We start from the raw sequence: 144,179 nt of genomic DNA, 5'->3' as shown, positions 1-144,179 counted from the left end.
CCACAGTACTCCCTATACGCATATTACGCAGTCTGCGTAGGGCACCAACTCCCTACGGGGGCACCATCTTACCCTTGCGAGACACCAGAAACTCTGCCAGCTGCCCTTCCTTGCACGTTATACGTTATTCAAGGAACCATTAGCAGTCGCGCAACACAGAGGATCGCCTTGCTGCTCGCACCACGTCAGATTATCACGTCGTAACTCATAGGGCATCAATTTGGCTAGTGCCGGCCCTGGTGGACCATTAGTATGCAGAGGTGTTCAGGGTGACTATGGGATGATTCTCTCTTGCTGGTGTAAAGAACTGCTCTCTGATCACCTTGATCAATCTAGAAGTTAGACAAGGCTTTTCCGTGATAACACCAAGATTTAAACGAAAGCCATCTACCCTTATACTGCTCTGGTAGAGATCTTTGAAGTCTAGATGGACAGTTTATGGCTCATACAGTGAGGGACAGGGGACATAGAGACAGAAGAGAAGAGATGGTCACTTAGAACAGTGTCCCAGAGGGACAACCGATAAACTTCCCCTCTAAGAAACCTCCCCTCACCTCGTCCTGAAGCCTGTCCTGTTTTTCCTCCTCTTGAAGTCTATTCCCCAGAGCCCCAGATAGCTAAAACAGATGAAGCTCTTAACATCTATGCTTCCTATTTTCAGCAATGTTTCGGTAGTAATTCTTATGTCACTGTTCAGGCATTTCCATTGTTTGTTAGAGTTCAACAGTGACTAGTGCCAAAGTATAAACAGTCTGGATCTTTTGGCTTGATTTGTGTTGTGCCACATTGTCTTGTGCTGTGTTGTGTTACTGAGACATCTAGTACTGTCCATCTAGGGAAAATCCTTGCATATTGTACTGATATCAGTTCTGCATTGGTAAGTGCAGAGGATTGTAGTCTCATAGCCAAGACCTTTGCAATGGTTTCCTTTACATTATTGTTACCAGGCAAGTATGTTTTGATGATAAAGATATTCTGTTTTTTTAAGGAATATTCTGGGTTCAATACAAGTTAAGCTCTATCGACTGCATGTGTGGCATAAATGCATGTTGCTAAATGTTGAACTTGAACACTGGGTTACAGTGAGGCACTTACAATGGAAGTGAATGGGGCCAGTCAATAAATGTCAAAATACTCACTTTTTTAAAAGTAGGTGTGTGCAGCGAAGCCATTATCTGTATTCGGATAGAACTGGGTGTGGGCGGGGCTTAAACCATAAGTGTGTCAAAACTAAATGAAACGCACATTTTTAAGTTACTCTTACATTTATAGTTTCTATTAATAAAATATGCCTTGCATATGCCTTTTCATAATAATAGGCTAATAATAATAATAATGATTATTAATATGCAATTATTATTTAATTAAATGATTATTTAATGCTTTTTATTTTCTTACCAGATGAAGCTGAAATTGTGGCCACATTAACTGTGGAAGATGTTGTTAACTCTGCTTTTCCTCATATTTCTGACATTAATATCTGATGAAACAGAATGTTCATTTGTCTCTGCATGTATAACAACATTATTCTGGAGGCAGGAGGTGTCAAGCAAAATGTGAAATGTCAAGCACACATTTTGCAGTGAATAATTAACACACTGAAATAAGTTCAAACATTAAAATAAAAAAAATTTATGATAGGACACCATTTTATGTTAAATAATAATAATAATAATAATAATAATAATAATAATAATAATGTTAAATTATATAGCGCCTTTCCAGAGCTAAAGAACACTTAACATTCTCAAATTTAGCACATTTTAAAGAAGAAGAAAAAAATACGGAGCATGTTTCAGTTTCTTCATTTTACATAAGCAGGGATATTCTGAATGGTGAACACTCTATGGAGTATTTAAAACTTATTGGAGGATTTTTAACTTTTTTCAGAATAAAGTCATAACCAGATAATTCTCCTGATGAAGTCTTAACTAGGTGTCATAAAATGCTATTTTTTTAAATAGTTTTATTATCTTCCCTGAGGTCCACTGATAATTTGAGTATAGTTTTTTTTTTTTTGCATTAAACAGTCATAATTTTGTAATAAATGATCATTTTCCACCCTGTATCTGACCCTCTGTCTGAAAAGCTTGTTTTTGGCCTCAGCCTCTCCTTTAAAGGTCAACATAACCACCCACTGTTTGCACAAATAAATGGTTTAAAAAGTTTGTGTCGACACACCCGGTGTACATGACCTCAAGCCTTTACGTCACGTCACGTCAACGGACACACCCGGTGTAAACAGTGTATCAGCACCATAAACTGTCAAACAGTCATGATATTCGAAATATTCATGAATGGAACAGTTTACTTACATGTTTGATCCGGTCCAAGTGTTTTAACTTTCCCATCCTTCAATAACAATTTCTTAGCAAAGCTTGAATCATTTTATGACTGGTTCACAAGCACTCACACTACAAGTCGACAAAACATGCAATCCACGTTGCAATACGCTAAAGACACATCCACATGATGCACAAACATAGTCCAAAGCACAATGAAGACACATACATCCAGTTTCCAGGATCATCCTGCACTAAAATGCACATCACTGGAAATGCATCAAAATGTCAAAGTCATCTAGAGCGAGTTTACATACACCAACAATTAAAAATAGCGCAGATGGGTGGTGTTCAGGAATAGTTAAGCCACACTAGGCTTGTTTGTCCTCCTCTCTCTCTCTCTACGAACTGAGTCCTAGTGGCTGGGGCCAAGGGTACGATGATGTAAAGTAGGCGTTGATGTTGTTGCTGTAGAGGCAGTCATGAATTAATGAGTACCATTTGTGACATCACATTATTATGGAAATAGAGAACGAGGCATTTTGGAAGCTTGGTTTCAATAAATGCTTTTATTGCATTGGGGATTAAGTTTTGAAATATGAAATTCACTGTATATTTTATTGTAGAAAGACCTCTTATTTGTCAAAATATCAAGGAAAATTGGAATCTTCATGAAATTATCCCTTTAATCGCTGATATGAATATAAATGTGGTCAACTGTAAGAGACGGATAGATGGGCTCCGACGTGAAATAATCACTTCGGGTCAGGAATTTAATATTGCGCTCAAGTTTAGGCTAGAAATAAATACATGGGAATCACATGTGAATCGTGTGATACATTAACAGACATTTCAAGAAATGGAAAGTGGAAATTATGTCATATCTTAGTTAATGTTACACTTAATAAGCTCTAGATGTGCACAATTAACAGAGACCATGCCCATCCAATCTGAAATCACACCGTGCGCATTTTCATTCATAAGGTTTACACTTTAGAAATATTGGCTACACAGATTCATAAATTTGTTGTAATTTTGGATGTTTATTTAAAATGTCACTATATCCTTGTGCTTCTTGGATAATCAGTCAAACAAATACTTTTTTTAAATATTATTTAAATTAATCTATTATTCATTTTGAAGTCATTATTTGTGCCTTTCCGAATAGGGTTTTTGACTTTGGGCACATGCCTAATTAAAAGTATAGACGTAAATATTAAGTGTATAAACATGATTTTAGTGTGATAAAATTGCTTACTATCATTTTATGTGTAAAGTTATATCCAATTGTACAACTTTGCTGCCATGATGATGTTTAAAACGAGAGTACAATCAACTTTACAGCTCAAATAATACACAGATTTTAACAGAAGAAACTTTTTATAAAATTATAAGATTCACATTTCTACCTTTAAATCCTCATGGCCCCATTCACCTCCATTGTTAGTTCCTCAGTGTAACCTTGATTTTTGTTTTTTAAAGAAAAGGATGGACGAGTTATAATTATGTTTTGTGATAATCAACCTGTGCTGGGTAGTAACAGATTACATGGGGTGTGTGTGTGCTATTTTGACAACTGTATTTATTTATTTATTTATTTATTTATTTATTTGTGTGTGTGTGTGTGTGTGTGTGACATTGATTCACAACTGGTCAGATTTGTTACCACACATGAATGGTGTTTATAATACCAACTCAAGATGGACTCAAGATGGCGCAAAATGGCGCATACTCAAGATGGCGCCGAGTATGGCTGCTGCGTTGCGAGCTCCGACACAACATAGTAGTGTTTTGTTTTTGTTCACAATTCTTATGTTTTTTGTTTTGGATGTTGTCTGCCTTATTGTCTACGACAGACAAACAATTTTGGACATTGGTTCAGCAATTTCACACCGTAAACCGGACTTCAAATTCCTCAATGCCGACCCGCTGTTTTCAAACACGCAAGCGGAGCCCTTTGTCTGGGCAGTCCGGACGCGGAAACGCAAAAGGAAAAGGGGAAACAGAGCCGGCGTTCTCATCAGAGTAAGACGCCGCGCAAATCGACCCCCGCTACCCACTATTCTACTGGCAAATATTCAGTCTCTGGATAACAAGCTCTGCGAGCTGAAAGCGCGGATCTCTTTCCAACGAGAGATGAGGGACTGCTGCATTATCTGCCTTACGGAAACTTGGATGTCTGCGGAGATTCCAGATTCAGCCATTGAACCCGCGGGGTTCTCCGTGCACCGAGCGGACAGAGCGAAAGACCTCTCAGGTAAAAGCAGAGGTGGTGGTGTATGTTTTATGATCAACAAATCCTGGTGTGATCAGAGGAACGTTCATTCTATCAAGTCTTTCTGCTCTCCTGATCTGGAATTTCTCATGCTTCTGTGTCGACCATTCTGGCTACCGAGAGAATTCACAGCGGTCATTATCACAGCTGTGTACATCCCGCCACAAGCCGACACAGACCGGGCAATCAAGGAACTGTATAGGAGTATAAGTGAGCAGGAAACCGCGCACCCTGAGGCCGCGTTCATTGTGACCGGGGACTTTAATAAAGCCAGTTTCAAATCAGTCGCACCAAAATACCACCAGCACATTAGTTTCAACACACGAGGGGACCGGGTTTTGGACCATTGCTACTCTCCCTTCCGGGATGGCTACAAATCCTGCCCACCATTTGGCAAATCAGACCACTCTTCCATTCTGCTTCTGCCCGCTTACAGGCAGAAACTGAAACAGGAAGCACCCGCCCTCAGAACGATCCAGTGCTGGTCGGACCAATCAGACTCTACGCTACAGGACTGTTTTGATCACACGGACTGGGAGATGTTCCGGTCCGCCTCTGATGACGACATCAAGCTTTAAGCTGATAGCATAATGTGTTTCATCAAAAAATGCGTGGAGGACGTGGTTCCGATCAGAACAATATGGATCTATCCGAACCAGAAACCATGGATAAATAACGATGTTCACGCGGCACTTAATGTGCGGACCTCCGCTTTTAATTCCGGGAATGCGGAGGAGCATAAACAAGCCAGTTATGCCCTCTGAAAAACTATCAGAACAGCAAACGCCAGTACAGAAGCAAGATTGAAGGACAGTTTAACACCACCAACTCTAGAAGCATGTGGCAGGGAATTAACATCATCACGGACTTTAAAGGGAATAAAAACTCCGCCATGAACACCACTGCCTCTCTTCCGGATGAGCTAAATACTTTTTATGCTCGTTTTGAGGGAAATAACACTGCCCTCACGGAGAGAGCTCTCGCGGCCGAAGCTACAGAGATTAGTTCACTCTCCGTCTCTGTAGCGGATGTAACCCGATCCTTCTGACGGTTGAATATCAGCAAAGCCGTGGGCCCAGACGGCATTCCGGACCATGTCATCAGAGCGCGCGCGAACCAGCTGACTGGTGTTTTCACAGACATTTTCAACCTTTCCCTCTCTTTGTCTGTAGGCCCCACATGCTTTAAAACATCCACCATTGTGCCTGTTCCAAAGCAATCAAAAATAACTTGCTTAAATGACTGGCATCCTGTTGGTCTGACCCTCATCATCAGCAAATACTTTGAGAGACTAATCAGAGATTACATCTGCTCTGTGCTGCTTCTTTCTCTTGACCCATTGCAGTTTGCTTACCGCAACAACCGCTCCACTGATGATGCCATTGCATCTACAATACACACTGCTCTCTCCCACCTGGAAAAAAAGAACACTTATGTGAGAATGCTGTTTGTAGACTACAGCTCAGCATTCAACACCATAGTGCCCTCCAAGCTAGATGAGAAACTCCGGGCTCTGGGCTTAAACAGCTCGCTGTGCAGCTGGATCCTTGACTTCCTGTCAAGCAGATGCCAGGTGGTTAGAATAGGCAGCAACATCTCCTCCTCACTGACTCTCAACACTGGAGCCCCACAGGGCTGTGTTCTCAGCCCACTCCTGTATTCCCTGTACACACATGTCTGTGTGGCAACACATAGCTCCAGTGCCATCATTAAGTTTGCTGATGACACAACGGTGGTAGGGCTGATCACTGACAATGATGAAACAGCCTACAGAGAGGAGGTGCACACTCAGAATCAGGACTTCAGAAGAAAAGACAGAGAACACAGTCCCATCACCATCAATGGAGCACCAGTGGAGAGAGTCAGCAGCTTCAAGTTCCTGGGTGTCCACATCACTGAGGAACTCACATGGCCATCCACACTGAAGTCGTTGTGAAGAAGGCTCATCAGCGCCTCTTCTTCCTGAGATGGCTGAGGAAGTTTGGAATGAACCGCCACATCCTCACACGGTTCTACACCTGCACTGTAGAGAGCATCCTGGCTGGCTGCATCTCCGCCTGGTACGGCAATAGCACTGCCCACAACCGCAAAGCACTGCAAAGGGTGGTGTGAACTGCCAGACACATCATCGGAGGTGAGCTTCCCTCCCTCCAGGAAATACAGGTGCATCTCAATAAATTAGAATGTCGTGGAAAAGTTCATTTATTTCAGTAATTCAACTCAAATTGTGAAACTCGTGTATTAAATAAATTCAGTGCACACAGACTGAAGTAGTTTAAGTCTTTGGTTCTTTTAATTGTGATGATTTTGGCTCACATTTAACAAAAACCCACCAATTCACTATCTCAAAAAATTAGAATATGGTGACATGCCAATCAGCTAATCAACTCAAAACACCTGCAAAGGTTTCCTGAGCCTTCAAAATGGTCTCTCAGTTTGGTTCACTAGGCTACACAATCATGGGGAAGACTGCTGATCTGACAGTTTGTCCAGAAGACAATCATTGACACACTTCACAAGGAGGGTAAGCCACAAACATTCATTGCCAAAGAAGCTGGCTGTTCACAGAGTGCTGTATCCAAGCATGTTAACAGAAAGTTGAGTGGAAGGAAAAAGTGTGGAAGAAAAAGATGCACAACCAACCGAGAGAACCGCAGCCTTATGAGGATTGTCAAGCAAAATCGATTCAAGAATTTGGGTGAACTTCACAAGGAATGGACTGAGGCTGGGGTCAAGGCATCAAGAGCCACCACACACAGACGTGTCAAGGAATTTGGCTACAGTTGTCGTATTCCTCTTGTTAAGCCACTCCTGAACCACAGACAACGTCAGAGGTGTCTTACCTGGGCTAAGGAGAAGAAAAACTGGACTGTTGCCCAGTGGTCCAAAGTCCTCTTTTCAGATGAGAGCAAGTTTTGTATTTCATTTGGAAACCAAGGTCCTAGAGTCTGGAGGAAGGGTGGAGAAGCTCATAGCCCAAGTTGCTTGAAGTCCAGTGTTAAGTTTCCACAGTCTGTGATGATTTGGGGTGCAAAGTCATCTGCTGGTGTTGGTCCATTGTGTTTTTTGAAAACCAAAGTCACTGCACCCGTTTACCAAGAAATTTTGGAGCACTTCAGGCTTCCTTCTGCTGACCAGCTTTTTAAAGATGCTGATTTCATTTTCCAGCAGGATTTGGCACCTGCCCACACTGCCAAAAGCACCAAAAGTTGGTTAAATGACCATGGTGTTGGAGTGCTTGACTGGCCAGCAAACTCACCAGACCTGAACCCCATAGAGAATCTATGGGGTATTGTCAAGAGGAAAATGAGAAACAAGAGACCAAAAAATGGAGATGAGCTGAAGGCCACTGTCAAAGAAACCTGGGCTTCCATACCACCTCAGCAGTGCCACAAACTGATCATCTCCATGCCACGCCGAATTGAGGCAGTAATTAAAGCAAAAGGAGCCCCTACCAAGTATTGAGTACATATACAGTAAATGAACATACTTTCCAGAAGGCCAACAATTCACTAAAAATGTTTTTTTTATTGGTCTTATGATGTATTCTAATTTTTTGAGATAGTGAATTGGTGGGTTTTTGTTAAATGTGAGCAAAATTATCACAATTAAAAGAACCAAAGACTTAAACTACTTCAGTCTGTGTGCATTGGATTTATTTAATACACGAGTTTCACAATTTGAGTTGAATTACTGAAATAAATGAACTTTTCCACGACATTCTAATTTATTGAGATGCACCTGTATATACCAGGCGGTGTGTGAAAAAAGCTCGGAGGATCATCAGAGACTCCAGCCACCCGAGCCATGGGCTGTTCTCACTGCTACCATCAGGCAGGCGGTATCGCAGCATCAGGACCTGCACCAGCCGACTCCATGACAGCTTCTTCCCCCAAGCAATCAGACTTTTGAACTCTTGATCTCCCACGATCAAAATACATCAGCACTGCACTTTATTACCCTTACTCTTATATCTCACACCGGACTGTCATAAATTATATTATTATTATATTATATTCTCTCTTAACAACTTACTATCAACCGACAACCTGAATGTCAATACAGTACAATACAACCTACTGTACATTCTATATATACTACTATATATACTTTTTTATATATTTTTTAATTTTATTGAATAATGTGTATCTATATAGTGTGTATTGTATTCTGTACAGTGTATGTTATTATTTGTATATTGTTGTGTGTAATTATGTGTATATCAGACGTTTAAATTGTGCTGTGTTAATTTGATGTTATTGTAAATTGGTATATGTCTCATCACTGTCACGACTGCAATGTTGATCGGAACTGCACCCAAGAATTTCACACACCATTGCACTTGTGTATATGGCTGTGTGACAATAAAGTGATTTGATTTGATTTGATTTGAACATTGCTGGAGTAAGAACATTTTATGTGCCTTTTTTATTTCACTCAGAAACAGACAAATAGTGAGTAAAACACACAAACAAATCATATAAATTTTTATATTTTGATGTATTACTTACTTTTAGTTCATTATCTAAGTTTATTCTACTCAAATGCATGTGACATCAAATAAACAAGAATTAGGTCAGAAGTAATCCAAAAGCAATCAGATTAGATTACTTTAAATGTAATCCAAGAGATTACATTACTGACAACAATTTTAGTCATGCAATTTTTAATCAGTACCAGATTACAGTTCAGAAGTAATCTACCCAGCACTGTAATCAACACAGACCTTTGTCACAGACTGTGATGATGTGTTTATCTTTCCCATTTTTAAAATATGTAGTGTAAATTTAGAACATAATGCTTTTTGTTATATTACCTTGGAAATAGTTATAACCTCCTGAGACTCTAGCGAGAGTGCTGTGTGCATTTTTCATTTCCCTTTTAGTTTTGTAACTAGTAGCCCCTAATAAGCAATATTTTTGAAATTTTCCTAAAAAGTTTATACCAAATAATACCAAGTGAAAGAAAGACAGATTTTATTTATTTGTATTTATTTATTTTTCAAATTGTTCATTATGTTTCCAGGAGAGTTGGTTATTCATGTTTTTGAGACATTTATACAGACGTTAAAGCTGATGTTCTGTAAACTTGCTTTGGAACAATGTTTATTAGGAAAAGCACATATAAAAAACTATACAAATAAAATGATTTGACATATGTTTCAATGTTTTGTTTTGTTTTTCTTTCTTTCTTTCTTTCTTTCTTTCTTTCTTTCTACTTTGGCAAAAAAATCTCAATGTTCTCTCTTTGCACTGTCAAACAAAAATTTGATAGCCTGTGCTTAAGCATTTTACCCATCAGAAATAAGCATAAATAATTTTGATTCAAAGTAATGTCCAGCATCATCAGTCACTGCCAACTATGTTTTACTACATTTAGCATCATCAATTCTGAATCTATGTACTGATTATCATTGTCCCATATCTGCCAATCATGTTGAGTGGTCCAAACATCATCTACAGCCTAAAACTGAACTTTTGGTCTGAAGTTTGGAGTGAATGCACTTGGCTGTATAGGAATGCTATAGGAATCTCCCTTGATCCCCATTTAGTGAATGACTTCCAGTGTGCTGTCTGCCTGCACTGGTCTTAGAACAGTTCAAAATACATCTTATTTTCATCCTAACTCCATATAAAGCCTCTGAAAGCAAAATTTTTCAGCTTCAGAATAAACCCATAGATTCTCAGTGTGATAATGCACAGTGAATATAGGATTTCTAAGGGAAAAATAGCCCTATAGTTTAACAGCATACCGTTTCACGATAAATCGATTATATTTTCAAAATGGAAAATCGGATGAAACTACAGACTCTAGTTATTTGACTCAAACAGATTTCAAATTAAAAACTTAATGAGGTTTCTTACCAGGTGTAATTTTCTTGGCGCTTCTCCCAAAGACAAACTCAGCTGAAATCGGTGTCATATTTTTTTGTCACATGACTCTAAAACGTCAAAGGTTTATCCAATTTCTGACAGCCCAGAGCATCCTAAACTGAGATAAGTTGGTTTAAATGAAATGAAATGATGCATAGTGTATAAGGATGACAAAAATACAGTCCACACAGGAGGACGTGGGGTTGCACGATGATTAAAAATAAATAAATAAATAAATATAAAAAAACTAGCTACCACAGCTGCTAAGGGGTGACAGAAATCGTTCAATCTTCTGACTGTCATATTCCACTCTTTATCATTTACTCTTCTGGAAAGTTGTGAAAATGTAATAGTGGATTATTTATTTATTTATTTATTTATTTTTTTGCTGTTGGAGCAAAAGCAACATAATATTATGCTGTGGCCTTCCTTTTATCGCTATAGAAGTTTACCCTGCAGTCGTTTACTTCTGCGTGAAAAAGGTCCATTCCTAATATCTAGGAATATTCATTTAAACTGCAGAACAGATGTTTTTCAGCTGTTTAACACTTCACCCAAAAGTGACATTTTTGTCATCATCCCATCCCATGACTTTCTTTCATGAAATACAAAAGGAGATGTTAGATAGTTGAACAAACAATTTCAAACAAGTTCTCACTGCCTTTCATTAATCTCGACCCAAATAACCTTCAATGACGTTTATTCTGCCAAGGATATGGTGACTATTTGTGTTGAATGAGATGTGGGTTATGCTAAACAGTGCAGTATATTTTGCCCTGCACATTGCCAGTCCTGCTGTGTTTATGCCCAAGATTAACTGAATAATTTTGCTCTTACATTCAGTCTGACCCCTCAAGTGCAGTCTTCCAGTTAAACAGGTGTTGTGCTTCCATTTAAACAACCTAGTCAATTCATTTAAACAAACAGACTCTGCTCTGGGTGGCTGAGGACTTCAGATGGATAGACAAAATGAGGCAACTCCTGATGTTTCAAAACAACATTCCATTTCAAAAGTGACATGACGAATCTGGATAACATTTCTATTGTGAGCGCATTACTGTATGTTTAGTTCATTTTTACAGACGGACACAGAAAAGCAGTCATTATTTGAGCCATGTACATATGGCAGCGAATTGCAATTGTCACTTCTGAGTGCTTAATCATGTTTTCTACACACAGTTTGGTTATTTATTGGAGTGGCTGTCAATGTCAGTCAATTCAGGATGTACAACCGAATTTTCATTAAATCTCCTTAGCAAGTATAAAACTGAACTGAGTCAACTTGTCAATGCAGTTCACTTATTTGCAAATTTTGAAACCAGTCTGATTCTCTTGAATGTAGACCCTACAGTCTAGGGACAATCAGTACATTTCAGAACAGAGAGACAGCACACTTTTTAACCCTTAGAACATTTCTAATAACTTAAGGGCTACACTGTTTGTAATGGAGCTGAATCTCTGTGACAGTGTATGGTTTATAATCATATGTACACAGACTTCATTATCCCTGATACACTGTTTACACTTAAGGAAGGACACTTGAAACATTGATTAATGTAGAAAATGTTTATTGGAATGTTCATGAGAGTTCATTAAGTGTTACCGGTCATGGGAAGAGTTTGATTAACAAGTGATCTTACCATGTATATTTCCAGGAAAGGCGAAAGAGCTAAATGTTTACTTACCGATCTGCAAACGGCCAGGCCGCAACCTGTCAAAATAGGTGTACCCGGGGGTTGGGTTCTTTTATAAGATAAAAGTCCCATGCAATTGATGTTATGTCCAGTAGGCCACATGATAAATGGAGAGTGTTTGTTTGATCAGGAGGATTGGTTGAAGTAGCAGAAACTGTGTTATTGAAGGACTGCTGTGCTGTTTAGGCATTACCATTACAATGTTGTTGTTGCCATTTTTGTAATTTGTATTATAAATAGAGTAAACTATTGGGATGTGCCCGAAGCCGAATACCTTATTCGGAAAGGCGCGAATAATGACTTCAAAATGAATGATGGATTCATCCGAATAATATAAAAAATATTCGTATGACTGATTATCCAAGAAGCACAAGGCATTTTAAATAAACATATCCAAAATTACAACGAATTTATGAATCTGTGCAACCAATATTTCTAAAGTGTAAACCTTATGAATGAAAATGCGCACGGTGTGATTTCAGATCGGATGGGCACGGTCTCGACTCTGTTTGCGGTCTCTGTTAATTGTGCACGTCAAGTGTAACATTAACATAATTTATAACATCAGTCTGTTAATGTATCACATGATTCACACGTGATTCCCATGTATTTATTTATTGCCTAAACCTGAGCGTGATTTTAAATTCCTGACCTGAAGTGATTATTTCACGTCGGAGCCCATCTATCCTTCTTTTAAAGTTGACAACATTTGTATCCACATGAGTGATTAAGGTAATTATCTGGTTAAGACTTGATTCTGAAAAAATAAAAAATAAAAAAATAAAAAAATGTAAATGCTCCATAAAGGTTTAAATGTTTAATAGAATAGCCTATTCATCTCTTAGGAATATTCCTCCTTGTGTAAAATGGGGAAATTGAAACATGCTCCAACTTTCTTTAAACTGTGCTAAATTTGAGAATGTTAAGTGTTCTTGAACTCTGGAAAGGCGCTGTATAAATGTAACATTATCAGTATTATTATTATTATTATTATTATTATTATTATTATTGTTGTTGTTGTTATTCTTATTATTTGACTAAATAACGGTGTCCTATCATAAAAATTCCTGATAGACTTACAGGACTTTCACCTGTTTGTAAGCTATATTGATTTTATTTTCATTTCTTTTAATGTTAGAATTTGCAAATTTAATTTACTGCAAAATGTGTGCTTGACATTTCACATTTTGCTTGACACCTCTTGCCTCTAGAATAATGTTGTTATACATGCACAGATAAACCAAAATTCTGTGTCATGCAGATATTAATATCTGAAATACCAGGAGAAACCACAACATATTCCAGTTAATGTAGCCTACAAATTCAGCTTCATCTGGTAAAAAAAAAAAAAAAATAATAATAATAATATTTTTATTTAAATAAAAATTGTATAATGATAGTGATGATAATGATAATTTCATTTAGTTTTGACACACTTTTGGTTTAAGCCCCACCCACACCCGGTTCTATCTGAATGCAGAGACAGATACAGATAATTTTGTCATATGAACAGATACAGATACAAATATAGATAATGGCTTCACTGCACACCCCTAGTAAACAGTATTTTATAAATAAAGTTTGGTATATATATTTTTGTTATGTCATTATTATTGGGTTGCACAATAAAAAGCACTGGAAACTACCTTTGGACTCCTGTAGCCTCTATTCCTGGGCCATCCTGTCACAGTTGGTGTCAGAAGTGGGATGACAGTCCTGGGACAACAAAGGAGTTCATGATCCTCAGAAGCATGACAACTAAAAGAGGAGAAAGTGCAGCAGCAACTAGCTCTCTGGAAGTTGCTCCAAATGAGACAACAGAGCCTACCATTGCTGAGCTGGTGGACATACTTGAGGTACCTCTCATAAGAGATGCAGCAAAGGAGGAGCGGATGAATCAAGAGACAGTGCAACAAGAACAGAAATGGAAAAATATGCAGCACCAGTTTCACCAGCTACAGCAGCAAGTGGGTGAGCAGTTACAAGCAACAGGAGATGACCTGGTGAATCCAGAACCAGCGGGTGAGCCTGTTGAGGAGTCAAGAGTGCCATGTGGGTTCCTGGAGCCCACAATGGCACCCCCTAATGCCGGAGGATGATATAGAGCATTTTCTCATCACCTTTGAGTGGATAGCTAAAGTTTGCCACTGGCCTCCTGAACTGGGAAATTGGGCTGGTACCACTGCTAACAGGAAAGGCACATAGTGCATATGTGACAATGGATAGTGATTATGTAGAGGACTACGAGCGAGTTAAGGCCTAATATAAAATCACTGCCGACACTTAGCGCAGACGGTTTCAGGCATTGGACATTCACCCCATTCACGCCTCAAGGAGATTTTCAACAAATGGGTCAAACCGGAGCAAATGACTGTAAAGGAGCTCAGTGTGATTCTGATTTTGGAGCAGTTTCTGTGGATTGTTGAACCTGAGCTGGAGGTGTGGATCAGCAAACATGACCCCAAAACGGTCGAGAATGCAGCTCAACTGGCAGAGGTCTTTCTCTCTGCAAGGAAAGGCAGCCTAGAAAGCAGCTTCATCCAAGAACCACAAGTGCCCAGAAGTAAGTCTGTGGGGGATGAGGGGGGTTCTGGCCATCTCAAACACTCACTAGCCACCCCCATGCTAACACATCAGATAAGTGGAATAAACAGGAAGTGAGGTTTTATTACTGTGGGCAGGTAGGGCATACAAAACCTTTCTACCTGGCCAGGAAGGCAAAGCAGAGGCTATTAGGTTTGGTATGTAGCCCATTGCAGACCAATGGGAATGTGCAGGGAGGTAGGCACATGGTTTCACTGTTGGTAAATGATCAGTTCAAGGAGGCTCTGGCGGACACAGGCAGCTCTCAAACTCTAGTTTTGGACATTGTCATTTCAAGTGATGAGGGGAGTGAGGGGACAGTGGAGGTGCATTGTGTGCATGGTGATGAAAAAACATACACTACCACTGAGGTGTATTTAACAGTGGGTGGACAGACCTTTCTGATGACATTAGCGGTAGCACAGCATCTGTCTTACTCAGTAGTGGTAGATAAGGATGTACCTATTATTACTGATTTGTTGCTTAGAGCACAGACCAGCCTAGCAGTTAAACCAGAGCATGTGACAGAAGCTTTTAGGGAATTGCCATTCCTGGAGTCCAATTTGGAGCCAGGTACTTGCAGACCTCATAAGTCTAGGGCTTAGAGATGTAAGGAGAATTCTTTGGTACAGTTAAACAAGAGGAACTTGTAGCCTTGCCATCACCTAATCTGCCTTTAGATGTTGCCCTTCCTTCAGACATTGTCTGGTTGCAGGGTCAGGAACCAGCTTTGCAGCCATGGTTTCAGGTGTCGGAGGTTGATGGGGTTAAGCAAAGGGGAACAGGGCTGAAGGAAGACCTATCTGCTAAAAAATTACATCCTTGGAGAGTTGCGTGGTGCCATGCGAGGTTCGGACGTGAACGGTGAGCTCTGCGCACTTTGCTAGTTTTTAATAGTTTTTGTGTCATAAACCGGTGAGATTCGTTACACCCTGTTACATAACTGTTCTAGGAAGACAATATGTCAAAGAATACAAAATCCTCGGGCTCTGGAAACATATAAAGACACTTACGTGCTAAAGCTGAAGCCCCTGAGCAACAGGCCACAAGCCTGAGACTCAATTTGGCCAGTGACGTGAAAGAGATCCAGCATCAACTGTTGAACATGATGGCGATGCTAAAGAAGGTCATTGCTGACTTGGAGGATCTTGCTGTAATACGTCGATCGATCACTGCCATGGAGATGAAATTCACTGAGTTGGTTACAAGAGTGACAGATGTTGAGAAACGGATCGATTATCTGGAGTCATCGGAGAGGGAATTAGCTGATAACCCGCTAGTGACCAAGGTAGACTTAGAGCCTCTGGGAAAAGTTGGAAGACCTTGAGAATTGTAACCGGCGAAACAACGTCCAAATTGTTGGAATTCCTGAGGACAAAGAAATTCCTAGACAAGCTCTTCCCGAGTCTGCTCGACATAACAGGCCATAAGTTGGAAATCGAGCGAGCTCACAGAGTTCCAGCTTGGAGATCTGCGGAGGGTGACAGGCCCCGATTAATTCTGGCCAAATTTCTGAGATCATCCGATAAAGATCTCGCATTACACAAGGCGAGGAGTAAAGGAAGGCTTTCTTGGAAGAACCACAGCATTTTCTTGTTCCAAGACTTTGTGAATTTGAAAAGAGAGAAACATGATCAATTCAAGGAATGCAAGAAACTCTTACATCAACGTAAGGCCACTTTTGCACTGATGTTCCCGGCCAAATTGAGAATAGATACTAAGGATGGCCACAAAATATTTACATGCCCACAGCAAGCGATGTCCGTCATAAAGTCAATAGAATGAGTAAGTCATTGTGTTATACTCTCGATGCAGCCGAGTGAGCCTGAATCACTGAACATTCACTTGACCGTCTGAAGAAACTGGGCGCCTTTTTTTGTTTAGTTTTGTGTTGGTTCCGCCTAACGGCTGGATTTTGTTTTGTGGAATAACACTACTTTGGGACAGTTTGTGGATGAATCTGCACATTCTTTGTGCTTATGCCTCCTATTGGATGGAGTTTGTTTTATAGATTATTTTCCATTGTTTAATTCTTTCTCACAAAATTTGTATAGAAGCACTGGACTTGAGCAATCCGATGGCAAAGCTGTCGCGGGGCCTCTTGTAAGCGTACATGGACTGTTTGGGTTTAGAGGGATGGACGCCAGTTGCGCTGTCGTGCGTGGGGTTAATGCACACGTTTTTCTTTTTCTGTTTTTTTTTTTTTTTTCTGGGGGAAGTTTGGGGGTTGACTGTTGCACCAATGTTGGAATGTGGTCTTTATAATTTTATTTTTGACAAACAATCAAAAAATTTTCTAATATGTCAAAATGTCAAATGTTAATATGAGTGGATTGTCTCTCTCCATGTGGAATGTGAATGGATTGGGGCACCCCATAAAAAGAAGGAAGGTTATTTATTTTTTTGAACGTAAGAAATATGATATAGTGTTTTTTCAAGAAATGCATCTTTCCCTGCAGGAAGCTGAAAAATTTGGGAAGATATGAGATGGACACGTTTTCTTTAGTGCTGGCTCAAGTAAGAGCAGGGGAGTCATTACATTGATAAATAAGCATCTACAATTCAAATGTCTCAAACAGATTAAAAATAAATTAGGAAGAATCATTATAGTTTTAGCAGAAATTCAAGGGCAAAGGTTGATTTTGACTAATATTTATGGACCTAACGTGGATGATCAGGGCTTTTTATAGATCTTGAAGGGATGCTGCAAGCCACTGGCACCCCTCATGATATAATATTGGGAGGAGACTTTAATCTATTGATGGACTCAGTCCTTGATCATAGTGAAGCAAAAGTGTGTAAGCTACCTAGAGCAAAAGTGATGGTTCAAAGGATGTGTAAAAATCTTGGTCTTACAGATATTTGGTGACTTTTGAACCCATCTGGTAGGGATTATAATTTTTTTTCATCAGTCTAGAATATATATATATATATATATATATATATATATATATACAGGTGCATCTCAATAAATTAGAATGTCGTGGAAAAGTTCATTTATTTCAGTAATTCAACTCAAATTGTGAAACTCGTGTATTAAATAAATTCAGTGCACACAGACTGAAGTAGTTTAAGTCTTTGGTTCTTTTAATTGTGATGATTTTGGCTCACATTTAACAAAAACCCACCAATTCACTATCTCAAAAAATTAGAATATGGTGACATGCCAATCAGCTAATCAACTCAAAACACCTGCAAAGGTTTCCTGAGCCTTCAAAATGGTCTCTCAGTTTGGTTCACTATGCTACACAATCATGGGGAAGACTGCTGATCTGACAGTTGTCCAGAAGACAATCATTGACACCCTTCACAAGGAGGGTAAGCCACAAACATTCATTGCCAAAGAAGCTGGCTGTTCACAGAGTGCTGTATCCAAGCATGTTAACAGAAAGTTGAGTGGAAGGAAAAAGTGTGGAAGAAAAAGATGCACAACCAACCGAGAGAACCGCAGCCTTATGAGGATTGTCAAGCAAAATCGATTCAAGAATTTGGGTGAACTTCACAAGGAATGGACTGAGGCTGGGGTCAAGGCATCAAGAGCCACCACACACAGACGTGTCAAGGAATTTGGCTACAGTTGTCGTATTCCTCTTGTTAAGCCACTCCTGAATCACAGACAATGTCAGAGGCGTCTTACCTGGGCTAAGGAGAAGAAGAACTGGACTGTTGCCCAGTGGTCCAAAGTCCTCTTTTCAGATGAGAGCAAGTTTTGTATTTCATTTGGAAACCAAGATCCTAGAGTCTGGAGGAAGGGTGGAGAAGCTCATAGCCCAAGTTGCTTGAAGTCCAGTGTTAAGTTTCCACAGTCTGTGATGATTTGGGGTGCAATGTCATCTGCTGGTGTTGGTCCATTGTGTTTTTTGAAAACCAAAGTCACTGCACCCGTTTACCAAGAAATTTTGGAGCACTTCATGCTCCTTCTTCTGACCAGCTTTTTAAAGATGCTGATTTAATTTTCCAGCAGGATTTGGCACCTGCCCAGACTGCCAAAAGCACCAAAAGTTGGTTAAATGACCATGGTGTTGGTGTGCTTGACTGGCCAGCAAACTCACCAGACCTGAACCCCATAGAGAATCTATGGGGTATTGTCAAGAGGAAAATGAGAAACAAGAGACCAAAAAATGCAGATGAGCTGAAGGCCACTGTCAAAGAAACCTGGGCTTCCATACCACCTCGGCAGTGCCACAAACTGATCACCTCCATGCCACGCCGAATTGAGGCAGTAATTAAAGCAAAAGGAGCCCCTACCAAGTATTGAGTACATATACAGTAAATGAACATACTTTCCAGAAGGCCAACAATTCACTAAAAATGTTTTTTTTATTGGTCTTATGATGTATTCTAATTTTTTGAGATAGTGAATTGGTGGGTTTTTGTTAAATGTGAGCCAAAATCATCACAATTAAAAGAACCAAAGACTTAAACTACTTCAGTCTGTGTGCATTGAATTTATTTAATACACGAGTTTCACAATTTGAGTTGAATTACTGAAATAAATGAACTTTTCCACGACATTCTAATTTATTGAGATGCACCTGTATATATATGTAAGTCCCTCATTTCATCTGTTGTTGATTGCTCAGTTGGAAACATCTTAGTCACAGATCACACCCTGGTGAGTTTAGAGGAGTTGCCACATACGGAGAAAAAGAGATCATATAGTTGCCGCTTTAATGTATCCCTTTTGCAAAATCCTGAATTTCAACAAATGTTAAAGGCCAAAATTAATGTTTATCTGGAGACCAACTGGTCCTCAGTATCCTCTGTGGGCGTGGCTTGGGAGGAACTTAAGGCAATTCTTAGGGGTCGGATCATACAGTATGCCTCATTCCTCAAAAAATCCAAAGCACGAGAACTCGTGGAGTTGGAAGGGAATTTTAAAAGTGCCGAGGCAGAGCTGAAGCACCGAATGTCGTCTGATGGCTTCAGAGAATTGACCTGAATGAAATACAGATATAACGCGGAAGGTGGAGTTTTGGCTATTCAGGGCAAGACAGTCATACTTTCAGTCGGGGGACAAAGCAGGAAAACCTCTGGCTAGATATATAAAGCAGAGAGAGTCTATTTCTACCATTCCCTCAGTGAAATCTGCTGGTGGTGAAATTTTTACCTCAGCCATTGATATTAATAATGCTTTTATAGAATTCTATCTTGATCTCTATGGTTCCACGTCTTCGTCTACTGATGAAGATATTAGAAATTTTGTGGAACCATTAGAACTCCCTAAACTGACGACTAAGCAAACATTTTCTTGATTCTGAGATAACATTGGACTCAACATTATATGGACTCAAGATGGTGCCGAGTATGGCTGCTGCGTTGCGAGCTCCAACACAACATTGTAGTGTTATGTTTGTTTTGTTTACAATTCTTATGTTTTTTGTCTTGGATGTTGTCTGCCTCATTGTCAACTACAGACAAACTCTTTTGGACATTGGTTCTGCAATTACACACCGTAAACCGGACTTCAGATTCCTCAATGCCGACCCGCTGTTCACAAACACACCAGCGGAGCCCTTTGTCTGGGCTGCCCGGCCGCGGAAACGCAAAAGGAAAAGGGGAAACAGAGCCGCCATTCTTATCAGAGTAAGGCGTCGCGCAAATCAACCCCTGCTACCCAGTATTCTATTGACAAATGTTCAGTCTCTGGACAACAAGCTCTGCGAGCTGAGAGCGCGGATCTCTTTCCAACGAGAGACGAGGGACTGCTGAATTATCTGCTTTACAGAAACTTGGATGCCTGCGGAGATTCCAGACTCAGCCATTGAACCCGCGGGGTTCTCCATGCACCGAGCGGACAGAGCGAAAGACCTCTCAGGTAAAAGCAGAGGTGGTGGTGAATGTTTTATGATCAACAAATCCTGGTGTGATCAGAGGAACGTACATTCTATCAAGTCTTTCTGCTCTCCTGATCTGGAATTTCTCATGCTTCTGTGTCGACCATTCTGGCTACCGAGGGAATTCACAGCGGTCATTTTCACTGCTGTGTACATCCCCCCACAAGCCGACACAGACCGGGCACTCAAGGAACTGTATGAGATTATAAGCAAGCAGGAAACCGCGCACCCTGAGGCCACGTTCATTGTGACATGGGAATTTAATAAAGCCAGTTTCAAATCAGTTGCACCAAAATACCACCAACACATTAGTTTTAACACACGAGGAGACCGGGTTTTGGACCATTGCTACTCTCCCTTCCAGGACAGCTACAAATCCCTCCCCCGCCCACCATTTGGCAAATCGGACCACTCTTCCATTCTGCTTCTGCCTGCTTACAGGTAGAAACGGAAACAGGAGGCACCTACCCTCAGAACGATCCAGTGCTGGTCGGACCAATCAGACTCTACGCTACGTTTTTATAAGGGAATAAAAACTCCGCCGCGAACACCGCTGCCTCTCTCCCGGATGAGCTAAATACTTTTTATGCTCGTTTTGAGGGAAATAACACCACCCTCGCGGAGAGAGCTCTCGCGGCCGAAGCTAGAGAGGTAAATTCACTCTCCGTCTCTGTAGCGGCTGTAACCCGATCCTTCCAATGGTTGAATATCCACAAAGCCACGGGTCCAGATGGCATTCCGGGCCATGTCATCAGAGCGCAACTGGCTGATGTTTTTACAGACATTTTCAACCTTTCCCTCTCTTTTTCTGTAGTCCCCACATGCTTTAAAACGTCCACCATTACGCCTGTTCCAAAGCAATCCAAAATCACTTGCTTAAATGACTGGCATCCTGTTGCTCTGACCCCCATCATCAGCAAATGCTTTGAGAGACTAATCAGAGATTACATCTTCTCTGTGCTGCCTCCATCACTAGACCCATTGCAGTTTGCTTACCGCAACAACCGCTCCACTGATGATGTCATTGCATCTACAATACACACTGCACTCTCCCACCTGGAAAAAAGAACACTTATGTGAGAATGTTGTTTGTATAATACAGCTCAGCATTCAACACCATAGTGCCCTCCAAGCTTGATGTGAAACTCCGGGCTCTTGGCTTAAACAGCTCACTGTGCAGCTGGATCCTGGACTTACTGTCAAGCAGACACCAGGTGGTTAGAATGGGCAGCAACATCTCCTCATCACTGACCCTCAACACTGGAGCCCCGCAGGGCTGTGTTCTCAGCCCACTCCTGTATTCCCTGTACACACATGACTGTGTGGCAACACACAGCTCCAATGCCAACATTAAGTTTGCTGATGATATGATATTGGTAGGTCTGATCACTGACAATGATGAAACAGCCTACAGAGAGGAGGTGCACACTCTGACACGCTGGTGTCAGGAGCACAACCTCTCCCTCAATGTCAGTAAGACAAAGGAGCTTGTGGTGGACTTCAGGAGAAGAGATAGAGAACACAGTCCCATCACCGTCAATGGAGCACCAGTGGAGAGAGTGAGCAGCTTCAAGTTCCTTGGTGTCCACATCACTGAGGAACTCACATGGTCCATCCACACTGAAGCCTTTGTGAAGAAGGCTCATCAGCGCCTCTTCTTCCTGAGACATCTGAGGAAGTTTGGAATGAACCGCCACATCCTCACACGGTTCTACACCAGCACTATAGAGAGCATCCTGACTGTCTGCATCTCCGCCTGGTACGGCAATAGCACCGCCCACAACAGCAAAGCCCTGCAAAGGTTGGTGCGAACTGCCAGACACATCATCGGAGGTGAGCTTCCCTCTCTCCAGGACATATATACCAGGCGGTGTGTGACAAAAGCTCGGAGGATCATCAGAGACTCCAGCCACCCGGGCCATGGGCTGTTCTCACTGCTACCATCAGGCAGGCGGTATCGCAGCATCAGGACCCGCACCAGCCAACTTCATGACGGCTTCTTCCCCCAAGCAATCAGACTTTTGAACTCTCGATCTCCCATGATCAAAATACATCAGCACTGCACTTTATTACTTATATCTCACACTGGACTGTCATAAATTATATTCTCTCTTAACAACACACTGGCAACTTACTATCAACCGACAGCCTGAATGTCAATACAGTACAATACAACCTACTGTACATTTTATATATACTATATATACTTTTTTTATTGTATTATGTGTATTCTATATTGTGTGTATTGTATACTGTACATTGTATGTTATTATTTGTATATTGTGTTATGTGTAATTATGTGTATATTATATTTTATCTTGTGTTGTGTTAATCTGATGTTTATTGTAAATTGGTATATGTCTCATCACTGTCACGACTACTATGTTGCTTGGAACTGCACCCAAGAATTTCACACACTATTGCACTTGTGTATATGTTTGTGTGACAATAAAAGTGATTTGATTTGAACACTGGAGGAGCTTGGCGAGGTAATTAAGGCCTTGCCTACAGGCAAGGCTCTGGGGCCAGACAGCTTTGCCACTGAATTCTTTAGATCTTATGCTACAGAATTGGAATCATTAAAGAATGGAAAGCTTCCACCAACCATGACACAAGCCTGGATCAGTCTGATTCTTAAAAAGGACAAAGATCCAAGCGAGTGTAAGAGTTACCGTCCAATTTCTCTGATCCAGCTAGACGTAAAAATATTGTCTAAAATTCTGGCTAACCGGTTAAGTAAAGTTATGACACCTTTCTACATATAGATCAGGTAGGGTTTATTCGGGGCCACAGCTCTTCTGATAACATTAGGCGTTTCGTCAATATCATGTGGTCGGTGGTGGATGATCAGACTCCGGTCGCTGCCATCTCACTTGACATTTGGCATTTGTTATGGTAAAATGGGAATATCTTTTTAAGATTTTGGAAATATATGGGTTCAGGAATACTTTTATTGGATGGATTAAGTTACTTTATAGACACCTGGTAGCGGCGGCACAAACAAATGGTTTAATTTCAAATTATTATACTCTGGATAGGGGCACCCGGCAGGGATGCCCTCTTTCCCCATTATTGTTCTGTCTTGCCCTGGAAACATTAGCAGCTGCAATAATAAGGGAAGATGATTTTCCAGGGGTGGTGGCGGGAGGTATGGCACATAAACTTTTGCTTTACGCAGAGGATATTTTATTATTCGTCTCCAACCCCATTAGGTCTATGCCTTGCCTCCACAGAATTATTAATTCCTTTTCTAAGTTCTCAGGACACAGAGTCAATTGGTCTAAATCTGAAGCTTTGGCTTTGACAGCGTACAGCCCAGTAACAGCTTTACAGCCAGGTGCCTTCCAGCAGCCCAAACAGGGCATTAAGTATTTGGGCATTTTATTCCCAGCAAATTTGTCTGATTTAGTTAGAGTTAATTTTTTTCCCTTAATAAAAAGGTTTTCGAGCAATGTGGGCAGGTGGGCTTCATTACATTCATCTATGATTTGGAAGGTCAATGTTATTAAAATGAATTGTATTCCAAAATGTAACTGCCTGCTACAGTCTCTCCCTGTAGATGTCCCCCTGTCTTATTTTAAGCAATTTGATAGCATAGCGAAGTCCTTCATTTGGAATGTAAGCATCCTTTATTACATTTTAATAAGTTACATTGGCCGATTGACAAAGGTGGGCTAAGCCTACCCAAGATTTTGTTTTTTTTATTATGCATTCGGTCTCAGACCGATTGCTCATTGGTCGCTTCCACCTGAGAGAGCGCCTCCCTGGTTTTGTATTGAACAGGAAGTTCTTGCCCCTATTTCACCATTGCAAAGCCTTTCTATCAAACTAATCGGAGAAGTTAAGTTATACCCCGTTATCTTGTATTTGTACTCGGTATGGACAAAAGTGTCCAGAGTGTTTAATTCAGACATTTATTTAAATGTTGCATATGGCTGAACCCTAAATTATGTATTAATAAGTCCCCTTTCTGCTGGTCAGAGTGGATTGTGAGGGGGGTTACTACACTCTGTGATCTATATGAGAGTGGAGTATTGAGATCTTTTGAAAATTTGGTTCAACATTTTGGGATTCTCAGATCTCAGTTCTATAGGTACTTAAGCTGCGCCACCTGCTCTGTATTGTTTTTGGGATTAGCATACACCCCCCTAAAGTGGCAGATACCCTGGGAGAGGTGATTACTTCTTTTGGAAAAGGTCATGTGTGTCTGGTGCTGGAGCGGCCTCTAGAGGCGAAATTAAAACTATCACTTCACTGATGCCTTGTGGTGTTTATTTTGACACGTGAGATTACACTCTGCATGGAGCGGAACACTTCAGATGTTGATTTAAAACATCAACAACGAAAAGGTATGTATAAAGTACACTACAGTACACATTGTCATATCATTATAAAGTAATTAATTTGTTGACTAGATGCTGCATTAGTAGAGAACAAGGCTGAGAGGATGCTAACATTAATGCTAACCACAAGTGACAAAAATACACACAAGTCCTACCCAAATGTTTAAATGTCTTGATTGTAACCATCTATTACCATCTATTTGCCTTAGTTTATATCCAGCTGGTCATGTTTATGCATTTGTTAGCCAGCTAAGTTTCATATTTAAAGCTAGTAACATGAGAAAGCAAATTAATATCTTCATGCAGCTGAGAGAAGCGTATAAGCAAATCAGAAACGCATCTGATTTAAATTAATTTTTTTTATTCTCACTGTAATACAATGACTTCAGATCGATCACATTCTTGTGCTAAAAAAGGATAGACACAGTGCAACAAATACAGTTTAACAGAAAGCAGGTGTCTCAATATGCTTTTTAAGTTCCCTATCTGTCACTCACTCGATGTTGTGTCAATATAGTGACAATACGGGTCACTCTTGGGAGACCGAGACACCTCTGGTCTTTGATAAAAGGCCAATGAAAATTGGTGAGTGGTATTTGCATACCACTCCCCTGGACATACGGGTATAAAAGGAGCTGGTATGCAACCACTCATTCAGATTTTCTCTTCGGAGCCAAACGGTCATGCTCATTGAGCTGAATCCTACTGTTCATTCACCTCTGCTGGATCTGACGGCACATTTCAGCGGCTTCTCCCTCCTCTGCACTGGTGTACTGCAGAGAACGCCCCTGGGCACTTCGGCAGAAAAACAAGAGAGTATATTTTCTGAAAGAGCTTTTTTCCTTTAAAAGAGTCTAAAAGAGCGGCACACACGGAACGTCTTTTTAAAGACACATCTTTTTAAAGGTGCCTTTCCGACTGTGTGTTATTCCTGGTTGCAGTCGTTATCTTTCAACTTCGGGTGGTCATAATCGCTGTCTTTTGTGTCTTGGCGCGACCCACACAGAGGCAACGTTTGTGGATGGTTCATGTTCTCATTGCGAGAACATGACCATGGCAATGTTGCGGTCGCAGCTTGCTTTTGTAAGAAAGCAAGCCACCCCAGCGGCTCCCCACCTCGGTTCTTCTACCTACGGGTATGAGGTCAGCGAGGCTATCACTGGGGGCGATTTGGGGACTCCAATGTGATCGTCACCGCCGGGTATCCCCCCACGGACCTCCCATTCCCCAGCATGCTCGTCTGCCACAATCGGGCTTCCGGATGAGTTCGCCAGCTCGTCTCATGGTGAGTCTGGCTTCTTGTTCGGAGCCTTTGAAGATGATGAGCTCTCGAGCGCAGCATCGGAGAGCGGGCTTGTCCAGTCGGACGCAGAAGCCTCAGCTGGGCTTCCCCCTTCGGGAACGATTGCCCAGTCACAGGCCGATGCCAAAATGACGGACATGCTTTCCTGGGCGGCCGCGAGTGTCAGGTTAGAGTGGAACCCTCCACTCTCCCCTGAACCCTCGCGGCTTGATGATTGGTTCCTGGGCTCGCGGAGCCGCTCAAAGCAGCCACGCCCCGCTCCAGTGCCATTCTTCCCTGAAGTGCACGAGGAGCTGATGAAATCGTGGGAGGCACCTTTTACTGCCTGGCCCCGATTCCGCAGTTGCCCCGCTCTCACTACCCTTGATGGCGGGGTGGCCAGGGGCTATACAGCGATTCTCCCGGTGGATAAGGCGCTCGCAGTGCACCTATGCCCGCAGAGTGCCGCCACCTGGCGCGGACGCCCTAGGCTCCCGTCCAAGCCCTTTAGGCTCACGTCATCCCTGACGGCTAAAGCCTACAGCACTGCTGCACGCCATGACTCTCCTGCAGTTCCACCAAGCCAAGGCATTGAAAGAACTGCACGAGGGTAGTTCCGCCCCAGATTTTATGCAGGAACTGCACTCGACGACCGACCTCGCTCTCTGAGCGACAAAAGTCATGGCATGGTCTCTCGGGCTGACGATGGCCACACTAGTGGTCCAGGAGCACCACCTTTGGCTCAACCTGGTCGACATATGCGAGGCCGACAAGACACGGTTCCTTGCTGCCCCCATTTCCCAGGTTGGCCTATTCGGCGACACCATCGAGGACTTTGCCCAGCAGCTCTCGGCGGTGAAGCAGCAGACGGAGGCAATCCAGCACATCCTGCCCCGGTGCGGCTCAAGATCCCGCACCCCGTCTGCTCGTCGCCAAGGACGTCCCCCTGCGGTGACTGCACCGGCTCTGCCGCAGCCCGCCCCTTCGGCCCGGCCCCAGCGTGGAGCCCACCGCAGGAAGCAGACGCCACCCGTCTCACAGCCGGCGCCTAAGAACCCACAGAGGTCGTCAAAGCGCCCCATAGACAAGGGAACCCACTCACTTGGAGCTTGTAAAGAGACCACTACATCCCCCGGTGGAGGGCCGGGCGGAAAATCTTTTGTTGCCTTTTTGTTTAATTTCGCCACATGCTCAAGTGGCTGTGGTACCGCAGTTCAGTTCAGCAAAAGAGCGGCTTCCTTCCTGTCTGGGTCACATACCCGGTGTGCACAGTCGTCACCACGACTACCGTCCATGGGTTTTTTCTTGCAGGATTGGCGCTCCAGCAGTGATAATTCCGTCCCTGAGCGCCCAGCTGTGGCACACAGCCACCCCCGATGTGGCAGTCTCCATGGGTTACGAGGACAGGCCTCTTCCTCCCCATCCCAGGCTGTTCTGGGGGTGGTCACAAGGAGCCAGGTAAGTGCTTCGATGTCCCTAGAATCAGCACGGCCATGACGTGGTGTGGCACCTCGAGCTCCGCCATGCCGCGAGGCCCCACCTTCCGGTACATCCAACAACATTGTCCCCTTGATCCCCCTTGCACGGAACTTGGATGCATGGCTCGCGCTTTCCAATTCGTCGCAATGGCTGATCCGGGCCGTCCGACTCGGCTATGCGATTCAGTTCGCCAGGCACCCGCCCAGGTTCAGCGATATTCACTTCACCTTGGTCACGAGCGAAAACGTTGCTACCTTGCGTGTGGAGATCGCTACCCTCCTACGGAAGGGCGCGATAGAACCTGTCCCTCCAGCCGAGATGAAGAAGGGGTTTTACAGCCCCTACTTCATCATAACGAAAAAAGGCGGTGGGTTGCAGCCAATCTTGGACATGCGAGTACTGCACCGGGCCTTACACAGACTCCCATTCAAGATGCTGACGCAAAAACGCATTCTTGCGAGTGTCCGGCATCAAGATTGGTTCACGGTGGTAGACCTGAAGTATGCGTACTTCCACGTCTCGATCCTTCCTCGAAACAGACCCTTCCTACGGTTTGCATTAGAGGGTCAGGGGTATCAGAACAAAGTCCTACCTTTCGGCCTGTCCCTGTCTCCTTGTGTCTTCACGAAGGTCGCAGAGGCTGCCCTTGCCCCGTTAAGGGAGGTGGGCATTCCCATTCTCAACTATCTCAACGACTGGCTAATCCTAGCTCACTCTCGAGACATGTTGTGCTCTCACACCTCAGCCAACTAGGGCTTTGGGTCAACTGGGAAAAGAGCAAGCTCTTCCCGGTTCAGAGCATCTCTTTTCTCGGTTTGGAGTTGGACTCGCGCGCCCAGTCGGTGCTGGCCTGTTTGAAGGCGTTCAAACAGAAAACAGCGGTTCCACTGAAACATTTTCAGAGGCTCCTGGGGCATATGGCATCCTAGGCGGTGGCCACCCCGCTCAGATTGATGCATATGAGGCCGCTTCAGCACTGGCTCCAGACTCGAGTCCCGAGATGGGCATGGCACCACGGGACACATCACGTGGTCATCACGCCGGTCTGTCTTTTCAGCCCTTGGACCGACCTCTCGTTTCTACGGGCAGGTGTTCCTCTAGAACTGGTCTCCAGGCACGTCGTGGTCATGACAGACACCTCCAAAAGGGGCTGGGGCGCTGTTTGCAACGGGCACGCAGCCGCTGGCTTATGGACGGGTCCGTGACTGCATTGACACATCAACTGCCTCGAGTTGTTGGCAATTCTGCTCGCCCTGCAGAGGTTCCGGCCGTTGATCCAGGGTAAGCACGTGTTAGTTCGGACAGACAACATGGCAATGGTAGCAAATGTCAACCACCAAGGCAGTCTGCGCTCTCGTTATATGTCACAACTCGCCTGGCATCTCCTCCTCTGGAGTCAGCAGCACTTCAAGTCACTGCGAGCCACTCACAACCTGGGCAATCTCAACATTACAGCGGACACGCTGTCACGGCAGGTTACCCTCAGGGGAGAGTGGAGACTCCACCCTCAGGTGGTCCAGCTGATTTGGAGTCTATTCGGACAGGCACAGGTGGACCTGTTTGCCTCCCAAGAATCCTCCCACTGCCCGCTCTGGTACGCCCTCACCAAGGCTCCCCTCGGCAAAGACGCACTGGCACACAGCTGGCCCCCTGGCCTACGCAAATATGCGTTTCCCCCAGTGAGCCTGCTTGCACAGACCCTGTGCATGGTCAGGGAGGACGAGGAGCAGGTCGTCCTGGTAGCACCCTACTGGCCCACCCAGACGTGGTTCTCGGATCTCACGCTCCTCACGACAGTTCCCTCCTGGCGAATTCCCCTGAGGAAGGACCTTCTTTCTCAGGGACGGGGCACCCTCTGGCACCCATGACCAGACCTATGGAATCTCCATGTCTGGCCCCTGGAAGGGACGCGCGGTGGCAGACATGATCACTCAGGCTAGGGCCCCCTCTACGAGGTGCCTGTATGCCTTTAAGTGGCATCTGTTCACTAAGTGGTGTTCTTCCCGACGTGAAGACCCCCAGAGATGTGCAGTCGGATCAGTGCTTTCCTTTCAGCAGGAGAGGTTGGAAGGGAGGCTGTCCCCTTCCACCTCAAAGGTGTACATTGCCGCCATAGCAGCACACCACGACACAGTCGACGGTAAATCAATCATTAAAGCGCTCTCCTTGAAGACTGCCCTCCTGACTGCGCTCACTTCCATCAAGAGGATAGGAGACCTGCAAGCATTCTCTGTCAGCGAAACGTGCCTGGAGTTTGGTCCGGGTTACTCTCACGTGATCCTGAGACCCTGACCGGGCTATGTGCCTAAGGTTCCCAGCACCCCTTTTAGGGACCAGGTGGTGACCCTGCAAGCCCTGGCCCAGGAGGAGGCAGACCCAGCCCTGTCGTTGCTGTGTCCGGTGCGCACTTTACGCATCTATTTGGATCGCACACAGAGATTTAAAATTTCTGAGCAGCTCTTTGTCTGCTTTGGTGCATAGCGGAAAAGAAGTGCTGTCTCCAAGCAGAGGATCGCCCACTGGCTCATTGACGCCATAACTATGGCATATCTCACCCAGGACATGTTGCCCCCGGTAGGGCTACGGGCCCATTCTACCAGGGGTGTAGCGGCTTCCTGGGCCCTGGCCAGAGGTGCCTCTCTAACAGACATTTGCAGAGCAGCGGGCTGGGCAACACCCAACACCTTTGCAAGGTTCTACAACCTCCGGGTGGAACTGGTTTCATCCCAGGTAGTGGCACACAACACAAGCGGATAAGCCCGGGATAGCCTGCCGGGTGTATCGCTTGCACATAGCGCCTTCCACCTCCTTTTGAGCTGAAGACGTGCGCCATTAATTCCCAGTAGTGTTCACAAGTTTGTTCCCTGGTTGACTTCCTCCGAGCCCTGTGGCAGTCGAGTTTTCGGAGAGATTCGCTGCTGGCCCAGTACACGTGCTAACTAAGTGTCCTGTTCTGGGGTAGGTGCTCCGCATGTGGCGGTTCCCTGTAAGGCTAACTCCATGCGATATATATTTTCCGCTAATTTGTTTCCCTGTTGGCAAACTGCGTCTGCCTTGTGCATAGCCCCTCTGCTCCAGTCTCCATGTTTGTAGTAACTCCTCCCCCATTGGGCAGGATCTACCTTGAAGACTCTCCATATGGTTGGAAAGACCATGTGACGTATCCTTCCACTTAAATATCCCCCCTATTTTTGGGCGAGGTGTGGTCTCCACTGTGTCTTCCTCTTGGGAGGGACACCCCCCGACTAAACCTGGTGGCCGAGTCGGATAATCCCCCTTCTTTTTTAGGGAGTGGAAAAAAGAGAAGGGGAAAAGAGGCCACGACTGGGTTAAGCCTGTCTCTATCTCTTGGGTAGTCGACTTGTCCCCAAAAAGGGCCATTCGACACTCATCACTATGTTGGGGGAGGTTACGTGTCGACCTGGTGTGCTGGCTATGAGGCACACAGTAGTCTGCCCACCACACACCACCAGTACACGCAACACAGTTCAGCCAATTGTGGCATTTCGTATAGGGACCCCTAGTGTCGCTACATCAACACAAGGTCGAGTGAGTGACAGATAGGGAACGTCATGGTTACTTGTGTAACCTCCGTTCCCTGATGGAGGGAACGAGAATGTTGTGTCCCTCCTGCCACAATGCTGAACTACCTGCTGAAATGGCCGGACCTTATATCGGCTCCTCAGCATAAAACCTGAATGAGTGGTTGCATACCAGCTCCTTTTATATCCGTATGTCCGGGGGAGTGGCATGCAAATACCACTCACCAATTTTCATTGGCCTTTTGTGAAAGACTAGAGGTGTCTCGGGCTCCCAAGAGTGACCCCTAGTGTCACTACATCGACACAACGTCTCGTTCCCTCCATCAGGGAACGGAGGTTACACAAGTAACCATGATGTTCTTTTTAATTACACACATCATCTAAAAAACTGTGCTCCTGCACGAGACGCTGAATAAACAAAAACAAAGGAAGCAAAGTTCGTCTAGCGCACATTTACATAAAAAAACAAATGGATGGTTGCAAAAGCGTTTGGTGTGAACAGACCCTTACAGTTGGTAGAGGTCTTTGGCCATTGCGTCTTGCTCTCTTATAAACATTTCTCAGATTAAGCAATGTCTTGTTTAAATGCTTTGTCAGGAAAGATGTTCAACTTGGAAATGTGTGTCTCGAGATCCTCGCATTCAGCTCCAGTCTGTTGTGTTCCGTTTATTTGAACAGCCCCTGGCCTGGGCTCATAGTCTGAGCCACTTCACCACCGAGTTCAACTCTATATACAACTGTGCTGAATAATAATCAATGTGGTATTTCGCTATTATTATGAAACTTGAGTCTGGAGTAGAAGGAATCAGTGCAACTGTAACACCTTGTGAACTGTCTATTGAAGCATTTTCCCCCCTCATTTTACTTTTGACTTAACATATGAGAATATGGACTGACTAAAATTTTTTATTTATTTATTTTATGCACATTAGTTGAAAATAAAATGCTCTTTTTTAACAGCCAGGATAGGAATGTTCTATGCAATAATATAACAGTGCTGAATGGTTTATGTATTTATTGCACCCTCTTATGGACTAAGGAAACAACGTCAATTTAAAAATCAGCTGATTTTAAAATTTGAATATTAGTTCATATATACATATATTCATATTTATATATTTATTTTATTTTAAAAAGTGCAATACATTTTCTTGGTTCAGTCAGTACTGTTTATTTTTGTAATAAAGTTCAGCACTATTTTACTTTGAGTGTTATTTTTTCATTCAGTGTCAATTTTAAAACTATCGGTTGATTAAACAGTTATCGGAAGTTACTGCCCAACTTAATTATCAGTATTGGTAAAATCCACTATTGGTCGACATCTAGTCCTATCGTATTAGTGCCCAAGAAGGACAACAGTATCCGCTTCTGCATAGACTTCTGACAAATTAACTCAATCTCCAAGACTGACCCATACCAAATACCTTGTATTGATGAGCTTACAGAAAGACTGGGAAAAGCTAAATACATCTCCACACTGGGCCTTAGCAAGGGATACTGGCAGGTACACTTGGCACTAGAGACCAAAGATTTGACAGCCTTTAAGACTCCCTGGGGGATGTTCCAGTTTATGGTGATGCCCTTTGGCCTGCAGGGGGCGCCGGTGACATTTCAACGATTAGTGGACAAAGTTCTGGAAGGTGCTTCTGACTTTGCTGCAGTGTATCTGGATGATATGGTGATCTACTGTGAGAGCTGGAATGACCACCTGACACACCTAAAGAAGGTCCTTCATCTAATCAAGCCTGCAGGTCTTACCATCAATCTTCAGAAGTGTACCCTTGCCCACAATTGAAAAGGTGTACCTAGCTGTAAAGTGGGCAATAGGCTCTTTAAAGTATTATCTTTTGGGACATGATTTTCTGTTAGAGACTGATCACTGAACCCTACAGTGGTTACACCAAATGACAGACTCTAATTCTACAATTACATGGTGGTACTTGTCCCTGCAACCCTTTAACTTCACAGTGAAGTATCGGGCTAGTGTTTCTAATACTGTTGTTGAGACTGTTTATCTCAACTACCTGAGGAAGAGACCTTAGGCCCCTTCCATCCGCTGGAGATTGGGAAGGTAATGTAACAGAGCTGAATCTACAACACCATGTAAGGGTTTTATACATATGTACACACAAACTATTACTGATTATCCCTGATGCACTGTTTACACTTACAGAAGGACACTTGAAACATTGATTAATGTAGAGAATGTTTATTGGAAAATTCACGAGTCTTCATTAAGTGTTACCAGTGTCTCCAAATGAATCCGATCCTCCTAGAAAGACAATGACCGCATTAGTGTCATGCTGTGTTATCCCATCTGGTTTATTTGTATTTCAGACATTAATCAAATGAACGTGTGACCAAGTAAAAAACATGTGGAGACATAGCTACTGGTTTTGGTGTGCTGCTTGACGTTATGTCCGGTAGGCCTCATGATAAAAGGAGTGTTTGTTTGATCAGGAAGATTGGTTGAAGTTACAGAAACTGTGTAATTGAAGGACAGCTGTGCTGTTTAAGCATTACTATCACAATGTTGTTGTTGCTGTATTATTTTTTATTATAAAAAGTGTAAATAGTGTATATATATGTTATTATTATCGGGTTGCACAATAAACTGCACTGGGAACTGAACACCATTGGACTCCTGTAGCTTCTATTCCTGGGCCATCGGTCACACTGTTGAAATTCACGTGTCACATGTTTACAAAAAAACTGTGTGATGCTAAAACATTGCTAATATTATCACTATGTCAACCAATTGCGAGTTCATGGTAGCAGGAACAAAGCAAAACCGTACGCCTTTATTCAGACACAAAAAACAATAAATTAAAGGAATAAAAGGGATACACTCCAATAACTGTGTTTGACAATACTAAAACTTTGTGTTGTATCCCTCGGCATATTGCTGCTCTATATAAAGTTAACAAGTTTTGCACTTCACTGTTTCACTGTCTTGTTAATTAAGGCTATGTAAAAGAACAACTCAGACTGATCTCATAATGAAATCAGAAACAGCAGAATGACTCTCTTTAGCTAAAATTGGTCTGTGCTTACTGAAATGAGAAACGCTTCCCCCAGTCGCCAAAGCACTAAGTGTTGTTGGGTGTGTGCGCACACGTGAGCTCCATTTTCCAGGTGTAATGTCATGGAGGGGCACAAAAAGTGAGTTGTGAAGCAAGTTGTTTTCAGATGTACAGATTGTAATACAGTGAAGAAGAATTACTGTTTTATAAACGTTGCCCCCAACCCCAAATCTAACCATCAGTGGAGTAAAAATGTAATGTTAGAGGAAAAATTGCAACCTCTGAATTGTGCTTGTCACTGATTATGCAAACACAATTACTTCCTGGTTTCAAAGCAGGATCAGAACCCAGGTCTCCCACGCTGCTGACGCAACATGCTTCTGATCTCACCATGGGAAGTTAATCACACTAGAGCTGAAGCAAAAATGCCACTTTTCAGTGAGTCGACATAATGTGGCCGATCCTAGGGTACCGGTACTTTTGTAAACAGCATGCCAACTATGCATGTGATCATGTTGAATAAATATAAGCAGCTGAAAATGTGTAAATCTGACAGTGGCCTGTTTAAACGTTCAGATCCTAAAAGACATTCTAGGAAGCAGAGAACAAAGACAAAGCTTTAGACATTGCTTCTGCCCTGCCATTAGACTTCATTGCAGTGAATGCCTTTGGGAAGAGGGATGTCTGCTTCTGTGTGAGTGATTTTATTTATATATATATATATTTTTTTTTTTTTTTTTTTTACCTTAAGAGGGCGTTCAGTCTCTGAAGGATTTTACCTGATGCAGTTCTCTTCTCTTCAGGGGACATCCCATACACCGGAATAAGTCAAAGTTCCTGCATGACAGAATGACTCACCCTTTTGCCCCAAGGGCAGGCAGCATATTGTCACCCAGAATTCCTGAGCATTTACTAAGGTTTGATAAAGGTTACATAACCAGTTATACAGTACATTTCATTTTTAGCCTATGATAATGGCCCTCAAGATTGTTGACTTTGGTCGGAAGAGAGTTATTGGCAACGTGCAACCTGTCGCAAATTTCCTCTACGTCTTCCTGGCGGGTGTCACATCTGTTCATGGCAAGTTCAATCTTCTGTATTCCTCGAGAACTGCAGGTAGCAGTCCCATTAAGCCACCAGAAACATGAGTTTAATTTGATCTAATGGGCAGAAGTTAAAAGAGATTAAATAGATAATGATTAAAAATGTATAGCAATCGACTCACAAATATGATATTTTATTTCAGCATGTCGGGCAAATAAAGTAGTTGTGCTGTGCATTAAAATAGAAAAAAGGGGTGTTCGTAAACTGACGTGTAGACAGCTTCTTATAATGGAAGCAATCTAGTTTTGTTGCATCGCGACGCACACATCTGGTGTGCACGCATGTAAACATTTTTGTCTGATGGAAGCCTGCAGACCTGTTTTTTTGTCGTCACCTAGGCTACAGTTGTGTTTACATTTGTGTTTTTGGCCTACAGTAAGCCATGTGGAAAAATATAGACTATATATTAAGCTACTGTTTAATAATAATTTAATGAGACATAAGGAATAACATTAAAGGTAAAACCGAAATGCAGAAAGTGAAAATTGACTTGCGGTCCAGATTTATAGATAACTTGAGGGGCTGTAGGGCCGTTAGTTTGATACCAATTCTGTAAACTGACACAAAGCCATAATTGTGCTCAGTGGTCTTGTCACAAAACTAATAACACTTTTTTTTAGACATTCGCTGGCTAATAAACAGATCACTTTACAGTATTGCATCTGATTTAAGGAGAGATTTGTTTGAAAGTTCATTGCGTTGTTTCAGACACAATGATTCAGTGGTTTCATTTTTAAAACCACACGCTTGTTTTCTGTTGCTCAAATGCTGAAGTTGATTTGAACCGTGTCTAACAGCCTTAATGCCATTTTTTTGTATCTTTCCGTAATTACTTCTCTCTCTCTCTCTATACTCTCTGTTTTTTTTTCTACTGAACTTCTGTCTCTCAACTTCAGTCATGTATATGTGAGTAATAGGTATATGTGTGTATGTGTGTGTTTAACCCTGCCCCTCCTTGCATAAGCATTTCCATGTCTAAAGCCCTTCCAGCTGTGAACCTTTAAACTGGATGGCTGTTTTCACAAGTTCAGCTATAGAATCTGCTTCTGGTTCCGAGAAATCATGTGCATACAGATTTTTTCAACATTTTCCAACCAGACATTCTTTACGTTTAAAGGCACACATAGGCCTAACCGGCAAAGTTTAAAACTCTTGTTTTAGCTGACTTAATTTACATTAATTTGCAGCAATGTTTGAGACACTAATGTAGGAAGGATTGCTGTTGTCTGGCACACATCAGGATGGATTAGCATTTACCTTAAAATGTGATGTGGTCACGTCCATTTCTGACTACCTGTGGTTTGTGTGATCTAGTCACAATACATTTTGGACCCTGTTTACACCTGCGTTTAGTGCTGTCCTCTTGTGATCAGATAACCTGTGATAGATGTTAATGCCAGGTGTAAATTGGGTCATATTTAGTCTTTACACTGAAGAGCTCTAACCAGATAACAAATTAGGGCTGATGTTTTCTTTGTTTAACTTAGCAGTTGATGAAATGTGTTTCGCTACTGATGTGTTAATGTTGTTTTATATGATGTGCAATTAAATGCTGTAGGCTCACAATGTACTCCTAACAAAAACAGAATTTCACAGATAATGATTTCTTTTTTAAAATTCACTTTCATAGTAATTTAATGGATGTTGAACTCTGTTGCTTGGCAACTACAAAATGTTTGTCTGCTGTGTGCATATACTATTGTTTTCTTAATGCAAAACCACAGGCATCTCACCTTATTTGAAGTTCAAATATGCTGCACTGCATACTGGCCAGAATCCACATGAATAATAATAATAATAATAATAATAATAATAATAATAAAATAAAAAAAGTAAAAACGGCTTCAACTGCTTAATTATTAAGCTACTATTTTCTTGTAAATTTAGCTGAATGACTGTGCAGCCTTTGTGATAAGTAGTTTATACTGTATGTGATATAGCCTGTTTTTCCTCAGAGAGAAATAATAATGCTGTATCGTTATTGTGTTTGTTAATGGTGCTTGCTATGACAAGCAGCACCACTGGGTGATTCTCACGAAAATTCTCATTAATGCAACTAAATATATACAGTACATTTTTATTTATGACAAAATGGGTTATAGAACTACCACAGACACTGAAGTAGGTATTCAAGCCATATCTAGAGACCAGGATATCGGAGAGACTTGGAGTGGGCTCTTTTGGCCAATAGGCAACCACCCTGCAATTCCCTAGAAACCATACAGAACAACCAATGCCCTTCCAACAACCTAAAACACACTAACATTGTCATAGCTGATTCAGCATTGGTTTAGGCTTAACTTATATTTTCTTCAGAAAAAGTACAACTCTATTCCAAAATTTCCATTATACCATACAACGCCACATATCACATAGCTAATCCAGGACCCTCAAAACACAGGAAGAGACATAAAAGACTGGTAATATTATATTCAGGTTTTAAAAACTTTCCATTGTCAAAACAGCTCATAAGAACTTGAAGATTATAAGGACTGTTATTTCCCTGCTTGGCAATGTCCCAACAAGCAAATTCACTCAAGATGCCATAGGAATCCCTGTTTCCGAATGGTATTTAGTTGTTGTTTCTTGTTGCACTCATTGTTGAGGCAAGTGTTTCATGTTTTTGTTGATGCTATTCTTTTGCTTGTTGTTATTTATAAATAAGGAAAAACATGAAGATCCTGAAGATTGCACACTAAAAACAATGTCACAGATGTAACCATTTTAGTGCTGACAGACTGCAAAGTCTGCATTTTTTTCTAAAATCCCTAACCCAAGACCAAAAATTCTGGAAACACTTTACATTAATGTTTCTTTAGTTTAAGGTCTACAAAGGGGTTCATTAATGACTCTTACATAAGTTACACATGCATTATAAATCATTGCATATGTAGCAACATGCATAAAAGAGGCAACATTAATTCAATACTTAACAAATAGTGAGCACTTACATGTTAAACATGGTTACTACAATATCATTCTAGTAAAACGTCATGGTTACTGGTGTAACCTCCGTTCCCTGATGGAGGGAACGAGACGTTGGTGTCGATGTAGTGACACTAGGGGGTCACTCTTGGGAGCCCGAGACACCTCTGGTCTTTGATAAAAGGCCAATGAAAATTGGCGAGTGGTATTTGCATGCCACTCCCCCGAACATACGGGTATAAAAGGAGCTGGCATGCAACCACTCATTCCGGTTTTACGCTGAGGAGCCGATATAAGGTCCGGCCATTTCAGCGGGTTGTTCAGCGTTGTGGCAGGAGGGACCAACGTCTCGTTCCCTCCATCAGGGAACGGAGGTTACACCAGTAACCATGACGTTCCCTATCTGTCACTCACTCGACGTTGGTGTCGATGTAGTGACACTAGGGGTCCCTATACAAAACGCCACAAGGCTGAACTGTGTTACGTGAACTGGCGGTGTGTGGTGGGCAGACTTGCTGTGTGCCTCATAGCCAGCGCACCAGGTCGACACGTAACCTCCCCCAACACAGTTATGAGTGTCGAACGGCCCTTTTTGGGGACAAGTCAACTACCCAGAGATAGAGACAGGCTTAACCCAGTGGTGGCCTCTTTCCCCTTCTCTTTTTCCACTCCCTAAAAAAGAAGGGGGATTATCTGACTGGGCCGCCAGGTCTAGTCGGGGGGTGTCCCTCCCAAGGGGAGACCACACCTCGCCCCAAGAGAGGGGGGGATATTTAAGTGGAAGAATACATCACATGGTCTTTCCAACCATGTGGAGAGCCTTCAAGGTAGATCCTGCCCAATGGGGGAGGAGTTACTACAACATGGAGACTGAGGGGCTCTGCCCAAGGAAGACGCAGTTTGCCAGTAGGGAAACGAACTAGCGGAAGATATAGATCGCATGGGGTTAGCCTTACAGGGAACCGCCACATGCGGAGCACCTACCCCAGAACCGGGCTCTTAGTTAGCGCGTGTACTGGGCCGGCAGCGAGTCTCTCCGAAAACTCGACTGCCACAGGGCTCGGAGGAAGTAAACCAGGGAACAACTTTTGTGAACACTACTGGGAATTAACAGCGCACGTCTTCAGCTCAAAAGGAGGTGGAAGGCGCTATGTGCAAGCGATACACCCGGCCGGCTATCCCGGGCTTATCCGCTTGTGTTGCGTGCCACTACCTGGGACGAAACCGGTTCCACCAGGAGGTTGTAGAACCTTGCAAAGGTGTTGGGTGTTGCCCAGCCTGCTGCTCTGCAATGTCTGTTAGAGAGGCACCTCTGGCCAGGGCCCAAGAAGCCGTTACACCACGGGTAGAATGGGCTCGTAGCCCTACCGGGGGCGGCATGTTTTGGGCGAGACATGCCATAGTTATGGCGTCAATGAGCCAGTGGGCGATCCTCTGCTTGGAGACAGCGCTTCCTTTCCGCTGTGCACCAAAGCAGACAAAGAGCTGCTCAGAGATTCTAAAGCTCTGCGTGCGATCCAAATAGATGTGTAAAGCACGCACCGGACACAGCAACGACTGGGCTGGGTCTGCCTCCTCCTGGGGCAGCACTTGCAGGTTCGCCACCTGGTCCCTAAAAGGAGTGGTGGGAACCTTGGGCACATAGCCCGGTCGGGGGTCTCAGGATCACGTGAGAATAGCCCGGACCGAACTCCAGGCACGTTTCGCTGACAGAGAACGCTTGCAGGTCACCTAGCCTCTTGATGGAAGTGAGCGCAGTCAGGAGGGCAGTCTTCAAGGAGAGTGCCTTAAGCCCGGCTGACTGCAAAACTCAAAGGGGGCTCTCTGTAGACCCTGAAAAACTACAGAGGTCCGATGAGGGAACAAGGTGTGGCCTGGAGGGATTCAGCCTCCTGGCGCCTCTTAGGAACCTGATGATCAGATCATGCTTCCCTAAGGACTTACCGTCGACTGCGTCATGGTGTGCTGCCATGGCAGCAACGTACACCTTCAAGGTGGAAGGGGACAGCCTTCCTTCCAACCTCTCTTGCAGGAAGGAAAGCACTGATCTGACTGCGCACCTCTGGGGGTCTTCCTGATGGGAAGAACACCACTTAGCGAACAGACACCACTTAAAGGCATACAGGCACCTCGTAGAGGGAGCCCTAGCCTGAGTGAACGTGTCTACCACCGCAGATGGTAGACAGCTTAGGTCTTCCGCGTCCCATCCAGGGGCCAGACATGGAGATTCCAGAGGTCTGGGCGTGGGTGCCGGATGGTGCCCCTTCCCTGAGAAAGAAGGGCCTTCCTCAGGGGAATTGCCCGGGGGGAGCTGTCACGAGGAGCGTGAGGTCCGAGCACCATGTCTGGGCGGGCCAGTAGGGTGCTTACCAGGACGACCTTCTCCTCGTCCTCCCTGACCTTGCACAGGGTCTGTGCGAGCAGGCTCACTGGGGAAAACGCATATTTGCGAATGCCAGGGGACCAGCTGTGTGCCAGCGCGTCTATGCCGAGGAAGGCCTCGGTGAGGGCGTACCAGAGCGGGCAGTGGGAGGATTCTTGGGAGGCGAACAGGTGCACCTGTGCCTGACTGAATTGACTCCAAATCAGCTGGACCACCTGAAGGTGGAGTCTCCACTCTCCCTTGAGGGTAACCTGTTGTTACGGCGCGTCTGCCAGAGTGTTGAGGTTGCCCGGGATGTGATTGGCTTGCAGCGACTTGGTGCTGCTAACTCCGTTGGAGGAGACGGCGGGCGAGTTATGACATACAGCGGGAGCGCAGACCGCCTTGGCGGTTGACATATGCTACCGCTGCCGTGCTGTCTGTCCGAACTAGCACGTGTTTGCCCTGGATCAACGGCCGGAATCTCCGCAGGGCGAGCAGAATTGCCAGTAACTCGAGGCAGTTGATGTGCCAACGCAGCCGCGGACCCGTCTAGAGGCCGGCGGCTGCATGCCCGTTGCCAACAGCACCCCAGCCTGTTTTGGAGGCGTCTGTCGTGACCACGACGCGCCTGGAGACCAGTTCTAGCGGAACACCTGCTCGTGGAAACGAGAGGTCGGTCCAAGGGCTGAAAAGATGGTGACAGACCGATGTAATGGCCACGCGGTGTGTCCCGTGGCACCATGCCCGTCTCGGGACTCGAGTCTGGAGCCAGTGCTGAAGCGGCCTCATATGCATCAACCCGAGCGGGGTGGCCACCGCCGAGGATGCCATATGCCCCAGGAGCCTCTGAAAATGTTTCAGTGGAACCGCTGTTTTCTGTTTGAACGCCTTCAAACAGGCCAGCACCTACTGGGCGCGCTCGTTCGTAAGGTGCGCCGTCAAGGAGACTGAGTCCAACTCCAAACTGAGAAAAGAGATGCTCTGAACTGGGAGGAGCTTGCTCTTTTCCCAGCTGACCCGAAGCCCTAGTCGGCTGAGGTGTGAGAGCACCAGGTCCCTGTGTGCGCATAACCCGTCTCGAGAGTGAGCTAGGATTAGCCAGTCGTCGAGATAGTTGAGAATGCGAATGCCCACCTCCCTTAACGGGGCAAGGGCAGCCTCTGCGATCTTCGTAAAGATGCGAGGAGACAGGGACAGGCCGAAAGGGAGGACTTGTACCGATACGCTTGACCCTCGAACGCGAACCACAGGAAGGGTCTGTGTCGAAGAAGGATCGAGACGTGAAAGTACGCATCCTTCGGGTCTACCGCCGCGAACCAATCTTGATGCCGGACGCTCGCTAGAATGCGTCTTTGCGTCAGCATCTTGAACGGGAGTCTGTGTAAGGCCCGGTTCAGTACTCGCAGGTCCAAGATTGGCCTCAACCCACCGCCTTTTTTCGGTACAATGAAGTAGGGGCTGTAAAACCCCTTCTTCATCTCGGCTGGAGGGACAGGTTCTATCGCGTCCTTCTGTAGGAGGGTAGCGATCTCCGCGCAAGGTAGCAGCGTTTCCATCTTTCACCAAGGTGAAGTGGAAACCGCTGGACCTGGGCGGATGCCCAGCGTAGTGAATCGTGCAGCCGAGTCGGACGGTCCGGACCAGCCCTCGTGACGGACTGGAAAGCGCAAGCCATGCGTCCGAGTTCCGCGCAAGGGGGACCAAAGGTACAACGTCATCGGATGTACCGGCGGGTGGGGCCTCGCGGCGGGGCGGAGCTTGAGGTGCCACACCACATCGTGGCCGTGCTGAGTCCGAGGACATCGAAGCACTTACCTGGCTCCTTGTGACCACCCCCGGAACAGCCTGGGACGGGGGAGGAAGAGGCCTGTCCTCATGACCCGTGGAGACTGTCACATTGGGGGCGGATTTGTGCCTCAGCTGGGCGCTCAGGGCGGGAGACCACCGCTGGAGCGCCAACCTGCCATATGGAGTGGTGGACGGTGGTTGTGATGCCAGCCGTACACACCGAATATGTGACCCAGGGAACAAGGAAACCACTCTTGCGGAGCTCTTGAGTACTGCAGCCACTTGGGCATGCAGCGCAATTAAATGCAAAAGGTAACAAAAAGAAGATCTGCTTACCAGCTCCAGAGCAGCGGGTTTCGTTGTCCCTGGGTCGCCCGTCTCAGGGGCGCTTCGAAGACCTCCGTGGGTTCTTCGGTGCCGGCTGTGAGACGGGTGGCGTCGGCTTCCTGCGGTGGGCTCCACTCCGGGGCCGGGCCGGAGTGGCGGGCTGCGGCGGAGCCGGTGCAGTCACCGCAGGGGGACGCCCTCGGTGATGAGTAGATGGGGTGCGGGATCTTGAGCCACGCCGGGGCAGGACAAGCCGGCTAGCATCCATCTACTGCTCTACCATCGAGAACTGCTGGGCAAAGTCCTCGATGGTGTCGCCGAATAGGCCCGCCTGGGAAATGGGGGCAGCAAGGAATCGTGTCCTGTCGGCCTCACCCATCTCGACCAGGTTGAGCCAAAGGTGGCGCTCCTGGACCACTAGTGTGGCCATCGTCAGCCCGAGAGACCGCGCCGTGACCTCCGTCGCTCGGAGAGCGAGGTCGGTCGCCGAGCACAGTTCCTGCATCAATCCCGGGGCAGAACTACCCTCGTGCAGTTCCTTTAGCGCCTTGGCGGACTTGCAGGAGAGCCATGGCATGCAGGGCGGAGGTGGCTTGTCCAGCAGCGCCGTAGGCTTTGACCGTCAGAGATGACGTAAACCTACAGGCCTTGGACGGGGGCTTTGGGCACCCGCGCCAGGTGGCGGCGCTCTGCGGGCATAGGTGCACTGCGAGCGCCTTTATCCACCGGGGGATTGCTGAATAACCCTTGGCCGCCCCACCATCGAGGGTAGTGAGAGCGGGGAAGCTGAAAAGATTGGGACCGGGCAGTAAAAGGTGCCTCCCGCGACCTTGTCAGCTCTTCATGCACTTCCGGGAAGAAAGGAACGGGGCGGGGCGTGGCTTTGAGCGGCGCCGCGAGCCCAGGAACCAATCATAGAGCCGCGAGGGTTCAGGGAAGAGCGGTGAAATCCACTCTAACCGATGCTCGCGGGTGTCTGGGAAAGTATGTCGCCATCTCTGCGTCAGCCTGTGACTGGGCGATCGACCCCGAAGGGAGGAGCCCAGCTGAGGCTTCCACGTCCGACTGGACGAGCCCGCTCTCCGATGCTGCGCTCGAGAGCTCATCACTTTCGCGGGCTCTGAATAAGAGGTCGAACTCGCCGTGAGACGAGCCGGCGGACTCACCCGGAAGCCCGATCGGGGCAGACGAGCGTGCTGGGGAATGGGAGGTCCGCGGGGGGATACCCGGCGGAGGCGGTCCCATTGGGGTCCCCAAATCACCCCCAGTGCTAGCCACGCTGGCCTCAAACCTGTGGGTAAAAGGACCGAGGCGGGAGCCTCTGGGGTGGCTCGCTTCCTTACGAAGGCGAGCCGCGACCGCAACGTTGCCATGGACACATTCTCGCAATGAGAATGTGACCATCCATGAACGCTGTCTCCGCGTGAGCAGTGCCCAGACACGAAAGACAGTGATCGTGACCGTTAGAAGGCGAGAGATAACGAGCACAACCAGGAATAACACACAATCGGAAAAGCATCTTTAAAAAGACGCGTCTTTAAAAAGACGCTCCGTGTGTGTGCTCTTTTAGAGAAATATATACTCTTTTAGAGGGGAAAAATGCTCTTTCAGAAAATATACTCTCTAGTTTTTCTGCCGAAGCGCCCAGGGGCGTTCTCTGCAGTGCACCAGTGCAGAGGGGGGAGAAGCCGCTGAAATGCGCCGTCAGATCCAGCAGGTGAATGAACGGTAGTATTCAGCTCAGCGAGCATGACCGTTCGGCTCCGAAGAGAAAATCTGAATGAGTGGCATGCAAATACCACTCGCCAATTTTCATTGGCCTTTTATCAAAGACCAGAGGTGTCTCGGGCTCCCAAGAGTGACCCCCTAGTGTCACTACATCGACACCAATGTCGAGTGAGTGACAGATAGGGAACCATAGTTAATTTTACCTGGATAAAATCATTCTCTAACCTCCCCATACTTCACAGTGACCAAACCACTGTGAAGAAATCAACCTTTATATAAATGTTTATTTATTATTATAAGTAGAGACAGGAAACAGAATGGGAAAAACTGTGGGGCAAAAGGGGCAATCGAACCCGGGTCATCCATACAAGAAAAAACACATCCACAGCGTCTTTACACACCATGCCATTGAAGGGACACTTGGGGGTCCAGTTTGTCTTTAATTTCAGTGTTTCCATCAGACTATTTAACATATGCAAAATTGAAGGGGTGATACTATAAAAAAGACAGAGTGCAAAACATACCCCCCCACCCCAAAAAAAATGAACTGTGACACTATCACACAGAGCTTTTTTCCCCTTCTTTTTAATTTTGTCAAATATAATCTATAATTCAGCCACAATGCCACACACACACACACACAAACATACACACACACATGTTGGTTCAGCTATCCTTATGAGGACTCTCCGTTGACATAATGATTTTTATACTGTATGAACTACAGGTTCTATCCCCTAACCCTAACCCTAAACATAACCCTCACAAAAAACGTTCTGCATCATAGTTTAGTAAGCGATTTTAAGTATGGGGACACTAAAAATGTCCTCATAAACCACATTTATAGCATAATACCCTTGTAATTACCAGTTTGTAACCTAAAAAAAAATTCCTCGTACCTCTGTTTTGTTGCAATTAAGTAGAAGGAAATTTCTTGCCATCCAATCTTTGATGTCATTGATACACTCTGCTAATTTGGAGAATTGTGAAATTTTGTCGGGTTTGAAGAAATATAAAGTTGGGTATCATCAACATAACAGTGGAAACTTATTCCATGATTCCTGATAATACCTCCCAGGGGAAGCATATATAAAGAGAAAAGTAGAAGCCCTAAAACTGATCCCTGTGGCACTCCATACTTAACTTTTGTTTGATTTGACAATTCCTCGTTTACACAGACAAAGTGGTAGTGGTCTGCTAAATAGGACCTAAACCATGCTAACGCATGTCCACAAATGCCAACATAATTCTTTAGCCTATTAACGAGAATATCGTGATCTATTGTGTCAAAGGCAGCACTAAGATCTAAAAGCACTAGAAGAGAAATGCAGCCGCGATCAGATGTTATCAGCAAGTCATTAGTAACTCTGATAAGTGAAGTCTCTGTACTGTGGTGTGGCCTAAATCCTGACTGAAATTGTTCATATATACTATTTCTCTGTAGAAATGAACATAATTGGGAAGACACAACATTTTCTAGTATTTTCAACATAAACGGGAGATTTGAAATCGGTCTATAATTAGCCAATTCTCCAGGATCAACTTGTGGGTTCTTAATAAGCGGTTTGATAACTGCCATTTTAAAGTTTCTTGGCACATATCCTTAGGATAGCGAGGAGTTAATAATATTAAGAAGAGGTTCTGAGATTACAGGGAATACCTCTTTTTTTTTTTAGCTCTTTATGAACTATGACAGCGAAAGATTGAAGTTGCACGTGAGGAAAATTATGAGACAATGTTTTCTGAGGTACTGTGACAGATGATTGCTTAATTCCAACTTTATCAGTAAAGAAATTCATGAAGTCATTACTATTGTGCTGCGACGGAATGTCTTGTTCATTTGAGGTTTTTTCCTAACCAATTTTGCCACAGTATGAATAAACACCTAGGATTGTTGTGATTATTTTCTATGAGTTTGCAAAAATACACTGACCTGGCAGCTTTTAGTGCCTGCCTGTAGCTACAGACACTATCCTTCCATGCACTGCGAAATACCTCTAATTTTGCATTCTTCCACTTGCGCTTCATTTTCCGAGCTGCTCTCTTGAGAGCATGAGTGTGATCATTGTACCATGGTGCAGGGCTTTTTTCTTAAAATTTTTTTAATCAAAGGAAGGCGATACTATCAAGAGTGCTAGAGAAGACTGTATTTATATTTTCTGTTATTTCATCAAGTTCTTCTAGACTTTGGGGCTTACTGAGTGTATGAGATAGATCTGGAAGATTATTAGTGAAGCTATCTTTAATGGTCAAAAGAATTGTTCTACCTGAACGATAGCATGGTGTAGATTGAGTAACATTAGCTGATCACAACATACAAGAGAATAGGTAATGATCTGAGATGTCATCGCTCTGCGGTAGAATCCATATGACAGAATTAAATCTAGTGTATGATTATGGCAATGAGTTGGTCCTGTCACATTTTGTCTGACTCCAAGCGAGTTGAGAATATCGATAAATGCTAATCCCAATGTGTCATTTTCATTATCTATGTGAATGTTGAAGTCACCAACAATTAAAGCTCTATCTACAGTAACTACTAGATCTGATAGAAAATTTGCAAATTCACCAAGGAAATCAGAATAAGGCCCGGGTGATCTATATACTGTAGCAAGGGCAAAAGATGACAGATTTTTTTATTTATATCTGACGGTGTTATATTAAGCATTATTAGTTCAAAAGACTATGATCTGTAATAATTTCATTTACAATTTGCTTTGGTTGAAAGAGATCTAATGTTTAGTAGCCCTATCTTTATATGATGTTTATCTTCAAATTTTTTGACCTTAATCAATTTTTTTATTATTCAGGGAACAGACACAGTCTCTATATGATATCTAGGTGATACAGTCTCTATGTGTTGTAGTTTACCTGTTGTGACCTGTGTGACATCTCAAGGCAGCTAGCAGACGTTTGGATTAGCCAGTTTGTCTACTTCCTGACCTGGGCCCCAGTTAGTCAAATACTATCACTATTAAGACTATGAGCCAAATTGCTAGAGAGGAGAGCAGCACCTTCCCTGGAGGGATGGAGTCCGTCTCTCTTTAGCAGGTCAGGTATACCCCAAAAACTCTTCCAATTGTCTATAAATCCTATGCTATTTTCCAGACACCACTCAGACATCCAGCCATTCAGTGACACTAATCTACTATAAAACTCGTCACCACGATGAGCAGGGAGGGGGCCAGAGCATATTACAGTGTCTGACATTTTTTTTTTGCAAGTTCACACACCTCTTTAACATTATATTTAGTGATCTCCGACTGGCGAAGCCGGACAACGTTAGTGCCGACATGAACATCAATTTTAGAAAATCTACGTTTAGCATTAGCCAGCACTTATAAATTTGATCTGATGTCAGATGCTCTGGCACACAAAATGCATTTAACGATGGTGGCTGGAGTCTCTTTTTCCACATTCCTTACAATAGAGTCACCTATGACCAAGGCTCTTTCAACATGATTTTCAGTGGTTGCATCACTGAGTGAGGAGAATCGATTGTAAACCCTAACAGTAATGGGAGAGTGGTGTCGCATTACTGAGTGAATATGCTGCTGAGACGTCACCCAAATGCCCTGCTGCGGGAGATCTAGAGCCGGAACCAAAGTGTGTGTGTTGCTCGCTGTACTTGCCGCATCCGAAACAGTATCTACCGGCTTCTCTTCTCTGTTTTTAACTGCCCATTTCTTCAAAACAGCCTCTTTGCAAAGCTTGCATTAAATGTGAGTGGTCATGTGCTCAAGAGTTTAAATGTATTTGTTTGTCCGATATCAAAAATTTGTGGAAGTTCAGAAGGAGCAGTTTTTACCAATTAGTTTAAATAAAAAATAAAAAAAAATAAAATAAAAATTGAGTTCATGTTACAGTATATTTCCATATTTTTTTACTTTTCAACAATTGTATATCCAATGATCAAGGGAAAGTTGATTCCTCATGATATTACCTCTTTAAAAAACATTATTCCCAAAAGAAGAAATCAGCTAGCGGGTAAACCCATGCACCACACACTCAATGTGATTGAGAACTCCCTAAATGCCCACCAGGAATTGTGGGCTAACTAGGCATTTGAGGAATGTGATTAATTACTGTCACTTTGACTCAGCTTGTCTTTTCTGATGCAGTTAAATACTGGATGCAGAAAAATTATTTTGTATGTGACGTAGAGTAGAGCTTTTCATTTAATAACTGGTTTAACTACTATGATTCACACCTTATAGGAAACATTTAATTATGAAGAATGAGGATTTGTAATTGGGTCTTTCAGTAAATTCCTTAAAAGATATAAGTGTGCTTAGGTCATCTTTGAATGAACTACTCATCCCATAATGCACTGTGAGTGACATAATCATTTCAGGAGAATCAAGATGGTACTGTATAAAATAATATAAGAGCTTGTATAAAAATACTGACTTGTAGTCAATGAAAAGTGAATAAAAACAGTATATTTAAATTCATTGAAAAATATTTAGTATCTAAATTTATGAGAAGTTTGAAAGGAGAAAATGACTCAATCACATCACTCACATTACTTTATATAAAATCAGTCTAAACTCAATCTGTGCTCAAAGCACTGCCCCAGTGTGCTGCCTTATTAAATAAGTTCAAATCACACAAAGCTGTGGCTTCTACAGAAACATCAAATAACCTTGGAGCTAATGGAAGGTCTGTCTTGAAAGATTTATACATTATTATTAAAAATTAATTTCTCTATGGAGAAAATGAATAGTATTTCTACCTCTATAACCCTACTGTGGCACTCTATTACATTATTATTCTTATTCCTATTATTATTTTTTATTTATTTTTTTATTTTTTGTTATTGTTTCATTTCAATCCCACATGGCTCACTCCGTGCACTGGATAGCAATGCACATGGAGTACCAAAGCCAAGACAAAACATTGCAGTAACACACAAATCAAACAATGTTTTCATACATTTCTCATGCACAAAATATATGTATATATATATATATATATATATATATATATATATATATAGTATGTGTGTGTGTGTGTGTGTGTGTGTGTGTGTGTGTGTGTGTGTGTGTGTTCACATTTAATTAAGCAGATGTCTCTTTGTATTTGTGTTTTTTTCTTTTTTCTTTATTTTTTTTTTTACTTCATCCTGAGCGGCTGGAGAGCAAGCAAAAGTAAAGAGCTGGTTGGGTTGTGTGGAGGGGGCTGTTTGTTCTTCACAATTGGCCTTGGCGGGACAATAGCAGGCTTCTGAAGTGTAGAGTGGTGGGATGAAGAAGATGAGGAGTCAATGAGTGAAGAGGTGGCAGCGATATGTCAGCTCTTGACCCAGCCATGAGAGTAGGAGGCCTGGCTCAATTACACAATACTGCCCAGATCTGGAATATGGGAGAAATGTCCTGGTAAATGTTACTTGGTATAAATTAAAAGGGTTTTAGAGTATTAAGCACAAACAGCTGTGAGTTCAGTTTCCTGTATGGCTATTAGGGGTGTAAATCGATACAATCTCATATTCTGATATTCTTAGCCAGCAGTTCAATGTTTGCCAATACCTCAATGTCTGTTGCGATGCGATTTTGATTTGATTAGATACATGGGCATGCAATTTCTGACTGACAGATATTACGATATTATGTGCCTATTTTTACAGAAAATGAAACTGTAATATCTATAATATACAATTTCCACAATTGTATTGAAAAATTCTGTTACAGTAACGGTGAAAAATGTAAGTAAGGGTATTGATATGTATATGTGAAAAGTTTTGTAATTGATGCTGGTGCAGGGCAGGTGTTTCTCTTTCCCTCCCCTTACAAAAAAATCTAGAGTTGCCACAAACATGCAGAAAATTCGCAGCTCATTATTTTCACTTGCTAATTTGCATGTGAAAATGATGAGTGGCAAATTTGTGGCAAGTTTGCTGCAAGGTTGCTGCAAATTTACTCAAACTTTAGATTTTCAGAATGTCAGAGCTGTAGCCATTTGACATGGATGAATGGCTCCATAGCGCTTTCAAAAAGAAAGTGCTCATGTTGAATTCAAATGTGTGGCAAGTGCCACGATATCGAGGGAAGACCAATTTAATTGCACATGTGAGCCGCTCTGCACTATTCTGACACCGTAGCTCGCATTTCGATGGAAGCCAGGTTGACGGGCACGCATGAATAGTGCAGATTGCAACTTCAGACTTCAGACACCCCGTGTACATCGGTGTCCCACATGTGAAGAATATTTAGTGCTTATAAAGCCAGATGAATATCACAAGGTTGCTGACCTATAGTTGCTATAGGATAAACTATAGGTGCATCCCAAATCACACAATTCTACACTATTCTAAGTTATATTGTAGTGTAAGTAGTGCAAGTAGTATGTATACATTGAAAATGCAACTAAAAGAAGTGTACTATGAGTACCTGGATGATGCACTTCTTCAACCTTCAAAACGGAGTGTGGAATGATGAACACTTCATGCACTCAGCGCTAGTGGCTAGCCACACGTAGCAGAAGGGGCGGAGTTACCTGGCTACATTGCTGGTCTGACAAACAATTGTAAATAATGAAGAATGTAGCAGCTAGCAAAACTTCAATGAAGACAGCACCTTACAAATATAAGTTGAAGCATCACCATCACCCCATGCTGAGTGAATATGTACATTTGAGATACAAGCATTGAACTGAGATTGGGTAACATGCTAAAGCTAGCATTAACACAACGCAGGTGTTTGAAACGTCACTTCTGTCAACTTTTATATGGCGAATGCTTCCGTCTGGTAAAAACAAAAACATTAAGTGTCCCATTGGGGACGATAGTATACTGTACTTTGAAAATTCATACACTACATGGCTGAGTGCACAGTGTATATTGTAAGTGTGCAGTGTATAGTGCATCATTTGGGGACACAGTTTAAAACTTGCTGTAGGATGACATCTTTCCATTGTAGTTCATTTATCCATAGAGAAGTTTCTTTCACACCCAATGAAGGTTCCAGAGTTGACATTAGAGCCATAAAACATCTTCTGGGGATCTCATTGAGTATGAAAGATTTTCATCACCAAATTTTCTTTTCTCAGATTCTTCCCTACATCGCCTCCAGCTCTCTGGGCATGAAGCCAGTGCATGGAAGCTATAAACATGAAAACACCTAGGGCCTTTCCCACTGCACTGCTCCTTGTGTCTCCACGCCCCATTGACGTTTCAAACTGTTCCAATCTCAGCCAGGTACTCCACCTTATGGATGCATAATTATGTGAAGATACTGTATTCGACTACAATCGATGACTTACGAGGGTAAACCCCCAGCAAGAGCCCCAGGGTTGAGAGTAGAGATGATCGGCAGGCTGTCAAATTGGTATGCTTGACTACATAGCAAGAAAAGGGTGAATTCAGGTCTACATACCCCAAAGTCTTTAATGTGCATCACCCACATTATTTGGGACAACCTGTCCAACCACTTTCAATAACCACAACTCTAATCACAGTGAGTATAGGATATACTCATTGTGGTATAGCAGTTAAGTGGACAAAAATAGATTAAAGATTGCTAAGATAAATGTTGTATGGGTGTTTTATCATCTCAGGAGCATTACCATGGATTGACCTCATACCAGGAATGTTGATTATGCTGGCAGGGCTAAAGAATTTTGGTTATCAAGGTTCAGTACTACTGTATATCATTGCACATAATGTGAAAACAAACTCCCATTTCAAAAAGGCAAGAAGTCACCACACCAGTGGCGCAATGCACACAGTTGTGGCTTCAGCAAAACTGAAATACAGGGATAATTGACCTGTGGTGACTCTCCCATCCACTACATTGGCGCTCCAAGCATGTACCAGTTGAAAAGGTCAAGGGGTTTGCAATGCTGTAGGGTCACATTCCAACTCAACAACACTAAAACACTGGTCTTGTAAGGCACATCTTTTGAATGCTTTGGTCCATTACCCCAGAACAATAACAGTTCTCCTACATTGCCATGGACAACACTGAGAGCAAAGAGTGTCAAATGGTGCATAAAACATGTGGCTATGCAGCTGCATTACAGTAATTATTAAGTTTAATGCTTTTACCAGTAGTATACTTGTTTCAAAAGTGCCTGCTCTTGTAGATTTTTGGAGAGTGGCATTGTTAGTGTTGCAGTTTATTTACAGAAGTCTTAGCCTCAGGCGGCACAACCACGGACCGCCCATAGGCCATTCACTGATTGTCTGATGCATTTTGCACACAAAAATGGCAAGAGATGGCTGAAATCATGGTTCCATTCTGATTAGCTGGCACTACACAACATCCTGGAGTTGGGTAGCACCAGTCCGTCTGGAAACAAAGTCACTGGATTTGCCAAAGTTAGTGGCATCATATCTTTGGAAGATATTCAGTTTCATTTGAGGCACTTAGTTGCAAGGAAACTAGATGTGCACAAGCAGAACTGCATATTCAGCTTTGCTTTCTAAGTTGTGTCTCTGAAATAATTAGTATTTATAAATGTTGTCCATACAAATAAATTCCCTTACAAAGTCTACACTCATTTCCACTAGTTTATTTAATATTTTCTGTGTAGCCAGACACAATGTTCTGTAATTGTTAACTTTTTTCTATGCTGCTCTATTATTGTATTTCAACTATCCCAGATGAAACTGCATGTAAAAACAAAATAACTTTTAATGGCCACTTTTCATGTGAGTTCTTAGCCAGAATAAGCAGCAAACTGTACCAGACTTTAAGCCTTTAGTAAATAGTCGATTATGCAATGTTAGATTTACTGTCGCAACACACAATTATTTAATGCTTTACCTGTTAGCTAGCTAGCTTAAAGAAATGTTCCAGGATCAATACAAATTAAGGTCAATCGACAGCATTTGTGGCATAATGTTGATGAACACAAAATAACTCTTCCCTTGTTTATTATACATGAAAAAAAAAAAAAAAGAAAAGCAAAAATCGCAGTTAATGTATTAATATACAATGGAATGGGGCCAGTCCATAAATATTAAAATACAAATTGTTTCAAAAGTACAAGACATAAACATTATACGTGTTGGTATGATTTTAGTGTGATAAAATTGCTTACTTTATCTGTGTAAATTTACTGTACAGCATATCCAATATTACAACTGCATTGTCATGACGATGTAACGCTGTAAACCCTGTAATTCCGATAAGCGATTTTATCCTGCTAAAATTATATTAACGGCCCGGGTATAACGTTACATCTTGTGGCTATACCTTTGAAACTGTGTGTATTTTAATGTTTATGGACAGGCCCCATTCACTTACATTGTGAGTGCCTTTCTGAAACTGCAATTTTTATTTTCTTAATAAACGAGGTACATGTCCAAATTGTTTTGTGGTAATCAACATAATGCCACAAATGCTGTTGAGTGAGCTTAACTTGTACTGAACCTGGAATATTCCATTGATTCCAATTTACATTTGAGCTGCATTAAACTGTATCCAAATCATTTAAAAAACTACAAGATTAAATGTGATATTTTGCCTGTTAAGTTCAACATTTTAAGACTCAGTGGGGTAAAAATGAGACCCCTCTGTTATGATATATGAGCGGACTGTCCCAGTTCAAAGCTGGGTGTGTACTGGGTATTAAATTGCATCTTATATGCTTTTAAGATCAACACTCAACAGGGACGTGAATAAATCAATGGAAACAGCAGAAGAACTTAAATTTGAAGAGATGTATATTCGTGTGGGAACTTCCCATCCAAAGTTATTGAAGCCAGGTTTTCATTCACTGTGAGAAAGCGCTTCATGTCATACTCACTTAGTTCAATCGGTCAACTGCATATCCTGTGAGCATAATTCTTTTTTGAATTCAATGGATCTAGGGGCCTCTGGACTGTAGGGATTGAGCCCCTATCAAGGCATTTTTATCTGCTGTATTTGATTTTCTTTTGTCGCATTCTTTTTTTTTTTTTTTTTTTCTGTAGTTTTGTTTGTGGAAATTGAACTAAAAGAAAAAAAAAGAAGAAACGTCATCATCTCATTTCTCTCATTTATTCTGCTTCTCATTTTCAATTTCTACAATACAACATATATTCTTGTGCAAATAACCAAGGCACTTTGCATTTCTAGAGCAAAGCGGATTGTAAATTAATCAAGAAAGGAGTTTGAAACAACTACTGATAAGTAATAAGTGATAAGTAGGTAAGTAATTCTGACAACTAACTGGAATAGGTAAATGTCAAGATCTGAATGGGTGATATGGGCTATTGGGACCAAGTAAATCATGACAGGGAATCATCCCCTCAGCAGGGCCTAAACAAAGCTCCACTTTCCACTGTTGCTCTCAGCCCCGCACAACGGATTCTGCAGGCTATAGACGCGAGGAGGGAAAGGAGAGGCAGGAAGGGAGGGAAAGAGGAGGCACTAGGACCTGTTGGCTCCTGCAGTGGAGGTCGGGGGAGTAGCTGTGGGACTCCAACTTTCAGAGCAATCAAATTTACCTTAAGAGAGAGTGGAAGCAGAGCTGTGGTGGATGGCATAGGACCTGGATACTCACATTTTATAACACTGAACAGGACTGGGCTTTGGGGATAAACCTTTGGAGTGTGAGAGCTGGAATACAACCTTTTTTTTTTTTTTTTTTTTTTTTTTTTTTGGGGGGGGGGACAATTCACAGACTTGTGAGGAGAACAGCTCTGAGGTAAGCAGCACAGGGTGCTGAATTTTGGAATTATACGTTTGGTGGAATGCTCTTGAATGGTCATGCAATCTGTCAACAAACAAAAGAGAAGCTTTTTTATCTGAAATGAGCCCATATCCAATGACAGGAAGACTCAAGGTGGTGTTGACAAGAAGAGCAATGCATGCATTGAAAAGAAAAAAACAGACTGATATACTAGATGGTATCTAGAGGGGAGATAGACAAACAAAAGTAGGGCTCACTTAATCAACTTCAAAAAGTTGAGGGGAATTTGGAAAAATTGTGTTTGAAAAGGCCAAAAAAAAAAAAAAAAAAAAAAAAAAGAGAGAGACAAGAAAGGAAAAAATCTAAGTCGTTTCTTTAAGTCTACTACTTGCAAAGAAAATTCTGAGGTTTGGACAAAAATAACATGTAGTATCATGAGAGCTCAAGTTTTTGTTGTTGTGGTGTGAGATAAAATGTAGTGAGAGCACAGAAGAGATGAAGGTCTGCTAGGTGATGGGGCTCTCCAGACTTACGAGAAATATTCTTCCCCTACATTTCCCCATATAGAGATCCCTAAAACTTCGAACTCCTTCTTCTCTCTTTCCCATGACTTGGCTTTTCCTGTTTCTCAGTTTCTCTCCATCTATCCATCAAGCAACTCATGTTACACAACCAAAGGGTCTCGCTATCTTTGCCTGATTCTTCTTCGAGACATGGAACATATTACAGATTTTATTATTTTCATCTGGGCAGGAAGGGTGGTTAGCAAGTCAGCTGGCTTCAGGAGCACAGTTTAAGCCAAAATGTGCAAACAGCAGGGAGAAATCAACACCAATGTGCTGCCCAGGGAGAGGGAAAGTTCAAAATTTATGAATATTTGGCAGAGTGATGTAATAGAAAAGCAGAATTTTTTTTATGAATTCACAACGGGCCAGACAATTTTCAGTCAACATCTGTAAAAGATAAAGCTCCTCTAGAAGCATGCACACAGATACAAAGTTAAAATTATTGGTGCGATTACATGTCCTGCATAATGCATCTTTAAATTATGTACGAGGGTCTGCTTGTACGGTCTAAGTTTTCTTGGTGCAAACGCAGGTTGAGGGCCCCCTTGAAGTCCTAAGTTTGGATAGAACCAAAACTTTACTTGACACTGAGTGAAGCCTTTTAAATTCCCAAATGCTCTTGTCCTGAGGCAGATGGACAGTGCTATTTTCCTTCTATACAATGATGTCGGCTATTATTATTCATGAGCATGGTCAGGTTACCCATTGAGCCTGAATTTAAGGTTCCTCTCTGTAGATCTGTGCTCATGTAGCGTAGCGTACGGCTGTGGTAATGAGGGCTTCTAATGAGGCAGGTGGGCCACTGCCAGCAACTCCCATGAGTGTTTAAGTCACCCAGACCGACAACTCGAGCCTATGGCTTTTTAGTACGTTTAAATAGCTGTAAATAAAACTACTATATCTCCTGAAAAGATATCCGGTCCAACAAAATAATTGGGGCAAAATGAGGTGGATCTAATTTTACTCAACCAATATTCCATGTTCACAAACAGAATACTTTCACAGACCAAAAGCTATTCAAGAACACAAGTGCTCGATCTGGAAACCCGACACAAACATGGACTCCAGGGTGCCGTTTGACTCCCCCTGGCACCCAGCTGAAATGATCTGGAAAATTTAGTATGTTCTGATGGATTTCAGAAGTTGGACAGTCAAGAGCTCTTGTGTGGACTGCCAAGACAGTTTTATGAGTATCTGAGCTTCCTTTGGAGCGCTTCTGTTAAGGATAAGCTGTGTTTGTTTGTTCACAGAAAACCGACTTTCGACAGAAAGAATAATTTAATGCCCCCTATGGCCACACAGGAGTTTGAATATTGTTCCCACGGAGATTCATGCAACATTCGAGTCGAGAATTGAAAGTGATAAATTAATAGAATGACTGTAAAATGAGGTAGTGCTCTGGAATCAATCAATGTCAGTATAGACCCAAGCAAAGAAGTGCTTGCAGATAACTAAAACATATGTTTGCAATCCATGACAGTTGGTAATCTAATGGTTAAGTGTCTGGGCTGATAATACAAAGTTTGTAGATTATTACCTGTCATTGGCAGTTGTTAGTATTATGGATCAGTGGTTCTCAATTAACCCAAAAAATGGTCTCAGGTCTGTTCTAGTAGGGTTGTGAATAGCAGGAAATATATCAATGTCCAATGCACATAGTAAAATGTAATGAACCATTTAATCTTGCATAGTTAGGAAAGCAAACATAAGGCTTATCAGCTTTTATAAGCGAGGTCAAAATAGAAAAATTGAGGTATACATTTACCTGACACTTGATAATATTACTAATAAAATATTTTGCTCAGTGTTTTTTTCACGATTTAGTCTGGTATATCACACTTCTGCTGCTGTTTATGCATTCAGATAATTGTACAATTTCCCATTCAGCCTGCTATGCAATAATTTTGCATATTGTAGGTCCTGTTCAGTTCATGGTAATATTAATCAATTTCATGTTTGATTTTTGATATTTTCAGTTTACTTTTGTTTAATAAATAATTTTGGTATTGTACTTTGGATAAAATGTGTCAGCTGAAGTAAATAAGATCATATAGTTATGTCCAAATATGAAAAAAAAAAAAAAAAAAAAAAAGTGCATTTACTTCAGGCTGTCTTGAAGGAAATGATTGTTTACAAGCCCAAACAGATGCTTGAATGCATTCTTGAATCTTGTAACCATTCGCAACATTTTTGTCTGTCGACTTTAAATAATAGGGCCAATTAACCTATAAACACGGTTCAAGAATGTGTGTCTCATTAAGAACCCAAGCACAATTTCTGTCAAAATGTTTATAGGAAATTAATCCTCTTTTCCAAATGAACATCATAACATTTTAATCAAGCCATTATTTTAATTTAGAGGGTTGAACGCTTGCACTTTGCAGGAATTATGTGTTGCAGCTTTGTTTTTGTAACAATTATTCAAGAAGACATCATAAGTGAAGCCTTTTCTTTCACCATTTGTGGCACCAAACGGAACTGCAAAAATAATGTCTGTTTTCGAACAGGTTGCCATCCACAGGGCTAATCATATCAACTAAATAAAAAATTTTTTGTTGCCACAGTTTTTTTCTTTTTTATTATTTTATCAACACTAATTAAGACAAGACGAAAAAGACAAATCATGACGATAATAAAATGGTTTTAATTAAAACATACCGTTGACAAAAACAAATGTTATGACACTGACGTAACGTTTAAATTTTCTAGTAAAATGTACTAATTGTATATAGCATGCTGAAATACTGATTAATTTAAAAGACACTTTCGTCAAGACAAAAATTAGGACCAAGATAAAAAATAAAAATAACACGGGTCAGTATGTTGGGCCAGTCGGTATGCTTAACAAACCAAGTAATGTTTTAGGCTAAAATTGCAAAAGAAGCACAGTGTTTTCCCCTTTTTTGGGAAACTCAGCCTTTGACGCTAAAGACTGGATACACTGTAAACCGTAATAAGTTAGCAGAACTAAAAAAAAAAAATAAAAAAAAAAATATCAGTTACATCAATATTTTAAGTTAATAAATTCCCAAGTTTAAGTTAATAGAAACTTCATATTTAAATTTTATTCTACGCATATATGCTAATTGCTCTTGAGCTGAAATATTGAGTGAGCTAACTCATACACTTTGATGGCATTTAACTTAACATTTTCGGCTGAACTTAAAATAACCATGTAATCTCAATTTAAATAATTCAAGTAGAGGAAGCCTACTGTAACTAGTTAGCAAGCACTAGTGATGTCCAGTTCGTTAACTAATCGTTCTTTTGAACTGGTTCTTTTTAGTGAACGAGTTGAACCAGTTCACCAAATCGGACTGAATCGTTTGAAACAGTTTGTGTCTCGAGTCAACACTGATCCACAAGTTACTCCTGTTGTTAACCTGTCTCTCGGTTGTGCCTGACACTCCGACTCGAAATGAGCCGGTAACCAGGAGTAATATGATCCTAGAACTGGTGATATCTGCTTTTCCTAACTCTTCTTTGCAATGAAATGCACCAACTAGTTCACAAATCGGACTGAACGCTCCGGTCGCAGAAGTTTTCGAGTCAAAAGTATAATGAGTCACTCATAACAGTTCTCGCGTAAACTGAGAATCGCCTCTTTCGGAGATGCCTGACATACTGAGAACTGATGAGCTGCTGACATTGAGAATGCGCGTGATTAAAGGGCCAAATGTATGTTTCTAGTGTATTTTGCTGAACAGCAGAAAGTATAATAAATAAAACATACTGGAAATATGTTTATGACTTGATTGTATTACAGTTTTATCAATGTATGAAGATGATCCAGTCTATAGTTCTCGAGTCAACATTACATTAAGTCGCTCCAAGCAGTTCTCGAGTCAACAGTTCATCGAGTCGTTCGCCGCAGTTCTTGAGTCAACATTACACTGATCTGAGGACAGCAACCCTCGCATCAACAATACATTGAGTTGCTCACAGCAGTTCTTGAGTCACCAGTACACAGAGCTGAGAATTGCCTCTTTCGGACATAATACTGAGAACTGCTGACCAGTGAGCAGCTGATGAGCATGCGTGAACCGAGGACTTGAATGAAGGGCTGAAACGTTTCAATCGAGAGATGTAAATGAATTTTACTACTGAGTAATCTGCGCATGCAGATTATTTTTGAAGTTGTTATGAGCTGGATCATGGTTTCCGGAAGAAAGGGTGAGTTGATTAAGACTAATTTAATCACTTTATATGCTTTAGACATGAAGAACATCTGCGTTTGTATGTGTCAGTATTGGGAGCTTTAGGTGCAAAACTTTAATTTAGGATGTATTGTAAGATCACCGAAGGAAACACAGATGGCAATAAACACCCTTATTATTATAACTTAATAAATAAAATGTAATAATATGCAATATGTGCATGTATACGTCTTTATTGAATGTGTTTGAGCGTGTATACAATGCCAAGGTATTAGCATTATGTACAGTGACGTCATTACGCGACACCTAAAAGAACTGGAGAATAGGGTTTTTGAACTACATCATTGAAACGAACCTTCCAACAGAACTGATTCACGGAAAATAATCAGACTTCCCAACATAAGCAAGCACTGGCAAGTACAGTGAATGATAGTATACTACATGCTTGTTAATTTGTAACATCGTGGCTTGATTAGCATGGCAATTTTACAATGAGTTAAGCACCATCTACATACTCAACTTGTACCTGTCCTCAACCTAAGCTCAAGTGCCACTATTCACCGTAATGGAAACCCATAAACTCCGACATAACAGAAACTCTTCTAAATAACACAGCAAAACATTAAACACTAATAAGTCCACCCCCCCCCCCCCCCCCCCCCCCCACACACACATTCATCTTGCACAAAGACACATTATGTAACACTTAATTTTAACATTTACTCTCCGTTACGAGTGCCATGCAAAGCATGCTGAGAAATAGAAATCCCCAGCCAGTTTCAGTTCAATTGAAGTTCCTATAAATTTAAAGAGACAAGTCCATTTAAACTCAAAACAATAAAACAATTCAGGTTCCTTAAAAGGTGTCCGTTTCGTGAGCTCAAAAGAAAGAGAAAGTTCTAAAGACTCATCAAGGTTAATTTATTTAAACTAATTTGTATGATTTAATTTTTTGCTACTCAAAACAATTAAGTATTTTGAGCACTGGGGTTTACAGTAGGAGAAAGTATTTCCTACATCCAAAGAATTACACACTTTGCCTTTAAACTGATTTAACTTTTTTGATTTGATGTAATTGTCCATTTTATTGAAGCTGATCAAAATAAGTCTATGTAATTTGTCTTTTTATATTTTAATATATCCTTTTTATATTTTGCAAACCCTGCAATTTTCTACTTCGGGCCAGATCTATGCAGTGCCACTCATAAATATCAACCAGCCAACCAGCCAACCAGCTTGTTTTGTCCAATCCCAGAGAGCAGGGGCAATTCAGAGACTAAGTCTTATGTACACATGTGAGAAGCCCTGACTAATGACTCATTTTCGGGTAGGCAATCACCACCGAAATTACAATTGGGAGACGTTTGCTTAGCAGATGTTATATGTTCTAACAAATTCCAGCACGACCATAGAGCATGATTCCGTCACCGGTTCCCCACCTACTATATCGGTGCTTTCATTTCATTGACATGTTTTTGCAATGCTTGTCTCTACATGAGGTTGTCTCCAAAACATACACATAGAACAGACAGAAGAACAACACATACAATCACGTGACTTTGAACTTGCCGCAACCACTTTCCCATTTTGGGCCCTGACTTTGCGTTTCTACCTTGTCTGTTGCTACTGCAGGTGGGTGAGTCAACATGTAATTTCATGTTTGAGATTAACAGATGTTTCAGACAGTTCTGAGAATATTTAACTGTTATTGCATGGCTTAATGTATGACTCGCTTGCAATGTGTAAATGCAAATCTTTCCAGTGATTAACAACAGATTGAGAACAGTTCTAGATGCAAATAATCTGTGGGACTGGATGTAATAAATATAAAGGAATGTTCCAGGTTCAATACAAATTAAGGTCAATCGACAGCATTTGTGGCATAATGTTGATTACCGCAAAAATTTATTTTGACTCGTCCCTACTTTTCTTTAAAAAAAAGCACAAATCTGGGTTCCAGTGAGGCACTTACAATGGAAGTGAATGGGGGCCAATTTTTTTAACATTAAAATACTCACTTTTTCAAAAGTTTAGCCACAAGACATAAAGGATATGTGTGTAAACATGGTTTTAATGTGATAAAATCGCTTACTATCATTTTCTGTGTAAATTTATAGCCAATTTTACAACTTCTTTACCATGATGAAGTAATATCAACAAACCCTAAAATGGCTGTAAAAAGGACAATTTAAACAACTTTACAGCTCAAATAAAACACAGGTTTAAACAGCAGAATTAATGAAAGTCTATCCATCCATCCATATTGCTATGTGTCCTATGCAGGGTCGCGTGTAGTGCTGGAGTCTGTCTCAGCTGTCTTGGGCTGAAGGCAGGGAAACACCCCCTGGACAGGTGGCCAATCCATCACAAGGCAACACACACAGACATACACATTCACACTCTCACTCACACCTACAATTTAGTGTCTCCAATTAACTTAACCTGCATGTCTTTTTGGACTGTGGAGGAAACCAGAGCACCCGGAAGAAACCCACGAAAACATGGGGAGAACATGGAAACTCCACACAGAAAGGGCCAGTTGCCCTGGGACTCGAACCCGGGACCTTCTTGCTGTGAGGCCGCTGTGCCCTATTAATGAAAGTGCTTTTATAAAATGATAAGCTTCACATTTCTTTATTTAAAACCATCCAGCAATTGTCCACATTCACTTTCATTGTCCCCATTCACTTCCATTGTAAGTGTCTCACTGTAACCTCAATTTTTGCTTTTTTTTAAAGGAGGGACGAGTCGAAATGAATTTCTGTGATAATCAACATTATGCCACAAATTCTGTCAATTGAGCTTAACTTGTACTGAACCCGGAATATTCCTTTAAATGTACTTCCTGTACAAAAACGCCCATCGTGCTTTTTGTGAGATACTGCATATGACTCAGTTCATTCATACATTAAAGATTAAGTAGATTTAGTACCAGATTAAGCGTATACTTTCAGTGCCAATAGAGTCACCAACCAGAATTGCAAAAGTTATATTTATTATAGCATGACCATTGGTCGGACAAATGGAAAATCCTGACACAGTCAAACGCCATTTGACAAGCCAATCAGGATGATTTAAAAAGCAGAGGAATGCTTTGATAGCACCGATTACACATGGTTTACTTATCGATGTTTATGCATCTTAAGTTGGGATAGGAGAAAGTATTTCAACATCGAAAACATTACTCACATACATTCTCTAACATACAATATTTAAAAAATGGAGATTAACGTGACTGCTGACAAGAGTGCTAGTCATAAATGGAAACATGATGGAAAGATTTGATCACTTAAAAGGCGGAAATCATTTTTCTTTATACTGACGTAGCATGACTTTGAAATCAGCCGTAGCATCCATTTTGACAAATGGAAACAGAGTGTCTGTCCATGTGCTAATATGGAACAAAACAAGCAACTCCTTAGAAACGTCTTGCAATATGAATTCCGCATTGGATTTACAGCATTGTGATCAATGGGATCTACTCCAACCCCTCACGTTTCCGCCATGTGTGGCCTTGGAAGAGTTATCACGCAACTTTAAAGAGCATGTCTGGCCAATCGTGTCTGCCTGAACCTCCTAGCCTGAGTCATGTAAATGGCACTCACAGCTGCTCAGTTTGAATGGTTGAATGGCAATAGAGCCCATTTCCTGCAGTCATAAACACTCACTAGCAGAGACCTGTAGACACTGACGTGATGCCTTCTTGCCTACATTCACCTTAATACAATATATATATATATATATAATTATGTTAGCTTTCATGCAAATAGATTCTGTTATGATAAGCTTATGTTTTGTGTTTTTTTAAGACCTGAATGAATGGTGTTAGCTCATTAGCTTTGAACAGCTCCTTATTCCAAGAACCATTACTCTGTGTTTGGAGTGACATGATTTTCCTCTTAAATGAAAATCATTTAGTGCTTAACCTTGCAAGGCAGGTCTCTGATTCATGCTGGAAAAACATAACCGCAACACAGACAGATAATTTAAAAATCATTTGCTCTTTTTTTCTTGACTTTAAGTGGCACTTAAGATCATCCTGGTTACTTGCGTAATCTCCATTCCCTGATGGAGAGAACGAGAGGTTGTGTCGATGTAGTGACACTAGGGGTCACTCTTGGGAGTCCGAAACACCTCTGGTCTTTGATAAAAGGCCAATGAAAATTGACGAGTGGTATTTGCATACCACTCCCCCGGACATACGGGTATAAAAGGAGCTGGTATGCAACCACTCATTCAGGTTTTGTGTTGAGGAGCCGAGACAAGGTCCCGGCCATTTCAGCGGGTAGTTCAGCGTTGTGGCAGGAGGGACACAACATCTCGTTCCCTCCATCAGGGAACGGAGGTTACGCAAGTAACCAGGACGTTCCCTATCTATCACTCACTCGACGTTGTGTTGATGTAGTGACACTAGGGGTCCCTATACGAAACGCCGCAACTGGCTGAACTGTGATATGTGAACTGGCTGTGTGTGACAGGCAGACCACTGTGTGCCTCGTAGCCAGCGCACCAGGCTGACACGTATCCTCCCCCAGCGCTGTTATGAGTGTCAAATGGCCCTTTGGGGACAAGTCGACTGCCCAAAAGATAGAGACTTCTTATCCTCTTTTTTTTCCTCTCCCCCCAAAAATTGGAATTAACCGACTGGTGCCACCAGGTCTAGTCGGGGGGGTGTCACTCCCAAGGGGAAGACACTGCGGAGACCACACCCCGCCCAGAGAGAGGGGGGGTATTTTGAGTGGAAATACATCACATGGTCTTGCCGAGCTTTGTCGGAAGTATGTCATGTGGAGAAGTCCCATGGTAGGTCCTACCCTATGGGGGAGGAGTTTCTACAAGCATGGTGACTGGGGCAGAGGGGCCTCTGCCCAAGGAAGACGCAGTTTACCAACAGGGAAACGAATTAGCGGAAGATATACGTCGCATGGGGTTACCTATGGGGAACCACCACATGCGGAGCACCTACCCCAGTACAGGGCTTAGTTAGCACGTGTACTGAGCCAGCAGCGAGTTTCTCCGCAAACTCGTCTGCCACAGGGCTCGTAGGAAATCATCCAGGGAACACAGTTTGTGAACACTACTGGGAGTCAACAGCGCACGTCTTCAGCTCAGGGGAGGTGAAAGGCGCTATGCGCAAGCGATACACCCGGCCAGCTGTCCCGGACTTACCTGCTTGTGCCTGCCACTACATGGGATGAAACCGGTTCCACCCGGAGATTGTAGAACCTCGCAAAGGTGTTGGGTGTTGCCCAGCCCGCTGCTCTGCAAATGTCTGTTAGAGAGGTGCCACTGGTCAAGGCCCAGGAGGCTGCTACACCCCTGGTAGAATGGGCTCGTAGCCCTGCTGGGGGTGGCACATTCTGGGCGTGATATACCATTGTTATGGCGTCAATGAGCCAGTGGGTGATCCTCTGCTTGGAGACAGCACTTCCTTTCTGCTGTCCACCAAAGCAGACAAAGAGCTGCTCAGAGACTCTAAAGCTCTGCGTGCAATCCAAATAGATGCATAAAGCACACACTGGACACAGCAATGTCAGGGCTGGGTCTGCCTCCTTCTGGGGCAGCGCTTGCAGGTTCACCCCCGGTCCCTAAAAGGGGTCGTGGGAACCTTGGGCATATAGCCCGGTCGGGGTCTCAGGATCACATGAGAGTAGCTCAGACCGAACTCCAGGCACGTTTCACTGACAGAGAATGCTTGCAGGTCTCCTACCCTCTTGATGGAAGTGAGCGTGGTCAGGAGGGCAGTCTTCAAAGAGAGTGCCTTAAGCTCAGCTGACTGCAAGGGCTCAAAGGGGGCTCTCCGTAGACCCTGAAGAACTACAGAGAGGTCCCATGAGGGAACGAGGCGCGGTCTGAAGGGATTCAACCTCCTTGTGCCTCTCAGGAACCTGATGATCAGGTCGTGCTTCCCTAAGGACTTACGTGCTTCCCTAAGGACTTACGCAGCATGCTGAGTGACTCCAGCCAGGTCTCCTAAGCAACCAAATTGGCCCGGTTGCTAGGGAGTGTAGAGTCACATGGCGTAACCTCCTCGTGGTCGCCATAATGTGGTTCGCTCTCAGTGGACCGCATGGTGAGTTGTGCGTGGATGCTGCAGTGGATGGCGTGAAGCCTCCACATGTCTCCACAGTAACGCGCTCAACAATTCACGTGATAATATGCGTGGGCAACTGAGATTCGTCCTCTGCCACCCGGATGGAGGCGAGTCACTACACCACCACGAGGACTTAGTGTGCATTGGGAATTGGGCATTGGGCATTCCAAATTGGGGAGAAAAAGGGGAGAAAATAATAATAATAATAATAATGGTGTTCAGTAAAGGAGATAAGGGATACATTCTATGCATTTATTTTTTCTGTTTTCACACTATTCTGAAAATTCTGACGAGTTGACAAAATGTCATATTTTTTACATCTTCACCATGTGTTGTACACTGGAGACATTTTGTTTTTTCCTCAGTTGAAGCTGCCTCTCTATCCTAAACTAAAATGCCAAAATTATTCCACAATTCTTAACAGAAATTATCATAATGAATGACGGTGTTGACATGTTGAAGCTGTGACCACAGAGACTTAAACATTGCTTGTTTAAAATATTAAAAATAATATAAATCTTACCAGACCACGTGTCCTGCTGTTGCATCCACCATAAGCAGGAAATGGAAGAGGGGTACTCAGAGTTATAGCTGACCATGTCATTGTCTGATTTATTCAGGATTATAAAAAATCTGACAGAGTTGACGCAAAGTGAGGACACAAATTTGATAGACAGTTTTTTATGGAAAATAATTTAAAGTTTACCTTGTGTTTTGTTTGATATTGTACAGATCCCTACCTTTCATTTGATATTTATATTTATGAATTTGTTGCATTTTTAAACATTTTATTTGGCAGTTTAACATTGTGACATTGCTGAGGTCAGGTTAAGTTACATGTGCTTCTAAGGCTAAGTTCACACCGCAGCTGAATGTGGCCCAAATCTGATTTTTTGCGAAAGATGACATTTTAAATATAGCCCATATCAGACACTGGTCTGAACAGCCAACACTCCTAAACTGACCCGCATGTGTATAGCACTCCTTCAGCATGTGTATAACAAACTCTGACATGTGCATCATTATAGTATGAATAATGAATTAAATTACAATTAAAAATGTAATTTTCAGTTTTTAACAGATAGGATACATGCCTATCTGATAATATGTTCACGAGTGAAAGAACATTGATGGAAGTATTTTTTATTCACTTTCAAATAATGTAGAACTCTGTGTCCTAACCATGTGAAAAGTAACAAAAGTTATCTCCTCGATGTAATATTTTTGTCCTAAAGAGCCATGGTTTCACAAGCAGCGAGCATTAGGACATTGTGTGTGTGTGTGTGTGTGTGTGTGTGTGTGTGTGTGTGTGTGTGTGTTTATATTTGCAAGGGGTTGCGCTGGGTAGCCCTGCCTACCGTGAAATCTCATTGGTCCAAACTCCTGCAAACATAACATCAAATATGTTCTGACTGGCTTTGGTCGTGCATAGCATCTTGCCTGGTTTGGACACAGTGCAAGACTGTTTAAAACTCCACTTGTTTACTAAATCCAGGAATCTTTGTGTTAGCCATCTGGAAGTATCCTGTGCATGAATCCTTTTGTATTTCTTGGCTGTCAGCTACAATAATTTATGTTATGATGAGTGTAGACAGCTGGAGGTCAAGTTTAAAGCAACTGTTTTGAACAGGAACAGCCACAATGAAAGATGTTAAACCCATTGAGACTCAGTTAAGAGGAACAAGCAAAGCTCCCCTTCCAACAGCGTAATGACAAACATTCCTGCTTGGCAAACCCATCTCTAATTCCAGAGAGAACAATCAAATTCTCACCAACTGGGGGGAAATATAGCATGGCATTGACTAAAATATAGCTCTGTGTCATGCAGAAATGTCAAGGCTGTAAAACTCGAGTGTTGTAGAAAAGACGTTAGTCTGACATTCAAGGTCTTCCCACCAAAAATCATTCAGTAATTGGAAAAAGAAAAAAAGAAACAGTGGAAATAATGTCTATGATTGAATGGTGAGCAAAGTGCTTAGTGTTTTCCTGGCCGACTTTTTAGCTCTTGAGGCCTGTCTGGCTCATGCAATGACAGTGTGGAACAGATCATTAGGAAGACTTTAAACACCATCACACTTCTGAAATTCACAGGCCATTGAGCTGATATGAACCTCTTGGGACAAAAGAGACAAATAAATGTATTCCCAAAGAACATGAACCAGGAACTTACTGAAATCTGGACTGGAGCAATGTAAGGCTGACGGTTCAGGAAATTTTGTGCAGGGAAACGCTGGTTATAGTGGTTTTGCTTCTGGAGCCAGATTTTACATTGGGCATCAAGTGGCGACCCAACACACTACCAAAATTGTTTGTTGTGTAACAGAAAAAAACCCCACAAATAATAATAATAATAAAATTAATATTGAATTGTAATAATTTTTTCATGAACTGCATATGCCTAAAAATATGTACTCATAAAAATATTTGTAGTTAAGGTGAAGTTAAAGTTAAGTTTAAGTTGAGTTAGTTAAGATAGTTTCATGCTTTCGGCAGGAAATTACTTCTCAAAACAAATTGTGGCCTGCTCAAATCATGTTTATCTTTGCTGTAAGTGATCCTGTATTAAGTGTAGCCTTTGTTGTATGTTGTTCATGATTTTTTACATTGAGGGCATGTCACACAACCTGTCCATGTTGGCATCTGTCTAGTTTGTGTAACTTGGATACATTTGTGCCAAAATAGCGTTTTGATTGAACGCATGGCATTCGAAAGTGTTTCCCAGATTTGTGTGGAAAGATCTGTTTGCACTAAAGTAATTACTAAAGCAATCACTACCTGTCATTCGGGATTGAAAAGTGGTATTGCAACACTATACAACGGCAATCACGGTTGTTGATTTTCCTGAATGTGTATATAGATACTTACTGTCATGGCTCATTTGAGATTGAAGTTGAAGTTGTAAAGTTGAATTGTATGTTTTGAGCAATGAAAATAGGTGGGTTAACACAGTTGTTTTCAACTGTGGAAAAAAACAGCGCTACATGCAAAAGAAAAAATGCAACTAAACATATAATCATGCATAGTTCATAGAGCAAATAAATAGGTGTATCAAATTTTAAAATAGTAGTTTGGCACACTTCATCTGTCACTTGGTAGAAGTTAGGCAAATTAGGTAGATGCAAACATGGACTGGTTGGGTGACATGCTGTCAGCCTTAAAAACCACAAGTAAAACTGCAAGAAACAAGAAAATACAATGCATGCCACATTAAACTTGCAGCAAAGATTATCTGTACAATGTGACAATGTGTTTCGCTGTCCCCTTCTGCATATCGTGGCCACCTTCAGCATAACGCGGCACCATTTTGCGGCCCCCTTCAGCTTATCGTGGCCCCGTTTCATGACCGGCACACCGGGAAATGTCGCGGTTCTCCCAGTGGCCAGTCCCTTTCTGCGTGCGTGAATGCGAGCAAACTGCAAGTGTATTGTATGTTAAAGTTATAGTTCACCCAAAAATTTTCTCTCATACTCACACTCATGCTATCCCAGGTGTGAATGACTTTCTTTCTTCACCAGAACACATCTGAAGAAAATTAGAAACATATCTTAGCTCAGTAGGTCCTTAAAATGCAAGTGGATGGTGATCAGACTTTTGAAGCTCCAAAAATCACAGACAGTCAGCATAAACGTCATCCATACAACTCCAGCTGATTAATCAATGTCTTCCAAAGTGACACGGTAGGTTTTGGTGCAAAAATGATCAAAATGTAAGTACTTTTATAACGCTAACATCACTTCCGGTCAGCAGCAGTATGCGCATGTGACATAATCGTGTTGGCACGTGAGACACAAAATGTATATTGTTTTACGTATTCTTTTTATTTAGTATTATATTAATACATGTTAATGTTTTTTTTTTTTTTTTTTTTGGTGCTGTATTGGTCACCACTTGAAGCCCAATGTAAAATCTGGATGCTGAAAAGAAATCATTTGGGGTAATAGTCCTACAGGTTCCCACATCATGAAAAAAAATAATAATAATAAAAATAAATCAAGTCATTTTTATTTGTATAGCGCTTTTAACAACACACATTGTTTCAAAGCAGCTTTACAGGAAATCATGCAATCAAAAAAAAACTACAAATGAAACTGTAATATCTATAATGTCTTACAGTGATCATTGTATAGTTTGATTAAAAATGATTGTAAAATGTGTATAGAAATTAAATAATTAAATAATAATTGTATTTATAACCCCAGTGAGCAAGCTGAAGGTGACTGTGGCAAGGAACACAAAACTCCATATGATATTGGTTAATGGAGAAAAATAACCTTGGGAGAAACCAGGCTCACTCTGGGGGCCAGTTCCCCTCTGGCTAAACAACATGAATATAATGCCAATATTAGTTACTTGTGTGCAGTGCAAGTCACTGTTTTAAATTTGTAAATTAAGTAAGCGTAAGTAAGGTCCAGTGTTTTAAAAATAAAAAAATATATTTTTTTTAATGAATTTTAGATTAGATTAGATTAGATTAGATTAGATTAATGACTAATGTCTTTGGTGTCCATTCTGGATTAACTGCAGAAATTTACATAGATGCATTGTCCTTTGTTAGTTGGCTGATGAAGGCTTTTGTTGGCAATTAAATGATAGTCTATGTATTCCATTTCAAGAGTGTAGTCCGACTCAATAAGAGGTTTACGTCTGGGCAGAGATAGATTATTATAGTTTGTTATTCTTGTGTATCAAGGTTATTTCTTGTACAGTTTACGGACTGCTGAGTCCGCTCATTGCTGCTAATAATACTCAAGATATTACTGTATTTTACTGTTACCACGAATGAGATTTGCTGTGTTGTCATCCAACCACGCTGGGCTGTTTGTGCATTTCCGCCATCGCGGGTGAGACCGGCACACTGAGTTTATCCATTAAAGAACCAACAACTGCGGCGGACAGATTGCGAGCCGTTCACCGTGTCTCTGAGTGATATAATTAACGGTTGCCGTCTCTCCCACGATCGCTAAACCTGCTTCGGTGCTGTCTCTCCCACGATAAATAAACCGGCTTCGGTGCCATCACCCTATTCTCTCTCTCTCATACTAACAGCACACACACACAACCCCTCACAAACATACCCGCACACACATTTGGCGAACAGATAACTTGGCGATAGAGCCCAGTTTTGTCCCTAAGTTATCGTACCAGCGGAGACCCATGTTAAACAGGCAGACACCATTAACCAGTCTCTCCGCCCACATTCACGGCCACATTCTCTGACCAGAAACCTCGCTTGACACACACTCCACAAGAGCCACGCCCACCATTTTATGCACTCCTTCTCTCCTTACACACATACACACACACCCATTCACACACACACACACACACCTCTACCCTCCTTTTATGTATTATAGGCTTATCTGTTACCATATCTAATCATGTTACTGTTTAGTTTGTAGTTAGATGTCAGAAGTTTATCGACTGCATTGTATTGATTATTAATTGATATTACTGCATCAATAAACTTTGTTATACTTTAAAGAGAAGTGTTTTGGTATTGTTCTGCATGCACCTGTGCCAAGGGTTGGCAGGGGATGTTAGTGCTCGGATTCAAGCCTTCATTGTTCCCTTTTTGAATGTCGATGTTCCGGACATCGACTTTCCTAAGAGAACAATCCTATATTTGAGACTGCTATACTGTCTGGTTATTAGTCCCTGATTCCAGGGTGGTGCCCCGGCAATATTCATTCTTATTAATATTCTATTGATTTTGATAATTTATAGTTTTCTTTGATGATTGTTGATTTGAAGGATTAATAAACCAATGTTGATTCTAACCAGTGTTCAATTGATTTTAATAATTAATAATTATCTTTGATAATTATTAATTATTGCTAATAACCAAACCCGCTCCTGAATGAAGCTTCAACACTCATGTTTATAAAAATAACCTGAGGGAGAAGATTCATTTAAACTAATATATTCATCCGGTTTAAGCCTGGTTTCAGTCAAACAGAGCGCATCCAAACTATGATCTGTAATAATTTCATTTACATTTAGTGCTTTGGTAGAAAGAGATCTAATGTTTAGTAGTAGCCCTACCTTTATATGATGTTTATCTTCAATTTATTTTAATTTTTTTCAAGTTTGACCTTAATCAATTTTTTCTAAATGATTTAGTGAGAGTTCTGTGTTTGGTAGTTCGGGGAACAGACACAGTCTCTATATGATATCTAGGTGATACAGTCTCTATGTGTTTTAGTTTATGTGACGTCTCAAGGCAGCTAGCAGATGTTCGGATTAACCACTTTGTCTGTTTCCTGACCTGGGCCCCAGTTAGTCAAATCCTATCATTATTAAGACTATGAGCCAAATTACTAGAGAGGAGAGTGTAACCTTCCCTGGAGGGATGGAGTCCGTCTCTCTTTAGCAGGTTAGGTCTACCCCAAAAACTCTTCCAATTGTCTATAAATCCTATACTATTCTCCAGACACCACTCAGACATCCAGCCGTTCAGTGACACTAATCTACTATAAACCTCATAACCACGACGAGCAGGGAGGAGGCCAGAGCATATTACAGTGTCTGACATCGTTTTTGCAAGTTCACACACCTCTTTAACATTATCTTTAGTGATCTCCGACTGGCATAGCCAGACATCATTAGTGCTGACATGAATAACAATTTTAGAAAATCTACATTTAGCATTTGCCAGCATTTGTAAATTTGATGTCAGATGCCCGAGCCCCCGAAAAGCATTTAACAATGTTGGCTGGAGTCTCTATTTCCACATTCCTTACAATAGAATCAGAAATTATTAGGGCTCTTTCAACATGATTTGCAGTGGGTACATCACTGAGTGGGGAGAATCAATTGGAAACCCTAACAGGAACGGGGGAATGGTGTCACTTTGCTGAGCGAGTATGCCACCAAGACGTCACCCAATCGCCCTGCTTCGGGGGCTCTAGAGCCGGAACCAAAGTGTGTGTGTTGCTCGCTGCTCTACCCGCATCCGAAACAGTATCTACCGGCTTCTCTTTCTCACTGACCTCCACTAGTGTTCGAATGCGTGTCTCTAGCTTAACCTTAACCTTCTTCGTCAGCCTGACTAATTCCTTACATTTATCACATGTGAATCCCTCACTGCTGATGGAAGAAGCTATAGTAAACATGTGGCATGTAATGCAGGAAGAAATGAGCGGATGCCATGACTTACCACAATTGCTTGTTGTTGTTGTTATGGTTGTTCTTGAGCAGCCGGGGTTTGAGATCTATGTGGTTTCTAATCAGCAGATGTTTGAGATTGATGTAAAACACAGTGGAGAAAAATAATGCACGAGGTTGAGACATGAGATTTAGACAAGTGGAAAAAAGTGGAAAAAATAAAAATAAAAAACTAGATAAACAGGTGCACAGAGATGAAACAGCAGAAAAGTGGAAAAACCCGAAGCATGCAGTAAAATGGCTGAACGTATAAGAATGACAATAAGCAATGCTGAAAAAAAAAAAAAAATGGAAATATCAGTGAATTTTAAAACTGTGTTTTCCAGGCTTGAAAAAAGTTTTGAAATTTAAAAAACCTGAAATGTCCTGAAAAATTAAAAAGTCATGGAATATGCATTTTTGTAACTATGCCCTACTCTAAAATATTTCACGGGCTAAATATTGCTCTCGTATTTAATCAAACTTCTGTGAATGAATTGTTCTTTTGAGTCGGTGCTTTTCGATGAATTGGTCAAAATTATTCACAACTCAGTCTGAATGATTCACTAGTACATTGGTCTGAATCAATTTTTTTTTTTTTTTTTTTAATCAAGTAATCACAAACGACTGAAAAGGTAATGGAATGGTCATGGAAATTCATTAGGCAAGAAGACTGGGAACCCTCATCCTTGCAATCAGCTACTTTGGACCATTTTAATAATTTCTTCAGTAGTGTAGTATTACCTCATCTCCTTTGCATAATTTCATTGATAATCATTGAGTTGTCTCTGAACAGTAATTTCTGCTTCCTCATGCCATAATACAATCTTAACCTCACTCTTGCTTTAATTTGCAGTATAACAGCCTCTTAACAAAACATGCCACAATTTCCTGAAACAAACTGATAAAACATTCGCCTTGGGCTTAAAATATCTATCATGAATTTGAATCAGCTGCCACTGTTCACTCTCATATTATTTGCAAATCACAGCTTCCACTCACAGCTATATTGAATTGGAATAGACAAATGTGATCATTTAAAAGACTATTGCTAAGATTTTGAATTTGTTGACATTAGTATATAAAGTATACAGTAAATCTACATATATGTTTGGGTATATACAGAATGTACTGTATGTACAATTGGCGAGACCTACGAAACCTCTTAAGACTGATCGGAATTGAAATTGCCTAAACTTTTGTGAGGGTACTGCCAAAGTTGTAAAGAGTTTGATGCTCAGACACAATCCCATAGTGAAGCTCTTATTTATCTGTAAATGACGGAGAACCTTTATCCAAGAAAGACATTTGTAATGGAAAATTCACTTGAAAATGAAATCCAGAAAGGATTACAAAAGTTAAGTAATCTGCACTCAAAGTCATTGTTTACATGGTTGAAATTAATTATCATCAATGCTCAGCAAGTATTAAATAAATTGAAACTAATTTACTGATTTGTGTTTGTGAGTCTTTAGAAATCACACAGAACAGAATGAAACAATTATAATGTCAAATTAGGTAAATGCATTAAATGTGTTAAATAAATATTACAGTGTTAAAATATTTAATTTACGTTTATTATAAATTCAATACAATTACTAACTTGTGAATTCCATGAATTCATTATTCTATGAACCTCAAAAGATGTATAAACAGTTGTACATCTCTAAAGCTGATTGTACATTATAGATGCTGTTAATATATTGATATTGTTCATTGATATTGTAATGTACAATCAGTTTTTGGCAAATTACTCAAACAAATTGTAATCCACTACAAATTACTCATTACTTCTTTATAAAGGTAATTATATTACTTTACAGGTAACTTTACTGATGGGGGAAATTAATCACATTACAAATAATTGTACTTTTAAGTTACTTTTAAAACAGTTTTCACAAAAATGTTTTTGATTTTCAGCGATTTCAAAATAATGTTTGTATTTCCTCCATTGTCATTGTTCCTTCAGCTCTTACAGAAACACAAACAGACATACATATTTAATGCATGTATCCATACTAACATTATATAAGTTTTATATATTATTATTTTAGTAAAGTACTTAAAATGTATTAACTTTACTGAAAGTCAAATGCAATGTGTTATGTTACTTTTTGACTAAAAAAGTAATTTGATTACAGTAACTACTTACATTGTAATCAGTTATACATTTAAAACTGTGTATACATATAATGACATTGTACGTTGTTGTTGGGCACATAGGGAATGCATAGTAAAGGAGTTAGTGTAATGTATTAGTTGAAAATGCAATAAAATAAAAAATAAATAAATAAACAATTGATCTCTTCTTTGTCAAGCGGCATTAGGGGTGCACAGCGGAGCCATTATTTGTATTTGTATCTGTATCTGTTCATATGACAAAATTATCTGTATCTGTCTCTGTATTCAGATAGAACCGGGTATGGGTGGGGCTTAAACCAGAAGTGCGTCAAAACTAAATGAAATGCCCATTTTTAAGTATTACTCTTACATTTATAGTTTCTATTAATAAAATATGCCTTGAATATGCCTTTTCATAATAATAGCCTAATAATAATAATAAGAAGAAGAAGAAGAATATACAATTATTATTTTAAATAATATTATTTTATTCTTTGTTTCTTACCAGATGAATCTGAATTTTGTAGGCTACATTAACTGTGGAAAATGTTGTTAACCGTGGTTTCTCCTGGTATTTCAGATATTAATATCTGCATGACACAGAATTTTCATTTGTCTATGCATTTATAACAACATTATTCTAGAGGCAGGAGTTGTCAAGCAAAATGTGAAATGTCAAGCACACATTTTTGCAGTGAATCATAAATACAAATTCAAACATTAAAATAAATTAAAATAAAATCAATATAGCCTACAAACAGGTGAAAGTCCCGCAAGTCTATCAGGAATTTTTATGACAGGACACCATTATTTAGTCAAACAATAATAATAATAATGTTAAATTTATATAGCGCCTTACCAGAATTCAAGAACATTTTCAAATTTAGCACAGTTTAAAGAAGAAGAAGAAAAGCATGTTTCAGTTTCTTTATTTTACATAAGGAGGAATTTTCCTAATAGATGAATACTCTGTGGAGCATTTTAACTTTTATGGAGCATTTTAACTTTTTTCGGAATAAAGCCTTAACCAGATAATTTTCTTAATCGCTGATATGAATATAAATGTGGTCAACTATACGGAAAGATGGAAAGAAGTGCTCCGACGTGAAATCATCACATCAGATCAGGAATTTAATATTGCGCTCAGGTTTAGGCTATAAATAAATACATAGGAATCACATGTGAATCATATGATACATTAACAGACATTTCAAGAATTGGAAAGTGTAAATTATGTCATATCTTAGTTAAAGTTACACTTGATAAGCTCCAGATGCGCACAATTTACAAAGACCGCAAACGGAGTCGAGACTGTGCCCATCCGATCTGAAATCACACCGTGCACATTTTAAGGTTTACACTTTAGAAATATTGGCTGCACAGATTCATAAATTAGTTGCAATTTTGGATATGTTTATTTAAAATTATCCTTGTGCTTTTTAGATTATCAGTCAAACTTTTTTATATTATTCAGATGAATCCGTTATTCGTTTTGAAGTCATTATCCATGCCTTTCCGAATAAGGTATTCGGCTTCGGGCACATCCCTAAGCGGCATACAAAAACTGGCAAATGATTCTTGTGTACTGGTTGAAGGATTTCTTTTACAGGTACAGTATATGCACTAGCTAACAATGTTGAAGAACATGGTTGGTTTCGCTTCAGCACCAATCACTACATTTCCACTTGAAGGCTAATAGTTCTTGAGAATTCTATGGAATACAAAGTAAAAATTGTGTATTTGTATTAAATGCAAAAAAAAAAAAAAAAGAGGATTCAGCCTTTGGTACACTGTTTTGGTAAGCGCAATTTGTTTCATTCAAGGATTCAAATGAAGTTGTTACTCTTTGGCGTAAAAATCAACATTTTTTTAATTCAGTATGATGTCTGATTGTTCCTAAAACACTTGCATTTTTTCATGTTACTTTTCCCAATAAACCAGAGGTATTGCTAACACATAGCACACAGCAAATTCAAAAACACCTCTCTTTTCACAACACGCAATGGGCAGTTTGGCTGCTGCACTAATGTGAAAACAAATTAACTAATGTTCCTGTAATTTTGTGTTGGCACCAAGCACATGGTTCAAAGCTGTATCAACTGTTCGGAGTGGGAAGTGCTGATGTTTAGATTTAATCGGGAAATGGTTTTGTAATTCTAAAGGCAGAACTCTGAACTCTTACCAAGACTTTAGGAACCAACTATTGTACATGGCTCAGTTCTCCATCTGTTAAAATTGTTTGGAGGGAAGCCTCTAGATGATCTTAGCTGTCAGCCAGTCCAGGAAGCCTTCAGGTTTGTCTGGGAAACATTTGGCTGTCATGTGAGCTATTGAAGAACTCACCTCAAGTGATTTCTCATGCCTGAGTGCTTTGACAAAGACAACAGCCTGTACAACCATCAAATCAGGTTTATGGCACGTCTATCTATCTATCTGTCTGTCTGTCTGTCTGTCACTCATTCTTGTCTATCTGTATGTCCGTCCATCCGTCCATCCATCCATCTATCTGTCTATCTGTCTGTCTGTCTGTCTGTCACTCTTTCTTTTCTATCTATCTATTTGTCTATCTGTCTGTCTGTCTGTCTGTCTGTTATTCTTTCTTGTCTATCTGTCCGTCCGTCCGTCTGTTACTCTTTCTTTTCTATCTATCTATCTATCTATCTATCTATCTATCTATCTATCTATCTATCTATCTACCTACCTACCTGTCTGTCTGTCTGTCTGTCCGTTCATCCGTCTCTATCTGACTGTCTGTCTGTCCATTCGTCCGTCTCTATCTGTCTGTCTGTCTGTCTTATTTTAGCTGTAAATATTTCCTTTCTGTCATGCCCCTTTCAGACAAACTATTGAAGGATCATTGTGCAAAATGACACAGAAAATTGTGATTATTATTATGTTATTATAACAAAGATGTGTTATTGTGTTTTTTTCCAACCAAATTCAGAACTGATGTGCTGAATTCTGGACAAGTGGCACCATGCAGTGTATGTTTATACACTCAAAAACATTAAAAACAATTTTTAAATTTTTTTTTTGCATTTAGACAAGTGAAAGAATGCTGTTTTGAAAATTCAGAAAGCAGAGATGTATTTTAGCAGACAAATCATTAAACTTCCTGTCACAGATTTTCTCATGAGATCAGTCTGCATAGCGCAATATCAGTTTTGTCAGTTTTACTGAAGGGCTCAATGGTCTGCATGTGTTGGTTTTGAATGGATGAGAATTGTTGAGTAGTAGTGGCTGCATGCTGACAAGAAATCTGAAGAGTTTGTTTTAACCAAGATGCTTTCACATCCTAAACCAATTTCAAGCTACTTCCTGTTCACTGTTGTACTTCCTACAAAGCAGCAGCTGTCTTTAAAATACAATTTCACAGTTCTCCCAATGGTGGGTTTTGTCTTCAACCTAATTTATGATGTACAGACAGCTATGCAGTGTTGTATAAAGTATTAATTTGTCATACTTGAGTAAAAGTAAAGTTACCTTCATGGAAACTGACTCAAGTAAAAGTTAAAGTAGCTCACGAGAAAACAACTTAAGTAAAAGTATTAAAGTAACTGATATTAAATTTACTTAAGTATCAAAAGTACATGTAAATTGCATAAATTACAGAACAGTTCATTAAACCCATGGCAACTTATTTGATTGGTGGTGCTCATCATTTACTCACCCTCATGCCATCCCAGATGTGTATGACTTTCTTTCATCTGCAGAATACATACAAAGATTTTTAGAAGAATATTTCAGCTCTATAGGTCAATTCAATGCAAGTGAATGGTGGCCAGACATTTCAAGCTACAAAAAGCACATTAAGGGAGCATAAAGTTATCCATACTGCTACAGTGGTTAAATCCATGTCTTCTGAAGTGATTCGGTTGGTTTTGGGTGAAAACAAACCAAACTGTAACTCATTTTCACTGTATATCTTGCCAATGCAATCTCTAGTCACGATCATGATTTCAAGCTTGATTTCACTTTCTAGTGCTTGACGCATGCGCAGAGCCCTAGGTGGCGCTATAGGAAGTGTAATTAAACTTGAAATCCTGATCGCCAAGGAGACTGCTAATGTCAAGATTTATAGTCGAAAAAGGAGTTATATTTTAGTCTATTCTCACCCAAAACCAATTAGATCTGTTCAGAAGACATTTTTCAAAAGGTTGAAACCACTTGAGTCTTATGGATCTTATGTGCTTTTTTGAGCTTGAAAGTTCTGGCCACCATTCACTTACGTTGAATTAACCTACATAACAGCAATATTCTTCTGAAAATCTTTTTTTGTTTGTGTTCTGCAGAAACAAAATGAAAGTCATACACATCTTGGATCAAATGATGGTAAGAAAATGTAATGAACTATCCCTTTAATAGTGGATTCAAATCAAATCAGAATGATCATATTTATGGGATGAGTATAAATGAACACCACAGTCCATAAAAATTGGAACACTGAAGGAGGGAGTTGAGTCATATTAGTGACCAGAACAGAGACTTGTGGGGGTGAGCTTTTTTCATTTGGGTCAATAAGCAACCACCCAGAACACCACGGCAACTGCATAACAATGTGCTGAAACACAGTTAAAACAACTTTACAACAGCATAGCAACACCCTGACAACCACCTAGAACACCCTGTAAACTGCAGAGCAATATGCAAAAAACACAGAAAACAATTTAGCAACAGCATAGTGACAACCTGGCAACCACATACTGTAGCAATGCACCAAAACACACAGCAGTGATTACCTTGATAACTGCATAGCATGCCCTAGCAACCATCCAGAGAACCCTAGTTACCACATACTGTAGCATAAATATGCTACAAAGCAAATATTACACTTTAGCATCCACTAGGCAAAGACCATTCACATCTTCATAAAATATAAAATAAATATTTACGGACATATTCATGAGAAAATACCAAAATAAATATTGTTGGACATTTTCATGAGTGCTGGTAATTATTCATACACATCATATCTTGTTTAAATGTAAAATGTAAACGCATATGACTGACTTTTATATGAACAGGTCTCCTGGAAATGCGGTAGACTGATCACACATAACTTCATTATTTAACAGCTTTCATAATGTTTAAGCCTAAACTTTTAAAATTAATTAGTCAAAAAAAAAATTTATAATAATTTTTAACTTACATGACCAGTTTCTTGTCTTCTCCAGAGGAGACAGGCAACAGAACACGTAATCTGGCGCGTGCTTCGCTTGTGATTTTGATTCAGATTCATGATTCGCAAAAAGAATCATTCAGACCACTTTTTGAATCTTTTTGTTCAGTTAAAAGGAATCAAACTTAAAAGATTCGACTCTTTCAATTCTTTTAACGAATCACACATCACTATCGCCGATCTGCGTGCATTTTTACACATACAGCTGCTATATTTTTGCTGTGTTCAGTCACAAAAGTAACGAAAGGGTCTGGAGAAATTTATTGGAGTAAAAGTATTAATTTTCTCTTCAAAATGTAGTGAAGTGAAAGTAAAAGTCCAAAGAAATATTTATACTCAATAAAGTTTAAAAACTGTACTTAAGTACAGTAACAAAGTATTTGTACTTCATTACTATACACCTCTGCAGCTATGTGTATGTCTGTGTATGCATACAGTATATGCGTATTCATATGTGTCATCATTAACATGATTATGTTGGTATTGCGTCTGAAAGGTTTTATGTTGCTCAAGTCTCCAACAGAAAAAAAAAATTATTGTCATTCCTCAAGCCGTATGTATCTTGTGGACATATCCTTTTCCTGAGTTCTGTGTGTGGAAGTAAATTTTTTATGCATATTCCCTATAGATAACCTTGAAATATTTACTTTACGTAATGTTTGACTAACACAGAGATGTCTCAGATCATGGTGCAGACACAGGTCAGGGCTTTTCTCTTAGGTATTTACATGGCTCCTTCTACTTTAAAAGTTATTACTATGAATTCAGTTTGATTTTGGAGATAAACCTGATCAAGTGATTTCAAAGCATTCTGATGTTTAAAAATATATGTATAATAAAATAAAAGTAGAATTATTAGCTAAGCTCTGACTGAGTTGGCTAGAGCGATATTAATTTTGTTGATGTTTACAGTTCTATGTTGACCTGTCAATGTAAAACTGTTGGAATCTTCATAGGCTTGTGGTTTACTACATGCAAATGAGAGTTCCTGTTAAATAAAACATTTTGCAAACTTAGTTGTAGTGGAAAGATAAATCAAATGTCACTACCAATAAAAGTTGCATGTATTTAATCCTAAAATAAATCTTGTTCTTTCTGTGCACCACTGTATGTAAAATAATGTAATATGGAGCAATAACAGGAGCATGAAAGGAATTCTTCACCCCAAAATGATGTCATCACAAACTCGCATGCTGTTATTTTTTCTTTGAAACACAAAGGCAGATTTTTTTTAAAGAATTGTCATGCAGCTGTCTCCCATACAACAACAAAATAGCACAAAAAAAATTATGTAAATTGACTTGCACTACCTGTATATTCCAAGTTCACTGAAGTCATATGCTCTGTGTGAGGAACAGACCAAACTTTAAGTCATTATTCACTAATAATCCTTTCCTTCTGACAAACTCAGAAATCTCTATCACATCTGCATTCAGATTCAAAAAATGTGCGTTGCCGAAGTGTTGACGCATCACACTAGGTTTGATGTCTTTGACAGCAAACAGTATTGGTTCTCACTTCACAAACAGACATGAGTGCACTGATTCGAAAATGCATGCGGAAGATGATGATTATAAATTTAAGACTTAAATTTCAGTGCATTCATCACACAAAGCTATTGTATGGCTACAGGAGACATGGAATATAGAGCAAAAGTCTCATGGACTATTTTTATGATACTTTCATGGTGCCTTTTGTGGGGCTTGACAGACTACGAACTGTTGTGTGGAAAAGAGCTATATAAAGATAAAAAAATATATTTTTGTGTTCCACTGAAAAAATAAATAAATAACAGCATATGGGTTTAGAACGACATGCATGTGAATAAATAATGGCCACATTTTAATTTTAAGATTGCCCTTTCTGGAGCTGTGGTCAGCACACAAGATGACTATACATATGGGCCATCGTGGATGCAGGTTTGAGTCTGGCATATGTGATGTCCCAAATCTATTTCCCATCTCTCTCTCTCTCTCTCTCGCTCTCTCTCTCTCCACTTCCGTCTTGATCTGTATCCTGTCAAAAGCTCAGAAATACTTTAAAAATCAGTAAAGACTCTTTTTGTTTTCAGAGCTGAGTTGCTACTATGGGGATGCAGGTTTGATATTTGATTTCTGCATCATGCAATGATCTCTGAATATACAGGTACATAAGTACAAGATGTTTGCTATTCATTTTTAAAGTATAGTTGTGCAAAAGAAAAAAGTTAACATTGGTCAGGTTTCCATTCAAGGTGCAAATTTAATTTATCTGAAAAATCGCAATATCGCAAAAACACTTAGTGAATAAATGCCCTAAATGCAGATGCCCTAACCGTGCCCCCACCCTAATCCTAACCATTTGGAGCCTGTAAGGCTGAGTGCCCTACCAGGAACAACCTGAGGCACATTTCTCCCATCGCAGAAATTGGTGCAAAGTAGAAATGAAAGTTCTAGTGCACTAAGGAAACCTCAGTGGCTCTCTTCTTAACAGCAATATATTTTTAGCGGTTAAAGGCCCCGGCACACTCACGGCAAAGTGTTCTTTGTTCATCACTTAGAGTCAAAAAGAGGTTTTAAACAGCTGAGCAACGACATACTGTTTGTGAACATTCAGACACCAGCCACACCACTGTGGGAGGCATTTAGAGGAGCATTTAAATATAAGGAAGCTCAAGACTACATGTAAAACATCAGCTAATATGACATTACAATGTGTTATAACTGAATTCATACCTCATTGTATGAGTAGAATACACATGAGATCAGTAGAAGAAGCTGTTTAACTACTTGATGATTTAAAGCAGGGGTGGGGAACCTTTTTTACATTAAGGGCCATTCTGATTGTGGGTTGAAATTAACTGTTAAGTGCTCAAAGCACCAAGAAAAAACACTAAAAGATCTGTCTATTATACAATAATTTGTGTTATAATTTAAACATTTTGTTAAACATTATTATTTTATTTATTTTTTTACAGTTAACTGAATCAAGGCCATTTTTTTACTTTTCAAATTGTTTCTCAAAAGGCCTCGCGGGCCGAGTAAAATGGTCATAGGACTAATGTGCTAATAATATTTTGCGATTACACTCTTTTATTGTAATTTATGATGCCACGGTTACAGCTGCAAATATGGTTGTATAAACAAGTGTAAAAGGGTAGAATACAGACAAAAGAATGATGATGGGCATACTTTACTTTAGGCAGATGTGTGAATGGCTTTCGACTGCAGAAGCAGCATATCCAACAACAGGGTAAATGGGCACTTTAGAGTATTTGAGTAGATTTGATTCCTTTTGTAGACTAATTAAACACAAAATGTTACATGACATGTTCTTCGAATAAGTGTCTATGCGAACGATTGTACAGATGAAGGTAAATTTGAGCCAGCTCGCTAATAACTCAACACGCCGGTGTGTTCATGTTGACTGATATTAACTGACTGAACAACAGTTAGCTGTCTGCCTCAAAGTAGGTGGAGCTAAAGGTCACATCGACCAATGACATGGACCACTGGCAGTAAGAAGATGTTTAAAAGCCAGTATGAAGTTTTTCTGAATGTTCACCCTGACGAGCTTTTACAAACCACCAAAACAAACTCAAAAACACCTTCTTTTTGTTCTAAATAATGTCACACCCATTCGTTCTTCAATTTTGTAGGAAGTGTGCAGGGGCCTTTAGAGAATGCAGACAAAACACTCAGACGAACTTGATGTTTGCCAGCAATCACGTTAGATACCTTAAGTCTGGGAGCAACAGTGTGTCTGACAGTTCTGGAAGGTGATAGTATTTTGATGACAGTCTTTGGCATTTCAGAATGACCAGAGCAATATTTCAGGTGCTTCGCGATGATGTTGGTCCACGTTATGAGAGCATTATTCAGTCACATGACTTACAAATTTATTTAGGTTACAAACTGGTAATTACAAGGGTATTATGATATAAATGTGGTTTATGAGGACATTTCTAGTGTCCCCATAATTCAAATCACTTAAAAAACATACTAAACGATGTTTTATTGAAAATGTAAAAATACAGAAAGTTTTTTGTGAGGGTTAGGTTTAGGGGTAGAGTTAGGGTTAGGGGATAGAATCTATAGTTTGTACAGTATAAAAATCATTATGTCTATAGAGAGTCCTCATAAGGATAGCCGCACCAACATGTGTGTGTGTGTGTGTGTGTGTGTGTGTGTGTACATGCATGCATTTCATATGTGGGTGTATGTGGGGGGTTATTGCAATTGCAAGTAGTTTCATTATAATTTTTTGTTAAAACACGTTTATTACAGTAATTATCCACAGCAGCATGTTAGGAGTGTTACTATAAGAACATGTGCATCATTTAGGCTACTACAAAAACAATTTTAAAATAATTTCATGGGTAAGAACTATTCTGGTGTGGATCAGTCTCTGTTCAAACTGTTCAAAACACCTATGAAACACCCTTACAATGATTACAAAAGATGGAGAGAGAGAGAGTGAGAGAGAGAGAAATGTGGAAAAACAGAGTAATCAAATTAATTTATATTCATGCAGATCAGCATTCGAGTATTCCAACTACGACAATGCGGGTATATGTATTAATTCATCTAAGTGTGTAATTTAACTGTTGTTGCAGTTGAAACATTTTAAGTGAGTTTTCATCTGTTATCTGTTATTAGTTTAGCCCACATTTTTGGTGGACACTTGGATGGATAACCAATTACTCTTTACTTAATTTCTAACTTAGTGCCAACAGTAGAAGCTCCAAAATTTAGCTTATTGTTGTAAGAGAACATTGTGAAGTTTGTCAGACAAATGCTGTTTGCAAAATGCTCAGTGATTTATTTCTCTCACTCTCTCTCTCATTCACCCAGTTTCTCTGCCTCACTTTGTCTTTTGCACGCTCTCTTCTTGTCAATTGTTGATAAAAAGAGACCATCTGTCTTTAGCACTGCTTCATTATCAATGCTCTGTTGTCAGCACCTCAGAAGAGCTGTGTGCTTTTCTCAAAAGACACTGTTGACACTCAAAACCAAATCTATTAACAGGCCGCTAAATGTACTGACGTGTAGCATTCAGTTATGAAATGAAATTGGATGTGCCTATTTTAAACTTCATTGATGTTAAATCATTTGAAGTATTTTAGTTTACAAAATGTACTGTAAACTACAAAAAGTGTCATGTTTATTTGCAAATTAACTTATATACTTTTATAGTTATTTTACTAGCTTTTCTTCATTTTGTATTGTTACTGTATATAACCAAAAACATTGAAAAATATATTGATGCAAAAACAAAAAAAAAGGCTTTCTTTAGTTTCTGCTGAAGATGCCACACAATACAATATAGTGTACTGCTTACTGCATATTGCTCAGTATACACTAAATATGTCCCACATTTAAAAAAAAAAAAAAAAAAAAATTGTATGTAAAACAGTGTGCAATATATCTGAACCCCAGAGTCTTTTCCTGCATGATTTTGTGATAAATGGCCACTACACTCTGGTTAGCTAAAATTAAGACTCCTCTTACTTGATCATAAAAGTTGATCTACTGTGTAGGATCCCCCTTAAGATGTTCAGTAGTTTTTCCCAAAAGTGCTTTTTTAGCGCTAAATTGCACTTCCCATTTGTACAGCGCAGCGCGACTCACACGACAATCCTAAAAATGCCCCTGCACAGTATGTAGCAAGTGTCACATGGTACACACTGTCAGTGTCCCAATCCACATACTATACATCCTAAAACACTTGTAAATGCAAACAGTATTCAACATTGGGGTATGTAGTATCAAGGGGCAATTTTATGATGTGGTTGTGCTATGTGGTGTATTTTGTTTTGTGCAAACTAAAAGTAGATACTTTCCTGTCTATAATGAAGTACATATTTTTAGTGTCAAGATGCGAATTGGAGCGCAGCCATATTTTCAGCAGGTATAGAACACCTGACTGTAGCCTGAACATGAGCAGTGTTAATCTGCATAAAACGTATTTTCCAGGAAATGTCGAACACCTTTGATCTGTAAAAGAAGGATAAGGATATATGACTGTAAGACGCTGTTATTATTATAGTCAGCACTACTGTAGTCATTAAAGTGGTGGTATTTAGGCTCATATTTCAAGTTAAGTTAACCTAATCTCTCATATTCTATCACAGTAATGCAGATGAAACAGAGGATTGCTAAAACAAACAAGCACATTGTTGGAGAGGTTTGTCAAAATGCTCGAAACATTCATTAGCATATTAACATTGCGCACATAAAAGAGAATGAATTGAGCAATGTCTGCTTCAGTATTGGGGTCATTAAAGGAGATAAATTGCTCATAATGGATTTAAGAGGCTTGTTTTATGAGGCTCATTTGTGGCTTTTTCAGTGAATCGCACCTGCAAAATCCTAAAACTTTATTTCCAGGTTTAATTAATATTTTGAATAGACTTTAAAAGATTTTTGAACCCTGCTATGTGGGTTTATGTTTTCTCTTTTAATTTTGAGTGTGAGCATGGTTTAAGGAGGGTGTACCTGTATGCTGGGTTGGAAACCTCAAGGATTAACAGTGGTGATTTCCTTATTACATCACGTGTTGTTCTGAAAGCAAAAAGAAACAAATGAAACACGGAATGTAGGCTGTCATCTGCACAATCTGACCAAAGCAAAGCGGGCACATTTACTCACGCAATTAACCAAAAGTGAAGCGCTGCCGGCTCGTGATGCACGAATGGCTTGCACGCGCTGCACGGGTTTGTTGGGTATACTGTAGTAATGTGCAAAATTTACTCCGTTACATTTACTTGAGTAACTTTTTGGAATCAAAATGACTTTTAGAGTAGGTTTAAAAGTGGGTACTTTTTACTCTCACTCAAGTAAATTTACTTCTAATGAAAAAAATGACTTCTTTACAATTGGCGGCATTCCTGTCCTTACATTACTGGGTTTAATTTTAATTAATGTGTAATTTATTGAGAGATTATTGAATGGGACTTTTACAACAGGAAGTTCACAGCTGCGCGTGCTGTGTTTTCCTCGTGGTCACGATTAGTGGTTCTCGCACTCAGTGGGGCGTGTGGTAAGTTGTGCGTGGATCGCGGATAGTAGAATGAGTCTCCGCATGCGGAGTCTCTGCGGTGTCATGAACAGCGAGCTACGTGATAAGAAGCATGGTTTGATGGTCTCAAACCGTGCAACTTAAGCAAGTCTATCACTGATGCAGCATCAAGCTCTTCAAACAAAGTGAAACAATTACTGTGCTCCGCACAGTGAAAAAAGAATAGTTTCTTCATGCAGTGCCTTCATTTAACACTAAGACAAGCTGATATTTCAAGATTAAAATCTCAGCTTCAATTTAAGGCAGCACGTTGAGGTAAGTTTTGGCTTTAATGATAACATGGGCTTTTCTGTGTAATGTGATGGTCATTTTCTGGTTGATTCTGTAACTGGGCTCTTGAGACATCAGTTTTTAAGTGTACATTTTTAAATCAGTGCAGCAATATATCAGTGTATTTTGTCCCGCATCCTGCATGTCATGAGCAGTATTTACGCATTTACCCTGCGCCCTCGCGGGGGTAATGGAAACTATTGCAGCTACTTCGGGTGGATATAAATCTATATCTATATAAATCTATAGCTGTATAAATCCATGTAAACATCCATGTTAAGTGTAAATAAATGCCTTTTGCTCTGCCGTTCACGTGATTGACAACTGGAGTACGAACAGACAGCATTTCTGCACGTGCACTGAGAGGTGCGCGGGGCGTGCGCATGAGAGATGTGCGGGCGCGAGGCGATCATATGGCGAAGAGAGTGGCTATGTCCGAAATCGTTCACTCATTCACTCATTCACTATTTCCTATATAGTGAATGGCAGTGAGTGCACTATATCTCAGCAGTGAGCGAACGAAATGAGTGAGTGAATTCGGACGCTGACGTATACACCGAGCATCGGAGTTCTGGGGCTGTCGCAGAAACAATGTCACATATGAATACTTGGGCCTTACTTGTTATTCTTATTAAATAATATATTAATACAATAAATCTTCATTCTGTTTGTCATTTTTAATATACAGGTGCATCTCAATAAATTAGAATGTCGTGGAAAAGTTCATTTATTTCAGTAACTCAGCTCAAATTGTGAAACTCGTGTATTAAATAAATTCAATGCACACAGACTGAAGTAGTTTAAGTCTTTGGTTCTTTTAATTGTGATGATTTTGGCTCACATTTAACAAAAACCCACCAATTCACTATCTCAAAAAATTTGAATATGGTGACATGCCAATCAGCTAATCAACTCAAAACACCTGCAAAGGTTTCCTGAGCCTTCAAAATGGTCTCTCAGTTTGGTTCACTAGGCTACACAATCATGGGGAAGACTGCTGATCTGACAGTTGTCCAGAAGACAATCATTGACACCCTTCACAAGGAGGGTAAGCCACAAACATTCATTGCCAAAGAAGCTGGCTGTTCACAGAGTGCTGTATCCAAGCATGTTAACAGAAAGTTGAGTGGAAGGAAAAAGTGTGGAAGAAAAAGATGCACAACCAACCGAGAGAACCGCAGCCTTATGATTGTCCAGCAAAATCGATTCAAGAATTTGGGTGAACTTCACAAGCAATGGACTGAGGCTGGGGTCAAGGCATCAAGAGCCACCACACACAGACATGTCAAGGAATTTGTCTACAGTATTCCTCTTGTTAAGCCACTCCTGAACCACAGACAACATCAGAGGCGTCTTACCTGGGCTAAGGAGAAGAAGAACTGGACTGTTGCCCAGTGGTCCAAAGTCCTCTTTTCAGATGAGAGCAAGTTTTGTATTTCATTTGGAAACCAAGGTCCTAGAGTCTGAAGGAAGGGTGGAGAAGCTCATAGCCCAAGTTGCTTGAAGTCCAGTGTTAAGTTTCCACAGTCTGTGATGATTTGAGGTGCAATGTCATCTGCTGGTGTTGGTCCATTGTGTTTTTTGAAAACCAAAGTCACTGCACCCGTTTACCAAGAAATTTTGGAGCACTTCATGCTTCCTTCTGCTGACCAGCTTTTTAAAGATGCTGATTTCATTTTCCAGCAGGATTTGGCACCTGTCCACACTGCCAAAAGCACCAAAAGTTGGTTAAATGACACCAATGGTGTTGGTGTGCTTGACTGGCCAGCAAACTCATCAGACCTGAACCCCATAGAGAATCTATGGGGTATTGTCAAGAGGAAAATGAGAAACAAGAGACCAAAAAATGCAGATGAGCTGAAGGCCACTGTCAAAGAAACCTGGGCTTCCATACCACCACAGCAGTGCCACAAACTGATCACCTCCATGCCACGCCGAATTGAGGCAGTAATTAAAGCAAAAGGAGCCCCTACCAAGTATTGAGTACATATACAGTAAATGAACGTACTTTCCAGAAGGCCAACAATTCACTAAAAATGTTTTTTTTTTATTGGTCTTATGATGTATTCTAATTTTTTGAGATAGTGAATTGGTGGGTTTTTGTTAAATGTGAGCCAAAATCATCACAATTAAAAGAACCAAAGACTTAAACTACTTCAGTCTGTGTGCATTGAATTTATTTAATACACGAGTTTCACAATTTGAGTTGAATTACTGAAATAAATGAACTTTTCCACGACATTCTAATTTATTGAGATGCACCTGTATATTTTAATATTAAGAGTAAACACATTTTATCAAATGTACATTATTGTATTTATTTGTTATACTTTAGTATCTTTAAACTCCAATACAAGCTGGGTTGCGTTTCTGGGCGCATCGCATTCTCATCCGACCAAATTATCATAACCTACATGTTATGACCGAATATTTAAATCATCCACAGAATTATCATTTCTACTGTGTGCAGTCTCTTGAGTTAAAATAATATCACCTCAGTGAATTATTTAGTAAATAAAGAATTCTTCATCTTAATGGCATAATTCTGTATGAATATAAATAATGAGTAAATTTTAAAATGTATCTGCATGTTTTGCCTCTCTATATGTTATTATTTTAATCAAGTAATGATTTGTAAAAAAGTAATTTAATACATTCAGCATGAAATAAAACATTGCAGGAAGGAAGCAGTAAACTCCCAGCTCGTAAGTATTCCCTGCGGTGGATTATGGGCAATTAATAATCATCGAAATCAGAGTGCATTGTGGGTGAGAATGAGTGAACAAAAGTACGGAAAGAGTGGCTCACTCAGAATTCAGACACTCCTACAAAATGGCGGACACCCGAAATAGTGCACTATATAGTGGATAGGGGGCGGTTTCAGACACAGCGAGTGTTTCGCGACCGGGGTTGGTGCCCTACGCACTAGGCTGCGTACTCTGCATTTAGAGAGTGGCGGTACTGCTGTACAGAAATAATGATCTAATTTCTTTCGACACTGAAAACTGTAACTACACTGAAATAAGAATCTACGCAGGACTTTAAAAGCTATGAAATTGTGGGGGCTGGTTAGCTCAGTGAGTATTGACGCTGACTACCACCCCTGGAGTCGCGAGTTCGAATCCAGGGTGTGCTGAGTGACTCCAGGTTTCCTAAGCAACCAAATTGGCCCAGTTGCCCAGTAGAGTCACATGGGGTAACCTCCTCGTGGTCGCGATTAGTGGTTCTCGCTCTCAATGGGGTGTGTGGCAAGTTGTGCGTGGATCGTGGAGAGTAGCATGAGTCTCCACATGTGGAGTCTCCGCGGTGTCATGCACAGCGAGCCACGTGATAAGATGCACGGTTTGACGGTCTTAGAAGCGAAGGCAACTGCGACTTGTCCTACGCCACCCGGATTGAGGTGAGTAACCGCGCCACCACGAGGACCGTCTTGGTTACTGTTGTAACCTCCATTCCCTGATGGAGGGAACGAGACGTTGTGTCAATAAAGATCAGAGGTGTTTGGGGCTCCCAAGAGTGACCCCTAGTGTCACTACATCGACACAACGTCAAGTGAGTGACAGATGGGGAACCCGGAACATTCCTTTACAGATTACTTAGTAGATCAGGGTGAAGATGCTTGTTTGTTCATTTACAGTATGTCTGAAAGTAGATACAGATGTCTTATGAATGCTGCCGCAGGACTTGGAAATTTAGTACAAATGTAACCAAATTTCAAACACAAAGGTCAGCCAACTTAGTATGTTTTTAAAAAAAAAATTCACATAAAGATTTTCTCTAAGCTAGTGTTAATATTATGTTGGCACTGTTCAAACTACATTAAATAGTGATGTTTTATTATTTAAAACACCATGAACACAGCACAATCCAATGCCAGGCACAACAGAGTATTGGCAGAGTTCTCCTCTCCTTGTGTTTCAAATATCTAACTGAAAGCAAAACTGTAGGTGACATCTGGGCAATATCATTTATGTGAGAGCTGCCCCAGATGCAAACAAAGGGTGTGGCCTCCAGTTTGTGAGCTGGATCCAGCAGCTGCAAAAAATATACAGGGAAATATACTGTACACAACAGCAAAAGAGATTCAGTATGTGCAGATGTATCATTTCATTGTATTTCAGTATTTGTTCAGACTGATTCTGTTCATTTGCTTGAGAATTTATTTGATGCCTTGCTGTCATATGCAGAACTGTAGTGACTATGAAACCTCTAGTTTCTCGCCATGAAATATTAGTGCACCGTTGCCCTCTAGTGGTGGCTGTGAAAGAAATTCTCTTTCTAAGTCTCAGTTCGGAATGGCATACTACCAATCTTCTTCAGCCTTATGTAAATACACTGGGGTCCAAAAGCTTGGAATAATGTACAGATTTTGCTGTTTCAGAAGGAAAGTGGTACTTTAATTCACCAAAGTGGCATTCAACTGATCACAAAGTATAGTCAGGACATTACTGATGTAAAAAACAGCACCATCACTATTTGAAAAAAGTCATTTTTGATAAAAATCTAGACAGGCCCCATTTCCAGCAGCCATCACTCCAACACCTTATCCTTGAGTAATCATGCTAAATGCTAAATTTCTAATTTGGTACTAGAAAATCACTTGCCATTATATCAAACACAGTTGAAAGCTATTTGGTTCATTAAATGAAGCTTAACATTGTCTTTGTGTTTGTTTTTGAGTTGCCACAGTGTGCAATAGACTGGCATGTCTTAAGGTCAATTTCAGGTCAAAAATGCGAAAAAAGAAACAGCTTTCTCTAGAAACTCATCAGTCAATCATTGTTTTGAGGAATGAAGGCTATACATGGGTGATGGGTGAGGCCGACAAGGCACGTTTCCTTGCTGCCCCCATTTCCCAGGTTGGCCTATTTGGTGACACCGTCGAGGACTTTGCCCAGCAGTTCTTGACGGTGAAGCAGCAGACGGAGGCTACTCGGCACATCCTGCCCCGGCGCAGCTCAAGATCCCGCACCCCACCTGCTCGTCGCCAAGGGCATCCCCCTGTGGTGACTGCACCGGCTCTGCCACAGCCCGCCCCTTCGGCCTGGCCTCGGCGTGGAGCCCACCGCAGGAAGCAGACGCCACCCGTCTCATGGCCGGCTGCCAAGAACCCACGAAAGGCTTCGAAGTGCCCCTGAGACGGGCGACCCCGGGACGACGAAACCCACTGCCTTGGAGCTGGGAGGAGAATCTTTTGTTGCCTTTTAATTTAATTTTGCCACATGCCCAAGTGGCTGCGGTACCCAACAGTTCAGCAAAAGAGCGGTTTCCTTGTTCCCTGGGTCACATACCCGGTGTGCACGGCCGTCATCATGACCACCGTCCACCATTCCATTTTGGCAGGTTTGACGCTCCAGCGGCGGTCTCCCCGCCCCTGCGCGCCCAACTGTGGCACAAATCCGCCACTGATGTGACAGTCTCCATGGGTCACGAGGACAAGCCTCTTCCTCCCCCGTCCCAGGCTGTTCTGGGGGTGGTCACAAGGAGCCAGGTAAGTGCTTCGATGTCACTGAACTCAGCACGGCCACAACATGGCATGGCACCTCAGGCTACACCCCGCCATGAGGCCCCACCTGCCGGTACGTCCGACGAGATTGTCCCCTTGGTCCCTCTCGCCCAGAGCTTGGACACGTGGCTTGCGCTTTCCAATCCGTCGCGATGGCTGATCCAGACTGTCCGACTCGGCTGTGCGATTCAGTTCGCCAGGCATCCGCCCAGGTTCAGCGGCATCTACTTCACCTCGGTGAAGGGTGAGAATGCTGCTACTTTGCGCGCGGAGATCGCTACCCTCCTACGGAAGGATGTGATAGAGCCTGTCCCTCCGGCCGAGATGATGAAGGGGTTTTACAGCCCCTACTTCATTGTACCGAAAAGAGGCGGTGGGTTGCAGCCAATCTTGGACCTGTGAGTACTGAACCAGGCTTTACACAGACTCCCATTCAAGATGCTGACACAAAAACGCATTCTGGCGAGCGTCCGGCATCAATATTGGTTCGACATCTCGATTCTACCTCGACCTTCTGTGGTTTGCATTCGAGGGTCGGGCATATCAGTCCTCCCTTTCGGCCTGTCCTTGTCCCCTCGCGTCTTCACGAAGGTCGCAGAGGCAGCCCTTGCCCTGCTAAGGGAAGTGGGCATTCGCATCCTCAACTATCTCGTTGATTGGCTAATCCTAGCTCTCTCTCGGGATGTGTTGCATGCACACAGGGACCTGGTGCTCTTGCACCTCAGCCGACTAGGGCTTCGGGTCAACTGGGAAAAGAGCAAGCTCCTCCCAGTTCAGAGCATCTCTTTTCTCGGTTTGGAGTTGGACACAGTCTCGTTGATGGCACGCCTCACGAACGAGCATGCACAGTCGGTGCTGACCTGTTTGAAGGCATTCAGACAGAAGACAGTGGTTCCACTGAAACTCTTTCAGAGGCTCCTGGGGCATATGGCATCCTCAGCGGTGGCCACTCTTCTCGGGTTGATGCATATGAGACCGCTTCAGCACTGGCTTCAGACTCGAGTCCCAAGATGGGCATGGCACCACGTGACACATCGCGTGGCCATCACGCCAATCTGTCACCGCCTCTTCAGCCCTTGGACCGACCTCACGTTTCTATGGGCAGGCGTTCCCCTAGAGCAGGTCTCCAGGCACGTCATGGTTACAACAGACACCTCCAAAATGGGCTGGGGTGCTGTATGCAATGGGCACGCAGCCGCCGGCTTATGGACGGGCCCATGGCTGCATTGGAACATTAACTGCCTCAAGTTTCTGGCATTTATACTCGCCCTGCGGAGGTTTCGGCCATTGATCCAGGGCAAGCATGTGTTAGTTCGGACAGACAACACAGCAATGGTAGCATATGTCAACCATCAAGGCGATCTGTGCTCCCGTTGTATGTCACAACTCGCCCGCCATCTCCTCCTCTGGAGTCAGCAGCACCTCAAGTCGCTGCGAGCCACTCACATCCCAGGCGACCTCAACACTGCAGTGGACACGCTGTCACAGCAGGTTACCCTCAGGGGAGAGTGGAGACTCCACCCTCAGGTGGTCCAGCTGATTTGGAGTCGATTCGGGAAGGCACAGGTAGACCTGTTCGCATCCCAAGAATCCTCCCACTGCCTGCTCTGGTACGCCCTGACCAAGGCACCTCTCGGTATAGACGCACTGGCACACAGCTGGCCCCCTGGACTTTGCAAATATGCGTTTCCCCCAGTGAGCCTACTTGCACAGACTCTGTGCAAGGTCAGGGAGGATGAGGAGCAGGTCATCCTGGTAGCACCCTACTTGCCCACCCAGATGTGGTTCTCGGACCTCACGCTCCTCGTGACAGCCCCCCTGGCAAATTCCCCTGAGGAAGGACCTTCTTTCTCAGGGACGGGGCACCATCTGGCACCCACGACCAGACCTCTGGAATCTCCATGTCTGGCCCCTGGACAGGACATGGAAGACTTAAGCGGTCTACCACCCGTGGTGGTAGACACAATCACTCAGGCTAGGTCCTCCTCTACGAGGCGCCTGTATGCCTTTAAGTGGTGTCTGTTCACTAAGTGGTGTTCTTCCCGACACGAAGACCCCCAGAGATGCGCAGTCGGATCAGTGCTTTTCTTCCTGCAGGAGAGGTTAGAAGGGTGGCTGTCCCCCTCCACCTTGAAGGTGTATATAGCCGCTATAGCGGCACACCATGGCACAGTGGACGATAAGTCCTTAGGGAAGCATGACCTGATCATCAGGTTCCTGAGAGGCATCAGGAGGTTGAATCCTTTCAGAACGTGCCTCGTTCCCTCATGGGACCTCTCTATAGTTCTTCAGGGTCTACAGAGAGCCCCCTTTGAGCCCTTGCAGTCAGCTGAGCTTAAGGCACTCTCTTTGAAGACTGCCCTCCTGACTGTGCTCACTTCCATTAAGAGGATAGGAGACGCTGCAAGCGTTCTCTGTCAGCGAAAGTGCCTGGAGTTCGGTCCAGGCTACTCTCACGTGATCCTGAGACCCCGACCGGGCTATGTGCCCAAGGTTCCCATGACCCCTTTTAGGGACCAGGTGGTGAACCTGCAAGCACTGCCCCAGGAGGAGGCAGACCCAGCCCTGACGTTGCTGTGTCTGGTGCACGCTTTACGCATCTATTTGAATCGCACGCAGAGCTTTAGAGTCTCTGAACAGCTCTTTGTCTGCTTTGGTGGACAGCGGAAAGGAAGCGCTGTCTCCAAGCAGAGGATTGCCCACTGGCTCATTGACGCCATAACAATGGCGTATCACGCCCAGGACGTGCCACCCCCGGTAGGGCTATGAGCCCATTCTACCAGGGGTGTAGCGGCCTCATGGGCCTTGACCAGTGGTGCCTCTCTAACAGACATTTGCAGAGCAGCGGGCTGGGCAACACCCAACACCTTTGCGAGGTTCTACAATTTCCGGGTGGAACCGGTTTCATCCCGTGTAGTGGCACTCACAAGCAGGTATGTCCGGGACAGCTGGCCGGGTGTATCGCTTGTGCATAGTGCCTTTCACCTCCCCTGAGCTGAAGACATGCGCCGTTGACTCCCAGTAGTGTTCACAAACTGCGTTCCCTGGTTGATTTCCTCCGAGCCCTTTGGCAGACGAGTTTGTGGAGAAACTCGCTGCCGGCTCAGTACACATGCTAACTAAGCCCTGTACTGGGGTAGGTGCTCCGCATGTGGTGGTTCCCTGTAGGTAACCCCATGCGATGTATATCTTCCGCTAATTCGTTTCCCTGTTGGTAAACTACGTCTCCCTTGGGCAGAGGCCCCTCTTCCCCAGTCACCATGCTTGTAGAAACTCCTACCCCGCAGGGTAGGACCTACCATAGGACTTCTCCACATGACATACTTCTGACAAAGCTTGGCAAGACCATGTGACATATTTCCACTCAAAATACCCCTCCCCCTCTCTTCGCAGGGTGTGGTCTCCGCGGTGTCTTCCCCTTAGGAGTGACATCCCCCGACTAGACCTAGTGGCCCCAGTTGATTAATTGTTTTTTTTGGGGGGGAGAGGAAAAAAAAGAGGATAAGAGGTCACGACTGGGCTAGCCCGTCTCTATCTTTTGGGAAGTCGACTTGTCCCCAAAAGGCCATTCGACACTCATAACAGTGTTGGGGGAGGTTACATGTCAGCCTGGTGCGCTGGCTATGAGGCACACAGTGGTCTGCCCATCACACACTGCCAGTTCACGTAACACAGTTCAGCCAGTTGTGGCATTTCGTATAGGGACCCCTAGTGTCCCTCCTGCCACAACGCTGAATGTGGAGCCTGAGGTGCCACATCGTGTCGTGGCCGTGCTGAGTTCAGGGACATCAAATTACTTACCTGGCTCCTTGTGACCACCCCTGGGGAGACCGCCGTTTGAACAGCCTGGGACGGGGGAGGAAGAGGCCTGTCCTCGTGACATGTGGAGACTGTCACATCGGGGGTGGATTTGTGCCACAGCTGGGCGCTCAGGGGCGGGGAGACCGCCGCTTGAGCGCCAAACCTGCCAAAATGGAGTGGTGAACAGTGGTCATGATGACGGCCGTGCACACCAGGTATGTGACCCAGGGAACAAGGAAACTTCTCTTGCTGAACTCTTGGGTACTGCAGCCGCTTGGGCATGCAGCACAATTAAATGCAAAGGTAACAAAAGGTTCTCCTCCCGGCTCTCGACCAGGGGATGGAGTGGTCTGCTTACCAGCTCCAGAGCAGCAGGTTTAGTCTTCCCTGGGTCACCCGTCTCAGGGGGCACTTCGAAGCCTTTCGCGGGTTCTTGGCGGCCGCGAGACGGGTGGCGTCTGTTTCCTGCGGTGGGCTCCAGGCCGGGGCCGGGCTGTAGGGGCGGGCTACGGCGGAGCTGGTGCAGTCACCGCAGGGGGATGCCCTTGGCAACGAGCAGACGGGGTGTGGGATCTTGAGCCGCGCCTTGGCAGGATGTGCCGGATAACCTCCGTCTGCTGCTTCACCGCTGAGAACTGCTGGGCAAAGTCCTCGGTGTCGCCGGACTGGCCAACTTGGGAAATGGGGGCAGCAAGGAACCATGCCTTGTCAGCCTCTCCCATCTCGACCAGGTTGAGCCAAAGGTGGCACTCCTGGACCACCAAGGTGGACATCGCTCGCCCGAGAGACTGCGTCGTGACCTTCGTCGCCCAGAGAGCGAGGTCGGTCGCCGAGCACAGCTCCTGCATCAATCCCAGGGTGGAACTACCCTCGTGCAGTTCCTTTAGCGCCTTGGCTTGGTGGACTTGCAGGAGAGCCATGGCATGCAGGGCGGAGGCGGCTTGTCCAGCGGCACCATAGGGCTTGGCCATTAGAGAAGACATAAAACTACAGGCCTTGGATGGGAGCTTTGGGTGCCCGCGCCAGGTGGCAGTGCTCTGCGGGCATAGGTGCACCGCGAGCGCCTTTATCCACCGGGGGGATTGCCGAATAGCCCTCGGCCGCCCCACCATCGAGGGTAGTGAGGGCGGGGAAGCTGAAAGATCGGGGCCGGGCAGTAAAAGGTGCCTCCCATGACCTTGTCAGCTCTTCATGCACTTCCGGGAAGAAAGGAATGGGGCCAGGGTGTGGCTTTGAGGGGATGCTCGCGGCTGCCCAGGAAAGCATGTCATCATCTCTGCGTCAGCCTGTGACTGTGCGACTGCACTCAAAGGGAGGAGCCCAGCTGAGGCTTCCACGTCCGACTGGACGAGCCCGCTCTCCGATGCTGCGCTCGAGAGCTCATCACCTTTGCGGGCTCCAAATAAGAGGTCGAACTCGGTGTGAGACGAGCCGGCAGACTCATCCGGAAGCCCGATCATGGCAGACGAGCGTGCTGGGGAATGGGAGGTCCGTGGGGGGATACCCGGCGGAGGTGGTCCCATTGGGGTCCCCAAATCGCCCCCAGTGCTAGCCACGCTGGCCTCATTCCGGTGGGTAGAAGGACCGAGGCGGGGAGCCTCTGGGGTGGCTTGCTTTCTTACGAAGGTAAGCCGCGACCGCATTGTTGCCATGGACATGTTCTCGCAATGAGCACATGACCCATCCATGAACGCTGTCTCTGCGTGAGCAGTGCCCAGACACGAAAGACAGTGACCGTGACCGTCAGAAGGCGAGAGATAACGAGCGCCACCAGGAATAACACACAAACGGAAAGGCATCTTTAAAAAGACGCGTCTTTAAAAAGACGTTCCGTATGCCGCTCTTTTAGAGATATATACTGTTTTAGAGAAATATACTCTTTTAGAGAAATATTCTCTTTTATTTCTGCCGAAGTGCCCAGGGGCATTCTCTGCAGTGCACCAGTGCAGAGGGGGGAGAAGCCGCTGAAATGCACCGCCAGATCCAGCAGAGGTGAATGAGCAGTCGTGGGAATTCAGCTCAGTGAGCATGACCGTTCGGCTCCGAAGAGAAAATCTGAATTAGTGGTTGCATACCAGCTCCTTGTATACCCGTATGTCCGGGGGAGTGGTATGCAAATACCACTCGCCAATTTTCATTGGCCTTTTATCAAAGACCAGAGGTGTCTCGGGCTCCCAAGAGTGACCCCTAGTGTCACTACATCGACACAACATCGAGTGAGTGACAGATAGGGAACTACTGAATTGTTTTAGAATTGGTCAGATGTTTTTTGTTTATGAACTAAGCAGGCAGTTTTAATTATAACTGAATGTGTTTTTATTGATGGGGACACAGTAATTAAATTTGTCAGCAGTTGAATTCTCTTTTTAAATGAAAGTCTCAACATGTGGCAATTTTAACTTTTTAACCAACAATTCATAGGTAAACCAACAGGTCTCCACTGATGGAACATGTCTAATGAAACACTCTCTGGTGTGTGCTTTTAGATGGGGCAGAGGTCTCATGATGAAGCGTAAAATAGCACATGTTTAATGCAATTACATACATAACATTTTGGGTGCTGGAATATTACAGCCAGGTGAAGTGACTTTTGGTCTTGGAGAAAATGCTGCATATGATTATATTGCATGCTTTAAGTTAGAGGTAGTCAGTACATCCCTGATAATAACAGAGACTGACAAACAAGCCTGTGTGTACAGCTTTTAGACTGTTAGCTCTGCAGAATATTTTACTTGTCATTGATCATATTGCCTTTATTGACATTTCCATTATTTATTTATATACATGCAGTTTTGAAGGATTATATTCAGCCCATGGAATTTATATTCTCAGATGTTGTTGTACTCAAAGAGCCATGGTGTGTGTTTTTCAGAAAAAGCAAACACACCAGCCAGTCCTGATGGCAGGCTCTTGGGGGACAGCCTGCACTGGACTCTGGCTCTAGCAGCCCACGGGGCCCTCACTTCAACTAGGAACATTTCACAGGTCAGTGAGTCGAGATATAAGGCATAGCCTGCACCACACAAACACACACACACACACACACACACACACACCTATTAGGCCTACTGTTCAATAGCAATTTGCACCAGGCAATATTATTATAAAAACATTATATTTATAATATGTAATAATAATAATAATAATAATATAATGATATTTAAGCATTGCCTAAAGGAATATTCCGGGTTCAATACCAGTTAACCTCAGTCAGCAGCATTTGTGGCATAATATTTATTACCACAAAAAATAATTTCAACTAGTCCCTCTTTTTCTTAAAAATAAATACATAAATAAAAAATCTGGGTTACAGTGAGGCACTTACAATGGAAGTGAATGGGGGCCAATTTTTGAAAGTTAAAATACTCACTATTTTAGAAGTATAGCCACAAGATATAAACCATATGCGTGTCAACATGATTTTAGTGAGATAAAATCACTTCCTAAACTTTTCTGTGTAAAGTTATAGCCAATTTTACAACTTTGTTGCCATGACGATGTAAAGTCAACAAACCCTAAAATGACTGTAAAATTGACAACATAAACAACTTCACAGCTCAAATAATACATGAGGTTTAACAGAAGAATAAATGCAAGTGATTTTATAAGATTATAAGCTTTAAATTTTTGCTTTTAAACCCTCCAAAAACTGGCCCCATTCACTTCCATTGTAAGTCAAGTAAATTCAAATTTCACAATAGGTGTTATTTCAAAACAGCAGTACATGAAATTATGATATAACTGAAAATGAATGAATATAATGTCAATATTAGTCATTTATGTTTAGAACTATTAGTGGTTAAAATTAGTAAACTAAGTAAGTGTAACAATGTTGGCTGCTGGCAATGATGGCAATGACGAAGATGACGTGAAGATGAAGAACCCAAGTGCAGTTTATTTACAGAACGTGAAAACCAATAACCCTGACTACAAAACAAAACATGGACTTGACTTGACTTGACTTGACTTGACTTGACTTGACCATGGCCTGACATAAACATCTACACTCACATTCAATACTTGACAAAACACAATGGAAAACATGAGGCTTAAATACATGGACATGGGGGAACATAAACCAATGAACAAACAGAACTGCTAACAAGATAATTAAACAATAAACCAATGAAAACATGACACATGAACATGGAGGGAAAACAAGACATCACATGACTAGGGAACAGGAACTAAACTTTTCAAAATAAAAGACATGAATCAACAAAATACACCTGACAGTAAGTGTATTGGGTCAATTATTAAACAGAATGATTTTATATTAACTATAGGTTTTAGTGTTAAAGTCCTTGAAGTCATCCCAAATTAACGAGGAAATACACGTAGATGCATTGTCCTTTGATTTTGGCAGATGAAGGTTTTTGTTATTTCATGTTGTTTCATTTTCTATGTAGTTTTAGAAAGTGTTGTCCCTCCTTTGACCAAGTTGATATAGGTATCATTCAGTGAGGAGCATTGCAGTCCGGCTGGAAATTTATGTCAGGTAATTTTGGTGAACTCCATCCTGAGCCATGCTTCAGGCAGTGGCTCATGAAGAATCCCATGTCTTTGAGTTTGCATCAGTTCATCCTCTGTGAAGTCTGTCTTAGTAGACTGAAGTGAAGTCATCATCACTCAGCGACACATCAGACATCAGGCAGGACCGGAGATGGATCTGGCAGGCTCTGGTAACCTCTGGATATAATCTAATATGCCTAATCCAAGCTAATGACTGTCCACAAATGCCAACATAATTATCAAGCCTATCCAAGAGAATGTCATGATCTATGGTGTTGAAGGCAGGCTAAGATGAGAAATGCAGCCGCAGTCAGATGATAAAAGCAAGTCATTTGTAACTCAGTCACTTGGGGCCTAAATCCTGACTGAAATTCTTCATATTTAGCATTTCTCTGTAGAAATGAACATAGTTGGGTGGTCACTACCTTTTCTAGTATTTTCAACATAAATGGGAGATTTGAAATCGGTCTATAATTAGCCAATTCTCCTGTATCATGCTGTGGTTTCTTGATAAGTGGTTTGATAACTGCCAGTTTAAAGTTTCTTGGGACATGCCCCAAGGATAATGAGGAGTTAATAATATTAAGAAGGTGTTCTGAGATTACAGGAAACACCTCTTTTAGGCGTTTAATTGGTATTGGATCTAACATACATGTTGTTGATTTTGATATTTTAATAATTTTTGTTAGCTCTTCCTGACCTACAGTATAACAGCGAAGGATTGAAGTTGCTCGTAAGGAATAATTTTAGTCTTCTGGGGTGCTGTGGCAGATGGATGTGTAATTCCAATTTTGTTTCTGATGATTTCGATTTTATTAGTAAATAAATTCATAAAGTCATTACTACTGTGCTGTGATGGAATATCTGGTTCAATATAAGTTTTATTCCTAACCAATTTAGCCACAGTACTGAATAAACACTTAGGATTGTTGTGGTTATTTTCTGAGTTTGCTCAAATATGCAGATCTGGCAGTTTTTAGAGCCTGTCTGAAGTTAGAGACACTATCCTTCCATGCACCACAAAATACTTCTCATTTTGTATTCTTCCACTTACACTTCATTTTCCGAGCTGCACTCTTGAGAGCATGAGTGTGATCATTGTACCATGCTGCAGGATTTTTCTCTTTAACTTTCTTTAACTGAAGGGGGTGACACTATCTAGAGTGCTAGTGAAGACTGTATTCATATTTTCTGTAACTGTCTCACTGTAACCTCGTCTTTTGCTTTTTCAAAGTAAAGGAGGGATGAGCTGAAATTCATTTTTGTTGTAATCAACATTATGCCACAAATGCTGTCGATTGAGCTTAACTTGTATTGAACCCAGAATATTCCTTTATGGATGATTCTCACAAAGATTAATGTACACAATTTTATTTTACATAAAGGACCATTATGATTTTTGGCATTGTGACATAATTTTCATGACAATTAAGCACATTTTCCCCCATGCAGAAATTTTCAATATGGCAATGCAGTGGCAGCCCATGCATTTTAAGTCTAGGCCTTTAGTGCTATCCATGCCATTAAGAAATCACCGTTTCACAATGATAAGCATGATTGTTTTGTGAAATATATTATTAAATTAACAGTTGGATACGTCTCTTGAACGGACATTCAAAAATCATAATTTTTCATATGAATCTACCAAGAAGGTCTATAATACCTGGAAAAAGCTATGTGATAATATTTGCGATTTAAATATTGCTTGCAATAAATTTCAATGAATGCTCAAGACATCTTAATTTACACTTTGAAAACTCCTGATGTTGCTGTAACAATGCAAAAAGCATTTACTAATTTAATTGAATCAGAATCAGCCCTCCTTTCCTGTTTAATAAATTAAGTGATGCAGAATGTCTTGGGTTTATAAATCCACAAGGATTTCTTTCTGAATGGCGATAACGGCAGTGAGTGATGACAGCCGTCTCTGTCTTGAACCCACCTCTTGTGCTCTTTGCTTTCAAATTACATACATAATTTAATGTGTGATTGCATCACTCAAGGCCAGCTAGAAGGCATTTGTTACAGTCTGTCTCCCTCGTGTTTCCTAGGACTCTTATTTTGAAGCATTTCCCCAGACTACGTTACCCAGTATGCACTGCCCTCATCACTGCCATCTGCTCCTTATTGTTCTCACCTGTTTTCCATTCCCTCATTAGGCCTTGTATGTATAAATACCCTCTAGTTTAGTTCCTTCTTTTTCAGTTCTTGTTTGTTGTTGTTTTGAGTTCCCGTTTGTTGTTTCACATGTCACCAACGAGTCAGTGCCCACGCCTGCCATGGCCAACGAGCCAGTGCCCATGTCTGCCATGGCCAACGAGCCAGCGCCCATGCCCGTAGCCTCAGCCGTCCCAGAGCCAATGCCTGTTGCCTTGCCTGCTCCCGTAACTACACTCCCAGCTGTCCGGAAATGGAGGAGAAGGAAAAGGACACCTTCTCCCCAGTCTCTGCCCGTGCTCATGACCACAGAGGTCATTCCCCAGTCTCTGCCCATGCTCATGACCACGGAGGTCGTTCCCCAGTCGCTGCCCATGCTCCCGACCTCGGAGGTCCTTCCCCAGACTCTGCCTGTGCTCACGACCATGGAGGTCATCCCAGTCGCTGCCAGCCCTCGTCGAGCCTCCCACGGCACCGCCTTCCATGGCTTCGCCCCTTGGGCCTCCCACAGCTCCGCCTTCCATGGCTCCGCCCCTCGTGACTCCCATGGCTCCGCCTTACTTGGCTCTGCCCCTCGAGCCTCTCCTGGTTCCGCCTGCCTTCGTCGAGCCTCTCCTGGCTCCGCCTGCCTTCATTGAGCCTCTCCTGGTTCCGCCTGCCTTCGTCGAGCCTCTCCTGGCTCCGCCTGCCTTCATTGAGCCTCTCCTGGCTCTGCATGCCTTCGTCAAGCCTCTCATGGCTCCATCCTCAGAGTCTTCCATGGCTCTTCCCTCAGAGTCTTCCACGGCTCTGCCCGCTCCCCCAGAGTCTCCTCCTCCAGTGGTCCCGCCCGCTCCTCCAGAGACTTCTCCTCCAGCAGTTCCGTCCACCCTCCCAGAGACTCCCCTTACAGCGGCTCCACCCACCCCTCATCCAGTGACTCCACCGCCTGACCCAGTCACTGCCCTGTGGCCGCCTCCCAGGCCTCCTGACCCAGTCCCTGCCCTGTGGTGCCTCCCAGGCCTCCTGACCCGGTCCTAGCTCTGTGGCCACCTCCCAGGCCTCCTGACCCAGTCCCTGCCCTGTGGCTGCCTCCCAGGCCTCCTGACCCTGTCCTAGCTCTGTGGCCACCTCCCAGGCCTCCTGACCCAGTCTCTGCCCTGTGGCTGCCTCCCAGGCCTCCTGACCCTGTCCTAGCTCTGTGGCTGCCTCCCAGGCCTCCTGACCAGGTCCCTGCTTTGTGGCTGCCTCCCAGGCCTCCTGACCCCGCTCTTTGGCCACCTCACATACCTCCTGACCCTGTCCCCACTCTGTGGCTGCCTCCCAGGCCTCCTGACCCTGTCCCCACTCTGTGGCCGCCTCCCAGGCCTCCTGACACAGTCCCGGCCCTGTGGCCGCCTCCCAGGCCTCCTGACCCAGTTCCACCCCCCAGGCCTCCTGACCCAGTCCCGATCCTGTGGCTGCCTCCCAGGCCTCCTGACCCTGTCCCCGCTCTGTGGCCGCCTCCCAGGCCTCCTTTTGTAAGGTGCTGTCTTCACAGACGTTTCAGTAGTTGTCATATTCTCCATTATTTACAATTGTTTTGCCAGACCATCGCTGCTGGTAACGCCGCCCCCTTCCACTATGTATGGCAAGCCACGTGCACTGAGTGCATAAAGTGTCCAACAGTCCACATTCCGTTTTGATGGTTGAAAAAGTGCATCATCCGGGTACTCGTAGTACACTTCTTTTTTTTGCATTTTCACTGTAAACATATTACTCGCACTATTTACACTTCAAAATGACGTAAAATAGAGCAGAAGTGTGCGGTTTGGGATGTGCCTTGAGGGATTCTGTAGAAATTCTGTAGAAGGCCTAATGGGGTGGAGCTCAGACTCACACGCTGCTTCGGCAACGAGCTCGGCTTCGGCATGCGATTTGAAACAGGCATCATGTTTCGCTTGTAAGCGTTGAGGAATACATTCTGATTGGATAAACTTTTTGTTTTTCCCTATTCGTTTGTAGATGAATTAGTTGTGGAAAGCGATTAAAAATACATTGGCAAAAAGGTGAATGAGAATGACGGGATGAAAAAATATTTATTTATTAGGCATGTTAGGCCAGCAGAGAAGGCTTTGCTGGCCCTGATAATTTGCCACTGCAACAATGTGAAAAAACAACAACAAATTATATAGATATTTTAAAGATGTCAATTCTTTGGTCACTTGTCAGCATTGATTAGATTATTTGTCATCTGTCATTGCTTTCGACTGGTAGAATAACAATACAGTTATCTTTATCTACGTGACATTGGATCTAGAGTTCTGCCTGTTCTAAATCAGACACAGAAATAAATTATTGTGGTAACATTTGTTTGAGTGAATTAAATAAAAAGCTGTATGAACAATTGGAAAATGTACATGAGTTGTTTGGAAACCAAACACTCTGTAAAATCTCTGAATTTGAATGCACAATCCAGAAATAAGAATAGCCATAGAATGATGAAGGGTTGGCACTCTTCAGAACATGTAATATTTATTTTCCATTCTTTGCCATTACATTAATGAGAAAAAACAGGAGTTATGGATGTGACAGTTGTAAAAGTGGAACTTGCACGATAATGGGAAAACCATCTAAAACACTTCGAAACCTGCAGACTTATACACTGATCTAGTATCTTAAGGCTGCATGATTGACTGAATTGTGATATGGCCTTGTACAATAAGTAAACTGCAAAAAGCTGGGTTTTAAATAATCTGCACTGATTGCTTCAGTCAGAGACACGTGATCGAGCGGCGCCCTCTAGCGGGTGTGTGCGACACATGCTGAGCAGGGCAGCAATATTAGATGTTGTTTATCATATATCAGTTCAAATCTTAATGCCTCGTTTTGCCGGACAGCGAAAGACGCCTTTGATGGGTTATGATTTCCTTTGCTCCCCCTCTGTGCAAAACATAGCTGAGTGTTAAACCATACTTTCCTTACAAGCTTTTCTTCCTATGGGTGTGTAAGGGGTAAGAGCATTTCTAATTTTCTCCAGGTCAGACTCAGTAATACGAGGCTGATGAACACTGGAGTCTTTTCCATTTTTCCTGTAGCGCTTTACAATTGATTTAAAATGACATTGCATGACTTGATGAAGATGTATTTTGTGGTGAGATGTAAATCCCGGCCCTGAGACTCATCAGACTTGCAACACAATATTCGTGTCCGAAGGTTGTTTGAACAGGCATAAAACTCTTGCAATGTCTCATTAAGGAAGCACATTAATATCCAATACTATTAAGCCAGAAACAGAGCACTTGTATTAAAATGGATAGGAGAAATTGGAAGCCCAATATGGTGGATGTAGAAACGGAAGTCCCAACTTACAGTTAAAAGAGCCAATCACCTTTTAGATACAAACATAGCCTGTCAATCAACTCGAGAACATGCATACACATTAGCTGGACTTGCCTGAAAATTTTTGTTTTTTAAGCGTGATCTGAGTTAAAGAAGCACAATTTATGATACCATTGTTGTCATATTTTACTGCTTTTATAGTGATTTATAACAAATAAATCTGTTATTTGATCGTAATTTTGACCAACTGTTTGGAAATTTCGGTCTTTCCCCATTCAAGTAAATAGGTGTTGTACTTTCATGTCACTTGTATATAGCGTTCCCAAGATGGCCGTCAAGTGAACTGACTTGCCTTGAAAAGGACTTTGAGTAATATGGAACTGTGATTAAAACTTACCTGGAATTACCTGTCCATTAAATTATTATTATTTTATATATATATATATATAATTTTTTTTTAATTTTTATTTATTTGTTTATTTTTTTACTAGGGATGTACTGTTTTTAACATTCGGTTATCCGCAGGGTTTCACTAACAGTTATTCGGTTTTTGTCAGGAGTTGGGACACGGGAATTTTTTATTTTTTTATTTCCTCAAACATTACTAAAAATAGCAGCAAATAAAGTGCACAGTGAGCTATGCGCCTAAACTGCACAATATATAGATCTTCAAGTGATAAAATCTCATAAACAAACCTCGTCAAACAAAAATAAAATATTCAAGCCTGTAATGGTTGTACTGCGCTCTGCCTAGGCAGGTTCACATTTCCGTGAGGCAGTGCAGCCTCTGTGTGCTTTGATTTTTAAATGGTTTAAAATCAAATGGCATTGAACTTGTCTAGTTATTGTACGTAAATATGCACACATGAGCAAAAGGGAATCTTACCTTTTATCAAGTGCTGAAACTTTGCTCTGTAAAAAAACAACCTGGAATCATGTTTAATGGTGTAACAGTCACATTATGTCTTCCTTGCAACCTGAACTTCTTCAGAACGCAGCACAACGAATGAAACAATGCAGGTGTTTTGAGATGCTTTTATAAAAAATTATTTTTAACTTTACTTTGTGTCTAAAAATGAGGCGATCCTGCATGAGATGTTGAAAAAAAAACCAGCGAGATTCAGTGCAACAGTCAAAGACGTCTTTCCAGCGCATGTTAACAATACAGAAAAACAGTGCAGACACACACAAAGGCATGTTTGAACAGCCCATAACTCGCCCTATATACCATAAGTGACCCAAACCCGGCCAGAAAACCCAATGGTTTGTCAAAACTCATCGAGTACGGGTTAGTTTTAAGACCTTTATTGCACATGTTGAACAGCCGAACAGTGATTTTGGTATTTGAATAGTGGTGCGCTGAAAGGTTAACCGAATGTTGACTATCCGTACACATCCCTATTTTTAACACATGCATTCCAGCCATCAGAATCGAGTGTTCAAATAAACCATGCTATAACTGCTTAGAAACACTTACTTTTCACCCTGTTTCTCACACAATGCTTTTATGACATCTAAACACTTTTATTATAAGGCGATACATTTTCACGTTTCAAAACCAACTACATTTACAAGCTTGTTCAAGCACAATTAGAATGCGTGGTAGCTGCACTTGCGATGCAAAGGATCGGGGTACGAGTCCTGAAGAGCACGCAAGTTGACACGTGAGGCACAAGTGTCACAGAAGCACCACAAAATCAAACTTGCTTTTTCTGATGCCATCGGTTAGGTTTAGGTTTACAGTTTACAGTAGGGAGGTTGGATTTGTTAATTTAAAAGTCAATAAAGCATTAACTTTAAAAACCTCATCTGTTTGGGAGAACATTTAACATGCTATTAGCTGCACACAGTGGCTATTTCTGCCGCAGTACATTTAATGAACCATGTAATCTGATTTTGCAAACATTTTGACAAAGTCACATAACTTTCACGTAACTACATTCCTGATTGTCCTTAATTGTAATTCTGCTTTTACTGTCTCTTTGTCAGCAGGACGAGTGCCCATGAGGTCGTTGACGCTGGTCCTGCTCTTCCTGATCAGCATCCAGGCTGCACTCAACTTGGGAGGCCACACCCAAGAGCATGGGCCAGCCAATCAGCACGCAGCAACGGAACACGCACCTAGGCCTCGTAGCCAGTCAAAGCAGGATGATGACCTAATTCCAAACGTGGACCCAAAACTCTTCAACAAACGCCGTTACCGCTCACCTCGCGTGCTTTTTAGCGATGTGATCCCTACGGAAAGTGAAACGGGAGGCTCCAGGCACCCACGTGTTAGACGGAGAGCTAACGAGTTTTTGCATCGTGGCGAGTACTCAGTTTGCGACAGTGAGGAGCACTGGGTTGGTAACTTGACCCATGCCACAGACTTAGCAGGTAACGAAGTCACAGTGCTGCCACACGTTCGCATTGACAACATCGTAAAGATGCAGCTCTTCTATGAGACAACTTGCCGTGTGTCTAAGCCCAGCATGAGCCCCAAGCCGGGTCAGGGAGCCAGTGGTGTAAAAGCTGGAACCTCTAGCTGCCGCGGGATTGACAACAAGCACTGGAACTCTTACTGCACCAACACACACACATTTGTGCGTGCGCTAACATCCTACAAAAACCAGATCGCCTGGAGGCTAATCAGAATCAATGCTGCATGTGTGTGTGTGCTTAGTCGCAAGTCATGGAGGAATGGAAAGTATTGACTGGTTTCTCAGCTAATCCAGTGCAGCCTCCTGTCCTAAGCCCCTCCCACCTTTCAATAACAACCAACACCGGTGTCCGAGAACCCACCCCTTTTATTTTACTCTTTTTTTAAATTGCAACCCAGACCCCTCCTACCCTACCTCACTATGTAAATTATTGGTTGTAAGTTATGAGGACTGCATGAAATATTTATATAGTTTATACTGTCAGAATAGAAATATATATATATATATATATATATATATATATATATATATATATATATATATATATATATATATATATATATATGTTTGTGTGTGTGTGTGTGTATACAGAATACATAAAAAAGCAAGCTTTTGTTGTGTTGTTGATGCCCTTATTTATTAAACACCTCACTTCAGTATGTCAATGCAAGACTGCTTTCTCTTTTAATTTCTTCTAATAATATCAGCCTTAGGTTTGGTATCTATGTTTGTTTTAAAACTTTAAACTTAAAACTTTAAAAGTTTAAGATTTAAATGTGAAAATCTCCCATTTACTGACAGTTACCCACTTATACCCAGCTCTGATTTGATGGTAATGAATGCATAAGATGCGTGTTGAGCATGTGGAAAGAGACGAATCAGGTGAAATCAAGCACAAGTACAAAAAAAATTAGATTTTTGAAAGAACAACTGTACCACTTCTCTGAAAATCAAAGGATGTCTAAATTATGTCAAAGCAAAATGGAACATCACTTTTCAAACCCTTGCATTTTTCCTTGTGAGGCACCATCCCCATTGAAATCATTGTTTCTTTCATGTAATTGTAACCGGTCCTGCTCAACCCGCACTGAGCGGGATTTGAATCGGTGTCTGCCAGCATGGAAGGCAGGCGTGCTAACGAGGAGGCTAAAGGCTACAGCCTCTAGCGTCAGTCACTAGTGCGCCTGTTGAGGCCAGGGTAGGGTTGCACCAGTTGTGCGTAAGTTCTCACATAAGTTGGGACATAAAGTTCACACTAAGGGCTTAGTAGCTACTAGTTAGTTTGTAACTAAGTCAGTGCTTAATTCGATCGCACCACCTGTTCTTAAGGCAAGACTTAACTAGTAGGTCGTAAGCTCTCCGTAAAGTAATGTGTAGTCGCATAATATGACGTTTACCCGTATTTATCCAATAAGCAGCCTTCAAATTTGTACACAGAAGTGTTAAAAAGCCCTGCATTTCAGTTTATCTCGCTACGGTTGATGTTCAAACCTTGTCTGCTCATGGAACTGTCAGCTGTAATAAATCATATCCCCATTAAAATACGATATGTAATAAAAGTAGATTTAATAAATAGTATATTTGCCCTGTGTAAATAACAATATATAGGAACTGTATCTAAAATAAATAAGGGTTGATAAATAAATACTAATACAACAGGCTGGAAAAATAGACATTTATTCATTTTAATATCCTATATATATTTTGAATGTGTTGAAACTTGACACCGAACGACGCACCCTGAAAACTGCACCGTTAGAACACTTTCATGCTGAAGAGCCACTTAAAAGTAAGATTTTTTCTCTCTCGTAAATGTAAACAAGTGTAAATGCCAACACCATCATATATGTCGAAAGGACTTAAGCTCCTTTGAGTCACTGATGTCATTAAATATTATTCTGCTTTTTTATTCCAACCGTTTCTTCTGGTTGGAATCTGCCGTAAATATTATATTTATATTATAGTTTATAGTTTATATGTAGGGTTACGTCCTACCTAAGTTTAATGGTGCAACGCTCAAATATTTAGTAGTGCATAAATTAGTGGCCATTTACACCACAACTAGGCTAAGTTCTAACGTACGTATAGCTGGTGCAACCGGGCCCAGGGGAGTGAGGTTTACACATACCACACAGCTATCACGTACCAACTGGCTTAAAAATTTTATAAAATTTGAGAACAAGCACTGTGTTCGAGACAAATTGGCATGCAGAAAACCAAAGTATACTGCAGCCTTTAGTCGCGGAGCAATGCGCTACAACAGTGCATAACGTTTTATCAAGTTTAAGTCAGAGCACTAAATCGCTAAGTGTAATTTCCGTGCCTGAGCAACGCGCAATTAGGCGTTTACGCAATCTGTATGTATTTGCAAAAATAGATGTGAGGTCCATGTAAATGAAAGAGAGCAAGGCCTATTTTTGTAGAAAAAAAAAAATAGTCATTGGGCCTCATTCACTAATAATTGCAAGTATGTTAGATGGATTTTAGATTTGGATGGATTTTGAAAACAGGAAAAGTTTTCACAAAAACTTTTCACCTGATTCACAACAGGTGTGGGTGGCTGAGCACAAAATAATTTGTTCTTACCCTCTTCTACAGTTAATTAATCTGGATTACTCTAAATGAAGCAGCACATGCACAAAGTTAGTAATTTGCATAAAACATGCCCAAACCATCTTCATATAAGTGCTTTCAGCACCACCGTACCTGTTCAGTTGTAAATATGTAGAGAAATGTACCACAGAAAAACCATCACACCATAAAACAGCACAGTATAGCAAAACAATTTGGAATGATTTTATAATATGTATCACTATAGATGTTGGATGAACGAAATAAGTGCTTGGAGCGTTGCTTGTGCTGCAGAATCCTCCACAGGTTTAGACTGTGCGTTTGGTCCATACGGCAGTGCTCGAAGTGAAAATAAATAATGAGCGCATATGTTACCTTTCTTTAAATGTGTTAGACATTTATCAGGCTCCCTCATAACCCTGATTTAGGGCTTTCTTCTGTGCCGCCCTTGTAATACCACCACCAACCACCCCATGGGGCTAGCCCCACACTTTGAGAACAACTGCTGTTAGGAACTTGCTGAATTGTGATTTTTCTTCTATATTCCATTTCTTGCATAATGAGTTAACATTCTCTTGCTGCCTTACAAGCATGGCATTTCCTTGAAAAATGCAACACTAGTATTGGAACATGAAGGATTTACAGAACACCTCATTTGAAAAGCTATTACAGATGCCTTGCAACACACTCTAAGCTATGGCAATGAACTTCTTTAAAGCTGCCAAATAAAGATTAACATCTGAATAGACATCTCACGTATTTTAGTGTTTGATCCCAGTTAAAACTGACACGAGTCCTTGTTTACAATGCATAGCAACAACTGTTTTTCTATTACAATGCCAACAGATGTGCAAGTGTGTATCATAAGTTCATCCAATGACGTAGAGTTGGCACTCAAAAAAAAGCATTTTCCTCTGAGTTTCCAGCTCAGAGATGAATATATTGTCTGGAATAAGTTGCTAAGGGACTCACTGGGATCCCTCATGTTCTTTCCTTTCCAGTTCACATTGGATCATAACAAAAGAAGAACTCTCAAATGATTGAGTCAAATCTTGCACCCAATGTGCACTCAGCCATGCAAGGCGACCTGGAATGTCTAGCAGACTATGTTCAGGGTGGAATCTTGCTCTGGGTCCTCAGGTCACCTCAAGAAAATATACTACGGGAAAGACAGATCTTCATTAGTGAGCACAACTCCAGCCGCTGAGGAAATGATGTGTAAACCCGAAGCAGCTGTCTTGCCGGTGGTGAGATGCGCCCTGCACAGCATCTGGAATCGAGCACGGGCAATGTGAATTAATGAACGTACTGTTGGCAGTTCTCCATAGAGTGTTCAAGATGTTTATGTATTCTGATTAAAAGGATCAGGGAGGGAGAGAAGACAGTGAAAGTGTGTGTGTTAGTGTGTGCTTTCATTGTGGGGACCAAATGTCACCACAAGGGAAGTAAAACCTGAAATCATCTACATTGTGGGGACCAGTCAATGGTCCCCATGATGAAAACATTAAAAAAAGGAACTAGATAATGTATTTTTTTTCCAATTAAAATTGTATTATTGATTCATAGATACCTGTATATTACAAAGAAAAACACAACATATATACATTGAATCAACATTTAGCCCCCACTATTACCTCTCCCCCTCCCCAATCACCAACCCCACCCTGACCCCCAGCGAACACACCTGTGGTCACATATAAGAATATACATACACACACACACACACACACACACACACACACAAAAAGAAAAGAAAAAAAAGGAAATAGAATAATCATACATAATTAAAACTATACTTTTCTCTCCACAGCCCCTCCCCGAGAGTCCCCCAAAAATGCTAAATTACTGCCCATTTCCTATTAAACAAATCCCAAAACCCCAGCCTTGAAGCTGCCGCCCTCCCCATCTCTGCACACCACTCTGGAAATGAGGGTGCTCCAGCCGACTTCCATCCCCTTAAAATAAGCTGTCTGCCAATCATACCACTGGACAGAACCCAATTTTTTTTGTGTTTATCCCACATATTGATGACCGCCCCATCGCCCAAAATACAGAGTCTGGGCAAAATTAAATTTGAGTGCCCAATACGTCACACATAAAACTCTGAACCTTCAACCAAAATTCTTGAATCTCAACACACCACCAAAAAAACATGGGTTGTGTCTCCATCTTCTGATTGGCATCGCCAGCAGGTGGGTGTGTCTTTAAGACCAAGCCTATACAATCTAGAGGGGGTCCAATAGAATCTATGTAAAATACTGAATTGCATAAGGCGAACGCTTGCATCTCTAGATTTTTTAGAATCCTAGCCCACACTTCCTCCTCCAGTACCAAGTTTAAATCTTTCTCCCATAATCTCTTGATAGAAGTTAAAGCTCCATCCTCCAGACTCTGAATTAGCAGGGAGTAATACACTGATGCCTCATGACATTTTCCAAAAGCAGTAATCACCTCTCCCATAGTATCTGCCACTTTAGGGGGGTTGTGCTAGTCAAAAAAATAGTACAGAGCAGGTGGTGCAGCTGTAATACTTAAAGAACTGAGTTCTGGGAATCCCAAAATGTTGAATCAAATTTTCAAAGGATCTCAACATTCCACTCTCATATAGGTCAGAGTGCATTAACCCCCCTCACAATCCACTCTGACCAGCAGAAAGGGGACTTATTAATACATAATTTGGGGTTCAGGCATATGCTTGAGGCAACATTTAAATAAATGTCCGAATTAAACACTCTGGACAGTTTTGTCCATACCGAGTACAAATGCGAGATAATGGAGTGTAACTTAACTTCTCCGATTTGTTTGATTGAAAGGCTTTGCAAAGGTGAAATAGGGGCAAGAACTTCCTGTTCAATACAAAACCAGGGAGGAGCTCTCTCAGGTGGAAGCATCCAATGAGCCAAATGTCTGAGACCGAATGCATAATAATAAAACAAAATCTTGGATAGGCCTAGCCCACCTTTGTCAATCGGCCTATGTAACTTATTGAAATGTAATCTAGGACGCTTACCATTCCAAATGAAGGACTTTGCTATGCTATCAAATTGCTTGAAATAAGACAGGGGGACATCTACAGGTTGAGATTGTAGCAGGTAGTTAAATTTTGGAAGACAATTAATTTTAATATCATTAACCTTCTCAATCATAGGTAAATGTATTGAAGCCCACCTGCCCACATCGCTCGAAAACCTTTTTATAAAGGGGTCAAAATTAACTCTAATTGAATCAGATAAATTTGCTGGGAATAAAATGCCCAAATACTTAATGCCCTGTTTGGGCCACTGGAAAGCACCCAGCTGAAAAGCCGTTACTGGGCAGTACGCAGTCAGAGCCATAGTTTTGGATTTTCCAACTGACTCTGTTTCCTGAGAACTTAGAAAAGGAATTAATAATTCTGTGAAGGCAAGGCATAGATCTAATGGGGTCGGAGACGAATAATAAAATAACATCAGCGTAAAGCAAAAGCTTATGCGCAATACCTCCTGCCAACACCCCTGGAAAATCATCTCCCCTTCTAATCGCGGCTGCTAATGGTTCCAGGGCAAGACCGAACAATAATGGGGAAAGAGGGCAACCCTGCCAGGTGCCCCTATTCAAATTAAAATAATCTGAAATTAATCCATTTGTTTGTACTGCCACTACCGGGTGTCTATAAAGTACCTTAATCCATCCAATAAAAGTATTCCTGAACCCGTATATTTCCAAAATCTTAAAAAGATAATCCCATTCTACCATATCAAATGCCTTTTCAGCATCAAGTGAGATGGCAGCGACCTGAGTTTGATCATTCGCCACTGACCACATGATATTGATGAAATGCCTAATGTTATCAGAAGAGCTGTGGCCCAGAATAAACCCCACCTGATCAATATGTATGAGGTGTCATAACTTTACTTAATCGGTTAGCCAGAATTTTTTACAATATTTTAACGTCTAGCTGGATCAGGGAAATTGGACAGTAACTCTTACACTCGCTTGGATCTTTGTCCTTTTTTAGAATCAGACTGATCCGGGCTTGTGTCATGGTTGGCGGAAGCTTTCCATTCTTTAATGTTTCCATATAAACTTCTAACAAAAGTGGAGCCACTTCTGTAGCATGATATCAGAAAAATTCAGTGCCAAAGTTGTCTGGCCTCGGAGCCTTGACTGTAGGCAGGGTTGGGGAGTAACGGAATACATGTAATGGGATTACGTATTTAAAATACAAAATATAAGTAACTGTATTCCACTACAGTTACAATTTAAATCATTGGTAATTAGAATACAGTTACATTCAAAAAGTATTTTGATTACTGAAGAGATTACTTTGCATTTTATTGTCATTTCATATGGAAAGTAAGCTTGAAGTAAGTTTGGAGAGGTAGAAATAGAAATAAACCTTGTGTAAATTGTCAGCTTTACGCTAAGCTAAAATGCTATTTCTAGCCATTTTACATGCACATGTTACCAAGCACTATCATATTTTTTTTTTATCAAGAAAATTCACGTTTTTTAATAATTTCTTTTTTCTAGTAAGACCTTTGATATTAGGGCAAAAATCATATTCCTGATAATAATTTTTGTATTGTTTTCCTGTAAAAATATCTAAAAATCCTTAAAACAAGATCAGTTTGATTGATCTTGTTTTAGAAACAACACTGCATAAGATATTTAGGTTTTTCAGAGAATGTATCTTTAACATGTGGATTTTGTCTTACTGTACTGGCAGAGTTTTTATAGTCAAAACAAGTGAAAAAAATCTACCACTGCTAAAGAAGTAATCCAAAGCATTTAGAATACATTACTGACCTTGAGTAATCTAACAGAATATGTTACAAATTACATTTTACAGCATGTATTCTGTAATCTGTAGTGGAATACATTTCAAAAGTAACCCTACCAACCATGCCTGTAGGCAAGGCCTTAATTACCTCACCAAGCTCCTCCAAGGTTATCTCAGAATCAAGAGAATTTTTTTGCTCAGTTGTCAGTTTAGGGAGTTCTAATGGTTCCACAAAGTTTCTAATATCTGCATCAGTAAACGAAGACATGGAACTATAGAGATCAAGATTGAATTCTTTAAAATCATTATTAATATCAATGGACATGGTAAATATTTTACCACCAGCAGATTTCACTGGGGGAATGGAAGAAAAAGACTCTCTCTGCTTTATATATCTAGCCAAAAGCTTCCCTGCTTTGTCCCCAGACTGAAAGTATGACTGTCTTGCCCTGACTAGCCAAAACTCCACCTTCCGTGACAAAATAGTATTATATCTGTAATTCAATCGGGTCAATTCTCTGAGGCCATCAGATGACATTCTGCGCTTCAGCTCTGCCTCAGCACTTTTAATATTCCCTTCCAACTCCACGGGTTCTCGTGCTTTGGATTTTTTGCTGAATGATGCATACTGTATGATCTGACCCCTTAGAACCACCTTAAGTGCCTCCCAAGCCATGCCCACAGAGGATACTGAGGACCATTTGGTCTCCATATAAACATTGATTTCAACCTTTAACATTTGTTGGAATTCAGGATTTTGCAAAAGGGATACATTAAAGCACCAACTATATGATTTATTTTTCTCCATATGTGGCAACATCTCTAAACTCACCAGGGCGTGACACAACACTGTCCCAAAGGAGTGCTACTACACAAAGCAACTCCAGCCGCTAGGCAGAACCAGCACAAAAAGAAACAAAAAAGGCACTCAGTTTCCTCGGACGGTCAAGTGAATGTTCAGTGAGTCAGACTCACATTGCTGCAACGTGAGTACCACAAGATAACTTACTCAGTCCATTGACTTTATGAAGGACATGTAAATATTTTGCGGCCATCCTTAGCATCTAATCTCAATTTGGCCAGGAACGTCAGTGCAAAAGCGACCTTCCGTTGATGTAAGAGTTCCTTGAATTGATCACGTTTCTCTCTTGTCAAATTCGCAAAGTTTGGGAACAAGAAAATGCTGTGTTTCTTCCAAGAAAGCCTTCCTTTTCTCCTCGCCTCACGTAACACGAGATCTTTATCGGATGATCTCAGAAATTTGGCCAGAATTAATCGAGGCCTGTCTCCCTCAGTGGATCACCGAGCCGGAACCCTGTGAGCTTGCTCGATTTCCAGCTTATGGTCAAGCAGACTCGGGAAGAGCCCGTTCAGGAATTTCACCATATCCCAACCTTCTTCGTCCTCAGAAATTCCAACAATTCGGACGTTATTCCGCCGGTTACAGTTCTCCAAATCCTCCAGCTTCTCCCAGACGCACTCCAAATACACCCTAGTCGATCCATTTCTTGACATCCCCCACTCTTGTAACCACCTCAGTGAATTTCGTCTCCATGGCAGTGATCGATCGACATATTACAGCAAGATCCTCCAAGTTAGCAACGACCTTTGTCAGCATTGCCGACAAGTTCAACAATTCTCAATGAATTTCCTTCACTTCACCGGCCAAATCAGCTCCCTGGTCCGCAGCCTTGTCAGGGATGTCAGCTTAAGCACGTAAGTGTCTTTTAATGTCTCCATACCCCGAGGATTTTGAATTCTTTGACATATTGTCTTCCTAGAATAGTTAAGAGTCAGGGTGTATTGAATCTCACCGATTTACGATACAAAAAGTATTAAAACCAGCAAAATGCACAGAGCTCGCCATTCACACGTCCGAAACTCGCATGGTGCCACACGACTTTCCACTAGATAATGTCTTAATTAAAATCAAAATATGCAAAACGATTTCTGTAAGGGTTAGGTTTAGGATTAGGTGTGGGTGCAGTGTTAAGGTATAGTAAACAATTTGCATTATACAAAAAAAATAATAATAATAATAATTGTAGTCAATGGTAAGTCCCAAACATGTGTGTGTAAAAGGCAGAGATTTATTGTTCAAATGTTTAATAATTCATTACACCACAGTATTTGTTGTTTATGAAATGTGCTTTCCTACAAGGACACCCTTCTAAGACATGAAGACATGAAGAACTATACAATGGGAATTTACTGCATATATGTACATATACTGTATATTAGGGCTGTAAATTGTTTACTCAATTACTCAACCTTATTTTAATCGATTTAATCCCATAACATGCAAATTAATTAATAGAATTAATCACAATTAATTGCATAATTCATAATTTTATTATCAGTATTGTCTTATCAACACTTCTTCTGCCACAATAATGTAATACATTTTAATTATCTGAATTATTTTTAATAAAATATATATTTTATTTATAATTAATTAAATATAACTATTTGTAATTATTTAATCATTATATATTGAATTATTGTTATTTGAGGGGCTTTCTCAGCAAATAGTTATATATGTGATTAATTCTATTAATTAATCGGCACACCGTGTAATTAATTTGATTAAAAATTGTAATCGATTGACAGCCCTAATTGTAATTAATAAAATGATACAATTTAAAACACGTTACAACTTGCCCTGACCTGACATTTATGAATACATTTTCCTGAGAACACAGTTTTCAGTGAAAAACTACCTTTATTACATAGTTACAGTAACCCTTGCCTGAATGTGAGCTAGTGTGGTTTAATTGTGTTCACTTGTTTATCCAACAACTATAGCAAAACAAAAAAAACAAAATATATATATATATATATATATACAGTATAACGATATTGGAATTTTAGTTTGGAGGACAGAATTCATAAAAATTATTTGGGATTTTGAAGTGTTTGAAATCAACATAAAAAACACTGACTGATGTTTTTTGAACAATGAAACACATTTGTGAAATTGGACTTTTGATTAAAATGATATAGTTACTAAGATGATTAAATGTATACATAAATAAAAATGTAAAAAATTTGTGTGTAAAAGAATGCAAGGAATTACAATACCTAAAAATTCTAGAAGTAGCTAAAAACTCTTGACCCAGCTTAACGATTATATTCATTCATGTGGGTCTGTGAGAAGAATAGATCTACTTAAGGGCATGGCATACTGGCACAGAATCCTCTGGCACGTAGTTAATGAGTACTCAAGTACAAAGCACCTTCAACAACTTATGTTGTAATTACTGTCTCAATGTATCTGGAATATTAAAGCCAACAAACTGAAGTGCACCTAAGATGTAACTGATAATAATAACATGTGAGTTGAAAATAAAATAAAAGGTACAGAAACACAGTGGATGGATGAACTGGAAAGACTTTTGCAGCTACACAGGCAGATGAAAGTTCTCAATTGTCAGACTCAACAATAGCAGGTATTAGATAACATAAAGGCCTTCAAAAACAAATGTGCTACTCTCTCTCTCTCTCTCTCTCTCTCTCTCTCTCTCTCTCTCTCTCTTTCTGCTGGTCATGTTCTCTCTTTTTCTATGAATTTTCTGAGAGCAGAATAATGCCATGTTAAGACTTATCTTAGTTAGAAGAAAAAAAATATCTGATAGACATTCCATGAGATGTCTCAAGACTGGATTACTTGAACACGCTTACAAAATTTGAGCACTCTTATACTGAATTGGCTACATGCTTTTGTGAAATTAAGATGCAGGTAGTAAAATAATAACAATGATATAATAATATCAGACCATCAATAATAATATTCTTATTTATTTTCAACTCAAATGTAGTTGTTTTGTTTTGTTTTGTTTTTTTCACCAAAACATTTAATAAAGCATTTTGTTTGCATCCCTTAAAATGTAGGGATATCCTATACAGACACTTCATCAGTTGTCAGAGACAATCTGGTGCTTAAGAGATCATCACAAGGAAAGCAGAAAGTGTTTCACAGTCTAAAAAGCTTTATATACAGGTGCATCTCAATAAATTAGAATGTCGTGGAAAAGTTCATTTATTTCAGTAATTCAACTCAAATTGTGAAACTTGTGTATTAAATCAATTCAATGCACACAGACTGAAGTAGTTTAAGTCTTTGGTTCTTTTAATTGTGATGATTTTGGCTCATATTTAACAAAAACCCACCAATTCACTATCTCAAAAAATTAGAATATGGTGACATGCCAATCAGCTAATCAACTCAAAACACCTGCAAAGGTTTCCTGAGCCTTCAAAATGGTCTCTCAGTTTGGTTCACTAGGTCACACAATCATGGGGAAGACTGCTGATCTGACAGTTGTCCAGAAGACAATCATTGACACCCTTCACAAGGAGGGTAAGCCACAAACTTTCATCGCCAAAGAAGCTGGCTGTTCACAGAGTACTGTATCCAAGCATGTTAACAGAAAGTTGAGTGGAAGGAAAAAGTGTGGAAGAAAAAGATGCACAACCAACCGAGAGAACCGCAGCCTTATTGGGATTGTCAAGAAAAATCGATTCAAGAATTTGGGTGAACTTCACAAGGAATGGACTGAGGCTGGGGTCAAGGCATCAAGAGCCACCACACACAGACGTGTCAAGGAATTTGGCTACAGTTGTCGTATTCCTCTTGTTAAGCCACTCCTGAACCACAGACAACGTCAGAGGCGTCTTACCTGGGCTAAGGAGAAGAAGAACTGGACTGTTGCCCAGTGGTCCAAAGTCCTCTTTTCAGATGAGAGCAAGTTTTGTATTTCATTTGGAAACCAAGGTCCTAGAGTCTGGAGGAAGGGTGGAGAAGCTCATTGCCCAAGTTGCTTGAAGCCCAGTGTTAAGTTTCCACAGTCTGTGATGATTTGGGGTGCAATGTCATCTGCTGCTGTTGGTCCATTGTGTTTTTTGAAAACCAAAGTCACTGCACCCATTTACCAAGAAATTTTGGAGCACTTCATGCTTCCTTCTGCTGACCAGCTTTTTAAAGATGCTGATTTCATTTTCCAGCAGGATTTGGCACCTGCCCACACTGCCAAAAGCACCAAAAGTTGGTTAAATGACACCAATGGTGTTGGTGTGCTTGACTGGCCAGCAAACTCACCAGACCTGAACCCCATAGAGAATCTATGAGGTATTGTCAAGAGGAAAATGAGAAACAAGAGACCAAAAAATGCAGATGAGCTGAAGGCCACTGTCAAAGAAACCTGGGCTTCCATACCACCTCAGCAGTGCCACAAACTGATCACCTCCATGCCATGCCGAATTGAGGCAGTAATTAAAGCAAAAGGAGCCCCTACCAAGTATTGAGTACATATACAGTAAATGAACATACTTTCCAGAAGGCCAACAATTCACTAAAAATGTTTTTTTATTGGTCTTATGATGTATTCTAATTTTTTGAGATAGTGAATTGGTGGGTTTTTGTTAAATGTGAGCCAAAATCATCACAATTAAAAGAACCAAAGACTTAAACTACTTCAGTCTGTGTGCATTGAATTTATTTAATACACGAGTTTCACAATTTGAGTTGAATTACTGAAATAAATGAACTTTTCCATGACATTCTAATTTATTGAGATGCACCTGTATACATATAATTTATATGTATTTAAGCAATATCACACGAGCAAGAGTGCGATATAGCCCTATATCAGTGCCGTAGGTAATCACAGCAGTGCTGATTTAGGGCCATATAGCATGATTGCGAGTGTGATATTGCTTATATACAACAGTTCAATGAACAAGTAAATTTAAAAAATGAGGAAAAACTGAGTACTGTTACGACCTCCCTGTCTAGCGTAGAGGAGGTACAGTTATAAAATAAAAGTTAAGGAAACTAAATAATTTAAATGAATTAACATTACTGAGCCCCTGTTTTCCTGTCCCAGCACTATTTACCACACAATTTTCAAATCAACAATAAAGTTTTATTATGGGAACAGAAGAGAACAGTGACAAAGAAACTTAAAAATTTTACATAGAAGCAATAAATTTACTTCAGGAGGGGGCAATGCCAAAATAACAAACAAAAGAAGTCTACCTGTGTTAGTCAGTTAAATAATCTATATACAAAACAAAGATGCAAACAAAAGACAAAACTAAAACTTACTCCCTCTCTGACCATAAACAGGAGAAAAAGATATACAAAATAACTGGTGACCACCTCCCTACAGCTTCCTTAAAATTAACTCACTAAATAAAGTAAGTAACACAAGATAATACAACTCGCCCTGCACTCAGGGATAACAATGAATGTCCAGTTACAATCAGTGCAACAAAACTCCCTTGCGATAACATTACATACAACTACAATACCTCACACGGTACATAAACACAGGGAGAAATTATCCAGCATCTGGGACAGGAGAAAGGGACTCAGCAAGAGAGACCGCAGAGAAAATGTCTCTGTCGTAACTCCAAACTGGACAGCTTTTATATCAGAGCACATGGCCACAGACGCCAATCAGAAGAGGAAGACACTCAAGCACATTGATTAACATCAGGTACCGCTACTCATCCTAGGAGAGCAGAATACAAAGCAGACAGGCAAACATGTATGCACCAAACATTCACAAAACATAATGAACTGGAACGTAACACCCCCACACTTAAGTTTACAAATCCACTGAATTGTAAACAAATCTTTAACCCACAAAATGATACACTCTAGATAAGACATCAGCCACCACATTTTCAGAGCCCTTTTGATGCCGAATATCTAGATTGTATTCTTGAATTATTAATGACCAGCGCATTAACCGTTGGTTGGTGTTGTACATCCTGGACAAAAATACAGGTGCATCTCAATAAATTAGAATGTCGTGGAAAAGTTCATTTATTTCAGTAATTCAACTCAAATTGTGAAACTCGTGTATTAAATAAATTCAATGCACACAGACTGAAGTAGTTTAAGTCTATGGTTCTTTTAATTGTGATGATTTTGCTCACATTTAACAAAAACCCACCAATTCACTATCTCAAAAAATTAGAATATGGTGACATGCCAATCAGCTAATCAACTCAAAACACCTGCAAAGGTTTCCTGAGCCTTCAAAATGGTCTCTCAGTTTGGTTCACTAGGCTACACAATCATGGGGAAGACTGCTGATCTGACAGTTGTCCAGAAGACAATCATTGACACCCTTCACAAGGAGGGTAAGCCACAAACATTCATTGCCAAAGAAGCTGGCTGTTCACAGAGTGCTGTATCTGAGCATGTTAACAGAAAGTTGAGTGGAAGAAAAAGTGTGGAAGAAAAAGATGCACAACCAACCAAGAGAACCGCAGCCTTATGATTGTCAAGCAAAATCGATTCAAGAATTTGGGTGAACTTCACAAGGAATGGACTGAGGCTGGGGTCAAGGCATCAAGAGCCACCACACACAGACATGTCAAGGAATTTGGCTACAGTTGTATTCCTGTTGTTAAGCCACTCCTGAACCACAGACAACGTCAGAGGCGTCTTACCTGGGCTAAGGAGAAGAAGAACTGGACTGTTGCCCAGTGGTCCAAAGTCCTCTTTTCAGATGAGAGCAAGTTTTGTATTTCATTTGGAAACCAAGGTCCTAGAGTCTGGAGGAAGGGTGGAGAAGCTCATGGCCCAAGTTGCTTGAAGTCCAGTGTTAAGTTTCCACAGTCTGTGATGATTTGGGGTGCAATGTCATCTGCTGCTGTTGGTCCATTGTGTTTTTTGAAAACCAAAGTCACTGCACCCGTTTACCAAGAAATTTTGGAGCATTTCATGCTTCCTTCTGCTGACCAGCTTTTTAAAGATGCTGATTTCATTTTCCAGCAGGATTTGGCACCTGCCCACACTGCCAAAAGCACCAAAAGTTGGTTAAATGACACCAATGGTGTTGGTGTGCTTGACTGGCCAGCAAACTCACCAGACCTGAACCCCATAGAGAATCTATGGGGTATTGTCAAGAAGAAAATGAGAAACAAGAGACCAAAAAATGCAGATGAGCTGAAGGCCACTGTCAAAGAAACCTGGGCTTCCATACCACCTCAGCAGTGCCACAAACTGATCACCTCCATGCCACGCCGAATTGAGGCAGTAATTAAAGCAAAAGGAGCCCCTACCAAGTATTGAGTACATATACAGTAAATGAACATACTTTCCAGAAGGCCAACAATTCACTAAAAATGTTTTTTTTATTGGTCTTATGATGTATTCTAATTTTTTGAGATAGTGAATTGGTGGGTTTTTGTTAAATGTGAGCCAAAATCATCACAATTAAAAGAACCAAAGACTTAAACTACTTCAGTCTGTGTGCACTGAATTTATTTAATACACGAGTTTCACAATTTGAGTTGAATTACTGAAATAAATGAACTTTTCCACGACATTCTAATTTGAGATGCACCTGTATAAGTGGGTTGTGGTCAGTGTACACAATTACAGGAGTGCTGCTACCACCCACGTAAACCTCAAAATGTTGTAAAGCTAGCATTAAAGCTAAAGCCTCCTTCACGATGGTACTGTAGTGAAGCTGACACTTTGAAAATTTCTTTGAGTAGAAGGATACAGGATGTTCCACACCTCCAGCATCCTCTTGCATCAGCACCGCTCCTGCTCCAGTAGCACTCGCATCCACCTCTAACTTAAAAGGTAGATCGAAATTTGGTGCAGAGAGAACTGGGGCATTACAAAGAATGTCTTTGGCAGCTACAAATGCATGTTCACACACTGGAGTCCATACAAAACTCTTGGAAGCACTAAGCAGGTCAGTCAGAGGAGACACAATACAAGCAAAATTTCTACAAAACCCTCTGTAATAACTTGTCATTCCCAGGAACCGGTGTAACTGACATTTGTTCGTGGGAGTGGGGAACACTAACGTGGCAGTAATTTTAGCTTCAATTGGTCACACTTGTCCTTGACCAATCTTTTTTCCAAGATAGGTTACAACTGTTTTTGCAAATTCACATTTGGTCAAGTTCAGGGTAAGTGAAGCTTTTGCCAAGTGTTGAAAAACACACTCAAGAGACTTCAGATGATCTTGCCAATCACTGGAATAGATAACTATATCATCCAGGTATGCTGCACAATTTGGAAGGTTAGCCAGTACCTTATGCATCAACCTCTGGAATGTCGCAGGTGCGTTTCTCATCCCAAAGGCGAGAACAGAATACTGCAAGAAGTTATCAGGTGTGACAAAAGCAGAAATCTCTGAAGCTCTCTGCATTAAAGGAACTTCCCAGTAGCCTTTTAAAAGGTCGAGCTTAGTCACATACTTAGCAGAACCAACTCTGTCCACACAATCCTCTAAGCGGGGCAATGGAAAAGAGTCCGGCTTAGTAATACCATTCACTTTGCGATAGTCCGTGCAAAAGCGAAAGGTTGAATCTGGTTTTGGGACTAATAAACAAGGTGAACTCCAAGGACTGTCACTAGGTGTTGCGAAACCATTTTGGAGTAAATACCCAACTTCAGCCCTCATTACTTCACGCTTAACAGGATTTACTCAATACGGAAACTGTTTGATTGGCAGATTCTCACCAACATCAATGTCATGAACAAGAATATTCGTCTGGCTCGGAACATCAGAAAATAAAGTAGGTTCCATCCATCTCTGTGATGTAAGCTTGTTGGTAAAGTCACGCGTCACGTGGAAGAGGAGTCAGGAAGCGCGTCATTGTTTACAAGAGAAACATGCACAGAGCACAGACCAAAACGAAAAATAATTTCCAAATAATAATAAAAAAAACAAACAATGTAAACAATGAAGCGCTTCCTGACTCCTCCTCCACGTGACACGTGACATTACCAGCGAGTTTACTTCATCCCTCTCATGAGCGCACGTCACAGAGATGTATGGAAGCGAAAATTTGTAGTTAAAAAGTATATAAGTATTGTTTTGTTTCTAAAAATAATCAATCATTTGGGTTCAGAAGAACTTTATTTATTGACTGGAGTCGTGTGGATTATTTTGATGCACCCTAAATATGCATTTTGGACCGTCAAAAAATGGAGGACATTCACTTGCATTGTTTAAAAGAGGAGGCCTGAAATGAAATCCTAAAAGTCTTAAATTCTGTTTTGATGAATAAAGAAACTCAAATACATCTTGGATGGCCTGAGGATGAGTAAATTATCAGCAAATTTTCATTTTTGGGTGAACTATTCCTTTAAATTTAGAATAGCAGGAACACAAGCGAAGTGGTACAAATAGTGAAGTATCTGAGTGCTGATGTTCTGAGATATCAGTTCTCATGGAACGTCTCTTGTCCAATCAGATTCAAGGACCAGAACTAACTGTTTCATGTTTGTGTGTATATATATATATATATATATTTACACTGGTAGCCAAAAGTTTGGAATAATGTACAGATTTTGCTCTTATGGAAAGTAATTGGTACTTTTATTCACCAAAGTGGCATTCAACTGATCACAATGTATAGTCAGGACATTAATAGCATGAAAAATTACTATTATAATTTGAAGAAAAAAAAAATCTGAACTTCATTAAACTACTTCAAAGAGTTCTCATCAAAAAATCCTCCACGTGCAGCAGTGACAGCTTTGCAGATCCTTGGCATTCTAGCTGTCAGTTTGTCCAGATACTCAGGTGACATTTCACCCCACGCTTCCTGTAGCACTTGCCATAGATGTGACTGTCTTGTCGGGCACTTCTCACGCACCTTACAGTCTAGCTGATCCCACAAAAGCTCAATGGGTTTAAGATCCATAACACTCTTTTCCAGTTATCTGTTGTCCAATGTCTGTGTTTCTTTGCCCACTCTAACCTTTTCTTTTTGATTTTCTGTTTCAAAAGGGACTTTTTCTTTGCAATTGACTATACTTTGTGATCAGTTGAATGCCACTTTGGTGAATTAAAGTACCAATTTCCTTCCGAAAGAGCAAAATCTGTACATTATTCCAAAATTTTGGCCACCAGTATATCTCTCTCTCTCTCTCTCTCTCTCTCTCTCTCTCTCTCTCTCTCTCTCTCTCTCTCTCTCTCTCTATATATATATATATATATATATATATATATAATATATATATACTGGTTCAAAAACTTACTTGGCTCAGAATTGACTTTATTGCCAAGTAAGTTTTCACATACAAGGAATTTGCCTTGGTGTTTGATGCCTACAATAACAATAAACATAGTAAGATAAATAATCAGAATCAGAATCAGAATGAGCTTTATTGCCAAGTATGCTTATGCATACAAGGAATTTGTCATGGTGACAGGAGCTTCCAGTACACAGCAATACAAAACAGCAACAAGACTTTTAAGAATCATTAAACATTGAATAAAAAAATAAATAAAAAAATATTGAAAAGAAAATAAAGTATATATAGAATACACAATAGACAATATATATACACACACCTACATACACATACATATATGCACATATACATACATACATACACACATATAAATAGTGCAATAGACCAGATAAATGTTCTTTACGTTGATGCAAGACAGATGTGGAAACTATGTTAATGTAACATATATATATACAGTATATATATAATGTATACAGGGAATGTACAGCACAGAGCCAGTCTAATGTAACAAAAAAATTTGAATAAATGAATTGCTATCTAGAGCAAGTGTTCCATCTTGTGGTGAGAAAAATGAATGCAGTCTCTAAAGTGTGGAACTCATTGGTTGACAATGACAATGAGAAGATTTTACATAAAAATAAATAATTACATATTACATATTTTGGAAATAGCTGTTGAGTAAAGAAATGAACACAATAAATGACGATGTCTCTTTTCCTCTTTCAAGAGTAGTTGGATATCATTGAGGCAATGGGAAAGTGCGGGATGACTAGAGAGAGTCCACATAAAAAGACATCTCAGGGGAAGGCCCAGCGGTATGAAATCTGCCCAAAAGCCATAGACAGATAGGTGCAAATCTTTTGTGTGAAATGCACTGGCCCTATCAGTAGCTACAATATCTGCAAAAGTGGAAAACTGTTGCTGATGTCTGAAGTAAATTCAAAAAAGCAATAAACAGAATTTAGTTTAATTTTAATTTTGAAATTGTGTTACTTAACATTTAAGTTTTAACCAAATTAAGTTAAAAAGACAACAAGCTGAAATTATATTCAAATTTAAAATATATTTTGCCTACAGTATTTTGGGTACACAGTGCAAAAAAAAAAAAAAAAAACGATTCTGAATTTAAACATATTTTGGACTTTGTGCAAAAAAAAATACATAAAAAAAAAATTAAAAAAAATGACAATCTCTCTGTTGTTCTTGTTCTCAGCAATGCAGAAAGCCTGACTGACTGACTTAGCTCACGCAGGTGCACGGAGTCACCAACATTGTTGTCAAAGCACGTGAAGTGTCTCTTAAAGAAAATAAAATTAGAAAAAAATAAATAAAAAAAATAATAATCCATTCGAAAATTGAAGATCTCCAGCTATGACATTGACATTGTATTACATTCACATCTGAATGTTTTTTCTAAAACTGGAGTTAAGGGCTTGAGATTTTTAACACCTTAAATGAGACACTACAGTATGCAACACTTGACACATATGAGACCCAGTGCTGTTTGATTTTACCTTTTTATTGAATTACTATACTGTACTATACTACACTACCACCTGGGCATGTTTTAAATATGATGCTAATTAATACATTTACAGTGTAGGCTTATTAAACAATTATTTATTTATTTCACAAAAACAAACCTAAATGTCATCATTGTATATGCTTTTAGAAGTTTATGTTAAATAGAATATATATATATATATATATATATATATATATATATATATATATATATATATATATATACACTATCTTGCCAAAAGTATTCGCTCATCTGCCTTTAGACGCATATGAACTTAAGTGACATCCCATTCTTAATCCATAGGGTTTAATATGATGTCGGCCCACCATTTGCAGCTATAACAGCTTCAACTCTTCTGGGAAGGCTTTCCACAAGGTTTAGGAGTGTGTTTATGGGAATTTTTTACCATTCTTCCAGAAGCACATTTGTGAGGTCAGACACTGATGTTGGACAAGAAGGCCTGGCTCGCAGTCTTCGCTCTAATTCATCCCAAAGGTGCTCTATCGGGTTGAGGTCAGGACTCTGTGCAGGCCAGTCAAGTTCTTCCACACCAAACTCACTCATCCATGTCTTTATGGACCTTGTTTTGTGCACTGGTGCGCAGTCATGTTGGAACAGGAAGGGGCCATCCTCAAACTGTTCCCACAAAGTTGGGAGCATGGAATTGTCCAAAATCTCTTGGTATGCTGAAGCATTCAGAGTTCCTTTCACTGGAACTAAGGGGCCAAGCCCAGCTCCTGAAAAACAACCCCACACCATAATCCCCCCTACACCAAACTTCACAGTTGGCACAATGCAGTCAGACAAGTACCGTTCTCCTGGCAACCGCCAAACCCAGACTCGTCCATCAGATTGCCAGATTAAGAAGCGTGATTCGTCACTCCAGAGAACGCGTCTCCACTGCTCTAGAGTCCAGTGGCGGCGTGCTTTACACCACTGCATCCGACGCTTTGCCTTGCACTTGGTGATGTATGGCTTGGATGCAGCTGCTCGGCAATGGAAACCCATTCCATGAAGCTCTCTACGCACTGTTCTTGAGCTAATCTGAAGGCCACATGAACTTTGGAGGTCTGTAGCGATTGACTCTGCAGAAAGTTGGCGACCTCTGCGCACTATGCGCCTCAGCATCCGCTGACCCCGCTCTGTCATTTTACGTGGCCTACCACTTCGTGGCTGAGATGCTGTCATTCCCAATCGCTTCCACTTTGTTATAATACCACTGACAGTTGACTGTGGAATATTTAGTAGTGAGGAAATTTCACGACTGGACTTGTTACACAGGTGGCATCCTATCACAGTACCACACTGGAATTCACTGAGCTCCTGAGAGCGGCCCATTCTTTCACAAATGTTTGTAGAAGCAGTCTGCATGCCTAGGTGCTTCATTTTATACACCTGTGGCCATGGAAGTGATTGGAACACCTGAATTCAATTATTTGGATGGGTGAGCGAATACTTTTGGCAATATAGTGTATATATATATATATATATTCTATTTTTTATTCTTTTGTAATTTTCACAAAAAAAAAAAAAAAAAAATCACAAAATTTGCATAGTCGTAAAGTTTCTATTTATAAATATTAATGTCACGAGGCCAATGAGAACATCGTGCTATCATTGTTTATTATGCACAAACTTCATGAATGTACAAATACATTTCTTTACATACAACTGTATGCTTTTGTGGTATATTGTACTGTCATGATCAAATGTTATTTAATAGTGTGCATGTACCATTGTTTGTGTTGTATTTTTGCATTTCTTTAATAAAAGACTCTGACCTGCTGCTTACACAGGTACGCATTTTTTCCCCTTGAAACCACAAATGTGAACTTTAATTCAGTCGAATATAATAAAACCATTTTCTTTGTTCCATCATCCCAGGAAAATCATTAGAAACTGAGGTAAGGTTGTTTAGATTAAGTATTTCAGTTAAATCATACTTCAAAACAACAATTCGACCTTTGGTCGCTGCCATTGATAAAGGATAAACCGGAAGTTTCATTACACAATGCTAAACAGAGCTAACCAGAACAAGCCAGTATGAAAAAGGTCTATATCCTGTGGCTGCTAGAAGCCACTAGCTGTTGCAGTGCCTACTGAAGCAGTCAGTGCAGACCACATTTTAAAACACATCATTTTGCCATTTAGTAATCATGCAAAGCCATTTTGTGATTAACATTAACTGTAACTGCATTAACAGATATCATACCAATGTCTCTAAGGTCAAAGTCTGCAGGTTTTAAAGTGGTTTTAAAGTGGTTTGGGTGGTTTTCCCTCAACATGTATTTACTGTAAGTGCTGCTTTTACAGTTGTCAATTGTCATGCTGGTTCTTCCACATTATTGCGAAAATGACAATGAATAAAAATGCAATATTGCATGTTCTTAAGAGTGCCAACCCCTCTTCACTGTGTGGCTAGTATTATTTCTGGATTGTGCATTTCAATTCACAGAGTCTGTACAGAGAGTGGTCTCCCAAAAAAGCATGTCCATTTTTTTCACATCCGTAACCCAAGTTGATTTCCTGATCTAAACGGAAAAAAACTCATCCAGAATGAACATTTGCTAATATCTGGACTGTATCTGCAGGGTTTTATAATTATACATACAAATGGTTCAATATATTGGCAATGAGTAGCCTACTTTATATGTGAAGACACATTTCACATTTTCACTGCAAAAATTATGTCAGAAATGCAGGAATTGCCCCTTAACATTAGCAATTTTTAATATCCAACCATTTTATTTGTCTTAATGAATTAAAATGAACCTGTCTTTCTTGAATGAAGTCTTGACAAAGAAAATCAGGAGCCTGCATCTCACGCATTCTCAACAAAGTATATGCATGACGCAGAAGCAGCAGTGAAGTTTTTCCCAGGGAAATCTGAATGACATTTGTTTGGGTCAGGATGTGCACACTGTGTCCTCTCAGTTGAAACAGTTCCTGACAGAGTTACCACAGGGACTGATACCACATGGTCTTGAGAGATGCCTCTTTACAGTTTATAAAAGTATATGCACTGACATTTTAATCACTCAGAAACATCCTTTCTCTATCTGACCACATATGGTTCAACCATAGTTTCTTAGTCAGTACCTTGATCAAATCATCTTTTTTTTAAGCAATTCCAAAAGTTGCATTAGAAAAGTTTGTTGAAAATTTGACCAAATTTGTCTTAATTCTTAATTTCTTCCTGCAGATATCAAAGGCACAGGTTTGAACCTTGAGGCTGCAAAGGAAGTTCTGGACAGTCTTTCACCGAACAATTCAAACTTACCATCCCTCCTCATGCACTTCCTGTCTTGGATGGCTGCCTACAGCAAAATGAACTTCATGACCTCAAAGAATTTGGCAATGTTTGGACCGTGCATCATTCAGTGAGTGTTTGTGTGATTTATTAATGTAGTGGAGAAATTTCATGTAATTTAACTCTAGTCATAAACTGGATGTGGCCACTTTAAGACCGGAGCTTTGTGACACCAGAGATTGCGATGCCTGCTGTTAAACACATGCATGCTGGTTAGAATATGAAAGCATACGTTGTGAAGGAGAGCTCACAATTTTGTTCATCGTTTGAGAGTTCTTTGGGTAAATATCAAATTTTACACAAAATGTTGTTGAATTGCATTAAATATGTGTTCACAAGAGTCATATGTTAAAATTGAGCGTTTTGGGATATTTTTGAAGGATGCATATGGATTGCATGTGTGAAGTTTGACCACATTCTGTGCACACATGTGAGAGCTGAGTATGTAAATTTGGTATTAGTCATGTCTTATTTAATGATTTATAGCCCAGAGTGTTTTCCAAATAAGTGTTATACATGTTATATGTGAATATATATATATATATATATATATATATATATATATATATGTCAAAATATAGTTTTGTTCCCAGAGTGGTTATTTGCAGCCCACCCCGGCTACACTAATAAAAGTGTGTGTGCATGTTATGCTGATAATTTGAACTCAGCTGATCATAACTTTCAGCACACATCAGAAGGCACATGCAGAGTAAATCCCTGTTTAGTGATCACAATGAGTTTGCTAATGCAACTAAATTATTATTATTATTGCACAAGGTTAAACAACCACGCTGTTCATTAATGGAAAATACGTATTTTGATTTTGCACTGGTGACTCAATGGCACAGTAGGAAAAAGCAAAACATACAGTCATATCAGTTCAACATCAACATGGCTCAGGTTAATGTTTCTACTCTGTCCAGAAAATGTAACCTTACTCAAACGTTTTAAATCAAGCCTAGGTTTAAAAAATAAGATTGTATTAAAAACCAACACTGCACAGTCAAGATATAGCATGCCAATGCCAATTACCTCTTTGAACAGCTGGAGACTGCAGCGCTGATTGGTGTTGAAACTCCTCAGTAGAGAGTCCTTCCATTCATCTAGAAATTTTATTTTCAAGTCCCTTTCAAATGCCAGCTGCAATAAATGTGTTTTTCGCTGATGCAGCATGCTCCTACGATTCTCCATCAACACTCTTCCATAGTGGAAAATGAGTTTTTGCACATACTGTAACTGTAGAAGCTCCAAATGTCAGGGCACATTTCATTGCAACAAGGACACTTGGCATAGCTTGGAGGGTGGTGTGATGCAGCTGAAGAATTTGTTTCAACTTCTGTCAACTTCTCACCACCAGCAACAGATTTAGACAGTTCTTAATACAAGTTCTTTCGAGCCTTGAGGAACTATGAATCAACGACTTCTGTGTTAGTTAAGTATGTGTTATACGCATTGCGCATCCAGAAAAGTGGTGTCATTCTGTGGCTCAAGAGTTGAAAGACCTTCAGTTAACTTACTGTTTCTTTCTCCAAAACACTCAGAAATTTCCACAAGCACCACATCCAACAAACTGTAGTATAGTCATCATAGCTCCTCTTGATCGCCCAAGTCGCATTGAGCCTGGCCAATGGTATCCTCCACCAGATATGCTTGAAGGCTTTTGTTTACTATACATTTTCTTTTAGAAGTTCTTGGCATATCAGTGTTGTTGGTCTTCTCCCACAGCTCCAAGAAGTCAGATTCACATTGCAATTTTGTCAGACATTCTGAACCACATGTAACTAATCTTACAGCACTAAGCAGGTCCATGAGCTCCAATTGCATTAATTTGTTTGGGGCATCAAGCACCTGTAGAATTTTATAGACCATATGGGCAATTAACTTAAAGCTCATCTCTGATACTGCCCTTATCAGGCCAGCAGTCTCCATGCGCACGTCGGTCTCATTCATACTATTGCCACTGATCTCTGCCAACAACTCAAAAATGTCCTGAAAAGAGTTCAAAATTGTATTGACTGTTAAAAGATGCCCCATCCACTGCTGTTCAAGTAGCTTCTTAAGCTACTGTCCACCGTACAAGACAGCGATTCTTGGCTTTTTGATGGACTAGTATAGCAAGTTTCAAACATTAATAAAGTCTTCTACAGCTGGCTAGGTAGATATTGAATGAACAATCACAAGATGGAACTGGTGAATGAAGCAGTGAGCATGAGGAATTTCTCTTCCTAATTTATCCACCAAAGTTCTGGACTCCTCCATTTTTGCCAGACATAAGCAAGGCCCCGTCATACACCTACATAGCTTTTTCATGTTCTGCAATGATTATGTTGGTCAGGGTTTGGGCATCCCCCTTTTCAGCAGTCACCATGGCAAGAAGTCCCTCTGTGACCTCACAAATGTCCTAAACAAAGTGAACAATGATAGAAATATTTTCCATTCCAGCTGGGTCACGCCTCCCGTCTAGATTTATTGTATTCCTGCACAATCTATTCAGCCACTAGACTGCTCATGGTAGCAATGATTTCATTTTGAATGTCATGAGAACTGTATGTTGCATTTTGTGGTATCGTCTTTGCAACGCTCTGTGTTTTTCTGTAGGGTATTCAAAAAATGAAAGGAAAGGTCCACTACCACCCTCTGTTAGACTATCAAAAGCATCCGTGCTTCCCCAGAGTGGCAAATGATTCACTGCAGGAAATTCAACCATGTTCACTATAGATGAGAGCTAGTAGCAAATCCTTGCTAACTGGTCACTGTTAACCAGGGTGGAAATTTAATGTTCACTTGCCGCCCTTTTTTCTCTCGCTTTCCAGAGCACCATACTTGTTAAATGTTCCTTTGATTCAGAATGTTTGTTAAGGCCTTTGCCATCCCCACAGCATGCCTCCAATCATTGAGGGCCCTCACAGTGAAAGCTGGGTCTGATGTTGAGGTCTAGAATTTTCGTTTGCAACGAATACTCCAACCACTCCCTCGAGTTATATCATGACGCAACAATATAATCAAATCAAAGATAATTATTAAAATCAATAGAACATTGATTAAAATCAACATTAGCTTATTAATCCTTCAAATCAACAATTGTCAAACATAATTATTCATTATTAAAATCAATAGAACATTGACTAGAATCAACATTAGCTTATTAATCCTTCAAATCAACAATCATCAAAGATAACTCAATTATCAAAATCAATAGAATATTAATAAGGATTAATATTGCCGGGGCACCACCCTGGAATCAGGGACTAATAACCAGACAGTATAGCAGTATAGTCTTAATATAGGATTGTTCTCTTAGGAAGTCGACGTCCGGAGAACATTGACATTCAAAAGGTAAAAAATGAAGGCTTGAATCCGAGAACTGACATCCCCTGCCAGCCCTTGACACAGGTGCATTCAGAACAATACCAAAACACTTCTCTTTAAAGTATAACAAAGTTTATTGATGCAGTAATATCAATTCATACAATGCAGTCGATAAACTTCCGACTTCCAACTACAAACTAAACAGTAACAGATTAGATATGGTAACAGATAAGCCTATACATTACAATACATTAGAGGAGGGTAAGTGTGTGTGTGTGTGTGTGTGTGCAAGGAGAGAAGGAGTGCACAAAATGGCGGGCGTGGCTCTCGTGGAGAGTATGTCACACGAGGTTTCCTGCCAGAGAATGTGGCTGTGAATGTGGGCAGAGAGACTGGTTAATGCCCTCTGCTCATTTAACGCATGTCTTCGCTGGTACGATAACTTGGGGACAAAGTTGGGCTCTATTGCCAAGTTCTCTGTTCGCCAAATGTGTGTGCGGGTATGTTTGTCAGGGGCCGCGTGTGTGCGGTTAGTATGAGAGAGAGAGAACAAGGCGGTGGCACTGAAGCCGTTTTAGCGATCGTGGGAGAGATGGCAACCACAGCTGCACACAGCAACCACACTGAGCTTATTGGTTAAACTCAGTGTGCCGGTCTCACCTGCGATGGCGGAAATCACAAACAGCCCAACGTGGTTAGACGATAACACAGCAAATCTCATTTGTGGTAACACTGAGTTACAGTAATACCTTGAGTATTATTAGCAGCAATGAGCAGACTTGGCGGTCCATAAACTGTACAAGCAATAACCTTGATATACAAGAATAACACACCATAATAATCTATCTCTGCCCAGACGTAAACCTCTTGAATCGCTTGAGGACGTGGGTAGAATGTGTGTTGGTCCGTTGTTTGACTCCGACTCGGTTCCTCGAAGCTCGGGTGGTGACGGGAGGCCGTTTCATCGCTCTGTCGGCGGGCAGTACGGCGGCTGATTCTCGGCAGGATGGCGGAGATATTAGCAAAGTCGACTCGGTTGAAGAAGGAAGAGAAATCTTCTTTCTTCACTTCTGCAGGCAAAAGGGTAGACGCGGATTGCTCAGCTGTCTCCTTCAGATCCATTAGTGTGCTCGGTGGAACACGGAGAATCTTGGCTCATCCAGCGCGATGGAGATTGTATGGCCAATGTTCAGGTACGTACGCTACTTCCTTGGGCAACAAGGCTACACCTGGGAGCTGCAGGGCTGCAACTAGACGCAGCGCATACTGTCACTGGAAGCAATTTTAGGAGGAATCTCCAGAGTTTTATACTCTCGATGACATCATGGTTGAGGGACACATTCTGTCATGCATTTCATCCAATAGGAGTTGAAAGTTCGATCCATCAGAATCTCACACCTAGGTGTAAAGTGAGCAAGGCTTGATGGGATCTGTAGTCTGTTTGGACTCCCTTTGTTTGATTTTGCCGCTGTTTTCGTGTTATCAGGCTTTGAGTGTTCCTATAGGCCTCAGTCAGTCTTATGACGGTGTGTAGGCCTGTTTTTGTCTCCTATCTGAGCACATGAGGCCCAACATCTCCTTATAGAATATGCACAATGCATGCATTTAAAGGCCACACAGAAAATGCATACTGTATTTTTGTTGAAATACATGTTCCACAACTGGATTATCCCAGAGTAGGAAATAATATAAAGAGCAGGACACATTTAGATTGACTTTGGCATTATTCAGTTGGTCTTTGCGTAATTAGACAAATCCACTCCAATCCAAATTTCCTGCAGAGTGCAGAGAGATTATCTTATTTGTCATTAACACCCAACTGACTCCCTGTTCATCCCATGATCCCCAATTGACACTAATTATGATGTTATTTAGTGTCTCCGCTGTTACTACATTGGAAATAAATGCAGAGCTCTTCCATGTTCTTCCATGAATCTCAAAGGATGGAGCTGAACTTTTGCCCTCTGTCTCTCACTGAGGTTGCCAGGTTATGGCTTCTCTGTTGCCAGGATATGGATACTATCATACTCTAGGATGAGATCTCTCAGAGGAAGAGTTAAAACAAGTAGACTTCTGTGGTAGACTTCTGACAACCAACTACAAGAGAGAATCTAAGTGCTACTGTGGTGGTTTAACTGAGGGGGGTTCACCATTGCTCAAGTGGTCAATATAGTCAATATTTAGGAGACAGCTTATGTGCCTAAAATGTACAGAGTGTTTACTGCCCGGCACTTATATATCACAAAAGGATCGACAAAATACCAAGGTAGTGTAAAATGTAAAATAATTTTTAAGACTATTTAGAAAATAATAGAATTTAACACAGTAAGCTACACATATGTACTGTATAATCTCACCTATTGAGTCTATATAGATGCACAACTTAGAGAATTTCAATAGTACACCCAAATGGCAACAGCCATATCTTCAGTGGCGGCTAGTCAGAGGAGGCAATTTATAAAAAAAATAACGCAACAAAAAAAGTGACAAAATTAACAGTTGTTTTAATTAATTTACCTATAACATACACAAGTCAGATGCCTTTAATAAAAATATGGGTTTTTTTTTTCTTTCATGCCCAATAGTAAGGTGAGTTTAAATTACTGTATGAATTGGTATGAATGCCAGAGGAGGCAGACAGCATAAAGCCTCCTGTCATTAGTAAACTGACCAATAAAAATGGATATTCAAATGATGCAACGTCATCTGATTCTGTTCAAACAGCGTCTAAAAAAGGCCAAATGGAGGCAAAATGAAAAAGACTGAACAACAGAATCATATATAAATTCGACTCGAAGCAGTGGAGGATGGAATTCATTGACACATACTGTATAAGTTGAGTAGACAGTAGACCAACCAGTGCAACCGGTACAACCCTGCAGCAATCGCAATCAACCAACCCCTGCTTAATTTAGCAGGACACAGGCCTAATGATTTAATTCACCTTTAGGATATCTGAAGGCAAACATGGCTAGTTAGAACAGAAGTAGGATTGAACATATAATAATTTGTCTATAATTCATGGAAGTTTTAACCCCTTTATTAAATTTACCATTGTTCTATATTGTTTAACAGTGGCATTTGTAATGATAAGGCTATTACAACAGGTAAGACCATGGATGTCTCCACGTTACTGTGGTTAGGTTAATGTTGATAGTCTTTTCTAAAAAAAAAATTAAATAAACTATCGTATTTGTTATAAAAAAAATACTAATAGCCTAAACACATTTAAAAACCTTTAACTACAACTTTCACAGTTGTAATAAAAACTAGATTGAAAAGTTTGTGGACAAACTTTAGGTTGGCTTGAAAAAGCCTAGAATGAAAGTTTATTGATAGACAGAATGCTTAGCTAGGTGTTGCTAGCATGTTTTAGCATGTTGCTAGCATGTTTTAGCACTTAACTAGGGTTTGCTAGCATGTTGCTAACATGTGTTAGCACTTAGGTAGGCATTGGTATCATTTTTTAGCATTTAGCCATGCATTGCTAGCACGTATTAGCATGCTGCTAGCATGTTTTAGCACTTAGCTAGTCATTGCTAGCATGTTTTAGCATGTTGCTAGCATGTTTAACATGTAGACAGGTGTTGCCAGTATGTCTATAACAGATTTGGTGCATGTAGCTTGAATGTAGCTTCAAAAACTTAGTAGTAAGAATAGTCAGACATTTTTGAATATGAGTCAATGGGAAATCCAAAATTATTATAGAATTATTATAACTGTTATAGAAAAAGCACAGCAGTTGTCCATTACTAAAATAGATGAGGTCTTACATCACACATCCTGAGGACATTAAATGGGTCTTCAGACAAGATGTATGGCAGACCAAGCAAGGCAGCCGTCTTTCTCCTCTCATTTGTGTCCTACAAAATATGTGTAAATTATGCAGTAAGAGATGGAAATTAGAAATGCTCAAATATGGAATTTATGGGCCAATACCAATAACTCACAGCTCGTTGTGGCAGATACTGATAAGGAATAATTTAATTTTTTTGCATTTGAGACAAATTTCCCCTAATGAGACAAAAATGCCCACCTTAAGGAAAAAAAAGTGTTTTTAATTACATTTTTGCATATTACTTCATGGCATTTAAACAGAATTTGGAAAAAAAGCATATTGTTACATACAACAGATGATCCTAATTAAAACAATGCAACAAATAAACTCATCAAAAAAAGAAACATCCTCTCACTTTCAACTGCTTTTATTTTCAGCAAACTTAACGTGTGTAAATATTTGTATGAACATAAAAAGATTCAACAACTAAGACATAAACTGAAGAAGTTTCACAGACATGTGACTAACAGAAATGGAATAATGTTTCCCTGAACAAAGGAGGGGTCAAAATCAAAAGTAACAGTCAGTATCTGGTGTGGCCACCAGCTGCATTAAGTACTTCAGTGCATCTCCTCCACATGGACTGCACCAGATTTGCCAGTTCTTGCTGTGAGATGTTTCCCACTCTTCCACCAAGGCACTTGCAAGTTCCCGGACAGCCCTCACCCTCCGATCCAACAGGTCCCAGATGTGTTCAATGGGATTGAGATCCGGGCTCTTCACTGGCCATGGCAGAACACTGACATTCCTGTCTTGCAGGAAATCACGCACAGAATGAGCAGTATGGTTGGTGGCATTGTCATGCTGGAGGGCCATGTCAGGATGAGACTGCAGGAAGGGTACCACATGAGGGAGGAGGATGTCTTCCCTGTAACGCACAGCATTGAGATTGCCTGCAATGACAACATGCTCAGTCCGATGATGCTGTGACACACTGCCCCAGACCATGACGGACCCTCCACCTCCAAATCGATCCTGCTTCAACGATAAACGTTGTCCTATCATCACCCCTGGTGAGACAAAACCGCAGCTTGTCAGTGAAGAGCACTTTTTGCCAGTCCTGTCTGGTCCAGCGAAGGTGGGTTTGTGCCCATAGGCGATGTTGTTGCCGGTGATGTCTGGTAAGGACCTGCCTTACAACAGGACTACAAGCCCTCAGTCCAGCCTCTTTCAGCCTATTGCGGACAGTCTGAGCACTGATGGAGGGATTGTGCATTCCTGGTGTAACTCGGGCAGTTGTTGTTGCCATCCTGTACCTGTCCCACAGGTGTGATATTCGGATGTACCGATCCTGTGCAGGTGTTGTTACACGTGGTCTGCCACTGCGAGGACGATCAGCTGTCCTTCCTGTCTCCCTGTAGCACTGTCTTAGGCATCTCACAGTACAGACATCGCAATTTATTGCCCTGGCCACATCTGCAGTCCTCATGCCTCCATGCAGCATGCCTAAGGCACGTTCACGCAGATGAGCAGGGACCCTGGACATCTTTCTTTTGGTGTTTTTCAGAGTCAGTAGAAAGGTCTCTGTAGAAGATTCACTCAAGGAGGACACGGGGAACCAGGTTTCTTCACCTCAGGTAGGAGGGTTTTTTAATTACATAACTTCGGGTTTTTACAGGGTTGCCACAACACGTCAGCTTCACACTTTCACACTATTCTCTAACTTCACAATGCTCTTTAGCTTCACAATACTCTTTAGCTCCACAATACTCTTTAGCTTTACGAAGACCTTCACAACCCAGACTCTCTCCCTGGTCTGCTGGTGGTGTGGCTCTTTTATGCCGCTCTCCCTGTGCTCACTGTAATTAGAGACAGGTGTTAGACATAATTTAGCTCAGGTGCAAGCGCCCTTACCGCTTTCTCTCTCTCCGGATGGATGCTTGACCACGCCCCCGCTGCCACAGTCTCTTTAGTGTCCTAAATTGTTATAACTGTGACATTAATTGCCTACCGTCTGTAAGCTGTTAGTGTCTTAACGACCGTAGGTGCATGTTCATTAGTTGTTTATGGTTCATTGAACAAGCATGGAAAAATTGTTTAAACCCTTTACAATAAAGATCTGTAAAGTTATTTGGATTTTTACAAAATTATCTTTAAAATACAGTGTCCTGAAAAAGGGACGTTTCTTTTTTTGCAGAGTTTAGTAATCCTCACATAGAGATGTGACATGGCTTGGCCAAAAATCTTTTGTGGTCACACATGCTGTGATATGCATGCCCATTGACACTAGAGACTGTGTGACAAGGAAAGAAACTGCAAGCAGTCTGTGACAGGGCACAAGACAAAAATATTACTAGGGAGCAAATGGTTCCTAAAATGAAACATTTACTGTAGGAGCCAAATTACTTTTTAGTTAACAAATTACAGAATCGCTCAATAAAGATGGTGCTTAAAGGAATTGTTCACCCAAAAATAACAATTATCTCATTACAAAATTGTATGACTGTCTTTCTTCAGCAGAACATAAATAATTTTTTTTAGAAGTTAGAGCACTGTCAGGTCCTTATAATGCAAGCAGATGAAGGCAGCAAAAAAGTAATCCATGCGACTCCAGTCCATCATTTAATGTCTTCTGAAGCAAATCGATACATTTGTGTAAAAAGTAAATCAATAATTAAAACATTATTAACTTTTATATCCGCACTTCCGGCCAGGGCTCTGATGCAGTTTGAAATGGCCGAACGCTCGCATGACATTCGTTCTTCTGTTGTAATCGAAGCGCCCTTCCGACTTCTCGTGTGAATGTGCCATTGCGTTTACATCACACGACAGCTACGTGATGCATGGAATGTTGACAGGAAGCGATTTTTTTAAATTAATAACGTTTTAATTATCGATTTGTTTCTCATATAAACCTATTGAATCAGTTTTTCCACTTACATCTTGTCAAGGCACTTCAAAATGCTTTTGAGTGCCAGCTTTCTCCCAGACACTACTGCAGCTTTGTACTCCTCCAGCATTCTTGGGACCAGGCCATCAAGTCCATAAAGAAAAGACTGCATAAGGTTTGTGGTAATGATCCTCTTGAACTCGGCGATAATCTAAAGAAAAATGCATGACACAGCTGAACATGATATACAGTAAATTTCACATGCTGTGTTGGGTAAGCTACTTTGAAACAGTAGACGTTCATGCTATAACCTATTCATGATTTATATTAGTTGAGCTACAGCCAAGCTCTTCAAAAAATAGTTAATCTACAATTGGGTCTAATGTGCATGACTACCTGTCTCTCAGTAAACAAAGCTGGCCATCTGAACTCATTGCCTGACTGAAATTCCAGTTCAGGTTCAGGCACTAATAAATACGCTGATGTTGAATCCTCTGAGTCAAGCTGTTCATCGTTCACAGAAATTTGACTGTAACAACTCACAATAAGGTCAGGTCTGAAATTTTGTAATGTAGATGACTGATGATAACTTCTATGAGCAGTAAAAGTAGAAATTACCCTAGATCTAAAAGAGCAATCCACAAAGGGGCAATTCACAGTTTCTCTATTTCTCAAAATGTCTCTTTAAATGGAGAAAATATTGTTTGATGTTGCTTGGTGCAGAAAAATTACAAAGTTCATAGCAAATTTTAGCAACCAGACTGGCTCCTTTTCTGTGCTCCTTAATATGTTGTGCAAAGTCCACGTGGGAATGTAGGATGGTTAGACAGGATGGAAACGCTGTCTTCCATGTCCATGACTGTCTTTGTAATGAGAAACTATAGTTTTTTCATTATATGTGACAAAACTCCAAAACCTATAAGTCCACTTCATCCAGTCACAGTCAAACAATGTGTGCCTGTAAAAAGAGAAAATGAATTATCAGAACTTGCTATGACGTACCTTACTTTAATCTGTAAGCAACTAACTGTAAACATAGTTTAGTGGGTAGACCATAAACACAAGAAACAATTATTCCTACACGACAACAATGGCCTCCTAATTCATTAATATCTGAGCTACCTAGCCAATTAAAATATTTGGTGATCTTCACTGTAATGGTCATAGACTACAAAGTGAGGTAAATACAAGCTTGTTGGTTAGTACCCAAGTTTACACAATTCAAATATTTTTCTACCATCAGAAGTGCTCCTCTCAAGCATCATCTTTAGTTTTATATGACCTCACGTTGAGTTTAATGAGACTAAACAACTATTCGACAACGGAAATTTGTATATACAATTATTTTATAGTCAGCTATTCCGATAACGTTGTCTGTTCATTTCAGCCCCACTGCAAAGAAGCTGCAAAGAAGCTTTACTGATTGGTGACATCTAGCTAACTAATCTTAACCTAGCTAGGCAGCCATACACGGTTGATAGACTGGACAGAGTACCAACTCACCCGCATGCTGTCTGACTGACCAACGGCTTCTTTCAAAGGGCATGAAAATCTTTGCCCGTGCTCAGTACAATACCTGCAGATATGTGATCTGTGCATTAGGATTTGCAGTGTAAATGCAGCAAAACAGACCTGCCACTGTCTTATAAACTCAAAGGG

General features: G+C 41.2%; 1 protein-coding gene across 3 annotated transcripts; it reads left to right on the top strand.

The window, feature by feature from the left end:
- The first annotated feature begins 54,855 nt into the window (after positions 1-54,855).
- ngfa (nerve growth factor a (beta polypeptide)) lies at positions 54,856-109,830 on the top strand. Of its 3 annotated transcripts, none has more exons than XM_051659890.1 (3): positions 54,856-55,082; positions 99,836-99,948; positions 108,925-109,830. In XM_051659890.1, the coding sequence occupies exon 3, from the start codon at positions 108,936-108,938 to the stop codon at positions 109,623-109,625; it is 690 nt and encodes a 229-aa protein (XP_051515850.1). In that variant the 5' UTR covers positions 54,856-55,082; positions 99,836-99,948; positions 108,925-108,935; the 3' UTR covers positions 109,626-109,830. The 3 variants fall into 3 exon arrangements, with proteins under 3 accessions (XP_051515850.1, XP_051515851.1, XP_051515852.1); XM_051659891.1 differs by having other exon boundaries at positions 108,922-109,830; XM_051659892.1 differs by lacking the exon at positions 99,836-99,948 and having other exon boundaries at positions 55,063-55,082; positions 108,922-109,830.
- The last annotated feature ends 34,349 nt before the right edge of the window (positions 109,831-144,179 follow it).

The sequence above is a fragment of the Myxocyprinus asiaticus genome, chromosome 28, assembly GCF_019703515.2.
Source record: "Myxocyprinus asiaticus isolate MX2 ecotype Aquarium Trade chromosome 28, UBuf_Myxa_2, whole genome shotgun sequence".
NCBI classification, from domain to species: domain Eukaryota; kingdom Metazoa; phylum Chordata; class Actinopteri; order Cypriniformes; family Catostomidae; genus Myxocyprinus; species Myxocyprinus asiaticus.
The sequence above is the reverse complement of the archived record's forward strand: the minus strand, read 5'-3'. Positions and strand labels throughout refer to the sequence as shown.

What these genes read in the sequence shown, in the direction of transcription:
- ngfa (XM_051659890.1), top strand. Translation starts at nt 108,936, where the DNA reads ATGAGGTCGTTGACGCTGGTCCTGCTCTTCCTGATCAGCATCCAGGCT.